The sequence below is a fragment of the Meriones unguiculatus genome, chromosome 12 (assembly GCF_030254825.1).
Source record: "Meriones unguiculatus strain TT.TT164.6M chromosome 12, Bangor_MerUng_6.1, whole genome shotgun sequence".
Lineage (NCBI taxonomy): Eukaryota > Metazoa > Chordata > Mammalia > Rodentia > Muridae > Meriones > Meriones unguiculatus.
In genome coordinates, this window is record NC_083360.1 from 22,928,482 (window position 1) to 23,072,660 (window position 144,179).

General features: G+C 38.8%; 1 protein-coding gene across 5 annotated transcripts; it reads left to right on the plus strand.

Annotated features, from left to right (window-relative positions):
• The first annotated feature begins 21,085 nt into the window (after positions 1-21,085).
• Rab28 (RAB28, member RAS oncogene family) lies at positions 21,086-92,888 on the plus strand. Of its 5 annotated transcripts, none has more exons than XR_009585049.1 (9): positions 21,086-21,369; positions 25,431-25,527; positions 30,742-30,830; positions 41,943-42,072; positions 44,698-44,754; positions 83,819-83,922; positions 84,625-84,694; positions 86,374-86,451; positions 91,983-92,042. XR_009585049.1 is itself a non-coding variant. In XM_060365388.1 (9 exons), the coding sequence occupies exons 1-8, from the start codon at positions 21,295-21,297 to the stop codon at positions 90,842-90,844; spliced, it is 720 nt and encodes a 239-aa protein (XP_060221371.1). In that variant the 5' UTR covers positions 21,088-21,294; the 3' UTR covers positions 90,845-90,849; positions 91,983-92,888. The 5 variants fall into 5 exon arrangements, 4 of the variants coding, with proteins under 4 accessions (XP_060221371.1, XP_060221370.1, XP_021495031.1 ...); XM_060365388.1 differs by lacking the exon at positions 84,625-84,694 and adding an exon at positions 90,755-90,849 and having other exon boundaries at positions 21,088-21,369; positions 91,983-92,888; XM_060365387.1 differs by lacking the exon at positions 84,625-84,694 and having other exon boundaries at positions 21,091-21,369; positions 91,983-92,888.
• The last annotated feature ends 51,291 nt before the right edge of the window (positions 92,889-144,179 follow it).

The following is a 144,179-nucleotide window of genomic DNA, read 5'->3' on the forward strand; positions in this document are numbered from 1 at the left end:
ATGGTGAAGGACTGATTAAATTAGATCAAATCACCCTTCTCCAAGCTTCAGAATGCCCACAATCTTTGGTGAGATGGACCAGACACTTCCTATTCATCTTCATATGTGGTTGCTCCCTTCTGAATAAATTCTTTTACAAAACTAAATTTAAAAAAAAAGGAAAAAAAAATAAGGTGGTCTTAGTTTTTTTGAGGAAGTTGCCAAATGTTGACTTTTGGCCTTGATATTCACAGAGGACAGCGTTCAATGCCATTTTCTCCTTCCACTGTGCATTCCAGGGATTGAATTAATGTTCTAAGACTTGTGGGGCATTTCCTTGTTGAGCCATCCCTCTGGCCCCCAAACACAATCTCTTGGAGGTCAACAAAGTGTTAAAGGAGATTTGTCATGTGTTCCAATAGAGCGTGTGATTTAGACAATCTTCCTGTCACCTCTCCACACACCATTGTCTTGCATTCCCAGGGTCCTGTTTGATGACTCTGTCCCCACCACAGAGTTACCGAGATCTGGGGACTGAACACACAGAGAGAGTCTCACGTTTTTAGCCAGTCATTTGTCTTGGCGGTTCACTCAGCAATAGAGAATTGGTTCTTGAATGGAAAGCATGACTGATTTTCAGAATAGGAGAAATAGAGGCTGCCGGGCCAAATAGAGAAGAATGGGATGAGTAATGTGTACAGAGATTAGTAGTAAGAGAGTGTGCACACAGGCTTCCTTACCTGGATCCTGCCAAAAAGTCCCTTGTGATGTGAACTTCCTTCCTTGTCTTCATTTGAGATGCTCCTATCTCATGTCATCCTGTCTAGTTCCTTCCCCTCTCTTCCTTTCCTCTGAGGTCTCTGTCCTTTCTGGTTTTACTTCTTAGTTGATTTACCAGTGTTGATAAATATGATTGGTTGCTGTAGATGGATCTTGCAGTTACCAATTTTACAGTTGTTTTAGGGACCTGAAGAGACAGCTCAGAAGTTAAGAACGTTTGTTATTATTGCAGAGGAAGCTGGTTTGTTTCCCAGTACCCATTCCACTGGTCAGGTGGCTCACAACCACACATAACTCCAGTTCCAGTTTATCTGAGGCCCTTTTCTAGCCTCTGTGGGCACAGGCATACATGAAGGCAAAACATACATAGGCAGTCAATAAAATCACACACACACACACACACACACACAAATGCTTTTAGGGCTATGCTTCAAGTTGTCCTTTGCCTTCTATGACCATTCTGTGGAATATACTTGCACACACATGCATACAAACACACGAGTAAATACATAGAATTTTTCAGGTTTATAAGTTTTGTTTTCTATCTTTGTAGGTGAGCATACCACTTACTTGTGCTTCCTGACTCTTCTGAAGATTCATAGAAAAGATAATGCTTTAGGCTGTAGAAATGGCTCAGAGGTTAAGAGCACTGGTTGCCTGAGTTCAGTTCCCAGCAACCACATGATGGTTCATACCATCTGTAATGAGATCTGGTACCCTCTTCTTACATGCAGTCATAATACTGTATACATAATAAATAAATAAATCTTTTAAAAAGATACTTAAAAGTCATCTTTGTTGAAGTTTTTGAAGAGCTAATTTACAAACCAGATTGGAGAACTTTCTTTCTATTCCTCATTTTAAGAGTTTTAAAAGAAACCATGCATGAATATAGGCTTTTAGTGATTGTATTTTGGCTTCTATGATTTATTTTATTTTTTAGTGGTGTGTGTGTGAGAGAGGAGAGAGAAGAGAGAGAGAGTAGAGAGAGAAAAGAGAGGGGAGAGAGAAGAGAGAGGGGAGAGAGAGAAAATGGGAGTGGTATATACACACCAGTGTAGTGCCTGCAGAGGCCAGAGGCATCAGATCTACCTGGCGCAGGAGTTACATGTGATTGTGACTTATTAGACATAGGTGATGGAAACCAAACTCAGGTCCTCTGCAAATGCAGTGTTTGCTCTTAAATGCTCTGTCATCTCCCTAGCCTAGTTTCTGTCATCTTCTTAAATGACCAGGCTGATTTTATTTCAGAAATGAATAGTCCCGTGTATCATATAAACATAAAATGATTAAATTCCTCTGCTTTTGTAAGACCTCACGTCACCTATAGCCACAGCATTAATGGCATTAACTGCTTCATTCTTCTGATCCACTGACTTGTTTTGTGAGTGCTCTTTTTATACTTCTTATATGTAATATTATATGGTCATAGAAAGACTGCCTCAGATTAAGAGTTGGGAACTATTCCAGTGATGAATCTGTTTACAGGTAGAGTGGTCAAATGCAAGACATCCAAGGGATATGTCCATGTACTTCCCTGTACACCTGTGAGTTGTTTGAAAATTCATCTTTATGAGTGGAATTAATAGGAGATCCCTTTTGTTTATTTAGATAAGTCTCTGGATGTAGTTGCATACAAGGAGGAATATACTTGGAAAAGGGAGATGTCATTAGGTAATGGAGACTGACATTAGGAATTACACAGTGACTACCAGGAAAAAAAAAAGAGCATTAGGAGATTGAGGAAAGAGAGGTATGTCCCCTAGAGCTGCAAAAGGGTGGCAGCTGTCTTGGAAACTTTCTATGCCCACAACCAAAAAGGAATACAATTCTGCCATTAAGTACAACTTTTGTGGGAATTGGTTATTGAAGTTCTGAGAAATCCTAGTGGAACTCAGATAGAGTTGATATTTCTCTTTTCTTTCCTTTCTTCTCTCTCTCTCTGTTTCTCTGACACAGGGTTTCTCTTTGTAGTCCTGGCTGTACTGGAATTCACTCTGTAGACCATGCTGGCTTTGAATTCAGAGATCTGCCTGTCTCTGCCTCCCAAGTTCTGGGATTAAAAGTGTGCCTCTGGTAAACTGATATTTATTCTGAATAAGATATTTATTCTGCTTATTCTTCTTTTGTTTTTATATGTTGCAAGCGGCTTTTTGCCTGTCTCTTGTCTTTTAAATCTGAATAGAAGCATTTGGTAGTTCTCACAGAGTCCCATTGTTTTTTAAAATATCTGTTACATTTTTCTTAGCAAGACTTGAACTTACTTTTTTTTTCTCAAATTAATGGTAGCATTATAGCAATCTCAAAATAAGGCACTGCGAGTATAGATCAATTGTAGTGAGGAATTACGTGTCTCTTGGCGTAAACTCAAATCCAATATTATTGACAGTATTAAGGGATGAAAGACTGTATCCTGTGGAATATGAGCACAGTATTTTAATTACCTTAGAATAATCAGGGAAAGAAAATAAGTCTACAAGATTATGGAAAGGCAGCCGAGGTCTGGATGGACTAGTGTTCTATGTTATAATGCTTTCTAGTATATAAGACAACAGCCCTCTCAAGGATACAAAGTTTTAGGAAGGATAGAAGAAATTTGTAGTTAGGGGTGGATCTGAGAGGAACTGGGGGAAGAAAAAAAGGGGTGAATATAACCAAAGTACATGATCAGGAATTCTCAAAGTATTAATAAAAAATAGCGAAATCACAAAAAGTTAATAAAAAAGCCAAAACCTTTCTAATCTGTTTCTTCTGTTTCTTAGCAAGATAGGTAATTTTACAGTTACACATTTCTTTTCTCTTTCGAGTGGTTTTACGTGAGAAGTTTCAAAGAAATAATGTTGCCCTACCAACCATTACCAGATGAAAGGAAGTGTGCTATCTAAGAAACAGGAAGTTACTGTCAGGATTTCTAGGAGGATCCTTAAGGTTGCCAGTACTGTCTGAAACGGGGGAGTCTTTTCTTGCCATGGGTCAGCAGTAGGGAACCTCCCCCTGCATTCACTTCGTTAAGTGTTTTTCTCATTTACAAGGATCCTCATCTTGTGTCAGGGTGTTGGAGGGGAGAAGCAGGAGGCTCTTAGCTTGGTGACTCACATAATGGAGCTTGGAGATAGGTATTTTTCCCTGAAGTACTTCAGCTGTGACCCCAACTACTGGAGTTCAGCTTCAACATAATTGCAGCCCAGCAAGGGGCCCCTTCTGGAAACCAGCTGCTTGATCAGGGATTCATTTATCAGAGGGATTATGACTCCAAACATTTTTTTTTTTAGAATGTTGTGGCCATTTAAAGGGAGGGGAAGAAAGAGGAGTCTGGGGAACTAATTAGGAAGGAGTGGCCCCCCTCAGTGTCTTGACCTTAACCCCATGGAGAAAGTATGGGATTTGCTTTACCTACGTAAGGAAGAAACATAAATAGTTGGCAAAAATGCTCTGGGGTATGACTTTCAGCAAATAATTTATCTGCTAAAGAAAAAGAAGAAAAGAAAAAGAAGAAGAAACAATAAGCAAAACACCAGAAAGAAATGAAATGCTTTCAACCTAGCACTTGAAGGTATCATAGTAATATAACTTATTTTCCTGGTTTCTGGAAAATAGTGTTTGTGATTATCATATACAAAATAATATAAAAGTATTTTTTAGTTTTTGGTAAGCTGAGTAGTAGTCCCACAATGAATCTGGGCATCGTGGTGTGTGTGTGTGTGTGTGTGTGTGTTATGCTTACTTGAAGTTTTGGGGATTGAACCCAGAGCCTCATACATGATAAGCAAGCACTCTATCCCTGAGCTATTTCTCCAGCCCAAGATATTATGTTTTTTATATACACATTTTACTGTCTTTCATTAGTTTTCAAAAACCTTGTATTTGCCTTCTTACATTCCTTGTCCTCTTTTGTGCTATAGTTGTCTGTTGTACCTTCTTATTTTATCCTCTTTCTCAGTCTCTCTGGCATGCTTTTGATATCCTGCCATATTTGTGTTAAAGGTCCAGGGTGACTTTATTATATCTATTTCTTGATCACTGAGCTGTTGTAAATGGGTTATTTAATGCATTCACTGAGGCTTTAATGTCAATGATTGTAATTTGTGTTTCTAAAGGTTCTATTAAAAAATGCCAGAGTTTAGCTTTGTGGTAGGACTTTATAGAGTTTATAATTTGCTAACTATATTAGAAGTATGAATTTGTTGGTTTTTTAATTTTTTTTATAATTTTATTTTTCTCATTAGTTACATTTTGTTAATTCTGTATCCCAGCTGTATCCCTCATTCCCTCCCCAATCCCACCCTCCCTCCCTCATCTCCTCCCTGCCCCTTTCCAAGTCCACTAATAGGGGAGGACTTCCTCCCCTTTCATATGACTTGCTTTTGTCAGGTATTTTCTGGACTGGCTTAAGGCCTCTATTCTCTTTTCAAGCCTCCTGTTATAACTTAGGAATAAAGAAAATGTCACAAGTAGGCACTCAAATGAAGTAGTTAGATATTCTTAGTTTTCAGAGATGTTTAAAATTAAAACCAATTCGGGTCTCACTGTGCTTTAGTGAGGTAACATGTAATATTTCCACTTTACATATAAGAAGACTGAGGCCAACATGACTGCCTAAGGCCACCAAGTTAGTAATAAGAAGAGCTGAAATGAACCCCAGGTGTTATAATTTCATGGTATTCATATAGCAATTTTTATGAACATGGGGGAGTGGATAGCTGATAAGTAGGAAAAATTGTGCTTTATTACATAAAAATGGACCTTTTTGGGGGGAAATGCTAGTAAAGCTTAACTCTAGACTCACAATTTACTGTGTAGATGACATGAAATTTTCAAAATAGTTTTTTTCTACCACTGTTCTTTCAGTTCCCCCATTTCCTTAATGCCCTTCTCCCATTTCAAATTTTTAAGATCTTGTATTCTGTAAAGCAACTCATAAGCTGTGGCTTGTGATACTTGAAGATTTGATTCTTCCTTGTGTTCAAATAATGTTATAAAATTTGGTAATGTATACCGGTTCTCACTGAGGTATCTGCTGCTATATAGTGGTGGCTTAAGAAAGACAATTTGGAAATTCTTCTAACAGAATGCTAATCAAATAAAGTCAGAGTCCATCTTTGTGCCCTTCACAGCAGGCATCAGTTCTCAAGAAAAACAGAACTTTCTCTCCTCTCTCTCTTCTGTCTGTCTCTTTCTCTCTCTGTGTGTATATGTGTGTGTGTGTGCATGTGTAGTAATAAATGAGTCACATGACTGTGGCAACTCATGTGGGAGTATTAGACTTTGGCATTCGTGAGACAGAATTTCTCGTGCAGGGAATCCCAGTTTTTGAAAATGAACTATCACACAGCATGTAGTCAACCCATCATAATGTGAGTATATAGGCTAACTCCAGTATTTTTTATTGAATTCAATTAGATTTCTCCAGGATAATGATTCTCTCATGGACATACCAAATCTTTTGTCATATTTAGTTGCAAATTTATCTTTCTCTTTTATTTGAAAAAAAAAAGTTTTCGTTTTGAGACAGGGCCTCACTCTAACCTGTAACTCACCATGTAGCTCAGTCTGGCATCAAACTCATGTTAAATGTTAATCCCTCTGATTCAGTTTCTTTCCTGAGTTATGGAGTTGCTGGTATGAGCCACTGTACTGGCCTCAGTGGTTTGCTTTGGCTGTTTGATAGCGCAACTACTTTATGTACCATGGGCTCTGATGTGCTTACTTGGTGTCATTCTCATTCAAATCACCACACTAAGCTTCATACCAGCCCTGTGAAATAAGCTCCATTGCTGCACTTTCTGTTCTACAGATGACAAGAAAACTCACAGAGGTGATGTTGATGGTTCAAGGTCATAAGCATGACTGCAGATGAAAATCAGACTCATTCAGGTCTAACCTGCTGTTTTACTACTGTGCGGGTATGGTCCTTCATCTTTCTGGAACACCAACATTTGTGTATCATTTGATAAAACTCCTTACACGTTTAAAGAGAAATGAACCCTTTAGAAATGAGGGTTTAAGCTGGACTGGGCAATACACACCTTTAATTCTAACACCTGAGAAGCAGAGGCAGGCTGATCTCTATGAGTTTAAGGCCAGCCTAATGTATACAGTGAGTTCCAGGACAGCAAAGGCTACATAGAGAGACTATCTCAAAAACAAACAAACAAACAAACAAACAAAAACAACAACAAAAAACCAAAACAAACAAACAAAAAAAAACAACCAAAAAACTAAGACAATACTAGGTATCAGTTTCTTGATCAGATGCCATGTATCTTCCTCTCCTAGAGTTTTTCAGTTTTAAAGTAGTGTTTTGAAAATAATGATTTTTGTTACTTTAGCACTATATGATATGAATAATTTTTACCTGGAAGAGAAATTCTTTTGCAAGTAACATCATGCTATATCATCTAAATATCATTGGGCTTAAAAATGTCCAGAGAGATTGCAGCACCTCAGAGTATGATATTCTCCAGAACGCTGTCACTTTTCAAAAGTGTAGTGATAGCTTTTGTTTTCTTTTGAACTTTATTTGGAAAGCAATCCATGGTACATGTTTCCAAATGATCTCTCTTTTGAGAGATAGTATCCTAAGGTTAAGATAATATCATCATACTTGTCTGAATGTCTTAACTGTAACTTAACAACATGGAAAAACTGGAAGTCCAGATGACCATAGCTAGAGGCCACCAACAGACACATTCATGTATAGGGGAGATCTATATAAAACAAGGCTTTAGCAGGATCAAAGGAAAGGATGTTTTGTCTTGTGAACACACCACCATCCAATATATAATCTGGAAGTGCCCATGAAACCACCCAATCTTTTATGCTGGTTCTTGACAGCCAGGGAAATACCCTAACAGCCCCCACAATCACGCTCTGAACTTTACTGTATTTACACCCCAACTCCCATTTTTCAAAACACTTGCACACATATTATCTGATTTAAACATGCCAGACTGAACGTTGGTTTGTGACAGGTCGGGTTTTCACAGCTGGAGAGTTGATTTGAGAACTCTCCTGCTCTACACATTTTTGGTTTTGTCTGGAGCTCCGCTTTGGGAATCAGTGAAGCACATCCTCCAAGCAATGAGGCAGAACTGTGGACAGCTGGGAAGCTGGGGCTCACAAACCACCAGAGGTCTGTCACAAGCACATTTTTTTCTCTTCTGACAAAAGCTTTTTAGATATTTGTGAAGCCAACAGACCTTTTTATTTTGTTCTTTGACAATTTCATACATGTATACAGTACTTGATGTTTACTCTGCACCTCCTTCCTTTCCTTCTTCCTCCATATAGGTCCCTTTCCTGCATTCCTGACTTTATTGATAGATTTCCTTTTGTTCTTTATAAATGAATGTTTATATGTTATATTCTGATCAAGGTTTCCCCTCACCCATTTCCTCCTAGACTCCTTCACCTCCCTACCCATATGAGTTCATGTTTTCTTCTCCATCTCTTTAGAAAACAAATTAGAAGTACAAAAAAAAAAAAAAAAAAAACCCAGCAAAAAAGCACAAGAAATACATACACACATACAAACCCATAAAAACACAAGAACAGAAACCATATTTAAGCAAAAGACAAGCAAGATTAAAAGAAAATGCCCAGACAAAGCAATAAAACAAAACAAACAAACAAAAAAACTGCTGGGCTTCGGGTCTACTCTTACTTATGACTAGATACCTAGTGAGACCCCCCTCTTTCTTCTCCCTTCTTTTTTAATCCAGCTGTTCCAATTTGCTCCTAGTCTCTGCATACTTATTCTTTTTTTCTCTCATAACTTTATTTATTTTTATTAATTACACTTTGTATCCCAGCTGTAGCCCCCTCCCTCATTCCTGCCCAATCCCACTCTCTCTCCTTCCCTCATCTCCTTCCAGGCCCTTCTCCAAATCCAGTGACAGGGGAGGGCCTTCTCCCCTTCCATCTGACCCTAGCCTATCAGGAGTTGGTGCATTGTCTTCCTCTGTAGCCTGATATGGCTGCTCCCTCTTCAGGAGGTAGAGAGGTGAACAAAGAGCAAGAGACTGACTTTGTGTCAGTGAGAGTCCCTGTTCCCCTGACTAGGGTCCCCACTTGGAGGCTGAGCTGCCATGGGCTACATCTGTGCAGGGGTTCTAGGTTATCTCCATGCATGGTCCTGGATTGGAATATCAGTCTCATAAAAGACCCCTATGCCCAGATTTTTTGGTTCTGTTGCTCTCCTTGTGGAGCTCCTGTTCCCTCCAGGTCTTTCTATCTCCCCCTTCTTTCATAAGATTCCCTGCACTCTGCACAAAGTTTGGCTATGAGTCTCAGAATCGGTTTTGATACCCTGCTGGGTAGAGTCTTTCAGAGGCCCTCTGTGGTAGGCTCCTGTCTTGTTCCCTGTTTTCTCTCTCTTCAGATGTCTGTCCCATTTGCCTTTCTGAGTGAGGATTGATCATCTTACCTGGGGTCGATCTTCTTGCTTAGCTTCCTTAGGTATACAGAGTTAGTATGTTTATCTTATCTTATATGTCTAATATCCACTTATAAGTGAGTATGTACCATGAGTGTCTTTCTGCTTCTGGGATACCTCACTAAGGATGATCTTTCCTAGTTCCTATTTGCCTGCAAATTCCATGATTTCTATGTTTTTAATTACTGACTAGTATTCCATTGTGTAAATGTACCACAATTTCTGTATCTGTTCCTCAGTTGAGGGGCATCTGGGTTGTTTACAGAATCTGGCTATTATGAATAAAGCTACTACAAACATGGTTGAGCAAATGTCCTTGTTGTGTACTTGAGCATCTTTTGGATATATGCCTAGGAGTGATATAGCTGGATCGTGAGGAAGCGCTATTCCTAATGGTGTGAGAAAGCAGCAGATTGATTACCAAAGTGGTTGTACAAGTTTACATTCCTACCAGCAATGGAGGAATCCATTCTAAACTTGTACAATGGAGGAATCTCCACATCCTCTCCAGCATGTATTGTGACTTGAGTTTTTGATCTTGGCCATTCTGATGTGTGTAAGGTGAAATCTTGAGGTCGTTTTGATTTGAATTTCCCTGATGACTAAGGACGTTGAGCATTTCATTTCCTCTATAGAGAATTCTGTTTAGCTCTGTACCCCATTTTTTAATTGGATTACTTGATTTGTTGCTTTTTATCTTCTTGAGTTCTTTATATATTTTAGACATTAGCCTTCTGTCAGTTATAGGGTTGATGAAGATCCTTTCTCAGCCTGTGGGCTCTTGTTTTGTTCTGACAACAGTGCCCTTTGCTTTACAGAAGCTTTTCAGTTTCATCAGGTCCCTTTATTGATTGTTGCTCTAAGAGCTTGTGCTGTTAGTATTCTGTTCAGGAAGTTGTCTTCTGTGCCAATGAGTTCAAGGCTCTTGCCTACTTTTCTTCTAACAGGGTTAGTGTGTCTGGTTTTATGTTGAGGTCTTTGATCCACTAGGACTTTAGTTTCTGTAGGGTGATAAATATGGATCTATTTGCATTTTTCTACATGTAGACATCCATTTAGGCCGTCACCATTTGTTGAAGATGCTGTTTTCCTTCCATTGTATGGTTTGGGCTTCTTTGTCAAAAATCAATTTTCCATAGGTATGTGGGTTTATTTCTGGGTCTTCTATTTGGTTCTAGTGATCCACCATTCTGTTTCTATGCCAGTACCATGCAGGTTTTATTACTATTGCTCTGTAGTGCAGCTTGAAATCAAGGATGGAGATACCTCCAGACAATCTGTTGTTGTACAGGATTCTTTTGCAATTGTGGTTTTTTTTTTTTTTTTTTTTTTTTTCCATATGAAATTGAGAATTGTTCTTTCAAGGTCTGTAAAAAATTGTGTTGATATTTTGATGGAAATTGCATTAAATCTGTAGAGTGCTTTTGGCAGGATAACCATTTTCACTATGATAATCCTACTGATCAATGAGCATGGGAGATCTTTCCATCTTCTGATATCTTCAATTTCTTTCTTCAGAGACTTGAAGATTTTTCTTTCAAAGAGGTCTTTCACTTGCTTTATTAGAGTCACACCAATGTACTTTATGTTATTGTGGCTATTGTGAAGGCTGTAGTTTCCCTAATTTCTTTCTCAGCCCTTTTGTCTTTTGTATGGAAGAGGGCTTCTGATTTTTTTAGGTTAATTTTGTATCCAGCCACTTTGCTGAAGTTGTTTATCAGCTGAAGGAGTTCTCTGGTAGAATTTTTCAGGTCACTTATGTACATTATCATATTATCTGCAAAAAGTGATACTTTGACTTCTTCCTTTCCGATTTGTAGCCTGTTGATCTCCTTTCTGTGGGACTGATTTAAGTTTCTCTCCATTTAGTTTGATGTTGGCTGTAGGCTTGCTGTATATTGTCTTCACTCTGTTTAGGTATATAGTATATTTCCTGTATCCCTGATCTCTCCAAGACTTTAAACATGAAGGGGTGTTGTCAAATGCTTTTTCAGCATCTAAGGAGATGATCATGTGGTTTTTCTCCTTCAGTTTGTTTATATGGTGGATTACATTGATGGATTTCCATATATTGAATCATCCCTGTATGCCTGGGATGAAGCCTGCTTGATCATGGTGGTTATCTTGTGTTGTTGGATTCTGTTTGCAAATATTTTATTGAGTATTTTTGTATCAATGTTCATAAGATAGGTCTGATGTTCTCCTTTTTTGTTGGGTCTTTTTGTGGCTTACGTATCAAGGTGACTGTGGCTTCACTGAATGAGCTTGGCAATGTTTCTTCTGTTTCTATTTTGTGGAATCATTTGAAGAGAATTGGAGTTATCTCTTCTTTGAAGGTCTGGTAGAATTCTGCACTGAAACCATCTGGCCCTGGGCATTTTTTGGAAGGGAGACTTTTGATGACTCCTCCTATTTTTTGGGGGGGGATATAGGAATATGCAGTCTATTTACCTGATCTTGATTTAATTTTGGTGAGTGGAATCTATCAAGAAAATTGTCCATTTCATTTAGATTTTCAAATTTTGTGGCATATAGTCTTTTTTTTCCACATTGGTAATTTTTTTTCTGAATTAAAATTGTAAAATTTAAATCATTATACGGCACACCTAAAATCATGTAGGACATGACATTATCATTTAACGACATGAAAGAAAACTTGAAGGCATAGTAAATCAAAGCCAAAAGCATTGGATTTTTGTCTATGCCATGGCTAACACTTGCAAAAGACACTATGTAAGTGTGCAAGGCTTTCTAAATACACGTCTTTATTTATGCATGAACATAAAATTTCATGTCTGGAATGCTATTAGTCATAAAGAAGAAATTGATTTTTATGTAGTAATGTTGAGAAAATGAAACTTGTAAAAACTATCCATTTGGTATTTATAAGAACAGAGATATTTTTGCTTTGTCTCAAGTAAATATATTGAAAAAGTTTCTTACAAACAGCCTAACTTCGAAATTATTGCTTTTATAGGTTTGGGTAACAAAGAGGAGTTTGCTGCTAGCTATTTCAGAAGGCATTCTCCTAAATCTGTGAGTGAATCAGTCCTTCAGAATTTCAAAGCAAAATCCACTTTTCTCCTGATGGACCTTCTATTTGCATACCCTTCATTCAGAAAAGACCAATCTCAGCTCCACATTTTGGCCCATGATGGAATTTTCATCAGCACTACTTGTGCTCATATGCTTGTTTTTTGACTTGCAAGCTTCAGCATTCTCCTAAATTAACATTAGGCCACAATACATAGTCAATGTTTTTGATGCTCTTTCTGCCAGATGCTCAAACAAAGGTTGCTGAGGGTTTGGTTGTTACTGTTGTTTCTGTAGCTGTTGTTGTTGCCATTTCTAGAGGCACAACAATGAAAATGCATAATACAAGGGACGATAAAGTCAGAATAAATTTAAAAATTAAATGGGTGAGAAACTGGCAAATGTATTCTATGTTTTCAGAAAAGTCCTTTGGCATAGGGATTCTTTCTTGGGGGAAAGAAGAAAATTAAGCAACAGATGAAAAATGTTGCTCCTTTGCAATTGATACTAATCAGTAAGTGCTGGGTAAAAGTGATTGCAGAAATGGCATATAGTCTTTTGTAGTAAGACCTAATGATTGTTTTCATTGGATCAGAGTTTTCCTTCTAGTATCTTCTGTAGGGCGGGGTTCCTGTGTAGATATTATTTAAGTTTAGTTTTGTTATGGAATATCATGACAAAAGTTTAGTTTTCTCCATCTATGTTGCTTGAAAGCTTTGCTGGGTATAGTAGTCTGGGTTGGCATCTACGGTCCCTTAGAGTCTACATAACATCTTCCCAGGCCCTTCTGGCTTTCATAGTTTCTGTTGAGAAGCCTGATGTGATTCTGATAGGTCTACATTTATATGTTACTTGGCCTTTTTCCCTTGCTGCTTTTAATATTTTGTCTTTATTCTATAGATTTAGTGTTTTGACTATTATGTGATGTGAGGAGTTCCTTTTCTGGTCTACTGTATTTGGTGTTCTGTAGGCCTTTTGTATGTTTGTGGACATCTCTCCCTTTAAGTTAGGAAATTTTTCTTCCACGATTTTTCTTGAAAATATTTTCTGGACCTTGGAGCCTGGAATCTTCTTTTCCATCTATTCCTATTATTCTTAGATTTCATCTTTTCATGTTGTCTTTGATTTCTTGGATGTTTTGTGTTTGGAACTTTTCTGATTTTATTTTTTCTTTGAGAGATGTATCATTTTTTTCAAGTGTATCTTCAGTAGCCAAGATTCTCTTTTCTATCTCTCGTATTCTGTTGTGAAACTTACTTTTGTGGTTCCTGATCTTTTCTCTAAGTTCTCCAGCCACAGGGTTTTTTCTATTTGTGTTTTCTTTATTGATTCTAATTGTTTTCATGTCTCGCACCATTTCCTTCATCTTTTTGAATGTGGATTCCTGTCTTTCCATGATGGCCTCTATTTTTTTTTGTCGTTCCCTCTCTATATGTCAATAATTGTGCCTCTACTTGCTTGGCTGTATTTGCCTGTATTTCTTTGAGAGCTTTGTTCATTTCCTCTTTATTTACCTCCATTCGTGTGGCTATTTCTTTGAGGGATTTGTTCATTTCCTCTTTATGTATCTCTAATAACTGGATAAGCACATCTTTAAAATCATTTTCCTGTGTTTCTGATGAATCAAAACATCCATTTATTTTGGGGGTTGCTGGTGAAGCCATGATAGCCTGATTTTTGTTGTATGTGTTCTTAAGCTGACCTCCATCCACCTGCTTATCCGTAAACTTTGCTGTTTGTTCCTGGAGTCTGTACTTCAGACTGGGTCCATCTTTCTCCGGTGTCTGGAGTATTCTCAGTGGCCTACAGGCCTGTCATACTGTTCTCCTGGTATTCATATCTGTCTGGGCTGCAGAAATTGTTTGCCTGGACTCCACTGGCAGACTCACAGAATAGGGGCTTCAATGTTGAGAATGCTCTCCCAAGAATCCTTGAAGGCACACTCACTTGCTAGCAGGTCTAACTGGAAAGCACAGGGGTTCCCCCTGTTCTCAATCTCAGATTTGGGCTTGGGGCAGCCACTTCTGTTGTCTCAGTCATGAATGAATGCTCAGAATGAATGCTCCTACTAGGGATAGCTGCCACCCTGCCGCCAGATCTCCAGAACTGTGGGACTGGTACAGCTGCCTGCCACTACTGCAGACCTGGGAGGCCGGTACAGTCGCCTGTTGGGAGGCTCTTGGAGGCCAGTACAGCTACCTGCCACCACTGCAGACCAATTTCATAGTTTCGGATCCTGTGCTCCTCAGATATGGTGTGTGCTGGTCGCTGCCATCTTGGATCTCCATCTGCATAACTATTTTATTTTCCTTTTGTTGAGAGATCCTCTCCTCCCCACTAGTCTTTTACTCTTTACCTAATCTCTGTGGTTATAGAGATTATAGTATGTCTATAGAAAGCTTAGAATCTAACATCCACAAACAAGAGACTACATATTCTATTTGTCTTTTGGGGACTGGGTTACCACACTAAGAATTATTTATTTTCAAGATATATTTACCTGTAAATTTCATTTTTTCTTAACAGCTGAATAATATTCCATTATGTAAATGTGGCAATTTTCCTTATTCATTCATCTATTGATGGACATGTAGGCTGTCTCCAATTTCTGGTTATGATGAATAGAGAAAGAATGAACATGGATGAGCAAATGTGTCTGTAGTAGGATGTAGAGTTCTTTGGCCACATGCTTAAGTGTGACATATCTAGATTTTTGAAGACAATCTATTTTCAGCTTCCTGAGGCATCACCACACTACTTTCCCTAGTTGTTGCACATGTTTGCACTCTCACCAGCAATAAATAGGTAGGTGTTCATCTTTACCTAGAGTTCACCACCATGAGTTGTCATTTGTTTTATTCATCTTTGCCATTTTGACTGGTATAAGATGAAATCTCAAAGTACTTTGATTTGCATTTTCATGATATCTAAGGATGTTGTACATTTCTTTAAGTTCTTCTCAGCCAATTGAGTTTACTCTTTGGAGAACACTCTGTTTATATATGTATCCAATTTTAATTGAGTTATTTATTTTCTTGATATACAGTTTATTCTTTTAGTTTTTATATATTTTAGACACTAACTCTATTGTATTAGTGACTGGTAAAGAACTTCTTTAATTTTGTAGCCTGCTTCTGTGTCTGATGATGGTGTTCTTTGCCATACAGAAGCTTTTCCATTTCATGAGGTCTCCTTTCCAACTGCCAAAAGTCTTTCTATGTACTAGCAGAATATAATGACCACACCAAACATTTCTCATCTGTCTTCTGAAAAGGGTTATTGTTAATTATTTGTCATATTTGATTGTTGATTTAGTTTTCATCCTTTCTTTACCAATTCCAAGTGACATTAATATTTACTGTAAAATACCTAATAATAAAGTATATACTATGGGAATTAATAATTCTTTGTAATTTAATATTAATAGAGGTTTATAACTTAGTTTATATCCCTGTAGATTTAGTTTTACTAAGCATTTTCAACCACATACACATTTATAATTTTAAGTAATGCATACATATTTACATTAATCTTAGGTATAAATCTTGAATCATCCAAAAGTGCACATATCCTCATGACCATGGATCAAACTAAGTATGGACATTCTACTCCAAAACCTTCTTTCCCAGAGGCAACAGCTGCTTTGACTTCTAATGGCAGTGGATTTTTAAACCTTGAATAAAAATTACCATATAAGTTGTTCTCGTTTGTGTCTGAATTTCACTTATTCAATTTTATATTAAATAACTGACTAAAGGCATAAGATTAAATGGTGGAGTGTGTGTCTCTAAATGGTATGGCTATATTGCCCCCCCTAGGCTCAGGGAACATCACTGAAGAGGGGCTGGAAAGAACTTAAGAGTCAGAGGATAGGGAGATGGGCAACAAAAAAGATGACTTCTAGACAAGACAGCCATTTTACTCATAACCTCACAGCAACCATCTGTACAAGACTTGTACAAAAGACAGGTCTTGATGTACAGTTTTTTTTTAGTTTTTTTTTTTTTTTTACATATTTTAGATATTAACTCTATTGGAAAAGACTATAAAAGATTGCACCTATCACTATTTCACCATGGTTGAGGAATGGGCCCCTGAGGCGCTATCTTTGAGGGACTATTGGCAGTTAAAGGTTACTGTGAGAGAGAGGGTACCATTTTCTTCAGTGGTATAACCACTGACTTTTGTTCTTGCTCCAGTAAATATCCTCCCACCCACACTCAGGAAAATTCTAATACTCAAGAAGATCTGAAAGTTGGAGGACCTATTAGAAAGAAAGATCCTAGCAAGGGGGAGAGAGGGAAGATAAAAATATCTGTAACTTAGTGTGGTGGTTTGAATGAAAATGGCCTCTATAGACTCATAGGAAGTGGCATTATGAAGGTGTGGCCTTGTTGGAGGAAGTGTGTCACTGAGCATGAGCTTTGAGGTTTCAAATGCTCAAGTCAGGCCCATTTCCTGCCTGAAAATCTGGATGTAGAATTCTAAGCTACCTCTCCAGCACCACGTTTGCCTTCATGCCACAATACTTCCCAACATCCTGATAATGGACTAGACCTCAAAACTGTAAGCCAGCCCCAACTGAATGTTTTACTTTATAAAAGTGGCTGTGGTCATGGTGTCTCTGCACAATAAAAACACTAAAAGACTTAGCCTACAAATATATGAATCTGTCAAACACATTGTCTTTCATACTGTAGCACATAGCAATCCATTCATCTCCATTGCTGCATAATATTCTGTTGTGTGATTATGTCATATCTCAATGACTGATGGACATTTCAATTAGTTCCAGTTTGGAGTATTATGGATAATCTTTGTATGGATAACATTCTTGTGCATGACTTTGAAGAGATTTCGGTTGAGCAACTAAGAAATGAAAAATATTATCAAGAAAACACATCATATTCTAAATGCTGGTGCAAGGTGCTGGCAGATAACTGTCTGACTGGCTACCTTGTTCTTTTTTCTTTTTCTGTGTTCTCCCATGAAAAAGGGGCAACAGAACACTTTGGGTCTCTTCTATACAGCCCCTAATTCCACTCATGAGGTCTCTCTACTACTTATCATATTCCACATAGGGATTAGGTTACAATCTTTGAATTTGGTGTCAGGGGTAGAGAAGGTCACACTAAATAATGGAATAAGAATCTTGGAAAAATACTGATAAATAATACAATTAAGCCATACAGACTTTGTTTCCTCACCCTGTTGTGATGCAATGTTGGGCTCAATATGCCCGTGACGGGTGTTAAATTTGTTAATTTTCCTTAATGGCAAGTTACTTTTATATTGAATATCTCTGTTCCATATTCCATTATTTCCTGCAGTCTCCATGATTTGATTGACTAGTTTTTCCTGGTTATCAGACCCATTCCTTTTATCAGCATTCTGAGAATCCTTCATTCTACATAGAAGGCCTGTATCACTCCTTAAAAGATCCAATGGACCCATGGACATCTATGAATGGCATCTTCCTGTTGTTGTGCTTCTATGTGAAGCATTTCATTTCAAACTACTTGATCTGTGATTCAATAAGAGGAATGTTAGCATAATTCTGTACTTCTGCTTTCTATTTTCACTGGATCCATATCCGGCAGTTGCACCTTCACCATCATGGTGAAGACTAGAGGAAAAAAAGTCACCTCTGTGGAGCTCTCTGAAGTGTCCATAGAGGCATGCATGTGCTGGGTGGACAAGGGGCCCCAAGAAATGAAATTGTTTTCTAGGATATTTGGCATTAATAGATGATGTCAAATGGACTTCTAAAGTGTTGAGATACATATTCCTGTCAGCAGCGTATGGAAAGATGAAAGGCTCCACATTACCAATACTCCACAATGTGTGCCTTTATAAGCTTAGCCAGCATGATAGGTAGAGTGTAGTCATAGTTCATTATGGATTCATTTACATTTCCCTTATAATGATGTTGAGAACCTCCTCTTCATGTTAGTAACCCTTCAGTGACAGGCCTATCCAAGCTCACATTTAGTATTTGTGTGTGTGTGTGTGTGTGTGTGTGGTACCAACTTTTAGTAATATGGGTATAATTTGAAAATCTAGCTATAAGTAGGCCCTGAACTATATGCAATGAAAGATATTCTTCCTGTATTCATTTTTCATCCATTTACTATTATTTTGTGGTGCTGTGGGTCAGAATCAGGGCTTTGCACATGGCAGGCAAGTACTCTTATTGCTACAAAATGCCCTTAGTGTAAAGGTGCCTTTTGATGAGCAGAAATTTAAAAAGGTTTTAAAATTGTAGTGTGTACATGATATGTTTAACATCTAATATGCATGTAAATCAATATAATACATGTGTACGGGTGTACATGTGAGGCACTTGTGGATGTCAGAGAATCACTTTGTGGACTAAGTTCTTCTATTTTTACTTAGATTATAGCAGAATGCTTTCTGAAATTATTTTCCCTTCATTAGTAATGAGTAATAATATTTAAATATTCTTGCTGGACCCAACCATGAGTTGTTTTACTATTTTTAACTTATGTGAAAATGTCTTGCTTATCTACTATTTGTCTCTTTGTACTAGCTTTTTGTGACTGCTATAGAAAATTACCCTAAACTTGCTAGTTGAAAATAACAATTTTGTTTGAAGTTCTGGGGACAGAGGTTCTAAATCAGTGCTACTGGACTGAGCTCAAGGTGTGGGTAATGCATTCCCTCTGAAAGTTCCAGACGAGAATCTGTTCTCTATCCTTGCCAGTTCCTCCTGGCCACCAGCATTCCTTGGTTTGTGGCTGCATCACTGCCATCTCTGTTTTCATGGTTATATTGCCTTTTTTGTCTGAGCCAACTCAGATTCCACTTCTTCCTTATAAGGGCATATATGAATGAACTGAAGTCTTATTAGATAGCCTTCTTGTCACAGGGCTTTAGTCACACCTGAAAATTATTGCTCAGTAGGTTAGTATTTCCTAAGGAGGCCCTGGCATCTTTATATGACCATTTCGTAGCCTAGTATAACCGTTCTTCGGACTAAGTCCCACGGGTTTGTTCACTTCTTCTTCTTTTTTTTTTTTTCTCAACCATGTTCATAGCAGCTTTATTTGTAATAGCCAGAATCTGGAAACAACCCAGATGTCCCTCAGTTGAGGAATGGATACAGAAATTGTGGGACATTTACACAATGGAATACTACTCAGCAATTAAAAACAGAGAAATCATAAAATTTGCAGGCAAATGGTTGGATCTAGAAATGATCATCTTGAGTGAAGTATTCCAGAAGCAGAAAGACACACAGGGTATATATTCACTTGTAAGTGGACATTAGACATATATATAGGATATTGATACTAAAATCTGTATACACCTAAAGGAACTAATCAAGAAGGACTCTGGTAAGATGCTCAATCTTCATTCAGAAAGGCAAAGAGGATGGACATCAGAAGAGGGAGAAAACAGGGAACAGGACAGGAGCCTACCACAGAGGGCCTCTGAAAGACTCTACACAGCAGGGGGTTTGTTCACTTCTATGTCCTCAGTGCTTAGAAGAGTTGTGAAGAAAGCAGTATTGACTATTAAGCATTACGAAATCACCTTAAACATCTTTAGAGTGGGGAGTTTTGGGTTGATTTGAGAAGACAGGCATTGTAGAACAGCAATATTAGGGTACAGTTAGTTGGAATTTGTAGTGAGAAACTTGGGATATGAACGAGGTCTAACCATCTATAGAGTTGGTGTTTCACAAATGAACACATTCCTTGAATGTGGAGGTATTAAAACACAGTTTGTATAAGCCTGAAAAGATGCTAAAGTTGCAAAGAACCCTGATTTCATAAAATGTCCAAAATTCTTCTCAAAACTTTTTGTTTGTTCTTTGAATGGGTATAGTACGTGATCTTGTCATGAGAATCCCCAATGACATTTTTATAGTTTGTGGATTAGTTCTATTTTTCTTTAGATTGTTTCTTGGAAGTGTTCAAAGCTAATAGTTTTCCACATAAGATCTTTTCTTCTTTTTACTTTACAAAAAAAAAAGGCTTTAGGTTCTTAAACTCTCATTTGAACCTCAACCTGTCCCCGATCTTTAAAATACTGTCATAAGGTAACACAAGTGAGGCTTCATTTTATATAGCATTACTGTCCTAAGAAACTCCATACACAACAGTTTTCCTCCAGCAAACTACATTTGTGAGGTCCTGAAGGTGATAAGGCAAAAAAGGCGCTGATCCTACTGTGAAAGGTTGTTTTAACTTCCTGGGAATCCCAGGGCACTTGGGACCAATAGAGAGTTGCTGTCTGGAGGTGAAGACTATGTGGCCAGGAGGATGGCGCTCAGTTCACTCTATTCTGCCTAATCAATGAACTTTTGGAGTCTGCCTGTTGAGAGGAACGTGAAGAGTTAGAGGGTAAAGGAGGCCCTAGTACAAGGGCCCCGGTACACTACAAGGGGACAGCCTTGCCTTGTCTCGCCCTCCTCTGAGGCCTAAGCCACCACCAGTTGATCCATTAGCAAGGTTGGCAAGAGCTCACCCGCAGCGGCAGGACGAATCTCGTGCGCGCGCAGCCCAAAGCGTCCTCGGCTGCCGAGATACAGACTCCGCCCCCCGCGCTGCTGCTAGACTCCAGGCTTCCATGGCAACCAAGCCTCACCATGCTCCCGCCCTCTCGGACTTAAGCACTCACAGGAGTTACGTTCTCAGACCTGATTCAAACAGGAAGGGAGGACAGAAGGCCCGGGAGCCACTCCGCTCCCACTTGCAGACACGCTTGCCTTTGTCTCCTCCTTAAGGTTCCCCGCGAGCACAGCGAGCACCGCCCGGCCCGCGTTTCCGTACTCCCCCATCGCGGCGTGGTGGAAGGAGCGGGGCGGGCGCCTTCCGAGTGACGTCCCGGAGCCGGGCTTCTCGGAGGCGGAGCCGCGCGAGGGGCGGGGACGAGGGCAAGATGGCTGCCGGCGAGTGATGCTCCCCGGGTTCCTGCAGGGCTGAGGAGACGCCGGGGCGGGGGGCCCGCTCGTGCTGCCTGCTGGCCTCCTCACCCCCGCCCCCGGAGGCCTCCTCCTTCCCGTCCTCCACCTCGGGGGCGGGCCAGCCTCCCCGGACACCATGTCAGACTCCGAGGAAGAGAGCCAGGACCGGCAACTGAAAATCGTCGTGCTGGGGGACGGCACCTCCGGGAAGGTCAGTCCTCGGGCGGGCCCGGCGCCCTAGGCTGCAGGAGGCTCGGTGCGGCCGGGCCTGGCGGGCCCTCGGGTTGACTAGCGCCGTCCAGCTCTGCGTCCTTGCCAGCGCTCCCCGGCCTCAGGCCGCGGCCTCCCTCGCGTCTGCGCCCTGGGCGCGTGCCCGCCGCCCCGCTGGGCATGGCCAGCCTCCGGGCTGCAGAAACGTACACCAACGCCGCCGGAGCGCCGGCGCCCCGTTCACCCGAGCGGCCCCTTTCGTGTCCCTTCTCACTTCAGTACGGTCCTTTACACCTGTCAGGGCAAGGGTTCATTCAGGAGGTGTCTGTTGAGCCACCGGGGTGGGCAAGATGGTGTAGGCGACACCAGGACCTTAAAACCTAGCCTGCTGTGACCGTTGGTTGCAGGAATGAATGGGCGCGTGCGGGAGAATACCCGCAGGCAGTTAGTCCCCTCCGCGGCCAGGCTGAAATGGGGTAAACATTGCCTCACTGCCTGGAACCCGCTCTAGGGAGAGGGTCCCCCAGCTGCCTTCCAAATAAAGTGATGCGCTTTTCTCTGAGTGCCCTCACACCTGTCGCTCCTGTCACAACCACAACACCCTTGGGGAAGGTAGCTGAAGTTCCCCTTCATTAGGGAACCCGGCTCCCGCCTCGGTGACGGGTGACGTTGGACCTGGTGGACTTGTGTGCTGACAGCTTTTGCATCTTTCCGGAAGGAAGTTCTGCACAGGCTTTTGAGCCTTGGTTCTGAAATTTGGGTTCCTCGGGCCAATACGGAGGGTTTCATTATTCTGCAAAATTTGGAGTCTTCTGTTGATCCCTTCCTTGTTTTTCCAGGATACTTTGCTGTAGAGCCCTATCCCGAAGAAGAAAGCAATTAAATGTGATTATAGTTTGGAGCAAAGAGCAAAACTTGGCTGCTTCTCGTTAGGCAGTGTGTGAAATATTGTGCACGTAGACCTTTCGAATAAGAAAGTTGTTGTACATCAGTATTATTTCTAAACTTTCATTCAACAAAAAAATTAGATTATTTTACAGGTTTCACTACTTAGCTTTTCTTTTGAAGGCCACCTCTTGTTTTTCTTTCGTAAATTTGATTGCATCCAGCGAACAACTGAGCTTTCCACTTAAAACCATGACCCTTCATTATACTATTACCTATAAGACCCCTAAATTACCCATTAAGTCTACTGTTATATATTTATTTATATTTAAAATTTAAATATGCCTCATCCAATATTTAAAAGAGTTGTTATTTTTATCCTATTTAAAATTTTGCTTCTTTGTCTGCCAGTATTTAATAATGCTGAAATTTATAGTTTTATATCTATATTTTAAATATTTTAGACAATCATACATTATTTTGCCTTTGTTGCTAGTTTAATGTAATTAGTTTTCACCTTCATTTAAAATTCTGTCCAGTGTTGAACAATGTATAATTTTTTTTCTCTTGTTTATGGTTGAGCTAGGGTTACCAGTCTGCATTGAAGTATAAGTGATCTTTTTCTATGGTGCTCTATCCTCATTAGTAATGTATTTTTCTTATGAGGATATATACTTTCTGAAGTGAGTCTCTGAACCTTAACTGTGTTCCATTATTACTGTAGCAAACTTTTTTTTTGTAAGTCTGTTCAGCTCTCAGATTATTGATACTACCATTCTTCTGCTTCTTTTACTGTCCTTTTATGAAACTCAGTCTCGTTTTCATTCTTATGTGTATTGTCATTTAACTCCTTGCCATTTTTGTAATATTTGAACTCTCAGTGTTTTTATACCCACAGGCAGAAACAATAAAGAACAGCACTGGGAGGACCAGTAACAGTTTCTGGTTTAGTTTATCCCTTTAAAATGTGTTTTTATGTATTTCCTGTTCTTTTTCATATTTTCAATTAAATTACACATTTTATTAACAATTTTTTTGAAGCAAAATATTCTTTTTGGGGTCATAATAAATACAATTATACTTCTTCAGTATTGTTTCTGTGTATAGTTTGGATAAAGAATGTTTTCCAAACCAACACCAACACCCTGTATATATGTACATCAGCAATCAAATAGAAATGTTTCAGTTATGGTATCTGCTTGCTCACTTTAAGAAGGTATTTATACAGTAACTTGTGAGAAATTATTGAATATAAAAATTGACAGTAAGGGTGATGAACTGGGAAGGAAGGAAGTGCCTCTCACACATCCAACTGATTCTTTAATTTTTATAGCAAAATGTCAGATGATTTAAGAACCTAGATTAGTACTATGTGTGGCTTATACTCTAGACGTTCAGAAGTTTATTATTTCAAATTTGAAAGTCCTGTGATTTTTGAGGCTTGTGCTTGCCTTAGTTTTTGAGGGCAAGGCTTTAAAAATCTGGAAATCCTGTTTTCAAGAAATAACTTTACTCAGAATCTTTGCAAATATATTTTTATTAGTAAATAAAGTATTAAGTTTCATTATTAAATTTTTAAATACAATTTGCTTGTTTTTCTTCCCTGGTTTTGCTTGCACTTGTGTCGATTTCTGAATATTACTGAATATAAAAATAATAAAATTTGATAATCTTAAATAAAAGTGAAAAATACCTCAAATAATATGCTGTTACGTGTGCCTTGTTTTTCTTGACTTTTAAATATTTTAACTAGTCATATGTGAAACATTTTAAATACTCAAGTAATGCAGGGATGGTATTTTTCTCTAGACCGCCAAGCCTCTTCACAGCTCCTTTCGTGCTCCTTTGCCAGGCTCAAAGGAATAACCAAAGCTGACTGAAAACCTAAAGGTCTTTTAAAAAACCAATATTTAGCTCTTTTATTCTGATTTCTCATTTGGCACTGTTACATGCTTCAATGATATAAGTATAGTGAGTTTATTTCCAAATGTGTGATTGAACATCTTTCATATGTGAGTGCTCATTGAATACTGGATGCAAAAATCTTAGAAATTTATTATAATTACATTGCTGGAATATTAAATAGTTTGGAGTTAGAGTGTGTAAATTGTCCCTGCATAAAAGAAATATAACTCACCTTGCTAAAAGGACTTGAAATATAGCCAAGTGAACTTCTGTTCTTATTTCATAACTATAATGAGCTATCATGTAAACTTTATCTTAGTTTTCTTTATTTCAAGAGTTGACTTCAAACTGACTTTGAAAATAAAACACTTTTTTGTTTGCTTGTTATTTTAAACTCTAACAGCCTGTCCTGAAGCCTGTTAATGAAGCTCTACCTATGGATAGGCTTTCAAGTGAGAGCAGTGCATTTGAAATGCTTCATTCTGAGTTTGGAGTTATTTCAGTTGTTACTAAAAGTATCTTTTGCTTTGATAAGAAATGACTCTAAAAGAAAGTCCTAGAGTCCTTGAGTGATACTTAGAGCTTTCATTTAAAAAGTGAATGAATATTTGGTGTTTATACTATCTATGACTTGTTAGTAATGTCTTCAGATAAAGAGTATTTTGCCTGTTTTCTACTAGTCTCATAATACTAGCCTCTTTATTTAAATGGTACATATTATCATGACAATTCTGGTAATTATTTTTACTGTCTTAAGTGTACAGAAAAATGAACACAATCTTTCTTGTAGGAAAACCAAAAAAAAAAAAAAAAAATTCTACAAGGAGCTTTCTCTTCCCTAATCAGTGCTTCTTACTCTTAGCTAACGGTACAGCTACCTTCAGAGCATGCGACCTTAGAAGGAAACTTAAAACAGTTCTCTGAAAATTTTATTGAAGGAATATGTAAGATTCAGATCTTAATGTTGGCTATCGTTTATAATTCTCAGAGTCTAACTTTCATCAGGGAGAAGGAGCTTGACAATGAGGGTACTTAATGAACTCCAGCTGATTAGATTAGTCTGCTGTTTCTACTGCTGGCTGTAGGCAAGTGAAGTGTTCCTGGTGAGGTGGGTCTCTGACCTTGTATCTGATTAGAGCTGCGAATGGTTGTTTGTTGGATTAATTAGAGCATAAGGTTAAGATTATTTAATAAGTTTAGTAGTGGTCTTATGTTTACATATTTTTAAACAAAGAAATTAATTTTGCTCTTCTGTGCATCCATTTTTTTTAGACCTCCTTAGCTACGTGTTTTGCTCAAGAGACTTTTGGGAAACAGTACAAGCAGACTGTGGGACTGGATTTCTTTTTGAGAAGGATAACTTTACCAGGTGAGAGACCATAAAACCTACAAGACTGCGTAAGTCTCACTCACAGGACAACTTACCAAGTAAGAGACTATAAAACCTTACCTTTGTGAGGTTACGTGAGTCTCACAAGAATATATGTAAGAAATCAGCTATCATTAGCATCTAGTATGAGAGTATATTATCCATTGGGGTAAAAAAAAGTTTATACACTTCCCTATTTCATTGCTGTTATGGGCAACTGCATTTTTTTTGAGGATAAATAGTAGTTGCTTATAAAATTCTAAAAGGCTTTTAAAAAAATCAAATACTATACATTTGTTAACTGCTATTGTATTAATTAAATGTGAAAAGATTGGAAAGGATTTAAAAATATTTTCATTAGCTTCTGTTCAGTTTTTTGTTTGGAAGCTGGAACAGAAGTATAATGTAGCTATGGAACTTCTCTGCTCTAATATGTGAATGCTGTTTTATGCAAGGCAGCATGAAATTGCTGGCATTTAATAGACCACTAAATTTTAGGGTCCCTAGGCACTCATAAAAATACAGTTTGAGCATTCATGATGTTTCAGTTCACCATGCAAAGAACCTATTTAGATGCCAGTTGCAGCACATTTTGTGGGAAATAATAACACAAAAAGAGTGGTTTATGTTTTAGGTCAATTTCTGAACAATTGGAGCTTTAAAATGTATACCTTTAATTTCAGTGATTAAATGACATGTTTCAAATGTTTTATTAAAAGTAGTTGTCTTGATTGATTTTTTTTTAAACCATCACTGTCTTTTCTGTGAATTAAGGGGTTGGAATTGTAATATCAGATTCCTATACTGAAATGCAAATGAGTTTTAGTATTATTGGAATTAGTTCCCCTTTCAAATGTCCATCTACTGGTAACTCTATGAAAATTATAGAGCAGTTAAGGAAAGCTTTTGGCAATTGGAGATAGTCTTTGTATCTCATTATTACTATCACCTGTTATATTTTTTGATGATTTATGTTTGAATCTCAATCTAAAATGGATTAAGTAATACAACATGAGAAAAAAATCTAAAATTCTAATTTATCAACTACTCAAGTATTGTTCAGAGGTTTAATGAGAGTATATGTATATTTTGTTTTTTGTTTCACTTATATTTCCTTTTCCTGTATCCAAAATTGAAATATCATTTTTGTTGCACACATAGAGCAGTTGCTGGTAGGATAGATACATGTACAGGTTAGACAGCATGCATACTGAAAATGTTGTTGTGCAAGCCTGTCTTAGTGATACTAGTTTTTATATACGGAGAGCCTCCATCCAGTATTTTGTTACTATCTATTTTCTGGGATGATTAATTAGTCAAAGCACCAACTTACCTCATTAATTTTGTTTAAATTTTCTAATTTTTTTGTTGAAAGGCTGAAATAAAGAAACAAAAGTTTTCTTCTTTTTTGGTTTCCTTAAAAGGTAGTTTTGGACATTTTACATAATATGATATTTGTGAAACTTTCTGAACTGCTGTACAATGTTATGAGTTCAAAAACTGTGGTCACTTTGTAAAAATTGTTGATATTTTTGAAATACAAATTTATAACATGATTAGATTTAGAAAGACTTTAGGTTAAAAATGGTATTAGGAATTCCTAATATATGCTTTTAATGAATGTTTTAATTTTCCTGTTGACATTTGATGAGCAGAATTCCATAAAAATAATGAAATATTTTTAGAAGACAGTTTTAACTTCTTAATGGATTCAAAATTATCACAGCTACTTCAACTTGAAAAATTATTTTAGTATATTTTGATTTTATATGAAATTATAAGATTTTTATATAATAAAATACTTTGCATACTCTGACCTCAATTTCCTCTCATTGTTCTGTCTAAGGTATGATGATTAGTGTTTTTATCATTCGCTAACTAAATAAAACACTACCGGAAGCATTTTTTGAATTTATAGTAATGTAGCATAGCATGTGAATTTAATATTTGTTATGAGTTTATTCACATTATTAGGGTTGTAAACTCCCTGTCCATTTATTCATATTTTCTTTATGTGTCTTTTCAAGGTCATTACTTTGCTGATACTCATCCAGTTTAGTGGATTTCATGATCTGGTATGCTGTATAGTCTGGATGCAACCACTGTGCAGATTTTGCTACTTAAAATAGTGTATCTGTTAGTCAGAGATTCTGCTGATAGAGTTTCTTAAGAGCCTTAGTCAAAATACCTTCAGGAAGCTTGTGGTACAGTCCAGTAAACAGCGCTCTACTGTGAAAAGGATTTCTGAGTCTTTGGCACAAGAAGTGGGCAGTCCTGTGTTTTGAGTTCCATCGTGACTATGCAGCACTTCAAGTAAAGTTAACCAAGGCACCAAGTGTACTTATATAAGGTCACTGGTGAGTCCCTGTTGTGGCTTTGACTCGTAACAGATGCCACTTACCTGCATTTTATCATATAATATAAATGCCACTTCATTTAATCTTTTTTTCTAGTCACATGTCACTTCTTAGAGGATTTTATAGCAGTTTGCATTTGAGGTTAGAATGCTGACAATTTTTTTAATGCTCTTTATTTGTTAGAAATTTGGTTTAGATGGTTTTTTGTTTTAGAAAATATTACATCAATTGACCAAACATCCTTCTATAGCTTTATAGCTATATTATACTGAAAATATAATGGCTATCATATTATGCGCCTACAAAAACTTAAATGAAAAATAAGGGTGAATCACAGCTTTATGTTATTTTTGGTCCTAAATTAGAAAGTATTCTTTTTATTTTTAGTTTTGTGTACTAGTAAATTTAAAATTAAAACATAGATGTTAAAGTATTTTTCTAAGTATATGAAATAACTGTGATGTTAATATTACTCATTGAAGGCATAAGCCATACTAATTTGTTTTCTAGTTCTTTGCAAAGTTATGTGCTTGCAGAACACATAATAATTTTAGGGGAATTTTACTTCTTAGTCACTGGAATCTGTATCTTAAGAAAATAAAATGCAAGCAAATAACAAAAAGTACTTATTCAGAAAGATAAAGATTTGAAAGTACCTTCAAAGCATGAATGTAAATCTTCTAGATGGCAGACAGTTGATTATCTGAGCTAGCTGCTTAAGTGACTGTCACCAGAATTTGGAAGCATACAGTGAAGAGTGTGCCTGAAGTTGGAGCAGAAATATTCAAAATGTGAATTCAGAGAGGCTCTGGATATCAGAATGAAGAAGGAGAGGGAGAGGGGGAGAAGCATCATTTCTGGATGTTAGCTTAAGCAGTAGGAATTATTGGGCCTTGAGGAAATGGGATTAAATACTTAGTAATTATTAATGTGTGGCCTGATATCTTACTCTGTGAAAGTTACTGTTGGGGAGTACTGACTTTTGTTGTAAACTGAGGACTGTAGTTTTGTAAGTAAAATGAGCAGACTGCTGCTTGTTGGCTGCAGGCTTCAGAACCTCATCCTTACATCTCTAGTGACGTTTAGCTTGTTCTGACCTGATTTGAGATGGCATCAGAAAAGATGAGTTAAACTTTGGTTTTCATAAAAATTAGAGTTTTAAGAAATTGGATTTATACAGTCTCTTGGCCAAATCCTAGTCTTTGATATTTGGGCTTCAAGTCATAGAGCTTTGAGAACATTTTGGTCATTACTCATAGCGTTGGAGCTACATGTGTGGCAATGATCACGGCGATAAACTTCAGTAGCTCTCATTAGTGCTAATGGATGTTCCTCCTGGACGTCTCTGCACTGTAGCAGATGGAACACATCTACATCTAAATAATGGAAATCTTGTAATACAAGTCCACAAAAACTAAACTGAAGTGTAAAACTTTGGTGATTAATTAATTCACTGCCTTTCTTTTCAGCTGCGTAGTTAAATGATGTAAAGAACATTCTTTGCTTTTAGTGTGTAGGCATAAAAATTCATATTTTTAAAATCTGTTTTATTTTTGAAGAGATTTTTTTTTTTAGTTTCTAAATTTTTATTTAAATTTTTTTCAATTTCATTCCAAAGGTACCAGTTCAAACTTTGGAGAAAATAGTATAATTTTATGTGAAAAAAGTTATGTTTACTCCTGATGGGCCCTAATTGACTAGGATCAGAAGGAAGGAAAAGAAGACCTCCCCTATCAGTGGACTTGGGGAGGGGCATGCATGCAGAGGGTGGAGGAAGGGAGGGATTGGGGCAGGAGGAGGGAGGGAACTACAGGGGGGATACAAAGTGAATAAAGTGTAATTAATAAAGAAAAAAGTTTATGTTTAACTAATATATATTAGAGTCTTTGACTTTTGTAGTTTAATAACTAGTTATATTGTTAGAGAGAAATTTATTTAGCAAATTTTTGTTTATGCCAATATTTTATAAAATGCATAAATTAATTTCAAAGATTGCCCTTTACTCTTCTTGGGTGTTTTTACAATGCTTGTATAGACTATTATGAAGGGTTTGAAGGACACACAATTCGTTTCAATCATCATGCTTTGTACAGGTATGAATCATAAAGTTTAGAAATATGCTTTGCTTTTAAACATTGTTTCGACTTTGAATAGAGCTCTAACATATATATTGTAGAGATTAGATAAAAAACACAATTATTGGTTGTATTTACCTTTACATATAATAGCTGATATTCAAATTAAAAAATTCATTTGAAATGAAATTATGGATGTATTTTTATAGTCTGTTTAGAATATATGGAGTTTAGAAATGATCATACAGTTCATGAGTGATTGGGTAGGTTTGTATATAAAACTTCCATCTTTATATTAAAAGCATTTTCTCTTTTTATACAGGTGCTTTATATTGATTCATTCTTTTAAAATATTTCTTTTTGTTAAGGCTTAAGTTTGTAAGTAAATGCATGCAGTATTTTATTTATTTTAATTTTGTGAGGTAGTTCTCACTATAGAACTCTGGCTGTCCTAGAACTCTGTGTAGACCAGGCTGACCTGGTCTACTCACAGAGATTCTCCTGGAATTCTAGGGTTAAAGGTCTACATCACCATGCCAGGCACTGAAATTTATTTTATATTAAATGAAATTATAAAGATGTTTCGATAGAAATGTGGGGTAATTTCCCCCCATGATTTGTTTGACAATTATCAGTTATAAATATCTGACCATGTAAACTTCTAGAACAAAATGCAAATTGGCATCAGTTTATCATTGTTCTTTTGTGCTCTGTAATACTGTGCTTAATTATTAGATTGTTAGTCTTTTGAATACCTACTTTATATTATTTTTATATTCTAGGAAATTTGAATGTTACTCTTCAAGTTTGGGATATAGGAGGGCAGACAATAGGTGGCAAGATGTTGGATAAATACATCTATGGAGCACAGGTATGACGTAAGTTCTATGATTATCCTAGTATTTTAAATCCTTATGAAAGCATGAAGGTACACATCATACACACAGACACAGATTTTTAAATTTTTAAACTTTGTTTTATTTTATCTCTATGGATATTTTAAAATTAATGAACTAATTTTTTATTTATTTTGCTTGCACACATGTCTGGGTATCCCATGTATGTGGTGCCTAAGGAGGTTGGAAGAGGGCATCAGATTCTCTGGGACTAGAGTTACAGATGGTTGTGAGCTTCTCTGTGGAGGCTGGAATCAAACCCGTGTCCTCTAGAAAAGCAGCCTATGTCATCTCTCCAGCTACTAATTTTACTTTTTGGTTTGTTTTGAGACAGGTGTCACTGTATAGCTCTAGCTGGACCAGGCTGGCCTGCGACTCAGATGTCTGCCTGCTTCTGCCTCCCAAGTACTGTCATTAAAGGCATGGGGCACTACATCTAGCCTACTCATTTGATTTTTATCTGATATGTAGAGCTTAATTTCATGTGTTGGTCCTTCGGTTTTATTCTACCACACTACACTTGCAGTGGTTTGGTGAGAACAGAAAACCTTTTTAGAACTCTTATATGCTTATCTTTACTATATACTACTTAGTTGAATAAAGGCAATGACTTGGTTATGTGACTATCAGCAAACTGAATATAAAACATTGAAGATGTTACTTCATTTAAATTGGAAGGAACAAGATATATGTACATATCTGTCTTTTTGACCTGTGTATTGATGTATTAAATAATTATAATTCAGACTAATATACATAACCTTATTCTGTACTAGACAAGTAGATATGATTATATGTATGGAATAACTAACATAATAATAATTGTGTTTTTAGAGGAAATCTGTATAGAAATAACACTTGAATATTTTCCTAAGTTTTTTTTTTTTGAGATTAGATTTAATTCTATGGTCCAGGTAGCCCATGCTACCTGAATCTCACTTGTAGCCCGTGCTGGCTTTAAAATCATAGCAATCCTCTTCTACCTCGGCTTCCCAAGAGCTGTTATTATAGGTGTGAACTACTATGCCTGGTTATAATTTGTGTTTTAAATAAAATTATGCGAATAGAAAATATATATGTTAGCAAAACTCTTTAGAAATTATTTCACTTTAAAGATACCTAGTGAAGAATAATCACTTTTTTTTAATGCTTTGGCAGATTGCTTTTTCAGTTTGACAGAGACTTTAGGAATGCAGTAGTGCTACTTATATCCTTGTCTACTGAAGTAAAATGTTTGTGGACAGATGAAGAAGTGCATGGCATTTATTGAGCTCTTATATAAGACTTGTATGTATTGCTTTTCTTCTGGTTTTAGCCTGCAGCTTTTCCATCATCATGAGACATGAGGGGAATCTCTAAATGTCCATAGTTCTTTATTGGAGTTTGATGTTTTTGTATTGAAAGCATAATTTGATTAGGTGAAACTAAGTTTCTTATTAAAAAGGGAAACTGTAGGATAAAGACAGGACTCTACACAGTTTGGCTTTCATCAGTTACCATGGAAAATTTAATCCATTTTATTCTATAAGATATTAATGAGAAAAGCAGGATTTTGAATCCTTTTGTTTGCCTCTTAAACCTTTCTTCTTTGTCTTTTATGCATTATCTTATTTCTTCTGGCAAGTCTTTCTGCTCTTGTTTCACATCTATACTTGTGATTATATGACCTGATAGTTTATACACATTCGTAGCTCAGAATTTTTTTTTGGTCCCTTTTTGCAGTTGTTTAAAGTTTTTTCCTTTATGGTGCTGGAACATCAATCCTACAGCCTTGTCCATACCAGGCAAATGCTGTTATACTGAGCTACATCCCATCCCCTTTACTCTCTTGTTAAACTGATTATGTTTAAAATAGATATTAAGCAGAAGAGAAGTGGCCAGGCAGAGAGATGCAGGGAGCCACAGTCCTTGTTTTACTTATGAGAGTGGGTAAATTGGATTTGAAAATAACACATCTTTGCCCTTGTCCCATAAAATATATCTAAAGGCCACATACCATTTTGGTTTTGGTTTTTGTTTTTTAAATAAAAATTAAGATGGTCTGTCTTCTAGTGATGATTGACTCAATGTGTCATATAGAGTAGCTTAATTTTTTTTTTTGTTTTGTTTTTAATTTAGTTGTGTGTATGTGTGCTCACAATCCCATGCCATGGTGCAGCTATGAAGGTCAGAGAACAACTTTGTGGAGTCTGTTCTGGTCTTCCACCACCTTTGAGTGGGTTTATCTGTTGTACTCTCTTGTCAGCCCAGAATATCTTCACTTATGGTAGACAAATAGAAGTACTTAATATATCATGGGACAGATAATACAAAATTGATTAAATCTTTTTTTCTTTAAAATTGCACAATATATATGAATTGGATTTTGTTATTTTTGCTTTACTTTAAATCATGTAAAATATATTTAAATTATTAAAGTTTTATTTTTATATAAAAATAAGTTGTGATGGAGTGTCAGTCTCAGGAAAGACACCTGTGCCCAGATATATTTGGTCCTTGTGGAGCTCCTATCCTTTCCACGTCATTCTATCCTTTGCACGTCATATGATTCCCTGCACTCTGCTGAAGGTTTGGTTATGAGTCTTAGTATCTCCTTTGATACACTGCTAGATAGAGTGTTTCTGAGGCCCTCTGCGGTAGGCTCCTGTCCTGTTACTTGTTTTCTCCTACGTCCAATGCACATCCCATTTGTCTTTCTAAGTGAGGATTAATCCTCTTACCCCAGGTCCTCTTTCTTGTTTATCTTCTTTAGGTGTATAGATTTCATTATGTTTATCATATCTTATAGGTCTATATGAGTGAGTATATACCATGTGTGTTTTTCTCCTGGGATACCTCATTCAGAATGATCTTTTCTAGATCCCACCATTTGCCTGCAAATTTCATGATGGATATAATCTAGAATCCCTGCTTGGACATAGCCTCTGGTAGCTCAGTAACCAATTGGTTTCCCATACTAAGGGGAACAGGGACTATTTCTGACAGGAACTCAATGGCAGGCTCTTTGACCCCCCTCCCCCAAGGAAGGAGCAGTCCTGCTAGGCCAAGATACCTGATAAAACAGGGTCAGATGAAAGGGGAGGAGGTCCTCCCCAATTAGTGGACTTGGAAAGGGAGGAGATGAGGGAGGGAGGAAGGGTTTGGGAGGGAAGGAGGGAGCGGGATACAGCTGTGATACAGAGTTAATAAAATGTAACTAAAAATAAATAAATAAATAAAAGAAAAAAGAATAAATTGCGAAAGTCACAAAATATGGTAACCATTCTCAGATGCCTAATTTAGTATATTCATAATATTATGCAACCATATCCTTAAGTCAGTGTATATTTTATGTTGTTGCAAAATTGCTTAAAATAAATGTGAAGTATAGAACTTCTTTCAGGTATTTGTTTGTTTGCTTTTGGTTACTTTTTTTTTTTTGTGAGACAAGATTTCTTTTGTGTAGTTCTGGTTGTCCTGGAACTTGCTCTTTAGACCAAGCTGGCCTAGAACTCAGAGATCTGGCAGCTTCCCAAGTGCTGGGATTACGGCACGCCTCTCTCTATCTGGTCTCCAGAATTCATACACTTACTAGCTAAGAGCACTTGGGTTTGGTGAAGTGAACTTCATGTCCTAGAGGAAAGAGAGTGTTCTGTGCCTGCTTAGAATGGGTTATGCATAGTTCTACCTTGATGGTACATGTTGACTTTTTATTTACAATTTTGTTACTAAGCATGTACCCTGCTACTAAGTAACAACATAACAGTGTTTTTGGGAAATTTACCCTAATAAACTTGGAATTCTGAGAAGATGAAATAAATTATCATAAGTTAATGATTATGTAATAACTTTGGTGCTTTCCAGAAATTCTAAACCTAAAATGTATGCAGAATATACAAAACTACATTTAGCAGTAGGTTATTCTATCGAAATACATGTGAATAATCCACCTCAGCCAAGGACACCAACATTTGGAAAGTTACTTTTCAATAGTACATAAACTGTTCAAATTTGCTGTTTCATCAGTCTGTTTTAGGATAACAGCTTAGTATGTTACTTAGCACCTGGCTGAGGTTTTTTGACATCTGCATTGTTGATAGAATTATTTTAGGTATTTCTCACTTCTGTATTTCAGAGGTTTTGCCTTCTGTAAGCCTGGGCCCCTAAGTTGAAGAGTCTCGTTTCCTGTGTGCATGTGAATGTATTTTAAAGCATTAGTATCGAGGAAGAAATGTATTTGAAAGATGGAAGTTTACTAAGCTTTAGATAAAAAATGATTGTTTTACTTTCTTCACCTTTTCTCCTAGTAACATTACGTTTTAGCTTAAGTTCATTGAATAGTGTAGGTTGAGACCAAGTGAATTGACCTTCAGAAAAAAATTTAAGATATTCTGAGAAGAACTAGTTTTTTTTTTGTGGATATAAAAGATAGCTTTATTAAAGTCTAAATTAAGAAGAACTAGTTTTAAAAATGAAAAGTCCCAGTAAAAATGTCTGGCTTTTAAATTAACGTAAAAATTTCTAGAAGTCTTGAGTAGGATGTTACAGGCTGTTTTCCCTCGTGGTTAGGAGCAAATACACAGTGCATAGTGTTTAGTGCCCTGTAACCTGCGGCCAGCAGAGGCTAATGACAAACCTCAGAGAAGGACTGGATGTTTCAGTTTTGTAGCTCTTTCCATCCTGGAATCTAAGTGGTTTGCAAATACTGCTCCACTGAGCATAAACTCAATGAAGGGTAGTCGTTTGTGAGGTAGAACACAACTACTGTTGTGCATCAATGCCCCACACCGATGAGTCTGCTTGTTAACCACCAACAAAGTGATTTGGTGCCAGCATGACAGCCAGCGACAGATTATATTTAAAAGCTTGACTCATGAGATCTTCTACTTTGAATTTTTTTATTAGATATTTGAACTATTTCTATTTCTAGCCTTTTTGCACTAGCATTTCTTTATAAAATTTTTTATTTGTAGTTTTAAAAATTAAATATAATTATATTATTTCTGTCTTCCCTCACCTTTCTCCAGTTTCTTTTACACCTTCTTTTGACTCCCTCTCAAATTTATGGTCTCTTTTTTCTTTAATTATTATTATTATGTATTTATAAGTGCATAAATATATAACTGTAACCTGCTGAATATGTTTGTACTAGTATTTTTCTAGATTGGAAGTTTACTATGTTATAGCTAATGCGTAGTATCTATGATTTAATTAATTTATATAATTAAAAAATGAAGAAAATTATCTCTCTTACAAGTTAGACGAAAAAAACCATTGTATTTTGAGAGTCAGAGTACCTTTCATTTTTTGAGATTATGATGTATTCTATATTTTATAATTATTAAGACTTATAGTTTATCTTAGTTTAAATAAAATTATAATAAAGGTAATCACTAGTAATTATTAAAAAGATGAAATATTTAATTAAAATTACAATATCATTTCTGAATTGTAATGAAATTATGATAAAAATTAGGAAAATTTATTGAGGACATGAAGTATTGCCACCAATGTGTGTTACTTTCAAAAATCAATCAGCTAATTACCTTGAGTATGCTGTGCAGTTGTTGCAATGACTAATGCTTTTCAAATACATGAAACAGATGTAAACAAAACTACTCCATAAAAGCAAACCTTGTATTTATGTAGAAGAGTTTTGACCTTTACAAAGAAAACTGATTGTATCTTCTTGAAACTGGAAGAGAAGGTCTAGTACAGCAAAGACACTGGAAAATTGAAAGAAGCATTTCTATTTATTTACTTATTTGTTACAGTTTATTCACTTTGTATCCCGCCTGTAGCTCCCTCCTCCCCTCCCAATCCCATCCTCCCCCCTCTTCCCTGCCTGTGCCCCTCCCCTAATTTATTGATAAGGTCCTCCTCCACTTCCCTCTGATCCTAGTCTATCAGGTCTCATCAGGAGTGGTTGCATTGTCTTCCTCTGTGGCCTGGTAAGGCTGCTTCCCCCTAAGGGGGAAAAGCAGGCCAATTAGTTCCTGTCAAAGACAGTCCCTGTCCCCATTACTATGGAACCCATTTGGACACTGAACTACCATGGGCTACCTCTGTGCAGGGGTTCCAGGCCATCTCCATGAGTGGTCCTTTTTTGGAGTATCAGTCTCAGAAAAGACCCTGTGCCAGATTTCTTGGTTCTGTTGCTCTCCTTGTGGAACTCCTGTCCTCTCCAGGTCCTACTATCTCCCACTTCTTTCATAAGATTCCCTGTACTCTGCCCAAAGTTTGGCTATGAGTCTTAGCATCTGCCTCAATACCCTGCAGGGTAGAACCCTTCAGAGGCCCTCTGTGGTAGGCTCCTGTCCTGTTCCCTGTTTTCTACCTCCTCCGATGTCCATCCTCTTTGCCTTTCTGAATGGGAATTGAGCATCTTAGCCAGAATTTTCCCTCTTGATTAGCTTTCTTAGGTGTACAGATTCTTGCATGTTTATCCTATATTATATGTTTAATATCCACTTATGAGTGAGTATATACCCTGTGTGTCTTTCTGCTTCTGGGATACCTCACTCAGGATGATCTTTTCCAGTTCCCACTATTTACCTGCAAATTTTATGATTTTCTTGTTTTTTATTGCTGAGTAATATTTCATTGTGTAGATGTACCACAATTTGTGCATTCATTCCTCAACAGAGGGGAATCTGGGTTTCCAGCTTCTGGAAATTACTAATAAAGCTGCTATGAACATGGTTGAGCAAATGTCCTTGTGTACTTGAGCATTTTTTGGACATATGCCTAGGAGTGGTATAGCTGGATCTCGAGGAAGCACTATTCCTAATTGTCTAAGAAGCACCAGATTGATTTCCAAAGTGGTTGTGCAAGTTTACATTCCCACCAGCAGTGGAGGAGGGTTCCCCTACTTATATGTAATACCTCATCCGTTCTCTGTAAGTAAAACCTGAAAACGTATTAGTTCCTTAAGTTGGATTTCAGTAGAATGTACTTTATTTTGTCATTGGTACCCTATACTGATAGGTAGGTCTTTGTTTACATCACTCTCAGGAATGAGTTTCTGTAGTAAATGCCTTATAATTTTTTGCTGAATGATGGACAGAGTGAGTCAATAACAAGAATTCAGGTAAATGGGCCTTTGGAATAAAGTTTTATATTGCTTTGGCCCTGGATGTGTTGCTTACTTCCATTGACAGCTGTAGGTGCCAGAGATATCAGTTTCTCTAGTGCCTTTGCCTATTTTGTCACATCCTTTTTAGATATTTCAAGCAACTCTTCTCAGCAGAAGAATGTGCTTATAGTTGCTCTTATCCTGGAGTGCTGCTGCTGCTGCTCTAAAGCATGCAGGAAGAGCAAAGTCCTATATTCTAATGAAAACATGTCAGTCTTTTAGTGGGCTCTGGCCCAATGAGAGAATGGCTAGAGGAGACAGAATTTGGAAACTTTCGTTCGCCATGGTATTGCCATGGTTACTTTCTCCCTGTCAGAACCAGGAGTAGACATTTTTTTTTTTTTCTACAATTTCCTGGCAGTAAATCCCACCAAAGTGTGGTGTGATCTGAAGACTGGGCTGTTGATAGTCTCTCATGCTCCAGTCAGTCCACAGTTTCCTGCAGGTTGTCAGCATTACTGTGTAGATAGTCCGACATTACCACCTCCAGTATCTTATGATCCAGGGAAGTAGGTCTTGCCCGTGACTCTCTTAATTTGACTCTTTCTTTTTAGGGCTCAGGGTGGTGATTGTTCTCCAGTGTCAGTTCTCTGAAAAATCTGCTATTTTTGGTGTAAGGACAGAGATGACCAGAGTCCTTTAAATGTCAGAAACCAAAAATTCTAAAGTTTCTTTTATACTTTTTTCATATCAACTTTTCAGATATTTCAGTATAACACTGAAGGTCAAAACCAGTAATAATTATGATGGTAAGAACATAGACAAAATAGTATTTTTATGTTTAAATGTGTTGAGAATATTTCGGTTGGAGGATAGCGAGGTTAAAATGATGTTTATCTTTTTTATGAGTCTAAAAAGATTTAAAAGAATTTTTTTTTTTTTATTGAGAAATGTGGGGACACATTGGTCTAGAGTAGGGATTGGCAGACCTTCCTATAAAGAGCTAGATGAAAATATTTCAGGGAGGGCCTCACAAGCTATTACTATCTCTTTTGGAGTGAATCCACTTTGCAGTGGAATACTAACGTAGTCACTGATAATTCTTCAGTAAAAGTAAAACTACATTAAATAGAAGCATATTGAATATACATTAGCTGAATATTTGTTGGAGATCCCCATGCGTATACGTCCTGAATCCTAGGCTTAAAGGCATACACCATTAAAGGCTGGCCATCAGTACATATGGCACGCATGTTCTACTTGCATGTGTTTTGTCTTACTCAGCTATTGTTTCCACTTTGAGTAAAGATTTTCATGTATTAATTAAAAGGTCCTCAAATCTCAAGGATTAGTTATCACATGTCTGGGCTTTGTTAATGAATATAAATCACCTCAAAGTTACCATGAGAATGTGGTTTGACATTGAATAATAAATAAAAATTATGTACAGTTATGCAGAGTGCTAATTTCACATGCAAACTGCTAATTTGGTATGTATTCTTATTCTCTTAATAATAAGGCTTGTTAAACATTTTTAAAGTGACACCACAAAATGATTATTCAGGATAAGTAGATGGTGTGTCCAGGCCTGGAATCCAAGGGTAGAACTCTTTTTGCAAACAATAAATACCATCACCTACTACAGAGGGAAGTAGAGGCAGTAAGTGAATAGTGGCTGTCTCTTGAGTTCAGCTTTGGAGCTCTATTCTTCAAGAAATTGAAATTGTACTTATTTCAGATAACTCTATTTTGATCAAATAATCTTGGAAGAAAGAAATAGATGTTGTTACCAAAATAAACTGGACAAGTGGTTTTATGTAAAATTATGAAATACTCATTTTTGTTTTATTGAGACAACTTCTCATCTAGTCCAGGCTGGTCTTGTACTTACTTTGTAACTCAAGCTGTCTTTGAACTCTTGATCATTTTTTTCTCTGTCTCCCAGGTACTGGTATTACAAGTATATGCCAGTAAGCTTGGCAAACTTATGTATTCTTTTTAAAATGTTTTTTGAGACTGGATCTTGCTTTCTAGTCTAGACTGTTCTAGAGTTCACTGAGTAGTATAGGCTAGACTCAAATTTAGAACAGTGTTTCTGCCTTAGCCTCCTTATTTCTGGGAGTATAGCTGTGAGCCACCACATCTGGTTTTAAAATTACAGAATAATGAAATTGGAGACCATCAGAAATCTAATTTTAAGTATCATTCTTTAAAATGTGTGGGTACTTTGCTTGCATGTTTTATCTGTGTACCACATGTTTGTGGTACCTCTAGAGGCCAGAAGTGCATGTTGGATCCTCTGAAACTGGCATTATAGACTGATGACAGTGGCCATTTGGGTGCTGGGAACTGAACTCAGGTCCTCTGGAAGAATAGTCAGTGCTCTTACCTCTTGAGCCATCTCTCTAGTCCCTAGAAATCTACTTTTAAAGATAAGAAATAGTTGACCTAAGGGCCAATGTGGTTTAATAAAAGCTCAGTATTGGAAGATCATAATAGTAGCCAGCTTGTTCTCATTTTAGAAACTCAGCTTAATTTTTGGCAGTTTTTGTGAGCCAGTTGTTGAATACACTCATAATTAAAGTTTTTGTATAAACTCAAAAGTGTTGTTAGATATGCTGTGTAGTCAAAATGAATTATTTTCTGTATTTGTTTATTATTTTCTATATTTATGCATTAATTATATGCTATAATTTCTCTTGTCTCGGCTTCCAAGGTTGTTCACATTTATAATTTATGTGTTGAGTAAAAATGCTATATAGTAGTGTCCTATTAGTGTCTATGTTCAGTAATGTCACATTGATAGTAGTTGCAGTGGAACTCTAAGCTCATTACTAACTTATTATTTGCTGTGACTACTGTGTTATATATAACCAGTTTATATGTCTAGTTTTCCCGGAAGATTTTCTTGAACTTTAGTGTTTTTAAACTTAACCATTTATATCCCTAGCAGTCAGCATAATGCATAGTATAGAGTTTGCACACAAATGCATTTAGTCATTTAGTCCTTGACTAAAGTCCTTGTTCCATCTATCTGGGTCATCTTGGTTATTATAACTGTCTATGAGTAAATGGGGATAATGCCAGTCTCTTTAGGCTGTGTTGAGGATTGGTGTAAAGATCTGTGTTTGATACATAGCAGATGCAAAAATAGTTATATTATTATAACATATGACATAGACATGAATTCCATGAGTGACTTATCCTGTAAGCAGAGCTTTGTATTAAGTGTTTGACCAAACCTGGATGAAAATCAAGAATGTGTGTATATATATATATATATATATATATATATATACACACACACATATATACTTCTCATTCTTCCTTCACAATATAATAGGATAAATTAAAAAAGGAATTTGATATGTTAGAGACAGGAAACAACCCCTCTCTTATATTTAGTTTCCTCTTGGACTCTGATTACAGTTTCATGTCCAGTTTTACATTGCTCATTTTAAAGAGGATGTCAAAAAACTGTAGTGTGTCCTGGGAAGACTCAATAGCCATGATTAAAGGGACAGAAAATAGGCCCTTTGAGGCAGTTTTAAGGAACTGAGTTTATTTACTCTGGAAGCAGACTGGTAAGGAGTCACTTAACTATATTCAAGTATATGAGGGGTTATTATAAGGAGGGTACTCTCGTTGTTTTCTAAATGCACAGAGGACTAAAAGAGGAAATCCACAATTCATTGAAAGAAAATTGTGTTAAACACTGTAATTGCCTATCAAGGGACATCATAAAAATTTTCATTTTTGAAGACATTTAAAATGGAAACAGCAGATGGTTACTTATTGAAAAGTTTAAAAGGTCGACTTTGTGATAGTGAGAGGTGGTATTGTAGTCCTAGACTTTTTGTTGTAAATGGCATCATTTGATATTGTTTCTACATATAACTCATTTGAGTTGAAACCAATTTATATATAAAAACACAACTGAATTTTATAGCATACCTGATATGTCTGAAGCACTGAAGAATATTATTAATGTTTCAAAAATATGTTATAAATATTTTGTAATTCTTTGTGACAGGGAATCCTCTTGGTATATGATATTACTAATTACCAAAGCTTTGAGAATTTAGAAGATTGGTATTCTGTGGTGAAGACAGTGAGTGAAGAGTCGGAAACCCAGCCCCTGGTTGCTTTAGTGGGCAATAAAAGTAAGTCCTTACTACTTATTTATGTGTAGTAAAGATTATTTGCTTGAATGCTTGTGTCTTCCTACCAATTGACACATTGAAACTTGAGTTTCCAAATGGTGGTAGGTGGAGGTATAGCTTTTATGAAGTTATTGGCTCTTTGTAGCAGATTCCCCATGGATGGTATTAGTCGCCCTTATAAGAAGAAACATGAGAGGATTCTTTTTGTCTGTAATTTGAAGGTACAAGAAGGTGGCCATCACATCAGAAAGAGGACTCTTACCAACATATGCTAGCATGTTGGTATTGGACTCAACAGTCCCTGGAACTATAAGAAATAATGTTGTCTGTTTTTTGGTCTCTGGTATTTTGTTATGGTGGTCCAAGATGAGATCTTACAAAGTCATTTGCCTATCTTATTGATCATTTTATTCCTAAAATATATTTGATATCTGGAAACAGCTTTCTTGGAGTTTAAGTAGAAACTTCTTTTGAATATGAATAACTACCCAACATTTTTCCCATAAGTGACATCTAATCTGTGAACTTCCTAGTACACCAACCATATAAGTCACATTGTCCTTGAAGAAATAACATTTGAACATATGACTTGAACCCTCATTTCAGGCATTACAGTGTGGTTAAGACCTTCTTTACTATTCACTAACTTTTTTGAGGTTTGCTCTGTTATAATTGCCTTGCTGGTTTTGGCTGGTGTTGTAAAGGTAAGTTCAAAACTGATAGTGTATGTTTTGGTTTCCTCTGGTCTTCAAGAAACAACATGGACTGTTAAGAATAACAACACAGCTGTAGATTTTATGACAATACATTATAACTTCAGCTTTCTCCCAGTGGCTTTGAGACATTTTATTACATGGTCTTCTATTCTAAAGAAGGAGCAGTGCCCAGGTAGCATTTCATTATTCCTCATTCCCATCTTTTATAAACTTTCCCGAGTTTATTTCTGAAATGCAGTTAATTTGGGGGCCATGGAGGAGAATGTATTGTGTTAGGGAGAGGTAGAGTTGTTGGTAAAAAGTATAGGTAAGTGATATTTTGAGATCAGTTTCTTGAACTATGATATATAGAATGTAGAAATCATAAGACTGAACCTAGGACTCAACTACTATTTGGTTCATAAACCTGTAGTAATTTTGAAAAGAAGACATTAATAAGAGATTTTAGATACATGAAGCATTATTCTTTAACTTCCTTGAGGTCAGAGAAAGAGAAAATGAAGTAAAATTATACCATGGATAGTTTAGTTGGGAACTGTTTCCTGAGTAAGAGCATTGTTAAATCAATTCTATCAGTACTATCAAGTGAATTATCTACTATAAATGTCTGAAAAAGGCAATATTTTTTTTCCTGTAATTATTTAGGAAGTAGTGTTTCTTAAAGGATGAACTAGATTTCTGCATTATGTAGTTTTACATACCGAGATGATCATTTAATAAACCCAATCCCTTATTTAAAATAAGTACAAAACAGGTGTGAAGCCATTTTTCTGCAGAGTTAAAAATAACACTGTCAGCTGTCTAGAAGAAAGTATTGCATGTCACAAAATGGCATAGCCTTTGGTAGAAATTGTAGTGTTTTGGCTTTAGTTTTAACTAAAAATTACACAACTGTTTTATAAGTAATTCTTTTGGAGTGAATCATGATTTGTAGTTCATTGAAATATCCCTTCCAAATAATAGGTTTTGGTCACTTTGGGTTCTATTTCTGTGTGTAGCTTTTCATTTTAGATGATAATTTCCTGGTCAGTTGTCATGTTACCAAAGCATTAAGTTATACTTTACTTATACTTTTGTTGGAGGTTTCCTATCACTGTATGGGAAGATGTAGAGGAGAGGGGAATTGGGGTTTGTTTTTGTTTCTTTCAGGATATAATCTAACCATCATCTGAGATAATGGCATAGAAGTGTATAATTATATATAGTGTGTTATGTGCTTAGGTTATCCTGTGGTACATCCACCATTGGTTAATGTCTACATTAGAATATTAAACTAAATGAAACACTGGTCTATGCTGCTGGTAGTATGCCCAAGCATTTAAAATTAAGTTAATTAAGTTTATGCAGAAAATGAATAGATTACTGTATTTAAGATTTACTATTATAAAAACTCTTGCTTTTCATCTTTGACTTAGTGATAACCCCTTTCTTAAACGTATTTATAATATGTCCCTTTAGATAACATAGCAAAGTGTATAGTCACAAAGACTGTTATTAATGTGAAACAAAGAGGTTTTTTATGAATCTTTCTTACATATTATTTACTGCATAATCTTTCATTGGCCCAATTTCATGTGATTATATAGTGAAGGATTAGTACACAGTTAAGCCTATTAGCTATTTAACTCTGAGTCTCCCGAATATTTTACAATTTGTGTTTCCAAATTGATGTTACATTAGTTAATATTATAGTGTATATTTATTTTCTTTTTGGGAATACAATTTTATTAAAAAGTAGCAAAATTCACAAAAAGAACACATAATTCCAAGAGATATATGATGGATTAAGACTGGAAACTGGATTGTTACACTGTGACATTGTTTAAACATGGTTACCTTAGACTAAAATGTGTTTTTACTATTATTTACTTTTTCTTTTATTGAAAATAGATTTTTTTTTTTTTTCCAGAAAAGATTCCTGGGCCCAGATTTTTTGGTTCTCTTTGTGGAGCTCCATCCCCTCCAGGTCTTTCTGTCTCCCCTTTTATAAGATTCCCTGCACTATGCCCAAAGTTTGGCATCTGTTTTAATACCCTGCTGGGTAGAGTCCTCCAGGCACTCTCTGTGGTATCAAGGACCATTCATGGAGTTAACCTAGACACCCTGCACAGATGTAGCCCATGGCAGCTCAGTCTCCAAGTGGGTTTCCTAATAGGGGGAATAGGGGCTGTTTCTGACATGAACTCAGTGGCTGGCTCTTTGATCATCTCCCCCTAATGGGGGGCAGCCTTACCAGGCCACAGAAGAAGACAATGCAGCCAGTGCTGATGAGATATGATAGGTTAGTGAGGCCTGATAGGCTAGCGTCAGATGGAAGGGGAGGAGTCCCTCCCCTATCAGTGGACTGGGAGGAGCTACATCTGGGATACAAAGTGAATAAATTGTAATAAATAAAGAAATTTTAAAAATAAAGTTGATTTTTTTCATATAATATATTCTGATTACTGTTTACCCTCCTTGAACCCTGCCCAGTTCTTCCCCATCTAGATCCACACTCCTCTGTCTCTTAGAAAACAAGCAGGCATCTAAGGAATAGGATAAAATAAAATAAGACACACTTTGCACATACAGGAATTCCACTTAAAAACACAAAATTGGAAGCCATAATATATACACAACGAACCTGTAAGATTATTGACTTTATTTTGTGTTGGCCTTCTACTGTTGGCCATGGAACCTACCCTTAAAAGTAGTTTGTTTCCCCAGTGAGACTCCCTTGGAGAAAACTAACTTTTTGTGTGTAAGAGGTTATCAATTGGGGCTAGCTTTTCAGTTAGAGATGGGGACATGTGTCCACATCTCTTAGTTCTAGGATACTCTTTGTTGTGGCCCATGCAGGTTCTGACCATGCTGTCATAGTCTTTTAAGTTTAAATGTTTATACATCAGTTGTGCTGTTTAGAAGGTCTTCTTTTCTTGGTGTCTGCTGTCTCTTTTACATTCTTTCTGTCTCCTCTTCTGCTGGGTTCCCTGAGCCTGAGGGGAGGTGTTTGGTGGAGACATCCTGTTTAGGGTTGAATGTTCCACAGTGTTTCACTCTCTACACATTGTCTGGTTGTGGATCTTTGTATTTTTTTCCCCATCTGTTGTAGGAGGAAGCTTTTCTGATGATGGCTGACCAACACACTGATCTATGAGTATAGCAGAATGTAGGAGTCATTTTATTGCCATGAACTTTTGGTAGAACAGTAGAATTTGATTTTATGCTAGGTGCCTGGGTTACCTAGTCTCTGGTTCTTGATCACTCAAGCACTGTCAGGTGTGGTTTCTATTTTGTGAATAGGCCTTATATCACATCAGGTCCTTCCTTCCATGGCAGGCATAAACTCAGCTTCTTTGTGTTTAACGAGTTGTGTAGAGCATGACTGTCAGCTTGTGGAGAGCAATCAATAGCCCTAGTAAGAGCCTGGGTTATTTGGGGGCCCCATGGGACCTCTTTGGCTAACAACTACTTAGATCTAACTCATTTCCAGTACTGGGAGCTTCATTTGATGATGACAGATGTCTGGTTAGGGCTCCATCTCCCCCATTATTTGGTAGCCTTATTTAGATGGACTTTATTTATGTATATATTTCATGAAGCTTCTACTGTATTAGGCTTTCATACTATTCCTCAGGTAGTCCTTAATTTTAGCTGTCTCTCTCCATATATCTCCTGTTCCCTCCCTCTTCCTTTTTGAGCCTCCCTTTCCACTCATCACTATTCTGTTTCTCTTTCCTAGGGAAATCCATCCCTCTCCCCTAGTCTCTTTCTCTGTACCTAACCTCTGTGGTTATATGGACGATTGCTTGCTTTTATCAGTGACTTAACAGCTAACATCTGTAAGTGTTGCAGCTCTGAGGGGGAAAGGCTTCCTTAGTGCAAGCATTACAGCTCTGAAGGGAAGGGTATCCTGGCATTCTGGAGCCAAGGTGTACCAGAAAGTCACAACACCCAACAAACCTCCCACAAGACATTTATTCATTGGGAAAGAGACAAGAGGCTAGCTGCCTCTGCTTGGCAGAGAAGAACTGAGTGGGAAGAAGCCTTTCTATACTTGTTTTTTTTTTTTTAGGGGCAGAACTATACAGAGTGGGGACTGGGGATTTCAATTCCTGTTCTTAGGGTGAGTTCAGGGATTGCCAGGTTTTTGGGTTTAGAAATTGGTGGGATTTCAAGTGAGCTTTTTCCCCTGTAGGGTGGAGGTTGGTCACCTGTGTCTAGAAGGGTTGGATCCAGTCTTTATGTCCATTAGGGTGCTGTGTGGGCGGAGCCTAATGGGTGGAGGATTTTAGGGGCTTGGCCTGCCTGGAGGGGCTTTAAAACATCCACATAAAAATGAATGCATATCATATTTATCTTTGTGGGTCTGGGCTATCTCAGAGTGATTATTTTCTATCTCTATTTTTCTCTGAGTTTCATAATTTCATTTTTTTGATGGCTTAGTAATATTCAGTTGTGTAAATATACCACGGTTTCTTTCATCCATTCTCTCTATCCATTCATCCATTGATGGTCTTGTAGGTTGTTTTCAGTTTCTGACTGTTATGGATAGATCAGCAATAAATACAAGTTGAGCAAATGTCTCTATAGTAAAATGAAGCGTGTTTTGGGTTTATGCCCCAAGAGTAGTATCGCTGGATCTGGAGAAAAACTCACGGTTGTGCTTTAGTCCTCACAACTTAAAGAGAAAGAATATGTTGAAAAGAAATTAACACAGTAGTTTAGTCTTAGCTAAAGTTAGTAGGAGGGCATATTCATAACATGTTTTGAGCTTTTCATTAGTAGACATGTGATTACTTACTGTTTATTAAAAATAGGAAATTGTTAGAGATTTGGGCTGAAGATAGAGAATATTTTATGCTAAGTTTAATTATGTGTTTATTTTATATTTATGGAAAATTAAATTTTATTATGTTACTACTTACCTACTCAAGCTATTCTTTATGTTTTATTTTTAGACTTACGTAAGTAGAGTAAGTTAAGAAAATAGCTATAAAGAGAGGGACTTGCTTTAAGTAAATTTGCAGAATGATTGGTATATAGGACTATACTTACTTCAATTTTAACACTTAAATATATATAATAATTAAAACAATTTGTTTTAGCCTGTAGTCTATTCTAAAAACCTGCCAAACATTTGTTAGTGACATTTCTTTGTACAACCTAAGATAGTATCTGAAACAGGGCTTTGGACAGAGGGAGAAGGTACAAATAAAATTTTTACATTTAACAAAATTGTGTCTATACATCTTTAAGACTTAATTTCTTATATCTTGAAATGAGAGTAGTAGTTTCTGTTTGATAAGTTTAAAGACTAAATGAAATACTATATGAAAAACAATATTTTATGTTTTTATTTTAGATTAATCATAATAGTTTTTAAGAAGGCATGAAGTATGTATAGCTTCTATCTGAATGATGACAAAATACAGTTTATTAGATTCAAAATAAATGGCCTATGAAAATGATAGGGAGGGAATATTTTTTAGGAAATCATTTGTCACTCTTATTCTTTTCCCTTCTCTTTTAATAATTTTTTTCTTACTATGTGCTAGGGGAGGGCTATTTATTCAACAAACTTTAAAATGATACCTATGCCATATTAAGCTGGCCATTGTTAATTTTCTCAAAGATTGAACCAGAGGTACTGCTCAACAAATGGTTAGTGATTCTTTTAAGATCTTTGGCCATGTTACATCTGGGAACAATTATATGCATAAAAGGCAGGGAGCTGAATTCACCTGGCTTCATTCTTGGTTTCTTTTGCCTTTGAACATCTTGCTTTTCCAGCGTTAGGGAACTCTAACTTGAAGAGGCCATATTGCAGAGCTTAGAGTATTTGATTTATTATGTTCACTTATGTTACCTTGGCAGGGCTGGCCATACAGATAGCCTCCTGACTGGTGTTCCTGCTTCTTGCTGTGTTCAGTTAGTTGCCAAAGGAAAGATTATAATCTGTAAAATTGTTAGTCCTTTATCACTGTTATTAGAGTGAGATCAGGTTTCCTCCAAGTTTAAGAGGTCTAGGTGATCTGACTCTTACCTGCCTTGCAGATTTCATCGTCTGTACATTTCCTATGCTCAAGGCTCGTTCCTCATTTCTCCTCCCTCCCCTGCCTTTCTTTTCATAAGCCATTCCAAGTTCATTCACACCTTAGAGTTTCTTCTTTGTGACATTTTTTCTCTCAGGTCTTTGCTTTTTGTTTGCTCTATGTTGTCACTCTAATCTCATAGTAAAAGTCAATTTAACATTACTGTCTTTGACAACTCAATCTCAAGGAGCCACCCAGGCCTTTGTGTTGGCAGTAGGCTCAGTTATTTGTGTATTTTTATTGTCATGTGATATTGTTTGTTGTTTGTCTTTCAACACAAAGACACCATAAAGACAAGTTTAGTTTAAAACTAAACATCATGAAAATTAAGAACATCATCACCTGCATAATGGATAAAAGCCTTTTCATGAAGACAGTTGAAACTAGAAGTGTTGTGGCCCAGGATGATAGTCAGGGAAAATGATTTTTATTCTTATGATTTTATTTTCATTCTTTCTTTAAAAGTTTTCTTGAAAACTTCATACATGAATACAACATGAAAATGTTTTTTTTCTCAATATAGAAAAGGTATCATTAGATGGCCTAAAGGCCAATTGGTCCACTGGTTTCTACCTTAGGGAATATTGTCAGTGGGATTTTCTTAGAAACAGTGTCGCTGTTATATTATGCTGGGTCATGTTTGAAACGAAATATAAATTTCATGTCATTGTTACATTACATAAATATAAAACGTTTAGAGAGTTTGCTACTTCCTAACTTGATTTTTTCTTGTTAGAAACTTATATTTTAGCTTCATTTTTAAGATTTTCATTTTATCTCCATTGAAATATAGTTTTAATTTTTCTTCAGTGCTTTAAGCAAGATTATAACAAATAAAATGAAAATTTAGGAATGTTAACTTTTAAAAGATTGATTTAAAACTTTGTCCATGCTTTGTAATTATGTAGCATCTTCCTTTGTCATTTTCTCTCTTTAATCTGTTACACTTCTTACTATCTGATCCATCAGCTAGCTTCTTCCACAGCTAGCTCACATTCTGAGGTGGACAGATTGTAAACAGACTTAACAGGGGTTGCATGGGAGCTGCCCTGTCCCTGATTTATGACTTCTTGGTGAGTGGTGGTAGGGTGGTTATCAGGAACATGGATTGGGGGCAGGAATTACCATGCACCAGCATAGAGTGGATGGATGAATGATTTCTGCTCTTAAAGATATTAACCAGATCCTTTCCCAAATAAAGACTAATAACTCAGATTTTTAAACAATCTTCATGACAGATGAGGGCATAGAGAACAGTGCATCAGGACTATTTAACAATGTTGAATGTATATTCTTCCTAACAGTGATTGATCGTTCCTGGAGTACTATCTGGCCAGGAAGTGATGTTTTACATTGGGAAGTTGAAAGGTTACATTTTAACGTACTCTGTAAGTTGTGTTCTCTGTACTCAGTGGACATGTATTCGAAAAATAAGTACATTTGAAGTTGAAAATAGTATTGATGCTCTCAATAAAATTAACACAGGGCTTTTAAAGCCTTTTTGGTTGTTGTTAATAGAGTGTAAGAAATGGCTGGGTAGAATTTACAGAGACATGTCTACTTTTGAAACTGAAAATTCTTTTATCTGGATAGTAAACAGGTGAGACTGCTAAATAGTTAACATTTGATTCTTACCCTGATGTATTCATATCAACTCCTATAAAATTGTCAGCTACACTATTATAGCAAAGGCAATTTATTTAAGAGAAATGTAATTTATAAAGCATAAACAATTCTTTTGCGGATTTGTGAAGCTCATTCTGTTTATAATTCTAAAGTGAAGCCTTCTTTCCTTTCCTCATTTAATACTTTCCTCCTCCTCCTTCCTCTTTCTTCTTCTTCCTCCTCCTTCTCCCCCTCATTATCATCATCATCATTGCTTAAAAGAAGCTATTGGAAGAAAGTACTTGAGTATAGATGAGAAGAAGCCCTCTATCATAGGTCTTTACATGCATACAGCACTTTAGGGAGTGTTGCCCTCATTTTGGGTCTACTTGGATGAGTTCTATTTCCAAATCTAGTGTGTAAACGTGCCTTCAGATTGTGTGGAAATAAGATCTTTGGGGGACCAGAATATCAAATGACTACTGCCTTCTAGCTATAACCAAAACCTGGTTTTTACTTGATGCCTGATTCAGTGATGACATTTTTATTATTTTGTGGTGATTTTAGATAACTTGCCTCAAATAATTTTTGACTGTGTAGCAAATTATCTAGCTGAAGAAGTAGTATGTGTTCAGTTTTGTTTGTTTTGTGTTGGGGCGTTCTGTAATCATTTGAAAATGTAGTGTACTTTTATGGGTGCCCATGGAAGCCCCAAGAACCCTTTGGTTCTCCTGTGGCTAGAATTACAGGCAATTGTGAGTTGCCCAGTGTGGGCATTGAACTAGGGTCTTCTGGAAGAGCAGCAATACTCTGTAACTGCAGAGTCATCTCCTATTCTTTTTTTTTTTTCCCTCCTTATTTTATGCTGTACCACTGATTTTAAATTTCAGAAGAAATTATTAAATATTAGGTCAGTATGCTATGTTCAGTTGATATCCCTGAGATCTCTGCTTTTTTCTGAAGGGAAACAGAGGAGGAGTAGATCTGGGGGGGCAAGGGGAGATGGGGAGAGAAGGGACTGGAAGGGATGAGAAACTGTGGTTGGTATGTAGTACACAAGAGAGGAATAAAAATAATAAAAGCAGCTGTGAGGCAGGTTTCTTTGTGAATATGTGATTTGAAGATTTTACTGATAAAAGTTAGGCCCCTTTAATAGTTTATTATAGTTTATATTTGTAGTAAATATAGAACAAATCTTATTTTAAAAACTGGGGACCAAAACTTTTTTTAACTTGGTCTTGTGTTTGTTTATTTATTTATTTATTATTATTATTATTATTATTTTACCTTGCTGTGTAATCTAACCACTTTGAGTCATTCTTGTGGATGAAAAGAGTGGTGAGGAGGTTGAAGAGATAGCTCAGCAGTAGAGAACCTTGTTGCTTTTACAGAGGGCCTGTGTTCTCTGACAGCTGATTCCATTCTATACAACTCACTCTGATGTTCGTATCTCTTCATTTCCCCAAATTCTTTTTTTAAATTTATTTATTTTTATTAATTACAGTTTATTCACTTTGTATCCTAGCTGTAGCCGCTCCCTGGTCCCCTCCCAATCCTACCCTGCCTCCCTCATCTCCTCCCATATCCCTCCCCAAGTCCACTGATAGGGGAGGTCCTCCTTCCCTTCCCTCTGAACCTAGCCCCCCAAATTTTTAAAACACGTAGCAACTCATAATCATCTGTAAGTGCAGTTCAAGACTCTGACAGCATTCTCTGAACACCCTGGACACCAGGCACATACCTGGTGTACAGACACACATGAAGGCAAAACACTCATATACATAAATTACTCGAAAAGAAGATTTAAGCTGTAGTATTGTTTCTTTTACAAATATGCATACCCTTGTGTTTGTATTGTAGATGTTAAGAATCAAAATGTCTTCTTAGTGGATTGTTCCTTGATGACTATGTAGTGTCCTTCCATATCTCTTTTGATTAGTTTTTGTTCGAAGCCTATTTTGTTGGGTATTAAAATATCTAACACCAGCTTGCTTCTTAAGTTCATTTGTTTGAAATATCTTTTCCCAACTCTTTATTCTGAGGTAATGTTTATCCTTGATGTTAAGATCTATTTTTTTTTTTTTTTTTTTTAATGAATAAGAAGGATGGGTCCTGGTTTTGCATCCATTCTGTTAGTGTGTATCTTTTTATTGGGGAATTAAGATCATTGATATTGAGGAATATCAGTAACCAATGATTGCTGATTCCTGTTACTTGTTGTTGTTATGAGTGCAATAAGGGTGTGTGTGTGTGTGTATGTGTGTTTGTGTTGTATGCATATGTTTTGTGTGTGTGTATGGGGTGGGGAGAAAAAAGCATGAGATAATTTCCTGTGCTTGCATGGATGTAGTTAACCTCCTTAGGTTGGTGTTTTCCTTCTAGCACTTTCTGTAGGGGTAGATTTATAGAAAGATATTGTTTAAATTTGGCTTTGTCATGGAATATCTTACTCTCCTCATCTATGGTGATTGAAAACTTTGTTGGGCTATGCATTTATGGTCTCTCTTTTTTTTTTTTTTTTCAATGCAGTTTATTCAGGAACCTTGAACAATCATCGGACCCTGGGGAAAGAAAGATGAGGGAGAAGATATTTGTTTTCCTTTGAGGATGGACTCAGATAGGAAAGGGAAACCATACTAGGTTTCCTGTTCAGAGCTGGGGATGAGACTGTTTTTTTCCATTTTGGTACTAGAGACTGAATCAGGGCCTCAGTTATTTTAGGCAAGTACTGTAACTGTGCTACATGTTCAGTTCTATAGAGACGATCTTTGCAAGCTCTATTGTTCATTTGTTAAATTAAGAAGAAAAAAAAAGAAGAAAAAGTCAAAGTACTTTTTTATATAATAAGGTACCTAATGATAATAAATAACAGTAATAATACCAATGATAATAATAGTAAGTTTGGCAAGCACTTGATGAATTTTTACCTTTGGCCAGGCATTCCTGGGAAATGTGGACAAATTCAGTATCTTTGGGAGAAATTGTAAAAATTATGTTGTGTATGTTGTTGTATATATATTTGTGTATATATATGTACATATATCTATTTTAAAAGATTTTTTTATTTAATGTATATGAGTGATCCATTTGCATGTATACCTGCCTTCCAGAAGAGGGCATCAGATAACATTATAGATGGTTGTGAGCCACCTTGTGGTTGCTGGAAATTGAAATCAGGACCTCTGGAAGAGCAGATAGTGCACCTAAGTGCTGAGCAATCTCTCCAGCCCCGATATATGTATATTATACATTTTACTTAAATTGTTTCTGAACTTAGAGTTGAAATTATTCTATGTTTCATTTTTTTAAAATTTCAAATGTCTAGTTTTACAGTGTAAATACCTCAACTCAGCAGGTGTTTCTCTTTTATTTGAATTTACCATTATTCAGTAAATATTCAAGCACATTAATCATTTTAAAATTTATTTTTATTTTATGTGCATTGCTATTTTACCTGCATGTATGTCTATGGTTTTAGACCTCCCGGAACTGGAGTTACAGACAGTTCTGAGCTACCATATGGGTGTTGGGATTTGAACCTAGGTCCTCTGGAAGAGCAGTCAGTACTCTTAGCTGCTTAGCCATCACTCCAGACCTGTGTATATTAATCATTTATTTAGGTATTGGGGATACAGAAAGGAACAACTGACTGACAAACCTTTACCTTCATCCAGTTGTGTTCCTATAGGGAAGGCAGGTTTTTAATAAAGTAAGCACTAAAGTCAACTGATTAATATTATGGTGGTAGATAAAGCAGTAAAGAAGAGAAAGGAAATTTGGACAATCTCAAGTATAGTAGAGACAGCCTGCAAAAATGACATTTGGGCATAGTGGTAAAAGAGGAGAGGTGCAAAAGTCATTTGATGCCTGAAGATGAGTTCAGGTACAGGAGGACAACCTGAACAGAGGCCTTAGGATGTAATATTTCCTTCTTGGAACTCCAGGTGGTGGATGTGAATGTACCACATTTGTAGATATGTTTACGTAGCTGTATGGGTATAACTGTGTGTAGGAGATGGTGGCTTAGGAATAGGGTAGGAAACAAAATTAAAATATTCAGACAAAAAGGATCCAGGAAGTGGAAAGCTTTTACCTTGAGTGAGATGGATAGCCAATGAAGATTTTGAGCAAAATTATTTAGCATGTATTTGAAAATGATTATAGTAAAATTTAAGAATATTTAATATTGGCTAAGAGTGGAAGAAGGGAGACTAGAGAGGAGGCTTCTAATATAACCCAAGTAGTACTGTGGGCCAGTGTAATTGCATCAGAAATAGTGAGATATGGTTGACATCTGGGCATTTTGATGTCTTAATTTTGTTTTTAGATTTTGAGTGTTTTGCCTGAATATATATTCATTCACTTGGTGTCAGTGAAGGTTAGAAGAAGGTATCAGATCCCATAAAATTGGAGTTATAAATTGTCGTGAGCCACTGTGTGCTCAGTGCTGGGAGCTGAACCCTGGTCTTCTGCAAGGGCAATAAGTACTCTTAACCATTGTGATATTTCTTTCTATATATTTTAAAGGGCAAGGCAATTAGGCCTTCATAGATTGGTTGAGGAGTAAGGGAAAGAGTAAGCTAATGGGAAAAAAATTTTTTTTAACTTAAACATCTAGAAAGTTACCTAACGGAGAGGAGGAAGATAATTAGAAGAATAAGTTTTAGTAACGTCTATTTGCATCTGGGCATTCTAATTTGGAGGTTTTTATTTTAAGGGCCAGTGTAGCAATATTTAACAGGTGAATCTGAAAGACAGGAAGTTGTATTATAGGAATCAAAATTATAGTCAACAGGATGAGAATGATACAGCTAGGAGACTGGATAAAATTTATCAGTTTGAAAAAAAGGTTCAAAGGTAAGGCTTCGACACCATGTTTTAAGATTTTGGGAAAATAGATATCAGAAAAAAATTGGAATATGGCCAATGAAGGAAGAAAGTCAATCAAAGTGTTCCGCTTTGGGTACCAAATGTCAAGGTGTTTTAAGAGAGAGAGAGCAACTAGCAGAAAAATATCAAGATATAAAATTAGCATGTTTTCTGAATTTTCAAGTGTACATGTGTTAACCATGATGTTGTATATTGTCAATATGTACAGATTTTGTTAATTGTACCTTAGTGAATCTGGAGGAAAACCAGTTACGTTTGATGTGCTTGAGTTAGTATAGTGATTTGAATGAGAGATGTTTCCATAAGCTTAGACATTTGATGCTTGGTCCTTAGTTGGTAACATTGGAGAGATTTAGGAGATGCGGACTTTGTGGAGGAAGTTTGTCACTAGAGCTGGACTTTGGGAGTATATAGCTTTGTCCTACTTCTACTTTGCTTTTCTGTTTCATGCTTCTGGTTGAGGATATGAATGTTCATCTTTTTGCTCCAGGAACTATGCCTGCCTACTGCCATGTTTTTCTACCATGATGTACCCTATAAACTCTTTTCTATAAGTTGTGTTGCTTATGGTGTTTTGTCACAACAACAGAAAAGTAACTAGTATAATTTATTAATACCACATTAAATTATTTAAAAATTACTTTATGTTACACATGGACTTTTTTTTAGCTAGTCAAACTTTTTAATATTAAGGAAGTTTTGTTATGGATTCAACTTTAGGTCAGGTATGACGATATATGCCTTTAATCCTGACATTTGAGGCAGAGGCAAGCACTTCTCTGTGAATTTGAGGACAACCTGATTCACATTAGTATGTTCAAGGCTCCCCAGTACTACACACTGAGACTCTTCTCACCCCACTGCACTCTGAAAAGCTGCAGCCTTCTCAACAAACCAAAAAACAACAAAATTAACTTTAAGAAGACAGATGTATTTTTCCCTAAGGATATTAATTTCGTAGAATGTTCCACCACTTCAGTATGCTTAATATACACAGGCAGTATAATATGTTTAATATTCACAGGCAGTATATATCTTAGACTTTTAATCAAGACACTTAGATATGAATATGGACTCAGGTATTAACTATGTGACTATGGTAAGCTATTGTTTTGCACCTCAGTTTTTATATCTGCATAGTGGGACTGATAACATTTAGCCCACAGGAAGATTGTTGTAGCAAATAAATGCACAAAGATCCTAGAATCATGCCTGTTATGTAAGATGGCTCCTTGTGTTAACTATCATTTTCTTATTCTATATTCAAAATCCTGTCTTCTATTTGTAGGCAGTAACAGGAAATTCTGCTAAATTTATGTATTTCCTTTTCTTTTCTTTCTGAGCAAGGCTAAGGCTTGAACTCAAAGCCTGATGCATGCTAGATAAATATTCTAGCAATCAATTGTACATCCAGGCAGTGTATATTTTATTATATTATGATTTAAGAACCAAAAGCTGAAAATTTTGTTAAATATCTTGAAAAATACAATGATTAAAATGTTGTGTATAATTAGTGCTTGGAAATAAAACTTTTTCACTTATAGAAGAATTTTATTTTTTAACTTTAAAAAGTTCAGTTGTGGAGGTGATGCAATTTTTGATAGGTACTCTGAATGGTGAAAGCTGATGTATTATTGCTTTGAATTTTTTATCTCAAGTTTATTTTGCTATTCAGACACGTGGCTAATGAGAAAAAAAAGATGCTGCCTAAACCACCGCTTGAGCCTGAATGTGCTTCTGTGTTTGGTTGAGTTATAAATGTTATTTCTGGCTGTGTCCTTCATACTTAGCTCTTCTTACAACAAATGGAAAGTCCTTAATTGTACCTAAGGGAATAGTTAATCCACAGTGGACATATGGTGGACAAAAGCTGAGTCTAGTAAATGGAATAAAATTATAAATGGTAAAGATGTAAGTGCCTACAAAGTCTGGCAGTTATGACAGGCCACGTATTTGAGATTAGCAAGTTTTGTGCGCAGAATAATACTCTCTTAGGCATGTTTATGTTAAGTGTGTGTGTGTGCAGCTAGGTTAAAAATCGTTTCTACAGTTATGTATAAATCCTATTTCATTTGCACTGTTATGCTTTGAAATGGGGCCCTGATTCCAACAAGAGAGGCTGATGATCTCACATTTCTGTTAGTGACTGCTCCTTGGATTGGGGTAGTTAGCATTAACCTAGAACAGCTCTTGGGCTCTGTGGCTGAGTATTCTATGTAGTATGTTCTCTAGTGAAAGGTTAAGTATTAATGGAAAATGGTCACAGTCCTTTTACTTAAAGGAAACATGTTACTTGTAAGTTTTCTTTTGATTTTACTATTACAGTTACATTGAATATCTTTATTCATTTAGCCTTCTATAAAGTAAATATTGTTTCACATACAATGGATAATAAGTCTTTTTAGGACTTCGTGTGTGGTATGTCACAGATCATTAACTGCAAGTAACCACCTGACTTGAGGGAAGCCTGAAAGCATCATTATAGTGAAATAAACTTTTCTTTAGGTATCACTACAGCACACAGATTTATAGGAATGCCACAAATTGCTATATGAAAATATATTCCCATTATCATTTAGAGAATAGTAGAGAATGATAGTCTATTGCTGTAGACTAAAAGGATATATTATTGACAGTGGAAAGATGAGAGTATGATTGTTGTCTCGGTTTGTTTAATAATTAAAGAACTAAATATTCTAAGTGAGCTGATGTTCTAGAAATCTTTCAGTTTTGTTTTTTTTTTCGTGTTGTTAAGAACATGTTCTGACATCTCCATAATTTAAACTACCTTAAGTAGCTTAAAAAAGAAATAGGGAAATATGTGTAATTATTTAGTAAAGCCAATGTGTGAAGTACTACTTTGGTGACTTTATAGATGGTTTATAATATTGAAATGAAAAATTAAAATATAATTATATTTTCATTCCCCCATTTAGGCCCTTCTGTCCTTCTCTTACACTGTCCCCCAAATTCATGTCCTCTTTCTTAAGTTGTTATAGATATAATGTATATTTCTAAAAATATAACTATAACATTTGCAGTTTGTATAATGTATTTGTATGCATATAATTTCAGGGCGGATCACTTAGCTATTCAATACAGGTGATTTTTAGGAAATAATGTCATGACTCCTGCTCTTAAAATCTTGTTGTAGAAGTTAGTCCTTTAGTGTGAGTGAAATGCTTTCCCAGCAAGACTTTCAGTCTACAAAAGAAGGACAGCATTCACTTTAGTTACATCATTGGGATGAAGAGTAATGTCAAAAGGATAAAGGAAAAATTTAAGTATTAAGAGATTAGTAGAGCTCAGAAGTGAGTCTTTGCAAACTAATCCTTTAGAAAATAATAGAGAATGGTAGTCTACTTCAAACTTAGTAAAAAGGTGGAAATACTGAATTTTAGGTGCATTTTTATATTTTAAAATAAGACCTAGCTAGAGAGAACTAGACAGAAATGTTCACTTTTTCAATATTTGATGTACTAGAGTTCATGGTAGGTGTTTATTATTTTTTTCTGATAAATGCTATTGTCTTAGTTTTGATTTTCCTATATTACTTAACCTGTATGTCAGTAAAAACATAGATAATAGTAATTGAGCACACCTATGCAATTTGTTTTCAGTAGTTAGGTCAGTTGCTTGCTGTCCCTTCAAAGCCATTCTCTTTTGTAAGACTCTGCAATCTACTAGACACATGCTCATGGATCTCCACTAAAGAAAATTTAGATGTGTTTATTTTATGTGTATGAATGTTTTGCCAGCATGTATGTATGTATGTATATGTACCTTATATTTACCTGCTGAGAAAGTCAGATGATGTCAGATCCCCTGTGACTGGAGTCATGGTTGCTGTGTGCCACTTGTAGGTGCTGGGAATCAAACTCCAGTTCTGTATAAGAGCAACAAGAGCTCTTAACTTCTAAACTATCTCTCTAACACAGTGGTTCTCAACCTTCTAATTCTATGATCCTTTATACAGTTACTCATGTTGTGGTGACCCCCAAAACATAAAATTGTTTTGTTGCTGCTTCATAACTCTAATTTTGTTATTATAAATCATAATGTAAATATCTGATATGTAGGATTGCCGAGTTGCAGCCCCATAGGGAACATGACCCACAGGATGAAAAAAACACTCTAGACCTTAATCTCCACCACCTCTCAGTGCTGCCATTACAACCATGTATCATCATTCCTAGTTTTATCAATTTTTTAATTCGTAGTTTTCATGAATAATAAAGTAATGGGCTTCATGGCATTTCATATATAAATTCTACTATGCTTTGTTTTTGACTGTTCCTTCTGCTAGTTAGTGGTTAGGAAAAAAGCAAGGAAGGAGTCTTCCTTGAGGCATTTGAAGAAAGCTTGACTCGGTCAACACCTTGACTTTTGGGAACTATCACAGAATATGTTTCTGTTTGAGACACCAGTTTATGTACTTTTGATATGACAGTGCTAGGAAGCCAATGGTCTTCAGCTGAGAATAAGAATGCTTTGCTACCTGCTCGTGTGGGTATTTTTCCATTGTATTTCCTCATGGGCAAGCTTTCGTTGTTGATAATAGTGTTATACCCAACTCTTTTGAGACTATCTCCCATTGCAAACCCAGATTGACTTCAAAGGTTTCTTGCTGTCCGCATTCTTCCCAGTGCTATAATTATTGGTGTGTGTACACTATACATTGAGCATTTAGGTACATTTTTAATGCACAGAACATGTCTTCTTGACTTTATAGTAGAGATTTGATTCTAATTTTCTTATTTTTACCAACATCCAAAAATGGTCTTTTTCACGTGTGGTTTATTTATACATTTATATAGTTATATGTTTATTTGTTGTATACCCATTGTATATAGCTCTGGGTTTCTTGAACACAGTTTCTTTCAAGTGTGTCTTGTATTTTGATCATATTGACTCTCATAACCTTTCCTTCCTTCTCTTTTTCTCCTCCCTCCTCTGGCTTTCCCTAAGTTGTTCTGCTTTCATTCATGTACATACATACATGCATAGATGGTCACACATATACAATCTGTGAGCCACAAATGAGAGAAACATGTCATCTTTTTTAGTCTGGTTTATTTCATTGAATAAAATCCTAATAACATTTCTTATCATATTGGCACATAATTTGTATAACTTAAGTTTAAAATACTTGTTGTTGCCCCATTTATTTGTTTGTTTGTTTGTTTATATTATATGTGCATTGATTGGTGTTTTGCCTCCATATCTGTCTGTGTGAGGTTTTCAAATCCCTGTGGACTGGAGTTACAGAAAGTTGCAAACTTCCATATGGATGCTGGGAATTGAACCCAGGTCCTTTGGAAGAGCAGCCAATGCTTGTAACCAGTGAGCCATCTCTCCAGTCCCTTGTTGTTGCCTTTTAAATGGGTTTTTAAATTTAATAATTAGTATTCTTGGTTTTTTTTTAAACAATGTTTTATCTGACTACTTATAGTTTGTTTTCTGTCTTCCTTTTTTTTGTAGCTCAACTAACTTTTTTAACTTTAATTTTTTATATTAATTACAGTTTATTCACTTTGTAGCTCAGCTGTAGCCCCCTCCTTCATTCCCTCTCAATCCCACCCTCTCAGTGCTTCTCCTCCCATGCTCAACTAACTCTTTTTAATTTGTTCCCCTGGAAACGACAGCCTACAGACTGGGAAAGGAGCTTCCCAACCCTCTATCTGACAGAGGGCTAATATCCAGAATTTATAAATAACTCAAAAGGTTAAAAAGCAACAAATCAAGCAATCCAATTAAAAATTCAGTGCAGAGCTAAACAGAGAACTCTGTAGAGGAATGTAGAATGGCAGAGAAACACTTAAAGACCTGCTCAACGTCCTTAGCCATCAGGGAGATGCAAATCAAAACACCCTGAGATTTCACTTTACACCCATCAGAATGGCTAAGATAAAAAACTCAAGTGACAACACATGCTGGAGAGGTTGTGGAGAAAGGTGAACCCTTCTCCATTGCTAGTGGGAATGTAAACTTGTTAACCACTCTGGAACTCAATCTGGTGCTTTCGCAGACATTTAGGAATAGTGCTTCCTTAAGATCCAGCTATACCATTCCTAGGCATATATCTAAAAGATGCTCAAGTACACAACAAGGACATTTATTCAACCATGTTTGTAGCAGCTTTATTTGTAATAGCCAGAATCTGTAAACAACCCAGATGTCCCTCAATGGAGGAATGGATACAGAAATTGTGGTACCTTTACATAATGGAATGTTACTCAGCTATTAAATACAAGGAAATCATGAAATTTACAGGCAAATGGTAGGACCTAGAAATGATCATCCTTAGTGAGGTATCCCAGAAGCAAAAAGACACACATGGCATATACTCACTTATAAGTGGATACTAGACCTAAAAGATAGGATAAATATACTAAAATCTGTACACCTAAAGAAGCTAAATAAGAAGGGGGAGCAGCCTTACCAGGCCGCAGAAGATGACAATGCAGCCACTCCCTGATGAGATCTGATAGACTAAGATCAGAAGGAAGGAGAGGAGGACCTCCCCTATCAGTGGACTTGGGGAGGGGCATGCGGGAAGAAGGGGGAGGGAGGATGGAATCAGGAGGGGAGGAGGGGAGTTTCGGGGGGGATACAAAGTGAATAAAGTGTAATTAATAAAAAAATATAAAAAATAAAAAAGAAGGAGGACCCGGGGTAAGATGTTCAATCCTCACTCAAAAAGACAAATGGGATTGACATTGGAAGTAGGAGAAAACAAGAAACAGACAGGAGCCTACTATAGAGGGCCTCTGAAAGACTCTACCTAGCAGTGTATCAAAGCAGATGCTGAGACTCATGGCCAAACTTTGGGCAGAGTACAGGGAATCATATGAAAGAAGAGAGACTTAGTAAGACCTGGAGAGAACAGGAGCTCCACAAGGACCAAATATATCTGGGCACAGGGGCTTGTCTGAGAGTGATTCTCCGACCAGGGACCATGCATGGAGATAAACTAGAACCTCTGCTTGGATGTAGCCCATGGCAGCTCAGTATCCAAGTGGGTTTCCTTAATAAGGGGAACAGAGACTGTTTCTGGCATGAACTCTGTGGCTAGCTCTTTGACCTCCCCACTCCCTTTGGGAGGAGCAGCCTTGCTAGGCCACAGAGGAGGACATTGCGGCCAGTCCTGGTGAGACCTGATAAGCTAGGGTCAGATGGAAGAGGAGGAGGATCTCCCCTATCAGTTGATTTAGAGAGGGACAGAGGAAAGATGAGGGAGGGAGGGTAGGATTAGGAAAGAATGAGGGAGAGGGCTACAGCTGGGATACAAAGTAGATAAACTGTAATTAACATAAAAATTAATAAAATAATAATAATAATAAAGATGTTCACCTGGGAGATTTGAAATTTTTCCTCTTAAAGTTAATTTTCTATTGTCTAATTACAGGCAACATAACTTTATGCTTATAATACATTTAAACAAGAAATACTCTTAAAATTTAACAATATTTAAAATTATCATTTAATTATTAAATTTAAAATTTATTTTAGAATTTCATCAGCAGAAGAAACCAAACATATAGTCTTTTAACCCCAAAAAAAGTATTTTTATACTTTTGCTTTTTTTATGACATGTTTTTATACTAGGTTTTCTTTTAATATAGAGGTTTTTATATTAATTTTATTCTGGTTTTACAGTGTACTTTATTTCATAGTCACATTTCACTAGCTTTTCTTTCTTCCTTCTTTATTTTATTTATTTTTATTTGTGTTTTTTATTCATTACAATTTATTCACTTTGTATCCCAGCTGTAGTTCCCTCCATTGTCTCCTCTCAGTCCTACCCTCCCTCCCTCTTCTTTCCCTATGCCCCTCCCCTAGTCCACTGATAGGGGAGGTCCTCCTAAGGTATCAGGTCTCATCAGAGATGCCAGCATTGTCTTCCTCTGTGGCTTAGTAAGCCCACAAGGGGAGGTGATGAGAGAGCCTGCTACTGAGTTAGGTCAAAGACAGCTTCTGCTCCTGTGGAGACTGAGCTGGCATGGGCTACATCTGAGCAGGGGTTCTAGGTTATCTCCAGGTATGGTCCTCAGTTGGAGTACTGATCTCTGTAAAGACCCTTGGGCCCAAATTTTTTGGTTCTGTTGGTCTCCTTGTAGAGCTCCTGTTCCCTCCAGGTCTTTCTCTGTCTATCTCCCCATTCTTTTATCCATAAGATTCCCTGCATATGTTTAATCATGTTTGTAGCTGTTTATTCTTAATAGCTAGAATTTGGAAACAACCCAGTTGTCCCTCAGCTGAGGAATGGATACAGAAATTGTGGTACACTTACACAATGGAATACTACTTAGCAATTAAAAATAAGGCAATCATGAAATGTGTAGGGAAATGGATGAAACTAGAAAAGATTTCCTGGGTGAGGTAACCCCGAAGTAGAAAGACACACATGGTATATACTCAGGTATATAGGGGCCTAGGTTCAGTCCATGCATGTTCTTTGGTGGTTTAGTTTCTGTGAGCCCCCATGGTCTTCGGTTAGTTGACTCTGTTGGCTTATTGTCGAGTTTTTGTCCCCTACGGGTCCCTTTCTCCTTCCCCCAGCTATTTCACAAGACTTCCCAAACTCTACCTAATGTTTGCCTGTGGGTGTCTGCATCTATTTCTATCCACTTCTGGGTGAAGCCTCTCAGAGGACAGTCATGCTAGTCTCTTGTCTGCAAGCATAGCAGTAATATCGTTAATAGTTTAGGGATTGCCTTTCTTCCATAGGGTGGACCAGTCATTGTTTGCCCCTTCCCTCAATCTCTGCTGCATCTTTATCCTGCAGAAAGGGTAAATTTTGGGTTGAAGGTTTTATGGATGGGTTGGTGTCCCCCTCCCTCCACTAGAAGAACTGCCTGCCTATAGGAAGTGGCCACTTCAGTCTCCATATCCCCCTACCCACCCACTGCTAGGAGTCTCAGCTGGAGTCACCACCATATGTTCCCAGGAGCCTATCCTCCAGCTTGTCCCAGAGATGACCCATTGTTTTTCCTTCTCTCTCCCAGCCCTCTTACTTCCTACTGTTGCTCTACTGCACCTGATTTTCACCCTCATTCCCCTTCCTATGCCCTCTCCCACCCAGTTCTTTCTCCTCATCCACTTCTGATGACTGTTTTCTTTCTTCTTCTGAGGGCAATTCAAGCATCCTTTCTTGGGCCCTCCTTGTTACTTAGCTTCTATGGGTCTGTGGAGTGTGGAATGATTATCCTGTACTATATGGCTAATATCTACTTTTAAGTGAGTACTGTCATGTGTGTTTTTCTGGGTCTGGGTTACTTTACTTTAGGATAACAACTTCAAGTTCTATCCATTTGCCTGCAAATTTCATGATTTCCTCATTTTTAATAGCTGAGTAGTATTCCATTGTGTAAATGTACCACAATTTCTGTATCCTTTCCTCAGCTGAGGGACATCTGGGTTGTTTCCATTTTCTGGCTATTACAAATAAAGCTGCTTTGAATGTAGTTGAGTAGGTATCCTTGTGGTATGGTGGAACATCTTTTGGATAAAGATCCATAAACACCTAGGAGCAGTTTAGCTAGGTCTTTTATTATTATTATTATTATTATTATTATTATTATTATTATTTACATGTTATTAACTCTGTATCCCAGCTGTATCCCACTCCCTCATCCCCTCCCAATCCCACCCTTCCTCCATCCCTTATCTCCTCTTTGCCCCTTTCCAAGCCCATTGATAGGGGAGGACCTCCTCCCCTTTCATTGACCCTGTTTTACTGGAGATACCCAATAAAATAGGGTCAAATGAAAGGGGAGGAGGTCCTCCCCTATCAGTCCTCCTGCAAAGTCCTCCTCTGTTGCCTAACAGGGCTGCTCCTCCCTTGGGGGGTGGGGAGGTCAAAGAGCCTGCCATTGAGTTTCTGTCAAAAATAGTCCCTCTTCCCCTTAACTAGGAAAACCCACTTGGTTACTGAGCTACCATGGGCTACATCCGAGCAAGGGTTCCAGGTTATATCCATACATGGTCCTTGGTTGGAGAAACAGACTCATATAAGACCCCTGTGCCCTGATCTATTTGGTCCTTGTGGAGCTCCTATTCTCTCCAAGTCATATTAACTCCCTTCTTTCATATGATTCCCTGCACTCCGCTGAAGGTTTGGTTATGAGTCTCAGTATCTGCTTTGATACACTGCTAGGTTGAGTCTTTCAGAGGCCGTGTGTGGTAGGCTCCTGTCCTATTTCTTGTTTTCTCCTACATCCAATGTCCATCCCATTTGTCTTTCCAAGTGAGGATTGATCATCTTACCCCGGGTCTTCTTTCTTGTTTATCTTCTTTAGGTGTATAGATTTCATTATGTTTATTATATCTTATAAGTCTAAATAAGTGAGTATATACCATGTGTGTCTTTCTCCTTCTGTGATACCTCACTCAGAATGATCTTTTCTAGATCCTATCATTTACCTGCAAATTGTAGAACTACTCTCAAGTTTCTGAAAAACATCTAGATTGATTTTTATTTATTACAATTTATTCACTTTGTATCCCAGCTGTAGCTCCCTCCATTGTCTCCTCCCAGCCCCACCCTCCTTCTCTCTTCTTCCCCTATGCCCCTCCTCTAGTCCACTGATAGGGGAGGACCTCCTAACCTATCAGGTCTCATCAGGGCTGGCTACATTGTCTTCCTATTATGAATTGAACAGTACTAAATATGATGAACAAGTATCTCTGTAGTAAGATGTGGAATCCTTTGGACATATGCCTGAGAGTAGAGCTAGATTTTGAGGTTGATTTATTCCCATTTTCCACACTCCATAGTGAGTATACCAATATTTGCTTTCACAAACAATGAATAATTGTTTCCCTTTTTCCTCGTCCACACCAGTAGGTGCTGTCATTTATTTCATTTATTTTTGCTATTGCCTCACAAACAATAGAAAAGTAACTGAAATAGAAGTTGGTACCAGGAAGCAGGGTGTTGCTGTAGCAGACCTGACCATCCTGTGTTTTGAAGGATTGTGAGAAGACATTGAGACTTTGGATTAAAAAAGCAGTTGAATGCTGTAACTGGAGCTTAATAGGCTATATTAATAAAAGCTCTCAGCTATTGCTCCAGTGCCGTGTTTGCCTGCCTGTTGCCATGTTCCTTCACCAGTATTGTCATGGACTCTAACTTTCTGAATGTGTGAACACCAATTAAATGCTTTCTTTTATAAGTTGCCTTGGTCATGTTGTCCTATCACGATAGAAATGTATCTGTGACAAAAATCATTGGTTGTATTCCATAATTGCTGTTTTGAAGTCCATGTGTTTTTCGCCTTTGTTGGGTAGTTGTCCTGTTGTTTAGTTGCTGTTGCCCAGTCTGAGTCCTAGCTGAAAGTGGCCATTGTGAGGTCCTTGGTAGAGAACAGTTCTAAGGGTTGGATGTGAGACACAAAGGAATGGAAATAGACCAAATGGAATGGCTGAAAGATGCAGTTGGGAAGACCCATAGTTCCTTGGGTCTGCACTATGAAGCCAAGTCTCATGAGGTTGAAGGTGGCCTGTGAGGACTGTGTGGATTTTAAGATAGAGAAAAAAAAAATTCACTACTAGTTTTGTTGTATGGAACTATTTTGTTTTGAGACAGGATATAACTTTTTTTTTAAAGTGTATTTTCCCTTGTGTTAATTCTTTTCACTCAATGTTTTTAGCTCATATTTTATACCATGTATTTTTTTTTTTCAGGACAGTGGTTTCTAGATCTCCTTCTGTAGACCACATTGGCCTACAGAAATTCATTATTACCATGTAAAATTAAGAAATTACCCCAAAATTTCATTGATTGGATTTTCTGTAACTTACTTACTTTTGTGTTTATGATTACTTCTTAATTAAAATGACTTTTACAGAGTTCTATAAAAGGAAAAATTTAACTAAGAGCTTCAGTGAGTATTAGACCCCAGCAAACTGAGGAAGTGAGAAAATTGGTTATTTAGTAAACAATTCTCATTAGTGTTGGAACCTGAAAAGCTCTCGTACTTATTTGTTGTAAATTCCCAGAGTATATTCTTCCTCTATTCTTTGGATAGGTACTAGTTAGAAAAAATGAGGGTCAAAATTGAGTACTTCTTCTTTAAGTGCTCCCCCGTGAATACAGCCTTCACTATGAAATTTGTAAATGCTATCCATAAATACTGATTGTATTTCTGACTTAATAGACGCTTGTCAGCTTTTCTGAATGTTTTTCCTTGTACTACTCAGTAAAAGACATCTATTATATGACAATGTAAGAACGCAGTTGCACATTAAGAAAGCTACTGACTGAAAGAACTGTGGTTTTCAGAAGTTTCTTTAACTTCCTGTCTATCCCAAACAAGCTGACAGCTTTCCTTAACTTCTTTTTGGTGTAAACCCACATGTTTATTATTTCAGTTTCAGAGAGCATATTGCATTTATGAGCTACACCACTGGGGTTTCATGCTGAGTGAGGAACATTGTGTGCTATATTTGAATCTGTTTCTCAGAGTATGTAATTTCCTAGAAGACATCTCAGTAATAGAAAGACTGCTGATGTTAAGTCAGTATTCTTGAACTGATATTTTGGCCATGTGTGTTTTCCAAGTGAGAATATTTAAAATCTTTTAGCAGAAGGTCTTTTCTTTTCAATAAGAGATCTAATTGCCATCACCAGTTAAAATGTTCTACACAAAACACTAACTTTTTGATTTGCATTTCCCTAATGGCTAATGACTTTGAGCATTTCTTTAAGTGTTTCTCTGCCAATCGATATTCCTCTACAGAGAGTTCTCTGTTTAGCTCTGTTCTACATTTTTTAATTGGATTACTTGGTTTGCTGCTTTTCAGCTTCTTTAGTTCTTTATGTATACTGGATATTAGCCCTCTGTCAGATAAAGGGTTAGTGAAGATTCTTTCCCGATCTGTAGGCAGTCATTTTGTTTTGATGACAGTGTCCTTTGCTTTACAGAAGCTTTTCAGTTTCATGAGGTCCCATTTATTGATTGTTGCTCTTAGAGCCTGTGCTTTTGGTGTTCTGTTGAGGAAGTTGTCTCCTGTACCACTAAGTTCTAGGGTTTTCCCCACTTTTTCTTCTAAACCAATTTAATGTGTCTGGTTTTATGTTGAGGTCTTTGATCCACTTGGACTTTAGTTTTGTGCAGGGTGATAAGTATGGATCTATTTTCATTTTTCTACATGTAGACATCCAGTTGGATCAGCACCATTTGTTGAAGATGTTATCTTTTTTTCCATTGTATGGTTTTGGCATCTTTGTCCAAGATCAGGTGTCCATAAGTGTGTGGGTTTATTTCTGGGTCTTCTGTTCGGTTCCATTGCTCCACCATTCTGTTTCTATGCCAGTACTATGCAGTTTTTATAACTGTTTCTCTATAGTACAGCTTAAGATCAGGGAAGGAGATACCTCCAGAAGATCTCTACAATAAAAATTGTAGAGGATTGTGTTAGCAATTCGGGGTTTCTTGTTATTCCATATGAAGTTGAGAAATTTTCTTTCCAGGTCTGTGAAGAATTGTGTTGGTGATTTGATGGGAATTGCATTGAATCTGTAGATTGCTTTTGGTAAGATGGCCATTTTTACTATGTTAATCCTGCCAAGCCATGAGCATGGGAGATCTTGCCATCTTCTGAGATTTCATTTTACACACATCAGAATGGCCAAGATGAAAAACTCAAGTGACAACACATGCTGGAGAGGTTGTGGAGAAAGGGGAACCCTTCTCCACTGCTGGTGGGAATATAAACTTGTACAACCACTCTGGAAGTCAATCTGGCGCTTTCACAGACAACTAGGAATTGCGCTTTCTCAAGATCCAGTTATACCACTCCTAGGCATATATCCAAAAGAGGCTCAAGTACACAATAAGGACATTTGCTCAACCATGTTTGTAGTAGCTTTATTTGTATTAGCCAAAAGCTGGAAACAGCCCAGATGTCCTTCAACTGAAGAATGGATGCAGGAATTGTGGTACATCTACACAATGGAGTATTACTCTTCAATGAAAAATAAGGAGATCATGAAATTTGCAGGTAAATGGTGGGACCTGGAAAGGATCATCCTGAGTGAGCTGTCCCAGAAACAGAAAGACACACACAGTATATACTCACTCATATAGATATATTACATAGGATAAACCTACTAAAATCTGTACATCTAAAGAAACTAATCAAGAGAGAGGACCCTAACTAAAACACTCAATCCCCATTCATAAAGGCAAAGAGGATGGACATCAGAAGAAGAAGAAAACAGGAAACAACCTATGAACCTGCCACAGAGGACCTCTGAAAGGCTCTGCCCTGCAGACTATCAAAGCAGATGCTGAGACTTATGGCCAACTGTTGGGCAGAGTGCATAGAATCTTATGTAAGAAGTGGGAAATAGTAAGATCTGGAGAGGACAGGAACCCTACAAGGAGAGCAACAGAACCAGAAAATTTGGGCCTTCCCAGAGACTCATACTCCAACCAAGTACCAGGCATGGAGATAACCTAGAACCCCTGCACAGATGTATCTGTGACAGATGTATCATGGCAGTTTAGTGTCCATTTGGGTTCCATACTAATGGGAAGAGGGACTGCCTCTGACATAATCTGATTGGCCTGCTCTTTGATCACTTCCCCCTGAGGGGGGAGCAGCCTTACCAGGCCACAGAAGATGACAATGCAGCCACTCCTGATGTGATCTGATAAACTGAGATCAGAAGGAAGGAGAGGAGGACCTCCACTATCAGTGGACTTGAGGAGGGGCTTGTGTGAAGAAGGGGGGTAAGGTGGGACTGGGAGTGGAGGAGGGAGGGGTTTATGGGGGGATATAAAGTGAATAAAGTATAATTAAAATTAAATTTAAAAAAGACAAAAATAGCAAAAAATATATAAAGTTCACTGAGTCAGCCTTTGGAAAAAAAAAACACTAACTTTTGAAAATGAATATTTGAATGTGGAATTTACAAAGTTCTTCGTAGTGACTCAAATACATGTTTAGAATTATCTGTAATTTGGAATTAACCAAAAACATAAAGAGGCTAGTTAATTTTAGGAAAAACATAATTGTATGGCAGGTGACTGAAGCAAAGCTAAGTTGGAATTGTTGAAATATATTAAGTAAAATTGTACATTTATTTTTTCTTAAAAATTTTGGATTTATTTTATTTATGTGTATTAGTGTTTTGTTTGCATGTGTGTCTGTGTATCATGTGTATGCCTGGTGCCTGTGGAGGTCAGAAGAGGGCATTTACTGTATTCTCTGGAACTGGAGTTCTGGACAGTTGTGAGCCACCACATGGTAATGGGCATTGAACCTGGGTCCTCTGCAAAAAGAACATGTGCTATGCCATCTCACCAGCCTCCTCCCATTTTATTTTCTTAAAAACAAAAATCTTTTTGATTTAAAACTGAACACATCAAAGATGGTTAGTATAATTTTGCTTCTGTCTTTATACTGACTTCTTCCCCACAGTGCCATTTATATCCACAGAGTTATAATTTGATATGCTAATATACTGGGACTATGAAATGAAGGTTTGCGAAGGAGAATATTTTTATGACTTGAAATTGAGTTTGTTCTTTCTTCAGAATACCTTTTTAAGCACTAAAATCACTGATCAGTATTCTGTATTTTTGTATGAATTGGTGAAAATTAAATTTTATACTTAGTCTTAGGTTCATTCAGGAATTTTCGCTTTTTAAAATGATTTTTTTGAAATTACCTTTTACCTTTTCCTTAAATAGATGCATTATTTTCCTTAGAAGAGTAATTTTTAAAATACGTGTGTCTTATTCTTGGTGTTTTGGGATAGCAGTATCTTTTAAAAGTTTGTTATATCTCATGTTACCATTATAGCTTAAGAAACTTGTTTAAATATGCTCATCTTTAGTAGAATTTAAGATTGACTTGATCATAATACATTTTAGTTATTTAGAAATATAATTATGTACTAAATTTAGTTATTGTGTATGTGGATGTCTTCACACTCTGTTTACTCTTTTCTCTTGTTTGTTTTAATTACTCCTTTACTCATTTATTGATTTAATAATTCATGAGTGCTATATATATATACATATATATTATTATGTATATAATATATAATATAATATAATATAATATAATATAATATAATATAATATAATATAATATAATATGTATATACTTGAAAGGCTTAGTTTTATCATTCAGTAGTTTCTGTTAAATTGGCAGGTTCTACTGCAGACAGAGTACTGGAATCAGCTGAAGCAGATATGAGTTGTAATACCTGTCATATTAATGGAATTTTTTTATAATTCAAAATTTTTCCACAAAGAAAACTACAGGTCCAGATGGCTTTTCTGGTTAGTTAGTTCTACCAGAAGTGTTAGGAAAAATAATAGCAACTGCATGCAATCTCTTTCTAGAGAGTTAAAGATGGTAGAACATCGTCTCAAACTCGTTTTGTAGCTCTAATCCGATAATCTGATATTTCACGTAGATAAAGACCATAGCCAGTAGCTCTCATGATCATAGACATAGAGTTCTTTAATACAATCTTAATAAATTGTATCCAGTAGTATTTAAGAAGGGTACTACATTGCAACCAAGTGGGATTTATCTTTCTATCCTAGAATGAAAGGCTGTTTTCATATATGAAATAATGTAATACACTGCACCTATAGGCTAAAGAAGAGAAGTCATAAGATGATATGAATAGTAACACACATACCCACAGAAACACTTTGATAAAAATTTAACACCCATTCCTAATTTAAAAAAAATTTTAAAAACTAAAAAACATTAATTTTTGTTCTGTTTTTTGAGACAGGGTTTCTCTGTTTCTTATAGAAGTTATATGTGATCGTTTGGTGGTAGGGCTAAGAGGAAGGAGAGACCATAGTGGGTCTTCTAATACTGAGCTGGGGATGAGGAAGGGATATTGAAGGGAGGCTGTAGCAGGTAGTCTGCTAAGAGATGGAGACAAGATTTGGGGATTAGATTTGGAGGAATGGAGGGAGAGGTGAAGATCTGCAGTTAGACTATCTCTTTCCCTGGATGAACTGCCCTTCAGGTTTCTAACTACTGCCTGTTGAAGTTGAGAGCTGGGATAAAGTATAATGAGTGTGGGGTCAGGAGGTTTGCTAGGAAAGGTCTGTGTGATCCTCTGGAGAATGGAACAGGATGGGGAAAAGGGAGGCTTCAGCAGTTGGTCTACTATAGAGCTAAAAATAAGACTGGGAATTTGGATTTGGAGGAAAAGAAGGGTAGGTGAAGATCTGCAGTTAGCCTATCTTCTTCCTTGGGTAGAGTGGACTACAAGTTCCCAGAGAACCTTTATTCCTTATTTTAAGAGCCTAAATGTCATTCATTCTCCATTCAACAGGGGCCTGGATCTTGGCTGCAGTCCTGTTTCTGTCAGGGGTTCCTTTTCTCTCAGCGGCAGCTAGAGTGCCTTAGGGAAAGGCCCAAGAGCTCTAAGCCTGGGTGGGCATGGAAAAGGTTTTCCACAGTGTTACAGTTTGGCCCTTTTAGCATAAGATTTCTTATGACAATGGAAGCTCGGGTGTTCCTATGGTAATACCAAAGTGTTACAGCTCTTGCTCAAGCTGCTGTGCTGAGCACAGCAGAGGTATAGGCCAAAGCCCATGTCTGTTTGGCTTGCAGCCAAGACACAGGCCCTGTGAAGCCCAGGCCCAGCAGGCTGGAGGACAGACCCTGTGAGACACAGCCAGAGGGGGATGAATGAGGAATCTGAGATGGTTTGAAATGAGGAAGTATGAACCTTTATTCATGTGAAATCAAGGGTAATATAAACCCTGGGCAAAGGAAAGGATTTTGAGGGTAAATGTATTTGAATCGCTGTGGTCAAGGAGTCAGGGATACATAAATGGTCCTATCACAAGAAGGAAAATACAGTACTTAAGTATCTTGTGATGGTGGTGGTGGGAAAATATCTCCAAGTACAATTGAAGGTCACTGCTGAACTAAGATCCTTAGCAGAGTGGGACATTCTAGGAATTGCTAGAGCAGTTTCCTTATCAGGGAAGGGTCTGGTCTCTAATCTGCCCTGAGTGCTATGTGACCTTCTGACAAGACCTAGAATCACCCTAGGGGATCAGGGGAGACTTTCAAAACCCCACAGAGAAAAGGGAATCTATCATTATAGACTGAGTGCAAATAAATGGCTATCCAGAGACAACTGTCTTCAGCCTTATCCCACAGAACCCCACACCTAAAAAACTAGTTTTTTCAACCCAGTCAATACTTTCTGAGTGGCTACAGTATTTGAAAATTCTGTTCTGTCTACAAATTTGTTTTATTTTCAGTGGCATATAACGAGAACTCAGTAAGCAGGGCAGAAATACTATCAACCTTATTATCCCAAGAATTTTGAACTTTATGAAATCTTAATTTTGTTTCTCAAAAGTGTCATGAAAGGTCTGAAAGTAGGATCCTAACCTGAGGAGAATGCTTTCAACAAATATGGAAAGTATCATTATTTTAAGATGTGCTTAGCTAGTGGATAAACAAGCCAAGAAATTGGAAAGAAGAGACATTTCATTAAAAAACAAAAGTGTGTATAAGAAGAGTGTTAAATTGCCTTCACATCTTAAACTGAAAGCAGCTTCACTGATGGAGCAGTGTTCTTTTTTATCTCTTTGTGGAACTCAGTAATATTCAAGATGGCTACTTTGGTAAAAAGGTTGATTTAAGAAGTGGCAAAGTTAAAGTCAGTTCGAGTTATTTTTTCATTTTCTTGCATTAGTAATTCTTTGAATATGGCATGATTTACTATGGCATCATAGAAAGACAGCATTAGAGAGTGTACATGGCATGGTAAAATTAACCACATGCTCACAATCAAATTAATGTATCTCATCTGTCTTCAACTAATAACAGTCTGTCATGTTATCTATCTGAGTAGGGGCATAAACAGTTTATTTTGTGTTTGGAGTAACTTCCTGGAGGTAGTTAATGTGACAAGTAGTTTGTTTGAATTGAGTATAACCAGATCAACACTCTAGATGTTTCCTTGATAACCTAAAAATTACTGAGAAAATCTGCACAAGTGCTATATTTATAATTTGTTTTACTTCTTTAAGTTCAATTGTGGCAGCTTTTATAATTTCAGAGAGAATATTCTGTTGCTGCTTTTGTATGTGGATTGAAGAACAAAAACAGTTGATATTTTGAATGCTGTCTTCTTTGACAGGCACCGGATGTTTATAGTTGAACTAATTAGCACCATAGAGTACTTTCCCCTTTTTTTTTTCAAAGTGTGAAGTAACTGAGTCGAATGAAGAAAGTCATATTAATTATAGACTGTGTTGTGATAGGATATTGGAAAAGAAGTATGTGGGAAATCCACATGCTGCTGAGTTTAAGACCAGCATAAAAATAGTGCAGGTTTGTTAGAAACTGTTTCAGACTTTAAAATTGTATGTCATTTAATCTTATCAGTAGCTCTGATTCCATTTTATATAACTAGGTTTTAAAATTCTATTATATTGAGCACTCTTGTCATTGACCACAGCAATCAGTTGTGTAAGTAGTTGCTTTGGAAATCTTGAATAAGGTGAAATACAGTTTTCTTTCAACCTCCTAACCTTCCTTATTTTATACATCTTTACTACATTATATCTCAGATGAAAGAGGAAGGTCTTCCATAGTTACATGGTTTTATATATTGTTGTAATTGCTCATGCCATTCTTTTCTTCATTGTGTTGCTCTCTATCTGGATACCTTTTTGTTTCTCCACTATAGATTATGATCATTGTTATAATATCTTTATTTAAGTAGGTTTTGAGGGGAGGGTCTAAATATGAAGCCCCGTGTATCTACTTTACACTGTATAGCTCAGGCTGGCCATAAACTCATGATCTTCCTGCTACAGCCTCCTGATCACTGGGATCTCGGATGTACACCACCATGCTCAGAAATTTTTCCCTTTATTTGCATGTCAGCTTGTTTATCATTTTCTCAATCACAATCATGAAGGGTAATGTTTATAGTGTTCACTTATTAGGTGTTCATATTGATTTCCTAAATTTAAGATATTGCTTTATCTGTTCTTTTTAAGATTTATTTATTTTTCTATGTGTATGAGTGTTTTGCATGCATGTGTGTGTGTGCACTATATACATGCCTGATAGCCATGGACAGCAGAAGAATGTATCAGATCCTCTGCAACTATACTTATAGACAGTTATGAACTGGGTGCTGGGAACTGAACCTGCGTCCTCTGTAAGAGCAACATAGTGAGCCACCTCTCCAGTCATGTGTTTCCTGTTTTAAATAAGTAATTAAAATACCTTTCCTAATTTTATAATTTTTGTCATTTTGTGTGATTTTCACAGCCTGCATTTAACCTGAATCATCAGGCTGATACATGTACAGGATTCTTATTTCTTGAAGGAGGAAGACATATACATGCACTGTCCTCCCTTATATTTAAAAGTGATGCATATGAACTCAGTGGCTGGCTCTTTGATCACCCTCCCATGAGTAAGGGTGTGGGGGGCAGCCTTGCCAGGCCACAGAGTAAAACAGTGCAGCCAGTCCTGATGAGACCTGATAGGCTAGGAGGACCTCCACTATCAGTGGACTTGGGGAGAGGCGTGGGAAGAGAAGTGAGAAGGAGGGTGGGATTGGGAGGGGACAATGGAGGGGGCTATAGCTAGGATATAAAGTGAATAAATTGTAATAAATAAAAAAAAGTTTAAAAAATTTAAAAAGGTGATGTATATTTAAAGATACCCAATTATTGATGTATACAATATGGCAGCGGGAAATGTAATGTTTAAATTATCTCTAAGGGTTTTACATTTTTTTATTTAACTTTTATTAATTACACTTTATTCCTTTTGTAGCCCCCCATAAGCCCCTCCCTCCTCCCCTCACTGTCCCCCCCTCCCCCCCTTTCTGCATGCATGCCTCTCCTCAAGTCCACTGATAGGGGAGGTCCTCCTCTCCTTCTTTCTGATCTTTTTTTTTGTTCTTCTCAATGCAGTTTATTCAGGAACCTTGAACAATCTTCTGACCCTGGGGAAAGCCAGCCCACAGCTTAAATAGCCTCTGGGTAGCCAACCCCAGCGTGCCTTGTGGGCAATGCAGATAGGTCCACATACAAGGAAGCAAGCCAGATCCTCAGCCTTAGCCAAATATGGAGTTGTTTGTGACAGAGAGCACTTACCATCCGGAAGGTGGAAGGCAGAAACCAGCTCCATCTTTAAGGCATAGCATTCCGCAGCTCTCTACAGTTCCCCCTTTTTGTTTTAGACGCATCAGGCAAGAGTAGAGGTCTGATCTCTGATATTAGAAATAAATTGGGACTTTGTACCAATGTTCATTTAGGTGTCATCCACCCAAAGAGCATCAGACCCGTCCGATACCTTTTTCTCAGAGGCGGAACCTGGGGCATCAACCCGCATGCAATCAGACATGCTCTTCTCTGGGTCGAAAGCGGCTGACCCTGAGTGCAGTGCTTAGCTTCGCATCCTGAGTGTAACATTTTAGCTTTTTATGGTAGCCAACCATGCTTGGGGAGACTCTCCTGCTTCAATGGCTGTAAAGGCCTGAATGATCATGGCTGCATTACGCTGTTGTGAGACTCCTAATCTTGCATATACACCATAGGCAAACAAAGGAGACCAACACCAGAAGGCCTGCTAACGCTCTCATGCCCACCCATTAACCGTTTTTAAGTTCATAAAGTATTCAGAGGAAATTATAAATGATAAAAATGTTAAACCCTGCCTGTGGTCCTCTCTGTGCATGTTCCTTGGTTGGGGTATCAGTCTCTGCAGGGCCCCCAGGGCCATTTTTTTGTGGGTTTTTTTTTTTTGTTTGTTTGTTTTTGTTTTTGTTTTTTGTTTTGTTGATGTCCTTTGGAGCTTCTGTCCCCTCCAGGTCTTTCTGTCTCCCCCTTCTTTCTTAAAATTCCATGCACTCTGCCCAAAGTTTGGCTTGAGTCTCAGCCTCTGGTTCAATAGGTTGATCAGTAGAGTCTATCAGAGGTCCTCAGGGGTAGGCTCCTGTCATATTCCCTGTCTTCTGCTTCCTATGTCTATTACATTTGTTCTTCTGAATGAGGGTTGAACATCTTCTGTAGGGTCCTCCTTGTTGTTTAGCTTCTTTATTTTTAGGGTATTTATCCTATATTTTATGTCTAATAACCACTTATTAGTGAGTATACACTATGTGTGTCTTTTTGCTTATGGGTTAACTTACTCAAGAATGATCTTTTCTAGTTTTCACCATTTGCCTGCAAATTTCATGATTTCCTTGTTTTTAATAGCTGAGTAGTATTCCACTGTGTAAATAAACCACAATTTCTGTATCCATTCCTCTGTTGAGGGACATGTAGGTTGTTTCCAGATTGTGGCTATTACAAATAGAGCTGCTGTGAACAAGGTTGAGCAAATGTCCTTTTTGTATAGTTGAGCATGTTTCAGATATTTGCCTAGGAGTGGTATAGCTGGGTGGTGAGATTGAAGTCTCATTCTTTTTTTTTTTTTTTTTTAGATTTCAAATTGTTTATTTGTTAAGTTTACAGATTGCAGAAGGGAAATATGGCACACATACCAAAGTTGTGGCAATATTTTCTAATCAAATACATTCATATTTCTTCAGTGAACTGTGTACACATTCACTTAAGTAGTAGAGATAAAGGCTATAAAAGCTTTAAGACATTCAAGTCAAGTCTTGTTGGTAAGTGAATTCAGATCATGGCAGGTTTGTAACCACATATATTAAAAAGCAAACCTGGCTTGTATATATATGAAATTGTAGACTGGGGATTGTGAGTTTGTATCTCCAGCAGCTCCTTCTATTTCTTTTCCCTTTTATAGTAACAAGATAAATCAATTGGCATTTCATCTCTCAAGGCCTGGGTAGGTTTTTTGTTTCTTTTTTTTCTTTTTTTTTTTTTTTCAATGCAGTTTATTCAGGAACCTTGAACAATCCTCGGACCCTGGGGAAAGCCAGCCCACAGCTTAAATAGCCTCTGGGTAGCCAACCCAGGCGTGCCACGTGGGCAATGCAGATAGGTCCACATACAAGGAAGCAAGCCAGATCCTCAGCCTTAGCCAAATGTGGAATTGTTCGTGACAGAGAGCACTCACCATCGGGAAGGTGGAAGGCAGAAACCAGCTCCATCTTTAAGGCATAGCATTCCGCAGCTCTCTACAGTTCCCCCTTTTTGTTTTAGACGCATCAGGCAAGAGTAGAGGTCTGATCTCTGATATTAGAAATAAATTGGGACTTTGTACCAATGTTCATTTAGGTGTCATCCACCCAAAGAGCATCAGACCCATCCAATACCTTTTTCTCAGAGGCGGGACCTGGGGCATCAACCCGCATGCAACCAGACGTGCTCTTCTCTGGGTCCAAAGCGGCTGACCCTGAGTGCAGTGCTTAGCCTCGCATCCTGAGTGTAACATTTTAGCTTTTTATGGTATCCAACCATGCTTGGGGAGAATGTCCTGCTTCAATGGCTGTAAAGGCCTGAATGATCATGGCTGCATCACACTGTTGTGAGACTCTAATCTTGCATATATACTACAGGCAAACCAAGGAGACCAACACCAGAAGGCCTGCTAACGCTCCCATGCCCGCCCATTCCTTCAGATGATTCATGGCTGCAGCAATCCATGATGATAATCCTGTGGCTAGTCCTGCGTCCACTCTGGTAGAATTTACTGTGACAATGGCCACTCTCAGCTGCTCCATCGTAGTATCAAATTCTCCAGTCCAATTACCTAAAATATAGCTCGACAATTGTTTAGACAGATTTGCAGCACAGGAAAAATTCTCATGTTATATGCTAGTGACTCTAAAGTCCAGCATATTTTCATTGACAGCCAAGTTAAGCGATTTGCCATAGGGTATCAATTTGCTCCTGCACGAGGTCAATCCTCCCATTGAACACCATCAAGCTTCCTTTTAGTTGAGCATTAATTCCTTTATGTACAACTAAGGCATGAGCTACATTGGCTAAATGATTGTTCAGGGTCTGAGCAGTCTGCCCAGTATGACTCAGGCTAATGCCCCGTTCTTAATGTGTAGGGTTCGATGTATGATTTAAGTGTTAGTATTTTTCTTTTTTTAATGAATGTTGTTGCCCTCACCTTTAAGGCATAGATGTTTAGAATTAAAATGTCATCTTGGTGGGTTTTTCCTTTCATGAATATGAAGTGTCCTTCCCTATCTCTTATGATTATTTTTGGTGGAAATCTATTTTATTAGATATTAGAATGGCTACTGTAGCTTGATTCTTAGGTCTGTTGGCTAGGAAAATCATTTTCCACTCCTTTCCTTTGAGGTAATGTCTTTGTTGCTGCAGAATAATGGATCATGTTTTCATATCCATTCTGTTAGCCTGTGTTTTTATTGGGAAATTGAGTCTGTTGTTGAGAGATATTAATGACCAATGTTTGTTGATTTGTATAATTTTGATGTTAGTGGTAGTAGTATGTGATTCCCTTCTTTCAGTTTTGCTTGTGTGAAATTATTTAGTTCCTGTGCTTTCTTGGGTGTAGTTAACCTCCTTGGATTGGAGTTTTCCTTCTAGTATCCTCTGTAGGGCAGAGTTTGTGGATAGATATTGTTTAAATTTGGTTTTGTCATGGAATATCTTGTTTTCTCCCTCTAAGTGATTTAAAGTTTTGCTGGACATAGAAGTCTCTTAGGTATTGCAAGATCTATGCCCTTTGACTTTTAGAGTCCCTGTTAAGAAGTCAGGTATAATTTTTATAGGTCTGGCTTTATATATTACTTGACTTTTTTCCCTTGCAGCTTTTAGTGTTCTTTCTTTCTTTTTTTTTATATATTTAGTATTTTGATTATTACATGGAGGAAGAATTTTATTTTCTGTTCTAATCTATTTGATGTTCTGTATGTTTATAGGCATCTCTTTTTAGGTGAGAGAAGTTTTCTTTTATAATTTTATGAAAATATTTTCTGGATCTTTGGGCTGGGTATAAAATTATATTATAATATTATACTTTTATTTTTATTGTATATTATTTATACAAATAAAGTTCACTGTAAAACAAAACAAACAAATAAAACCTCTTTTTATTTTTCTGATGATCTCCATCTGTGACCACTCACTAGATCATTCAAGGAATCTAGTAAAAAGCTCTTCAAAGGGGCCCATGCTCTTACATTCAGAGGCTCGGTCATAGCTAGTATTCAACTTCAAAAACTATCAAGGTTCAAAGTGTGACTTTTTTTTCACATTATTTTATTTATTTATTTTTTCATACGGTGTGATTGCCAGGGAAAGGCTGAGACCACTGGTGTTGCTTTCGATGTTCCCAGCTGGATTATTAATCTCTCTGTCAAGTCTAATTCCTGACCCTCAATTTAGTTCTGTTTCACAGCTGATGCCTCTATTTGGGCTGGGAATCTTATCCTTCTTTTACTTCTGTTATTCTTAGGTTTGGTCTTTTCATAGTGTCCCAGATTTTTTCTGTCAGGAACTTTTCAGTTTTAATATTTTCTTTGACCGATTTATCAGTTTCTTCTATTTTATCTTCTAAGCCTGAGATTATCTTTTCCATCTCTTGTATTCTATTGGTGATGCTTTGGTCTGTAGTTCTTGTTCTCTTAACTAGGTGTTCCAATCTCAAGGGTTTCCTCTGTTTTGTGTTGCTATTGCTTCTATTTCTGTTTTCAGGTCTTGAACAGTTTTATTAATTTTCTTCACCTGTTTGATTGTATTTTCCTGTATTTCTTTAAGGGATTTATTCATTTCTTCTTTAAAGTCCTCTGTTATTTTCATAAGATTGGTTTCAAGGTGATTTCTGATACTGAGGCTGTGTTAGGACATGCATTGCTTATTGTAGTATGGTAGCTGGGCTCTGGTAGTGCCATATTGCCCAATTGTGGTTTTTGTCTGGCCTTTAGTCATTTGGGTTTTGCCGTTATTAGAGCTTTGGATGCTGATTTCTGAGTTTATCTTTGTTGGGTAGGTGTGTTTTGGGATATTTTTTTCTTGGTTTCTGTTTCCTCTTTGTCTATTGGCCTGAATGGCCTGGAATTCTGGTGACTAACTAGTCTTCAGGTCTAGTAGGGTGTCTTCCCCCCCCCCTTTTTTTTGTGTGTGTGTATGTGTGTGTGTGGACTCTGGGATTTTGGGTGCTACCCTTGTCTCTGGGGTCCTCAGTTCCAGCCTGACCTGGTGTGCCTGATGTTGGAGGAACTCCAGCAAAACAGGCTAGATTGTGGTCTGGAAAATGGAGTGAAGGGTGTGGAGTGTAGTTTAAGGCTGATGGGTATGTTTTAGGGAAATAAGGTAGACAAGGGCTTGGTGTAGGATCTTACCCATGAGTCTCTGGCAAATGCAGGCATCCAACAGTGTAAGTAAAGCTGTGAAATTGTTGTAGGGTATGGGTTGCAGTTTACCTCTGTAGAGGGTGCTTTGGGGAGGGGAAGAAGTTGTGAGGTGTAGAGGCTTGGAGTGTGGAGGAGTTTACCTGATATCTGTTACTGGCAGACCTCCAGAAAAGCAGACAGTTACGGGGCAGGAAATGAGGCACAGGGTATGGGGTGCAGTTTACTACTGTTGGAGGTGCTTTCAGGCAGAATTGGTAGACAGAGGCTTGGTGGGGGAGGGGCTTCCCTCTTGTCCCTGGCTCTGGCATTCTCCCTGGAAAGCAGGCAGAGTTGTGGGGCCGAAAATGGGGTGCAGGGTTTGTGGTCTTAATTTATTTCTTAATGGCCTCTTACGTTCACGGTATTGATGGTAGCTTTTTAAGGGACCAAATGATATGTTGGTTACTAACCACCTACTACAGTACCTGGCATGTAGTAGGTGCCCACTAGACACTCAATGAAGAGGCTTTTCCCTGCGAATAAACTAGTGCTCATTTCCCCATAGTTATCTTTATTAGGAAAAAAGCTCCTGTTTTCAAAGTTACAGATAAATTTATGTGGTGGTTGACGGGTTGGTTGGAAGGAGAAAAGATGAAAAAAATAGTTTTAATATTATGATAAACCAGATTTTTGTCAGTGCTATCTATCACTTAGTATTTTGGTTTTCCACAATTGATGATTGTGGTATCTGAACATTTTTTAGCGATTTGTTTGTTTGTTTGTTTGTTTTTGTAAATTAGAGCTCAGTGCTGTTTAAGGAATAGCAGCTGTGGCCATTATTAGGTCTCAAACCCAAGACAAATTACTAACTGGTGTCTATATAATCCAGCCATTTTGGTTACTTGGTCCTTTTTATGTATCTGTCCATCTGTCTCCGTCTCTCTATCTTTACCATTTTCCCTCTTGGTCTTCTGGTCTTCTGGATCTCCATTCTTTCCTCCCCAGTCTCCTCATGTGGCCTAGCTTAGGGTCATGTTCACTCTGGACTTTCCCAGGTGTCTCTGCCTCTGTCTGTGCTCTACATCATATCTACAATAAGCTTTCTTCTCTACCATACCTAGGAGTGAAACAGTAATGTCCTTCTTTTATTTTTTTATTGTATTCAGCCAGGAAAAGATAAAAACAAAACCCAGTTCCCTGTTTTCCAAGGTCAGCAGTGTAAATGGGGTGCAGAATTCCTATGGTGTTTCAAAAATCTCCTATAGGAACTTTAACCTTCAAAGTAAAAACTCAGTAAGATTTTAAATGAAGTCTTTTATGAACTGAGAGAGCATTTTCAGGTGATAATCAATTATTAGTGTTATATAAGCATGCTAGACACGCAAACTTCTAAGTTTTTACAAGTTGGCTAGGTCTCTCCCTCAGGAAATCAGTTTACATTAAAAAAATTTTTTTTCTCTGTTGATTCAAAGAGCCTTATTCTCTTTTAAGTATTGTGACTATATTTGTCGTCCAATTTGATGTCATTAAATAAACACCCCTAGAAGATTATAGTAATATACACAAGAAACTGTTCAATAAAAAAGTAGTGTGCTAGATAACAGCAGTATTAGATATAAATTCTATACTGTATTGAAGCCCAGGAAATATATCTTGCTCATTATTCTCAAAGTTGATAATTAACAATTTGGAAAGAAGCTGCATCTTTGTGAATGTAAAGTGTAGTGTGAATAAATAAATGTAACTATAATGTAAAAATTTCAGAACTGTCTTAATTGCTAAATTATCTTGTAAGTAATTAAATTATTTCTAGCCATATATGCTTGTGTTTGTGCATCCTGTCTTCAGTTAATAACTGTGCTTGAATGCGGTACAGTGAGCAGATGTGCTTTGAACTTTGTCATGCTGTGTGAATTTATATAGGTGATGCTACAGTATGGTAACAACATACTTAATTTTGAGTGCTTAATTGCCAGTCTGTTCACTCTTCTAATTCAGGCTAATTCTGAATGAATGCTGTATTAAATAGGTATATTTATTGTTCACAGTTTATAAATGTGGAAATTGGGGCACAAAGAAGTTAAAAAATTTCCCAATATTAAACAGTTGGAAATGATATCTGAAAGTAACTTTTAAACATGTTAAAATACTTTTTAAAAATTCTAATATTGAGTCTTGTGTTCTCTTTAACATTTTTCTAGTTGACTTGGAGCACATGCGAACAGTAAAACCTGATAAACACTTACGATTTTGCCAGGAAAATGGGTTTAGTAGCCACTTTGTTTCAGCCAAGACAGGAGACTCTGTAAGTAAAACAGTGTAGTGTGTTGTAAGTCATGCTTTGTCTGTCTAATGTTCCTGGGGAGTTCACGTCTGCTTCCTAACAAGGAACATGTTGATGCATTTGGAAGGAAGACATAAATAGAAGAGATGAGAATGCTTATTTTGGTTAGATTAATTTTATAGTTGATTTAATATGAATTATAAAATACCCAAGTCACTCATAATGCTGGCCTTCAGAGATGATCTTTCAGACCCTCAGAGAATTCCTTTGTGCTCTTTCTCTGAAGGCTTCACTGTGCTTACTCCTAGCTTACTTTGTGATGGCCGGTGTATTAGTTTGATTATGTCTGTAGTGTAGATGTATCTTCTAGAGTTCATGTCACAGGGCTCCCTCTATATAGATATTAAATGGTAGAGATACAGTTTGTGAGCCCAGGTAATGACATTTCAGGCCTACCATTTCAACCAAAACAATGTTCATTAAGAATTAAGATCATGGTCTAGAAATGTTTTTTTTTTTTTATAGTGTTTCTTTTATTTAACATTTTTATCTGTAAATAACTTTTCTGTGTCATTTAATGTTATAAAATAAATTTAGTCATGTTCAAAAATATATTTAATCATGCACTATTGTTGTTGAACATGTAGGGTTTTTTTCTAAGTTTCAAATGTGGGTTTTATTATGAAATTTTGTTAATAATTTTTGATGCTTTATTTCCTTTAGATAGATTCTTTGACATGGGATTGAAACATATTGCCAGATGCTCACCAGAAGAATAAATTAACCTAGTATTGTAAGATTGCTATACTGCTGGCCCTTGTAATACTAAGGATTTAATTTAATACCACTGCCCCAGTGACATTAAATAACTTCACTAATTTTTTAGGTTGAAACTTACAGTTTTATTAACTATTCACTTTCTACCTAACCACTTATTTTTGTTATTGGTTTTAAACAATACTATGTCCATATTCATATTAGAGAGAATAAACTATTGTTACAAGTCTTGCAAATAGTTGTCCCTGTCAAGTTTTTTTTTGTTTGCTTTTAAGACATTTTGTTCTGTAGAATGGGCTAGCCTTAAACTCCGAGACCCACCTGCCTTTGCCTCTTAAGTGCTAGGATTAAAGACATGAGATACCATGCCTGGCTTATGTCCAGTGCTTTGTTTGACTTAGTTTTACTTTTCCTTTGTTTTGGTGTTAGGGCTTAAATCTAGGGCCTTACATATGACTGCTAATTACAAAAAAAAAAAAAAAGGATTGTTTAAAGTTTTATTCATTTTTGTTTTTGTGTATGTGCTTGCCTGTGTGAGGGTTTTTTGTTTTGTTTTGTTTTGTTTTTTTCATGTTTCCCATGTGTGTGCAGGACCCCACAGAGGATAGAAGGCATGGGATCCTCTGGAACTGGCATTACAGATGGTTGTAAGCTAACATGTGGGTGATGGGAAATAACCCTGGGTCCTCTGGAGCAGTAAGTGCTTGTAACTGCTGAGCCATCTCTCCAGACCCCTAGAAATAATCAAGTTAGTAAACATGTGACTTATATTCAGTAAGTGACTGGACTAGGAACGTGCTAGGACAGTTATGGATCAAAGGTAAGTTATAAGACAGAAATGGTCAGGCCTGAAGCTCCTGAGATTGTAGAGGACCTGGCAAAAGCCAACCGCATACGAAAGGATGTTTATAGAAATGTTCATAATGTGTAGCTGTAATGGACTCTATCATTCTTTGACCCCTATACTGATAAAACACAGTAAATATTTCCAAGTTGTTATACTTACGGAATAATGGAGAATTTTGACAATGAAAAGAGTGTTAATGGTTTGGGAAGCAAGATCTGTTAAAACAGACTAAAGCCAGCTCAAGAGACCAGCATAGAGCTGACAATCAAATGCCAGAACAGTAAAGTATATGTTATTTTCATCTTCTTCAGGAATTGTGGTAGTTTATTATGCTGTTAAATGTGTTGGTGTGTTCTTTACATTTGTCATTGTAATTGTTATGTTAAATCCTTAAATGGGGCTAGAGATATGGCTCAGGTGTTAAGAGCACTTGCTGCTCTTGCAGAGGACTGGAGTTTGGTTCCCATCATCCACATGGTGGCTCACAACCATCTGTAAATCCATTTCTAGGGGATCTGACAACTGCTTCTGTCCTCCATAGGCACTAGGTACATATATACATGTAGGCAGAACACTCAAACACAAAAAATAAAAATAAATCTTTTTAAAAATCTTAAAAATACATTTTTAGTAATAAATGCATGTTTAGACTAATTTAGTGAATTGCTTGGTTTTTTAATTTGAGGTTTAATTCTTTAAAATGATTTCATTTTGTGTGTTGCCATGTTTGACAAATGAAACTGTTTTTGGAATACTTGCTGTTTATGGTTCTTTAGAAAGTTCAGTGTATTTGAAGTTAACTGAAGCATGCCTGTTTTAAATCACTTAAACCCATTTTTGTTATGTAGGTCTTCCTGTGTTTTCAGAAAGTTGCTGCAGAAATCCTGGGAATCAAACTAAACAAAGCAGAGATAGAACAGTCACAGGTGATTATATTAAAGTTTATGTTTAAAAAGTAACACATTTCTTGTGACAATTTTATATATATATATAGATTGTTCCCCATTTATTCTATTTATACATCACCCAAAACGTTGGAAGTTGATTACATATATAAATGAGTATTTATTGCAGATGATGAAAAATTAACTTTTACAAAATGATAGTCTTATAAGTTTGTTCCTTTTGGTGAAAAAAAAAGAATAAAATTTTTATCAGTTCTTATTTAATGGATTTTAAGGTTCAGTGAATCCTGTTTTTATGCTTCTTGTTAGAGAGAACCTCACTCTATAGCCTGGTTGGCTTCCTCCTGCCTTCCCCTCCCAAGTGCAGGGATTATAGGATCTGCTTGTACTTTAACTTCTTTAGGGTTATTTGTTCATCTTTAAAATAATGTAAAAAATATTATTTCTTTATATTATTTTGTTAGTTTAATAACAATATTAGTTACTGAAGGCTTCGGTGCTCTTTTAGTATTCCTAGACTTGCTTATAAATAAATAGTCAAATATCAGGAGTCAAGAGATTAAAATTGCAATTCTGTCTGTTCTGTAAGTTACACATTTAAGAGAATGAAAACTTTGAGCAGGAGTAATCTCGTTAGAAGCAACAAACTAATATTATTTCCTAAATACCGCCATCCCCCATTCCATGCAGCTGAAAACAATTGGTATCTTTTCACATATTTCAATATTTACTTGATTATTTTATAAATTAGTTCTGTGATGTACTCTCATTGCCATTCCAATGTGAAAATTTGTGTTAAAGCAGTTAGAACTAGATCTATTTTTTCACCCAATAGCCTCCTTTTACTTTTGTATCGTGTATGCACATATATATGCATATATATTTTTATATATCATGTTGGATAATTTATTAAGGCATATGATAGAAAATGTAGTGTTTATCTTTGTGATTCTGGCTTATCCCTCTTAGCACCCTCATTTCCAGTTCCATCTGCTGTCTTAAAAATAGAATCCTTTGATTCTTCTTGCTGACCGAAGTGAACTGCACAGTGTGTATCTATCCATCCCATCTCTGTACATGTTCACTTGTTGCTTGATACCGAGGCTGGCCCCAAGTCATGCCTGTTGGGAATAGTTCTTCTATAAACATGGGTGTGCGGATATTTGTGTAGTATGCTGACTTAGATTTCTTTGTATTTCAAAGGGTAATATAGCTCAACTATATCAGTTTTAGTTTTTCTAGTAGCTTCCCTAGTTATACTCCCACCAGCAGTTTATAAAAACATGCAATCCCATGTTTGCCAGAATTTATTTTTATTATTATTTTAACCAATGGCCATTCTGACTGGGATGAGAGGGAATTTCAGTGTAGTTTTGATTTGCTTTTTCCTGATGGCTAAGAATGTTGAAAATGTTTGCATGTATGTGCTGGTCATTTGTATTTCTGTATATATCTCTGTATAACTAATTCCATTGGTTGGGTGTTGTGAATAGTGTTGGAATAATCATGGATGTGCAGAGATCTTTATGATATGTTGCCTTAGGTACTAAAAATAAAAATATTTGGATCATGTGGTAGGTCTGTTTTAGTTCTTAAAGACTCTCCATACTGATTTTCACACTATCTAGAGTAACTTATATTCCAACAAGCTATGCTCTCTCTCTCTCACACACACACATGCTTGCCAGTATTTATTGTTTTTTCTTTTTTCCATCCATCCATTCATTTATTCATTTAAATATTTAATCTCTTTATAGCCTGATCCCAGCCCCTCCCTCCTCTCCTCTCATTCCTACTCTCACATCTCCTCTCCTTCTCAGAGAAGGGGAGGTCTCCAAGGGGTACCAACCTGTCCTGGTACCTCAAATCACAGTAGGACTAAGTGTGTCTTCTACTGAGGCCAGACAAAGCAACCAACTGCCGGAAAGGGATCCAAAAGCAGAAAACAGAGTTAGAGACAGCCTTTACTCTCATTGTTAGGGGACACACATGATGAGCAAGCTACACATCTACATATGTTCAGCAAGTCTAGGTCCAGCCCATGCTTGCTCTTTGGTTGGTGGTTCAGTCTTTGTGACCCTCCCCCCCCCCCCAGGGGCCAGGTTTGTTTACTCTGTAGATCTTCTTGTGGTGTCCTTGATTCTCCCCCCCCCACACACACACTCAATCCTTCCTCCCACTCTTCCACAAAACTTCCTAGCTCGGCCTATTATTTGGCTGTGGGTCTCTGTATCTGTTTTCATCAACTGCTAGATGAAGCCTCTCAGAAGACAGTTATGTTAGGTTCCTGTCTACAAACATAACAGAGTATAATTAATAGTGGCTCTCTCCCATGTAGTGGGTCTCAAGTTGGACGAGTCATTGGTTTGCCATTCTCTCAATCTCTGCTCCCTCTTTATCCCTACACTACTTACAGGAAAGACGAATTTGGGGTTGAAGTTTTTATAGGTACATTGGTGTCCCCCTCACTCCACTGGAAGTCCCACATGGGTATAGGACTTCAGGCTCTATATCCCCTGCTGCTAAGAGTCTTAGCAAATGCTCTTTGAGGAGGTGAGAGTGAGGCTGGTGCTATTCACCCATGTGGCTCCTTTACTCTTTGGGCCACTTCATTGTTTTTCTCCATTAACCAAAACCAGAAACTGTATGTTATGACTTCAAAAATAAAGGCTAGTGTTTTGTGGATATTTCTCTTCAAAGATTAAAAGTTGTGTAAATAAGTTAACCATTGTGAATCTACCTACCATGAAGTTTATGATATGGAAGTGCCATTTTTCTATTCACAATAAGCAAAGCTTTGGATCTTCAAAGCCTTTGCTGCAGCTTCAGGTTTGGAAACATGTCATATACAATAGACCACAAGGAAAATTTTGCCTTGTGGATTACATATTAATTTGACAAAATGAATGATGAAAGCTGGTCATTTACATTAGTTAATGTCTTTGACCCCAATGTCTTACACACAGGTCAGAAACCTGGCCATGTTTATAAATAATGCTTAAAACAATGTTTTGCTTGATGAATGACTTATTTACCAGTGGTGAAAATCCCTTTTCTTCATTGTAGCCCATAGTTTGGTATAAAACAGTTATATTGAGAGTATTATAGTGCGCCTTTTATTGATGTGTCCTGCTTGCATCGCATTTGTCAGTTGACAATACTTCTGTTGCTAACATCAGACTAAGTGCCTGGTAAGTAAAGAGTCTTGTCCAGAAGTTAATACTGCCCACTAGAGACCTTATGCAGAACCCAACTAACCCCACACATTTGTATACTGCAGAGCCCTGCTCATTTACTCTCACTGTCTATCAAATATGTAGTAAGAAATTTCTTCACAGACAGCTACTCATGTTGAGGTGTTTTCATTTTAATAAATGAATATAAGCTTTTAGGAAGAGAGAAATTTCTGAAATCAGGTCTGGGCAGTCATGCAGAGAGTATTCCTGCTTCATATCTAAAGATGCAAGGAGCTTGTTACTTCTCTATACATGGTTACCTCATGGAGTCCTAAGAAAAGTTTTAGTTTTAGTTGTCCCAAGGAAAGGACAACTAACGTGTAATACTGTGGATTTGTTTATTTAGGAAAACTCTTGAAAGCAAACAGCTGTTGTGCTTTAATACTGTATTTAATGATTTTTTTTACATGACTCACAACTGCATTTGAGGTGATTTCTATATGAAATTTGGAAATATGGAGGTTTGGATTAGGTGGAATGGCAAGTAAGCAGCAGAGGAAACCCTGAGAAACTAAAAATTAAAAAAATATGAAAACTGTCTGGGGCACGTGGCTACCTTTGATTTCTGAAACAACAGTTTTCCTCCTCCCTTGTGTCCCCACAGCACCACACTCACTAGCAAAACGCTTAAACTGTGTGATAATTGGTTGTGCATTCTTTGCCCATTAGGTCTACAGCAACAAGTGAGTAACTCTTCCAGGTGGTAGCAGAGTGACTGACATAGTAGACCATCAGTAATGTTCGCCAAAGGAAATGAACACATACTTTTATTTCACTTTAGCATAGACAAGTCCAACAATTCTTCATAGCCCTCTGTAATGCTGAGAAGTTTAGGTCATCTACTTCAGTGGCTGAACAGAATTACAAACTAATGTTTATTGAGTCTCTCTTACTTTTCTTTCCTTTTATGTGTGAACATCCTGCTGATTCTTTTGTGACATGTTTAAATTTATGTGTTAATTTTCTTTTTCTGCTTTGGTGTTCCTTTCTATTGTCAGTCATTAAACATGCTTTTCATTTTGTCTTTCTCTTTTTCTCTCTCTTTTTTCTTTCTCCTTCATCTTTTTTATGTTGTACGGAATTGACAGCGTATTGTCAGGGCAGAAATAGTCAAGTACCCGGAAGAAGATAATCAACAACCCAGCTCTTCTCAGAGTAGAGTCTGTTCAGTACAGTAGTGCAGGTACTTATGGGTGAATTACTGCCATTTGGGGAAGGGGGTGGGGGCTAGTTATTTTATCTTGTTCTTCCTTACTGAGGAACATTATAAATTAAAATGACGTCACAGTTTAGAACTTTGAAAAATTGGTTCTTTGCCAGGAAACTTGCAAATTAAACAAGAAATTGAGAACAAATTAAAATGCCATTTCAGTTACTTTCAAATATGTTTATCTTTATGGGTGTTTATTACACACTTAGTGCAGAGGATTGAAACAGTTATTTAAGTAGTAATTTCTTAACCATTTTCCCTCTCCAATAGATGGCAATTGAAAGGTTATTATAAATTTCTAAAAGAAAGGCTTGAATTGCCCTTTTTTTTCTCTTTGTGTGTGCATAGATGTTGTAGAAGTTGAAACTAATAGAGGGTTTGTTTTAATTTCAATTTTTTTCTTAGAAGTGAAATATTAGACATTTTGCTAAATTCAGTTTTTTAGATTGAGCATGAGATGGAAGGAAATGTGAAAGTATCTTTTGCTTTAAATTGATTTATATGCATGGATATGAGGTGATTTTTTTTAAATTCCTCGTTATGTCATGTTTTATTAGAGTCATTATGCATAACCCAGAGTGAACTGTTTGGAAGTAAGTGTTTTGAGAGGAATGTTTTGACAACGGGAAATATTTTTCGCAGTAGGGTTTCTCAGGGCTCTTCTGCCTTATATATGAGTCCTTTAAAACACACCTTCTTTTCTAATTCACAAAGTTATGGCTAAGTGTAGCGATTATGAAAAGACTGAAAAATAATGAAGTGGTGATATCTATTAACTAAATATACATTAATGATTTTAACTTTGACAAAATTATAACCAGGATTTAAATCTTCATATTAATTTGTGAGTGTTTAATAAACTTATGATAACCCCAGTTAATAGTAAAATTGATTACTGAATTGCTTCCTTAAAAAAAAAAAAAAAAGGAAGGCAAACAGGAAAACCCCAAACCTCACTGTTTATTAATTCTGACTGATTGTTTTTGATACCAACTCATGCTTTATCTATGATATCTGTTATTAGATATTCACGAGAGCTCAGAAAACAATAGATGCTCGGGGGCTTTTTCTGATGTTCTAATAATAACTCTTTTCTTTTATGACAGAGAGTGGTAAAGGCAGACATTGTGAACTACAACCAGGAGCCCATGTCAAGAACTGTTAACCCGCCTCGGAGCTCCATGTGTGCAGTTCAGTGAGCACACACTGTATTGATAGTTCTGGCTGTTCTTTCCCTGGAATAGACCAGGCTGTCTAGGAACATGTTTTATCAGTGACCATCTCTGTAGTCAGCTCACACTTTCCTCCTGCTAAGCTCCTTCATCCTTAAGTTGCCTCATAGTAGTAGGCAGCTCCCCAGACTGGAAGAAATTCAGCTTTGGGACCACACATTTTGAAATTGGAATGGAGAGTCCATTCTCTGGACTGAGCCCACCTCCTTGCCTCCTTGATCCAGAAGAACCGTGTTGCTTCTTTATGTCCTTACTTCTTTTCTCTCAGATTAAAAAAAAAGAAAATAACAAGATAGGAAGATGCTCCAAGCTTTGGTCATCCTTTTCTATCTGAACTTGTGTATGTGAAAATGTACTTCAGAGCACTGATGGTGAAACAGTTACTCAAGAAGGTGTTTGCTTGCCGGCTACTAAGAGTACAATATACAAAGCTGCATCTAATTGAAAGTGCTTCAAATGAGGCTGTAATAGAAATATTTTTTCATTTTTAAAAGGAGCCTAACTTGTTTATATTGTAGTTTATAACTCACAAGTAGTGAGTATTTGATATTGTATTTTTATTACTGTATCATGGTCATTGCATATTTTATCATACTTGGTTTAGATGACTTTATGAAATTGGATAAATGGTTCAGCTGATCCTTCACATGGAATTTCTCGTACAGACTGCATGAGAGTGCTTCCAGATGAGTCATGACATCCTTGGATCATTGTGGATCGATCACATTATACCTGATGTTCAGATGTTTTTCTCACATAAATAAATTTATTTAAATTACATTTTCTGGAATTTTCATTTATCCGTCTTCCTTTTTGTTACAGAAAAAACAAAGTAGATTTGAACACATGGCTAGCAATCCTATGACATCTAGTGTGCAGTTACTTAAGAGTTCCCAGTTATTTTGTTGGACTATCTGTAGTCCTGAGCTTACAGCCTGCCATTTCTGGGCCTCCATCATCCCCAGCTCATTTTCCACCTAGCTAATGCCACTGCCACTCTTGCCTCTGTGCACATAAAACTGTGGATTCATTCCTATCTATTCCTGATACTCTACCTTCTGTTGCAGATGCATGGGTCCCGCTGCTAGGAATCCTCCTCTCCCTTTCTGCCTTCCCCTCTTCTATCCACCCTTTCTCCTCTCACCCTTCTTCTCCCACAATGTCTCCTACTGTGTCTTGATCATAATTGTGCTGTGTTTGCACAAGTTTTGACCACTAAGGTGAAAATAAATTAACCATCTTCCCCCTTCCATCTTCTGTATGTCAATTAAGTGTGACCAGGTAGTGAGAATCTCAGTACAGGTAAAGCAAACACAAGTTGAGGGGAAGCAGGTTACTGAATTCTGCATAACCAAGTTCTCTTACACCTCCAGGTTTAATTTTGAAATGATAATGTAGACTCCATGCTCATATTACTTTGACTGTCACCTCTCCTATTTGCAGTTTTTATTTTATTTTATTAATTACACTTTATTCATTTTGTATCCCCCATAAGCCCCTCCCTCCTCCCCTCCTGATCCCACCCTCCCTCCCCTTTCTGCATGCATGCCACTCCCCAAGTCCACTGATAGGGGAGGTTCTCCTCTCCTTTCTGATCTTAGTCTATCAGTTCACATCAAAAGTGGCTGCATTGTCCTCTACTGTGGCCTGGTAAGGCTGCTCCCCCCTCAGGGGGAGGTGATCAAAGAGCAGGCCAATCAGATATGTCAGAGGCAGTCCCCCTTCCCATTACTATGTAACCCACTTGGACACTGAACTGCCATGGGCTACATCTGTGCAGGGGTTCTAGGTTATCTCCATAAATAGTCCTTGGTTGGAGTATGAGTCTCTGGGAAGTTCCCTGTGTTCAAATTTTCTTGTTCTGTTGCTCTCCTTGTGGAGACCCTGTCCTCTTCAGCTCTTACTATTTACAGTTTTTAATTTAAGAATCTGTAAGGATTTTTTTCCGATCTTGTTTTAGACACTTTCTCTTTAAAATTTTTTACAGTTTATTATTTTTGTTTATTTATTTATTGCAATTTATTCACTTTGTATCCTGGCTGTAGCCCCCTCCATCTCCTCCCAATCCTACCCACCCTCCCTCTTCTCCCCCTATGCTCTTTCCCTAGTCCATTGATAAGAGAGGACCTCCTCCCTTTCTATCTGTTCTAGCCTATCAAGTGTCATTAGGGCTGGCTGCATCATCTTCCTCTGTGGCCTGGCAAGGCTGCACCTCCCAGGGGGAGGTGATCTCAAAGACCTGGCCACTGAGTTCATGTCAGAGACAGCCCCTGATCCCCTTATTAGGGAGCCCACTTGGAAACTGAGCCAACTATGGGCTTCCTCTGAGCAGAGGGAAGATGCTAAACCATACAATAAGGACATTTGCTCAACTGTGTTCATAGCAGCATTATTCATAATAGCCAGAATATGGAAACCTAGATGTCCGTCTACTGAAGAATGGATGCAGAAATTGTACATTTACACAATGGAATACTACTCAGCAATTAAAAACAAGGAAATCATGAAATTTGCAGGCAAATGGTGGAAACTAGAAAAGATCATCCTGAGGCAGAAAAACATGTGGTATATACTCATAAGTGGATATTATCCATATACAATAGGATAAACATACTAAAACCTATAGTCCTAAAGAAGCTAAACAAGAAAGAGGATCCTAGGGAAGAGGCTGAAACCTCACAAAGAAGGGCAAACAGGATAGACATCAGAAATAGGAGAAGACAAGGAACAGGGCAAGAGTCTTCCACAGGGGTCCTCTGAAAGACTCTTCCCATCAGGGTATGGAAGGAGATACTGAGACTCATAGCCAAACTTTGGGCTGAGTGCAAGAAACCTTATGGAAGAAGAGGGACATAGAAAGACCAGGAGGGGACAGGAACTACACAAGGAGACCAAGAGAGCCAAAAAACCTGGGTGCAGGGAGACCTCCAGACACTGATACTCCAACCAAGGACTCTTTGTCTCTTGAAAGCACATACTATAATGTTCAATTATATTGTGGTCACTTCTGTTCCTTATTGAGTTTTTGAAAAACACGAATGTCTTTAGCTAGAACTGGTCATTGGATGCTATTCTCAACTGCACCCTCTATTACATGTGGCAAACCACTCTGTAGTAGTTTTTGGAGTGGCTTGAAGAACTCCTGTGACTGCTTTATTATTCCAGGAGGAGGAAAGCCAGGGGCCTTTAAAGTTTATCACTAAAACAGTGATAGAGCATGATTAAATCAAATAGAATGTTTAAATATTTGTGATGTTTAAAATAGAAAAGGGCTTTTCCATAACCTATGCTAATGTGGCCTGTAATGCTGGATGTCCTAAACAGTTTTTAAGATTCAAGGAAACAGAAATGCAGGTATGGTATGGTAGTTGTCCATCAGAAGTCAGAGTTCTTCCATTCTTGATAGTTTCTGCCTTTCCAGCCACTCTTATGTCTAGGGTCTTCATTAGCTTAACCCATTAGGACACAGACTGTATCGGTGATTGGCTCAGAAAGAAGTTGACTAATGAAGCAAGAAGATGTGTGTGGAGCTATCTGAAATAGAAGAAAACAAAACAGCAACAACAAAAGCTCAGAATGAACTATTCAGCCAAATAACAACAATAACAACAACAACAACAACAAAAAATCAAAGGATTTCAGAAACTGTTTACCTAGTGGAGTAAGATGAAAAAGGATATAGCTCTGAGGGATGTTGGCAGCCATCTTGAGATCACAAAGGAAAAGTCTGCACAAGGAAGGCAGTGGGGCTCATGGTATAGAAGCAGGATGGGGTAGAATCAGCCATAATGTGTTTCTATATCAAGCTGTGCCTTGAGCTGTTTAATAGTATTTGTCAATTTTCCCTTATCATTTGTCCTAATGTTTGTTTCTTTTAAAACCATTTTCTGTACTAGAGGTCTTTGCTTAGGACATCAAGTTAAATCCTTATTTTGCCCTTTAGATCTAGGCACCTGAAAGTGTAAAATCCTTTGTTATGATAAAATATCCCTCAAGGAGAAGCATGGTTAAAAATAGATTCTTGGTAAGAGCAAACAGGACCAATAGCATAGCACAGTCACCATCAAAAAGTCATGTAATCTTAGGTTGCATTCACAGTATAAGCACCTGCGTGGTCGGGAGTTAGCAGGGCAGTGGGACTTGAGGTTCTGCATTTACATTAAACTTTCAAATGATGCTTATGCTGCTGGCTTTTTTTTTTTTTAATCTGATTTGTAAGGGATTGGACTGCCTACACTTTTCCCCTTATGGGTGTTTATTTTAAAAGGATAATAGTGCATTCCAAGTAAGGTGAGAGGATTTGACCTTTTATGAAAGAGTTGAAAGAAGACTATGGTTAGTATGGAAAAGAGAAGGCCAGGGTAAGTTGGCCAAGATAGTGGTATTCCGATAGATTAGAATGGGTTCTAGCCAAGGACCATACTATAATGAGACATGGAGATATCCGTGGAGATAACCTAGAACCCCTGCACAGATGTAGCCCATGACAGCTCAATATCCAAGTGGATGCCTTAGTAAGGGGAACAGGGACTGTCTCTGACATGAACTCAGTGGCTGGTTCTTTGGTGAACTCCACCTGAGGAGGGAGCAGCCTTACCAGTCCACAGAGGAAGACAATGCAGCCAGTCCTGATGAGACCTGATAGACTAGGATCAGAAAGAAGGAGAGGAAGACCTCCCCTATCAGTGGACTTGGGGAAAGGCATGCATGGAGAAGGGGGAGAGAGGGTGCGATTCGGAGGGATGAGGGAGGGAGCTATAGGAGGAGATACAAAGTGAATAAAGTGTAATTAATAAAAATTAAAATAAAAAGAAAATTCTATGGAATATTCATTATACTATTGATGATATTGAAACTGATGACAATTGTTCCCAATCATCCTGTTTCAGTTTAAATGATTTTCACTTTCATGCATAAAACTATGGATGTTACTGTCATTTTAATCTAAAAGAATAAAAATTTAAAACTAAGCAAAAAAAAAAAAAAAAAAGGAATGGGCTCTAGGAGAAGAGTGATATGCTTCCAGAAGTCGGGTGAGTAGGATGAAATGGAGAAGACAGTCTGGCCTAGGAAAGAACTGTCAAGTGTTTTCTTCCAGAGATTCATTTCACTCTGGGTGTTGTTGCACTCTCTTTCATGCTTGTGAACTTCTGCTTTGACGGTCTGCATGGCCAACAAACTAATGAGAACTACTCAGAAGAGAAGACAGTGAGGAGTGGTAGTGGTTAGACATTAATAAAGGACTTCTAATGCTTTGGCCAACTAAAAGCTACATCTGAATAAGGCCTTTCCTGGCACGCATGCGAGGCTAAAAATACATTCTTTCCTCAGGCCATTTTACTCCCCTCTTTTGGAGAACTTTTTGTTGTTGTTGTTTTGTAGGAACAAGACATTTATTTCTCTGTCCTGGAGGGACAGTGAAGTATCTAAACACTGGTGCTGTGAATGGTGGCCTGGTGGATCGCCTGGACTAGATTTCTGCAGACCATGTTACAGCCCTGTGCTGTACTTGATGATATGTGGCCTCATGTCATCCTGGGTTTCCTGAGATTCCATTCACAGGAAATGTGATACATAGACCATGTACATCAAGTTAGTTATCTTAATAGAGGAAGAGGAGGGTGAAAAGTGATCACTGCCTGAGTGACAGCCTTCACCACACCCTTCCCATTGCAAATGAACTTGTGTGTTGAGTGTTGTGCACTGACCTCGGATCCTCACACTTGTGTTCTTTCTAGCCCTGCAATGTACCAGATTTCTGGGCTTGGGGATTAAGAATGAGAACGCTTCTCCCCGATTCCAGGTTGTTTTCATTATGCTCACAGGACATGTGGAAGTAGAACCAGCTGTGCATAGTGTGGGAGGAACTTACAGCAGCACAATTAGCCAGCCTTGGCTCTGCCTCTAGATTGCCCCTTTTAACCCTTAGTTAGTGGCACCCACAGGTTTTATGTGGCAGGACTTGCTAGCTAGCACCATGTCTCTTAAGCCTGTCCTTTTTGACCAGCGCAGCCCTCAGCTCCTGACACCTGGATTACTCAGAGGCCTCTACCACTGGCCAGCAGTACCACTGGGAATGAGTTTACCCATGAATTTAAATCACTCTTTCAGAGACCCTCTAAAGTCCCATATGGCCTTTTCTTTCAAAGCAAAGTTAATTTCTCAGTGTGACATTGAGAATCTTTTAACACCTTTCCTACCCTTCCTGCTGAAGCACCTGTTCTTCAATGCTGGTGAACACTTTGTTCCAGCAGGTGGTTCCCACACTCTTTATACCTCCACTGGGATTTCCTTGAGAGAGAGAGAGAGAGAGAGAGAGAGAGAGACAGACAGACAGACAGACAGACAGACAGACAGACAGAGACAGAGAGACAGAGAGAGACTGCAGAGGGCAGTTAGGAAACCATCTATCATAAAGCCTAGTGCCTTCCTGATCAGTCAGACCACCTAGCCCCTCCAGCTTGGTTTTCTCATCAAAAGAAATAAGAGGGGACTGGACCAGAGCAGTGGCTTTGGGTAGTTTATATCATTGCAACAAATCGCTAATATAACGACTATTAGTACCTTTGACAAATGAGAAAACTGAGGCTTAGCACATTGTGGTGAGCCATCCATGACTATGAAGCTGCTGATTATGGGGATGCTACCCCAGACCATGCAGTACACCAGCCTGATCTTAACTGGCCCCATGCACAGGTGGTGGTGCCAGTTACACAGCTTCAAATGAATGAACAGACTCTTAAGAGAATTGATTATATAAGTATAGATAAGAATGCTGCTATGCAAGGAATAGAATTAGTATCTACAGTCTCCACTAGGTGGGATTTTCTTACTGCTTAGCACTAATTAAAAATATGAAGCCAGACACAGTGGTGCATGCCTGAAACCCCAGCAGTCGGAGAGGCAGAGGCAGGGTGATTGCTGTGAGTTCAAGGCCAGCCTGGTCTACAAAGCAAGTCTAGGACAGCCAAGATTACAGATAGAAACCCTGTCTTGAAAATACAAAACAAAAGAATAAGATTCTCCAAATAAAGGCAGCTCATCATTTGTTCTGATTCTGTAAATGAAATTTTACAGATGTTTTGTTATGACGTTTTGTTGTGAGCTATCTTGTGAGAGAGTTGTGAGTTTGGTCAGCTGAGAAAATCTGTGGGTGGACTTTGAGGAGAAGAGATATTTAGAAGCCCACAGACAGTGAGACATAGACATAGCTTTTTGGATTGACATAGCTGTGCTGATCTGTGTGCTTCAACACGTGACTTCGCAGACAGAAATGTTCCAGAGAACTTCTCGGAGCAATCCAACTGAGTCTTGTGGCTTTCACTGACTTGTCCTGATATGATGAATTGTGCTGATTTGTGTTGCAGTTTTGTGTTGGTATTTGGACGGAACTGCTGGTATCCAGGCAACAAAGAGTGGATTCACCCAAGGAAATACTTTTTTTTTTTAATTTAATTTTTATTTTAAAAAAATTTTGTTTTGGTTTGATTTTTTTGAGACAGAGTTTCTCTGTGTAGCCTTGGCTGTCCTGGACTTGCTTTGTAGACCAGGCTAGCCTTGAACTCACCCAAAGTAAATTCCCTTAGAAATCTTTCACCAGAAATTGTTCAATTAGTCTTGCATAAAGTCATAGCAAACATGGAATAGTTTGAAGAGTATTGGTGTTAGCTCTTCTTTGAAAGTCTGGTAGAATTCTGCACTGAAATCATCTGGCCCTGGACTTTTCTTTTTTTTGGATGGGAGACTTTTGATGACAGCTTCTATTTCCTTAGGGGATATAGGATTATTTAATTAATTTACCTGTCCTTGATTCAGCTTTGGCAAAAGAGATGAACATCAGAAGAGGGAGAACAGGGAACAGTACAGGAGCCTATCACACAGGGCCTCTGAAAAACTCTACCTATCAGGGTATCAAAACATATGCTGAGATTCATAGCCAAACTTTTTGCAGAGTGCAGGGAATCTTATAAAAGTAGCGGGGGATAGAAAGACCTGGAGAGAACAGGAGCTCCACAAGGAGAGCAACAGAACCAAAAAAATCTGGGCCCAGGGGTCTGTGTCTAGAATGAGACCAATGATTAGTGGTATTTTCAGCTCCCCCAGTAATTGGGATCAAGCAGCTTTGGGACCCTCTGATAACACTCAAGAAATCCACTGACGGTAAAGAGAAGGCTGGCAGAAGAGAGTTTGAAGGGACAGCATTTGTCTCTCCACTTAGCTTCCACAACAGAGTTGGCTCAGCTCATTCCCAAGCTTTGTGTCATTCTCGACAGTCTGCAATGCAGATAGGTTTCATTCATTCAATAAACCTTCAGTAAGTTTATTAGGCACAAGGCCTACATTCTTGGCCTTAAGGGGAGCAATAGGATAAGAAGCCTTCTGGAAGCTGCCTGTCTTGATGGTACTTCCAGAGGCAAAAGGTTGATATAGAGGTGACAGGGAAAGAAAGAGTTAGTAACCCCATTGTAGGAGTCTTCGGAAGTAAGAAATCAAAATGACAGAGTTCTTTTCTTTTAATTTTTCATTTTATTTTTATTATAAAAAAATATGGGGCACAGTCTCAATGTCCATCTTTCTCTTATGTGCACAGTATTGCTGTCAATGGCAAGCTTCAGTTTGCGAACCTATAAAATGGGACAGCAACCAGCAAACATTTCTTAAAAGTTTCTTAGGGCTTAGATGACCAGGTGGAAGTCAGGATCTGCAAACTTAATTCTAAACCAATAGGTAAACTGCAGGTCTGCTTATTTGGGAGAGACTAGGAGTGAAATTTTGGAGACTAGATACTAAGGTCTTCTTTGTTGTGGAAACTTAATCCCTGTGAGACCCTGTTTTGTTCTATCTTCCACTAGTAGTTCAGATATCCTTGAAGTCCCCTCACTTTCTGGAACCTTCTCCAAATCTACTCTGACTTGAGCAAGGAAGTCTTGCTTCTCAGTATTACTCAGTTTCCTAGAGGCCATGACTCTTGAGCAAACTATTTCCTCTCACATTGACCCTGCCTCCTGTTCTCTTTCCTACTCCCCAGCTTCCCCAAATTTGTCTTCCAAGTTATCGAATGACATACTAATGGACTGGCTTCCTTCTCTGTGCTGAGTTGATGGTGTAAAAAGTTGCCAGAAAGTTGAATAAACCAAACTGTTTCCTTACTTTTTTCACAAGCAATTGGTAGAACCCACTGGATTTTGCCACTATCTTTCTAGAACACTCTTCTGAGAGCTGCAGAGGTGGAAAGGCAGAACAAAGGAACTGAAAATGTACCAAGTAACTATAATACACCAGGTGCCAAGTTTTTATAACGGCCAACCTCCACAGTTCACCCTTTCTGCCATGCAGTTCGCCTGGGTCCACTGATGTTGTACTTGCCTTAGGCTACCGAGAGATTTCAGTTTCTTGACTTTTATAAAGCAAGATGCTGTAAAGTAGAGGTCCAAGGTCACCTCACCAGCTAGAGGCAAGACTAGGATTTGAACTTGGCTTTCCTGGCATGTAAAGCTGCCCTACCCAACAGTACTCATGCTTATTCAAGTTCCAAATTTAGCATTTAAATTTCCAGGGAAATGAAACTAGAATGGGATTTCTTTTAAGTTTTTGGAGCCAAAATTATTTTAATTTTATGGCTGGAAAAAATGTAAACTTACGTTTTCAGCAGACCAGGGATGATAAAGTATGTGTTTGTCAAATAAAATTCTTTACTGTGATAAAGTAAATCATTCTTTGGCTTTGTAAAACATTAGGCCTCACTTGAACTGTTTTCACTTGGGCCTTTGCTAATATTTCTGTTATCTTCATTAGGGATTACCATGACAAATGTCTTTTATTCGCTTCGTTAAGCACTTGCGTGAACGTGTGAACACGCAGAGCTTCATAAGTCAACAAGGAAGTGAAACAACATGGTCCTTTGGAAATAGCCTGAAAGCCTGACAGACTGGGTCTAGCATCTGGCTCTGCCACTTAAGATCTACAGCACTCTTGGTAAGATTTCTCAGCTTCAATTTCCTAATATGTAAGGTGCGTGCATCACTGTCTTGAAGTAATTTTAAGAACAGGGTAGGAAGGCATTCTGCAGCATTCTACAGAGTTCCTGGTAAGGGTGTTCACAGGGTTTCTTGATGAGGGGTGTATAGCTCTCAGGGTGACCACTAGCTACTTCCTGACCATGTTGTTCACCTCATGATAGGTGAAAATATAGACGATAAGATACAGGGAGGGGCCCAAGACATGCTCCTGCTGAGCAACTTTCTCTGTTTTAGTTCTATCCTTTGCTGGCAGGTAGAAGCCTAGCACTCACCACATGAGCCTGTCTGAAACTCTTCATGTGCGGCACAGCTGAGATCATGGAGGTAAGAGCAGCTGACGCGGATGAGGGTACAGCACACATAGTTAATTTTACCGGGGGACAGATTTTTCAAGTTCAGATATGAAAATGTAATTGGCCTGTCATGGGGTCGCTGTAATATATTCTCTCAGTGTTGAAATTCCTCAGTGTTTGGAGCTGTTTGTAAAAGGGCCTAGTCAGGATTGGGTAAAGAGATTTTCTATTTCTACTTAGGACAGAGTGAGTTGTGAGTTCTGTGTGGATTCCAGGGCAGACAGAGTATCCAAAGCCCATTCTTAACTGCTTAATGGAAGTTCTGGGCATTTCCAGCTTCCTCCCCATCAACCTGCTGGCCTCCTTATCTGCCTACTGTCCAGGAAAAGAGTCAAGTGTAAACTAACCATTCATGTAAATGGGCTGTCAGGTTACTGAACCAATATGTTATGCTTAATCTGTTAAAACAGCAAGGTCCCTGCATTTGTAAACACTCCTTGATAAGCTCCTTATAGCATATACAATCCAAGAAAATGAATGACACCCACCACCTATCCTGGAATCTACCCACAACCCACATGCCTTGTCCAGATGACCCCTGCATTGAGTGCAGCCCACCCCTACCCCTTCCAACCCACATGACACTACCTGACCTCAGCTTTGTGCTGCCTTTGGAGTGGGGGCGGGGTCAGAGATTTCACAGAAGTGCAGAGAGCCTCCAGCTTTAACAGGCTTACAGAACAGGAGTGGGTGTACCGGTGAGAGAGTGGGTGGGTATGAAGACATACCAGGACACTTTTGGGAGCTTTGTAAGATGTCATTTCATTCAGTATTTACTGTTCTGTCCTCACCAGTATTCCTGATGTCACTCCCATTGTCCTACTGTCCTCAATCCTTGGTGTTAACACATAACTATAGAGATGTCTTGTTTTCATGGGTAAAAAGTCCTCAGGTCAGCATCTGATGGAATTGTGAGGTGGGAGGGAAAGTCCCGTCATATGTTAATTTGATGAATGGGAGAAAGATTTCTGGGAACAGAAAAGGCTATCAGAACGGCAAAGTGAACATATAAGAAAAAAAAATCATTGTCTGTGGAAAACATGGTAACTGTCAAGTCTATCCCTTTTTACCTTTAGTTTTTGGAATCTTTCAAAATCAAATCCAGTAAAATAGTAGTAAATAAAACTACGTTGGAAGCAATGACAATAATCCTTCCACCTTGACCTGAGGATGGTCTTGCTAATACTTTTGTTCTAAAACGTATTGACATTTCCTTGAAACATAATTGTAGCTCTGCTGTTTGTCACCTTTTGTCCTTTTCCTTTGGTGTGACTTTATCATGTCTTCTTGTGTGTGTGAGTGTGACTGTTCCCTTTAGGAAATATGCCATAATTATATACCATTTCTGATATTTTCCCAAATAGCTGGTTTTCCTAGCTCTCAGTTAAATCGTTCAGTGTCCACTGTCCGCATTGACAGTTCCGTCTGCATGCCTGCTGTGTTAACAGTCTCAGACGGCTGCCCATCAGCTCTCTCACGCCATTCTCTGCTGTGGTTTCTGTCTTCTGCTATGCACCTCCTACGAGGTGCATATACAATACAATCTTATACAATACAATCTTATACAATCTTATACAGAGGAGCCAATACAATCCCTTATGTTTTCAAATCTCAAACTGCAAATTTTATACATTTTATTCTCTGAATCCCTTCACTTTGAATGTGCCTAACTTCTCTCTATACTGAATCTCACACTTCTCTTCCATGTTAGATCACGGGGAATTCTGGCTTCCATCTTCTTGAATTCCCTGAAGAAGGTCTTGAAAGAGCCACACAGGACCCTTGATGACTTTATTTTTAGGGTGTGTGTTAAGACTTGTTATCTCCATTTCATGGTGAAGTTGTGTCCTTGGCCTCTGTGTCCTTTCATCATTGGTATTTGTTACTTCAGCCCCTATCTCCTTGTACCTGTCTCTCTCACCCATTCTTCTCATGTTGGTTCTCAAAAGGTTGTTCTTGTTGCTTCTCTTCTCACTCTTGAGATAGTCTGTTTCTTCAGTTTTTTTTATTCTGGGTTTAGTTACCCTCACTGTACCTATCAGCCATGGTTTTTAGATAGCAAAGCACAGATGGAGGGATAAAGAGACAGACACTCAGTCTGTATCTCAGTCTGCGCCCCTGTATCACATTAATGGGCGCAGAGGAGTGCCACATTATTTAAAGCTGAAAAGTCAGACAGGGCTGAAAATTCAGTGCAGGGCTGAAGGCCTGAGCAGTTGATAGTGTAAGTCATAAAGTCCCAAGGTCCAAAAATCAGGAGCTCTCGTGTCTGTGGGCAGAAGGCATTGGATGTCCCAGCTTAAAAAAAAAAGGTGTGTGTGTGTGGGGGGGAAATCTGCTCTTCTTCAACCCACAGCCGATGATGCCCACCTATTGGTGAGGAGTGTAGTTGTTCAAATGTCAAATCTCTTCTGGAAACATCTTCATAGAAACATCCAGAAGTGAGGTTTTACCAGCACTCTAAGCAAGACTTACCCTATTCATGTTCATATACAGCATTATCTTACCACAGATAGAACACTGCTAACCCCACCAGACCTGTCTTTTTGCCACCCATTCTCTGCTGAGATTTAGCCCGGCTCCCATGCTTCTGTTTTACAAATATACATCAAAGGCTCTTTATAATTGGTCTGGTGTCTTGCTGATGAACTTCCCAGGGAACCTACCTGTCTCTCTGCTTCCCCTGCACTGTGATTACAAAGATCGCAGTGGGTTTTATTTAATTTTTTTATACATTTGTTTTTATTGTTATACTTCCCAATTTATTTATTTATTTAAGCCCTTGAATCCTAATCTCAGACCCTTTCTCCTCTCCTCTCCGTCCAACTCCCATAACTTTTCCTCCCATTCCCCCTTCTCCTTCCTCCCAGAGACGGTAACTCCCCAGTTGGTAACAATCTACTCTGGTATCTCAAGTCACTGCAGGACTAACCACATCCTCCCCCACTGGGGAGTAATAAGGCAGCCCAGCTAGGGAAAAGCGACCCAGCAGTAGGTAGCAGATTTGGAGAGTGCCCTACACCTATTGTTAGGAGACCCTAATGATGACCAAGCAGCAGTTTGCTACATACATATAGGAGCTCTAGGTTCTGCCCATGAAAGCTCTTTGGTTGGTAGTTCAGTCTCTGTGAGCCCCTGTGAGCCTGGGTTAGACTCCTCTGTAGGTCTTTTTGTGGTGTTCTTGACCCCTCTGACTCCTTCTGTCCTTTTCCTACTGTTATGTTGTGTAGGCAGTTTAACTGGCCTTCCCTTAGGGAAGGGAAGGACCTTTAGGGTCCTGATAACATCCTATGTCAGTACCTGCGTCGGCTACTCCCCCTCTCTCTTGCTCTCTTGCTTTCTTGCTGTTCCTCTCTCTTGCTTTCTCTCTTCTCTTTGTCAGGGTGCCCCCCCATGTCTCTCTGTTTCCTTTTCCTCTCTATCTCTCCACCTCCATCCAATAAATCTCTTTCACATAATACCTGTGGTGTGTGTGGCATCATTTTTTAAATTTTTATTTATTTAAAGATATTTTATTTAGTTAATATTTATATAGTGTTTTACCTGCGTGCCAGAAGAGGGCACCAGATCTCATTTTAGATAGTTAGGAGCCACCTTGAGGTTGCGTGGGAATTGAATTCAGGACCTTTGGCAGTACAGGCAGTTATCTTAACCTCTGAGCCATTTCTCCAGCCAGTGACATCATTTTTAAATAGATACTAACACCCATTCTTCCACAGCACTCCCAAAGCTCAGCCCATTGCTGGGCCTTAGGTCTCTGTATGTGTCTCCATCAGCTGCCAGACACAGCCTCTCAGAAGACAGTTACTCTAGACTCCCATCGTTAAGCGTAGTGCAGTGCCATTAATAGTGACAGTGGTCAGTCTTCTCCCATTGGGGAGGGGAGTCTTAAGCTGGGCCAGTCACTAGTTTGCCTTTCTCTCAGTCTCTGTTCCACCTGTGCCCCTCCATTTCTTGCAGACAGGAAACATTTTGGGTCGAAGGTTTTATCTGTGGGTTGGTATCCCGCTCTGCTGGGAATCCCACCTGGCTACAGGAGGTGCCAACCTGTTGCTTGCATTCTCCCCTAGGGTCACCCCCATAGACTCCTAGGAGCCTCCCTTGTCCCAGAGGTCCCCCCCCCATTTCTGGTCTCTCTCTCAGTTCTCCTCACTCTCCCTCCTCCTCTCTCCACCCACCTGATCCTCATTCCCGTTACCCCTCCCACCCCATCTCCCACCCAGTTTCCTCACTCTATCTACTTCGGATGTCTGTTCTATTTTCTATTCTGAATGAGGTTCAAGCATCTTCCCTTGGGCTAGCCTTGGCTTCTTAGAGTCTGTGAATTGTGTATGGTTATCCTGTGTTATATGGCTAATCTCCTTAAAAGTGAGTAGTACATACCAAGTGTGTCTTTCTAAGTCTGGGTTATCTCACTCAGGATGATTTTTTTCTAGTTTCATCCACTTGCCTGCGAATTTCATGATTTTGTTGTTTCTAATAGCTGAGTAGTATTTCATATTTCATTGTGTAAATGTACCATGTTTTCTTTACCCATTCTTCAGTTGAGGGGCACCTGGATTGTTTCCACTTTCTGCCTGTTACAAACAAGGCTGTAATGAACGTAGTTGAACAAGTATCCTTGTGTAGGATAGAACATGTTTTGGGTATGTGCCCAGGAGTGGTATATCTGGGTCTTTAGGTAGATCTATTTCCAAATTTCTGGAAAACCTCAAGATTTATCTCCACAGTGCTTGCAAATGTGCACCCCCACCAGCAATGAAAGAGTGTTCCCCTTGCTCCACAACCTTGTCAGCATGGGCTGTCCCTTGATTTTTTGATTGTAGCCATACTGACTGGTGTGAAATGGAATCTCCGAGTCATTTGCATTTCCCTGATGACTAAGGACTTGAGCATTTCCTTAAGTGCTTCTCTGCCATTAGAGATTGCTCTGTTGAGAAATCTCTGTTTAATTCTGTACCTCATTTTTAAAATTGGATTATTTGGTTTGTAGCTGTTTAAGTTCTTGAGTTCTTTATGTATTTTGGATATTAGCCCTTTGTCAGATGTGGGGTTGGTGAAGATCTTTTTCCAATCTGTAGGATCTTGTTTTGTTCTATTAACAATATCCTTTGCCTTACAGAGGCTTTTCAGTTTCATGAGGTCCCATTTATTAATTGTTGATCTTAGAATCTGAGCTGTCGGTGTTCTGTTCAGTTGTGCCATTGAGTTCAAGGCTCTTTCTCAGTTTTTCTTCTAGTAGGTTTAATGTATCTGGTTTCATGTTGAGGTCTTTGATCCCCTTGGACTTGAGTTTTGTGCAGGGTGATAGACATGGATCTACATTTGCATTTTTTCTACATGTAAACATCTGGTTAGATCAGCACCATTTGTTGAAGATGCAAACCTTTTTCCATTGTGTGGTTTTGGCTTCTTTGTCAAAAATCAAGTGTTCATAGGTGTGTGGATTTATTTCTGGGATCTTTGATTTGATTCCGTTGATCAGTCAGCCTGTTTCTATGCTAATACCAGAGAGTTTTTACTGCTGTTGCTCTGTAGTACAGCTTGAAAACAGAGATGGAGATACCTCCAAAAGGTCTTTGACTGTATAAGGATGTTTTAGCTATTCTGGGTTATTTGTTTTTCCATATAAAGTTGAGAAGTGTTCTTTTGAGGTCTGTAAAGGATTGTGTAGGTATTTTAATGGGAATTACACTGAATTTGTATATTGCTTTTAGTAGGAGGGCCATTTTTACTATGATAATCCTACCAATCCATGAAAATGGGATATCTTTCCATCTCTGATACGTTCTTCAATTTCTTTCTTCTGAGACATGAAATTTTTATCATACAAGTTTTTTACTTGTTTAGTTAGAGTTACACCAAGATTCTTTATTTTATTTGTGGCTATTATAAGGGGTGTTGTTGTATACTTGAGCATCTTTTGGATACATGCCTAAGAGTGGTAGTACTGGATCTTGAGCAAGCGCTATTCCTAATTATCTGAGAAAGCACCAGATTGATTTCCGAAGTGATTGTACAAGTTTACATTCCCACCAGCAGTGGAGGAGGGTTCCCCTTTGTCCACATCCTCTCCAGTATGTGTTGTCACTTGAGTTTTTGATCTTAACCATTCTGATGGGCGTAAGGTGAAATCTCAGGGTTGTTTTGATTTGCATTTCCCTGTGACTATGGATGTTGAGCATTTCTTTAAGTGTTTTTCTGCCATTTGATATTCCTCTTGAGAAATCTCTGTTTAGCTCTGTACCCCATTTTTTAATTGGATTACTTGATTTGTTGCTGTTTAACTTCTTGAGGTTTTTTTTTGTTTCTTTTTTTAAATATTAGTTACAGTTTATTAACTTTGTATCCCAGCTGTATCCTGCTTCCTCCCTCATTCACTCCCAATCCCACCCTCCCTCCCTCATCTCCTCCTTGCCCCTTTCCAAGTCCACTGACAGGGGAGGACCTTCTTCCTTTTCATCTGACCCTGGTTTATCAGGTATCTTCAGGACTGGCTGCAAAGTCCTTCTCTGTGGCCTAGTAGGGCTGTTCCTCCCTTTTGGGGGGAGGAGGTCAAAGAGCTCACCATGAGTTCATGTCAGAAATAGTCCCTGTTCCCCTTACTAGTGTATCTACTTGAATACTGAGCTACCAAGGGCTACATCCAAGCAGGGGTTCTAGGTTATAACCATACATGGTCCCTGGTTGGAGAAACAGTCTCATAAAGGACTCCTGTGCCCAGATATATTCGGTCCTTGTGGAGCTCCTGTCCTCTTCAGGTCATATTAACTCCCCCTTCTTTCTTATGTTTCCCTGCACTCTGCCGAAGGTTTGACTGTGAGTCTTAGTATCTGCTTTGATACACTGCTAGGTAGTCTTTCAGAGGCCCTTTGTGGTAGGCACCTGTCCTGTTGCTTGTTTTCTCCTACATCCAATGTCCATCCCATTTGACTAAGTGAGGATTGATTGTCTTACCCCATGTCCTCTTTCTTGTTAATCTTCTTTAGGTGTATAGATTTCAGTATGTTTATCCTATCTTATAGATCTATATAAGGGAGTGTATACCATGTGTGTCTTTCTGCTTTTGAGATACCTCACTCAGGATAATCTTTTCAAGGTCCCACCATTAGCCTGCAAATTTCATGATTTTCTTTTTGATTATTGAGTAGTATTCCATTGTGTAAAAGTACCACAATTTCTGTATCCATTCTTCCATTGAGGGACATCCAGGTTGTTTCTGGGTTCTGGCTATTACGAATAAAGCTGCTACCAACATGGTTGAACAAATGTCCTTGTTGTGTACTTGAGCATCTTTTGGATATATGCCTAGGAGTGGTATAGCTGGATCTTGAGGAAGCACTATTTCTTTTTTTTTTTTTTTTGGTTTCTTTTTTATTATTATTTTATTATTTTTTTATTAATTACACTTTATTAATTTTGTATCCCCCCATAAGCCTCTCCCTCCTCCCCTCCCGATCCCACCCTCCCTCCCATTTCTGCATGCATGCCCCTCCCCAAGTCCACTGATAGGGGAGGTTCTCCTCTCCTTTCTGATCTTAGTCTATCAGTTCTCTTCAAAAGTGGCCACATCCTCTTTTGTGGCCTGGTAGGGCTGCTCCCCCCTCAAGGGAAGGTGATCAAAGAGCAGGCCAATCAGATTATGTCAGAGGCAGTCCCTCTTCCCATTACTAGGTAACCCACCTGGACACCGACCTGCCATGGGCTACATCTGCGCAGGGGTTCCAGGTCATCTCCATGAATGGTCTTTGGTTGGAGTATGAGTCTCTGGGAAGTTCCCTGTGTTCAAATTTTCTTGTTCTGTTGCTCTCCTTGTGGAGACCCCGTCCTCTCCAGCTCCCACTATTTCCCACTTCCTACACAAAATTCCATTCACTCTGCCCAACAATTGACCATCAGGCTCAGCATCTGCTTTGATAGTCTGCAGGGCAGAGACTTTCAGAGGCCCTCTGTGGTATGTTCCTAGTTTGTTTCCTGATTTCTTCTTCTGGCTTTCAGAGAGGAAGCACTATTTCTAATTGTCTGAGAAAGCACCACATTGATTTCCAAAGTGGTTGTACAAGTTTGCATTCTCACCAGCAATGGAGGAGGGTTCCCCTTTCTCCACAACCTTTCCAGCACGTGTTAAGTTTTTGATCTTAGCCATTCTGATGGGTATAAGATGAACTCTCAGGGTTGTTTTGATTTGCATCTCTCTGATGACTAAGGACATTGAGCATTTCTTTAAGTGTTTCTCTGCCATTCTGTATTCCTCTACTGAGAATTCTCTGTTTAGCTCTGTACCCCATTTTTTTTTTATTGGATTACTTGATTTGTTGCTGTTTAACTTCTTGAGTTCTTTATATATACTGGATATTAGCCCTCTGTCAGATATATGGTTGATGAAGATCCTTTCCCAATTTGTAGGCAGTCATTTGCCATGTTTGTAGCAGTATTATTTGTAATAGCCAGAAACTCCAAACAACCCAGATGCCCCTCAGTTGAGGAATGGATACATACAGAAATTGTACATCTACACAATGGAATATTACTCAGGAATAAAAATCAAGAAAATCATGAAATTTGCAGGTAAATGGTGGGAACTGGAAAAGATCATCCTGAGTGAGGTATCCCAGAAGCAAAAAGACACATAGGGTATATATATATACTCACTCATAAGTGGATATTTGACATATAATGTAGGATAATCATATTAAAATCTGTACACTAAAGAAACTAATCAAGAAGGAGGACCCTGGCTAAGATGCTTGATCCCCATTCAGAAAGGCAAAGAAGATGGACATCAAAAGAGGGAGAAACAGGGAACAGGACAGGAGCCTACCACAGAGGGTCTCTGAAAGGCTCTACCCTGCAGGGTATCAAAACAGATGCTGAGACTTATAGACAAACTTTGGGTAGAGTGCAGAGAATCTTAGGAAAGAAGTAGAAAATAGTAAGAGCTGGAGAGGACAGGAGCGCCACAAGGAGAGTAACAGAACCAAAAAATCTGGGCCCAGGGGTCTTTTCTGAGACTGATACTCCAACCAAGGACCATTGATGGAGATAACCTAGAATCCCTGCACAGATGTAGCCCATGGCAGCTCAGTGTCCAAGTGGGTTCCATAGTAATGAGATCAGGGACTGTCTCTGACATGAACTGATTGGACTGCTCTTTGATCACCTCCCCTTGAGGGAGGAGCAGCATTACCAGGCCACAGAGGAAGACAATGCAGCCAGACCTGATGAGACCTCATGGGGTTGGATGGAAGGGGAGGAGGACCTCCCCTATCAGTGGACTTGGGGAGGGTCATGGGAGAGGGTGAGAAGGGAAGAGGAGGATTGGGAGGGGACAAGGTAGGGGGCTGCAGCTGGGAAGCAAGTTGAATTATCTGTAATTAATAAAAAAATAATTAAAAAAAGAAAATAAAGTTTGGAAAAAAATTTAAAAAAGGGTGTTTCCCTAATTGCTTTTTCAGCCCTCTTGTCTTTTGTATACAGGAGGGCTACTGGGTTTTTTCTTTGTTTGTTTGTTTTTTGAGTTAATTGTGTATTTAGCCATGTTGCTGATGGTGTTTATTAGCTGTAGGAGTTCTCAGGTAGAATTTTGGACATTGCTTATGTATACTGTCATATAGTCTGCAAATAATGATACTTTTTACTTCTTCCTTTCCAATTTTATTCTTTTGATCTCCTCCTTTAGTTCTCTTATTGCTCTAGCTAGAACTGCACATACTATGTTGAATAGATATGGAGAGAGCCAGCAGCCTTGTCTTTTAAAATTATCCCTGATTTTAGTAGAACTGCTTTAAGTATCACTCCATGTAATGTAATATTGGCTATTGGCTTGCTATATATTGCCTCTGTTTTGTTTAAGTATGCGCCTTGTATCCCTGATCTCTCTAAGACTTTAAATATAAAGATGTGTTGTATTTTGTTGAGGCTTTTTCAGCATCTACTAAGATGAAAATGTGTTTTTTTTTTTTTTTTCCCCTTTCCATTTGGGATTTCTGTATGTTGAACCATCACAGCATCCCTGGGAAAAGGCCTGCTTGATCACGGTGGATGATGATTTTTATGTGTTCTTGGATTTGGTTTGCGGGTATTTTATTGAACATTTTTGCATTAATGTTCATAAGGGAGATGGTTCTGAAATTCTCTTTGTTGAGTTGTTGTGAGGTTTAGGTATCAGGGTGACTTTTTTCTTTCTTTCTTTCTTTTTTTTTTTTTTTTTTTTTTTTTTTTTGGTTGGGAGACTTTTAATGACTGTTTGTATTTCCTTAGGGATTATATGACTATTTAAATAGTTTACCTGATCATCATTTAGCTTTTGTAAGTAGTATCTGTCTAGGAATTTGTTCACCTCGTTTAGATTCTCCAATTTTTGATGTACAGGTTTTTGGAGTAATGATTTTTTTGTATTTCCTCAGTGTCTGTTGTTATTTCACATTTTCATTTCTGACTTTGTTACTCTGGATACTGTCTCTCTGCTTTTTAGTTTAGCTAAGGATTTATCTACCTTGTTGATTTTCTCAAAAAACCAGTTTTGGTTTTGTTGATTCTTTGTATTGTTCTCTTTGTTTCTATTTTATTGATTTCAGCCCTGAGTTTGATTATCTCCTGTCATCTGTTGACAATAGGGATCTGGACAGTGAACAGTTCAGGACAGTGGTGAAGGAGGGGTCTTAGGACTAACCTGGATGAAGTTAGGATCTCCTGCTTAGGGACCACATGCCCAACCCATGGAGGTTGGGGACAGCTCTCAGCTCAGGGCAGCTGAATGTGTCGCTAGGGTACTGGTGGAAAAGCTCCAGTGGCTTTTAAAGATTTGGGTGTTGGGGAACAAGCTCAGGTCCTTGGGCTTACAAGGCAAGAGTTTTACCAATGAACAATCTCCTAGCTTTTGTCCACAGTGCTTCTGGGTCCGAGTATTGGCTTTCTTTCTGCATTTTATCCTCCTCTTCCACATATGCTTTTACAGAAATCTCTTCACGGATCTCCAGGCCTCAGGATGGCTTATAAACACAAACAGGTCTATATTTTCCCCTGGATAAAACGTGTAATGGTTTCCATTGTATGTGGCACCATCGAATATGATGCCCTGCCATCCTCTATTCCTTGCCCTTGTTTACTTTGGTATTTTTCTGCCTTTCTGGGACTTACAACTTAAGTCTCATAACTGAACCACTTGAAGTGTAACCTGTCATCCCTCTCCTATCTGCAACACCTCACCTTACTTTCTTACCCATGTATATTTGCCTTTAAACCTAACCTCAAACCTCACCCATTATAGAAAGCATTTCTCAGGTTATTTGGGATCTTAGCAGCCAGAACATATATTTTCACCTCGACAAGACCCTTTGTTTATCTATTCACATGTCTGTCTGCCATAGGAATTCAAATAAATGTTGAATAAGTTAATAAAAACACCATCCATATGCCTTACCATGCTCACACAATTGTTGTCCACTCTAATTCAGAATATTTTGTAGAGTTCCCTATTGGTAAGCTAGGGGGAAAATGTGTTTTCAGGGTTCTCCAGTTAGACAAAGTATTGGAATTTCACCTCTGACCTCTCGTCGCTGGCACCAACTTTAAGACCACAGCAAAGCTCCCAGAATTTGAAGGCGCTGGACATTCTCTCTGCCCAACAGATTAATTTTAGAGTCATTGAAATTCTGCCAACTCTACGGGGAATGATTTAGAAGCCAGGCTGACAGCCAGCAAAGGAGGAAATTGCTCTCTGTCTATTTCAAGATGAGAGAGTTGTAACCACGTTGCCTCCCCCAGCGATGCTGTTCAAGAAAACATAAATTTAATACGTTTATGAAATCTAATCTTCTAACCATAAGTGTTTTAGGGCTGGCTTTGATGTTTAGGAAAAGCTGGCTGATGCCAGTGTGTTTTGTATATTTAGAGAGGGTGTTGCCTTGCATATAAGCAGAGCAGTGGGGTCCCTGACACTCTGGAAGAGTCACCTTTGTGTAAATAACTTGACAAATATTTAGTCATTGCCTACCATGTTCAAATCACTTGTGCTTTTAGGAGTGTAAACACAGACTTCTAGGTGAGGGGGTGATGCTCAGGTACTATCTTAGTTTCCCAGTTGGGTACAAGTCATGGCATATCTCTTGGTTTATTTTTCACCTGAGATATAGGGTTGTGCTATTTACCCTTAACAAATAGAATTTAAAGAGGAACAGTTAGTAAGAGCATGCCTCGCATAGTTCTCAGTACCTAGATGTCTGTTTAAGGAAACGGCAAAGAGTCTTTGGTTTTGTGTAAATATAATTTCAATTGTAAGAAGTCATGGTCTGCATCGTACCAGAAGCACTATATTATCAGTTAAGGAGAGTGTAAAACCCACTGTAAATGGACTTGTCTAAAAAATAAAACTACCATCTGATTCAGTGATCAACTACTGAGCGTATACAGAAAGAAAATGAAATCACTATATTAAATGGATGTCTTCCCTTCCGTGTTCATTGCAGCACTGTTCATAATGGCCATAAAATGGGAACTTCAGGGTCCATCAGCAGGTGAATGGATAAAGAACCCATGACACATCTGTATGTGGATGTATTACCCAGTCAGGAAAGATGAAATTGCCTTATCTGGAACAGAATGGGTGTGATGGAAGCCATCATGTTGTGAAATAACACCGCTTCTTCTATGCCTTTCTAGACAGAGCTTCATGACTTCACTAACACGGGAAAATTTAAAAAGTTGTTTTCATAGAAGTTGGGAATAGACTAGTGGTTACCACAGGCTGAGGAGAGTTAGAGGGGAAGGGAAGGGAAGGGAAGGTAGTGAAGGTTTGCTCTTGGATGCTAAGTTACAGTTAGTGGAAAGAAGGTCTAGTGTGCTAGGCAGCACAGTGTGGTGGCCATAGGTAACCATATACAGTTCAAAAAGCTACAGGAAAGGAGTCCTAACCTTTTCATCACAGAGAAAAGGCAGAGGTGAGAAGTGTCTCAGAAGTGTCTCGAAATATCCATACCTTATAAATATGCATTATTTCGTGTCAATTGAAAATTTCTTAAACGTATTTGCCTGCCATCATCCACTCTTTAGGGAAAAATAAAGCCTTCAGTAATAGTTTGCTATATCCACAGAGCACACTTTGTTTTCTGCCAAGGCTGAATTGGCACCACCAAAGTGATGTCCTTGTGTGTGGAGTTGTGAAGAACTCAGAGACCAGCGTGGTGCATACTACAGAGAGTGATGATGATGATGGCTATATGCAGTGTCTCATGTGCTCAGATCAAAGATGCATGTGATATAGTACCCCACAGCATGAGAGTGTTTTTTCTTGTAAACTCCTTAGGAAGTGAAGGGTGTTCATCACCATTATTTTATATACGTTGTGCTTAAATGTATGAGTATGTAACTTAATTTTTAATGCCCTTGTATTTAATAAATGGCCCATAAAGTTGATAAACTATCAGTTTCCCCAAAAGCAGTGGGAATGGGAGGTCCAGCACTCCTCTCTACAAAGTCTTTATGCAGTGAAGTAAAAACAGGCGGTTGAAGATGAGTGTGCAGTGCATACTTGTGTAAGTGCTCTTATGTAAGTATTCTTATGTAATCACTGTGATTATATCCAGTGAAAATTTAGGAAAAAAAACCTGAAAAAAATAACACATGCCATTTATCTCATGTGACAAAAAGCTAGCAATGGTCACGCTCAGACCAGTGCTCTGTAATACAGCCGTCAGGGCTTCAGACTCGCTTCCTGTGCATGAAACCTCCCCCATCCTCTGTATTGCCTTAAGGCTGCAATATGACTGTTCTCTCCCTGCCTTCATGATCACATCCCAAGCAGGAAGGGGATAAAGAAAAGGCTGCCCCTGTTTACTTGGCCAGGGACACTGTATTGTCTTCTTTTGGGTTCTGTAATAGCGTGCCTCCAGGAAACAACAGTGGCTGCAAAGAATATACGTTCATTACCTAACAGTTCTGCAGTTCATACTCATTCTCCCTGAACACTCATTCAGGTGTTGCAGGGCTGTGCTCCTTGGTGGAGATGCACTGAGGCAGAAGGCATCTACTTGCCCTCACCAGGCAGAGGCTGCCTGCATTCTTGTCTTGGAAGCGCTTGCCAGCTTCACAGGCCACAGCTGTTGGTTGAGTCCCTGTTCCATCACTGCATCTCTGCCTCTCTGCCATCTCTTCTTTCTAAGGATCCTTGTGATCATACTAAGGTAATCACACTGAAGTAATCCAGTCTAGTCTGCCCATTTCTAGACCATTACTCATTCCCTTCTCTCAATCACCTTTGCCAAGGAAGAAGACATATTTATGACTTTCATGGATGTGAACCATTGTGGGGTTCATGGCTGGAGCTAAGCCAGCACAGGCCATCCTTGGTTACATGGAAGGCTAGGCAATCAAGTTTTAACCTTTGGAACAATACAGGAAGTGTAGATATGATAGCAGGAGGTGAAAGAGCAATGGGATTAGCCACACACTGGGAAATAAATGTCCAGGTAGATCTTTGCCTCACAGATTGCTGTATACATTAATGGAATCTTGAGACAGGCTCTTATTTTATATTGCTAATGGGTGAACTTACGATGTGTTACCTAGTTAGCTTTAATTATCAATTTGACACTACCAAGAAATCACTCAGTTGCTTAGATCAAACTGGCCTACAGTCATGTCTGTGGGGACATTCTTGATTGTCCATTGGCATAGGACCCAGCACACTGTGGAAGGATTATTCCCCTGTGTAGGTGGTTCTGGGAAGCTAGCTAAGTATGAGCCTATGAGAGCCAGCAAGCAGTCTTCCTCTCTGGGCTCAGCTGTTCTCCTTGGCTGTGGAGTGAGTTTCCCGGTCAGAGGTAATGCTGTGTGTAGTATGTCCCCCTAAAACCTGCTCTCCAATCTTGACCATGGATATGATGTGATGTGATGTGTGCTGCTTGACTTTCTGCCTGAATTTCCCTCATTGATGGACTGTAACTGAGAAGTATGAGCCGAATAAACCCTCTCCTTCTCTGAGTTGCCTTTGATCAAAATGTTTTTATCACAGCAACAGAAAGGAAAGTAGAAAACTTTGTTAAAGTCATTGTTAACGCATGGTTTTGTGCCACCTCTCCTCTCCCTTCTTACTCCCTGTGCTCATCTCAAGAAAAGACTGCCCTGTTTACTTGGCCAGAGACACTGTATTGTCTTCTTTTGGGTTCTGTAATAGCGTTTGACACATAGTCTGTGCTCAGTTTGCTGTCTGGTATAGGGTAGTGAGAAGCTGTCCATCATTCCCCTTGCATGAAGGAATGGATAGCTGTCCTCCCAACCCACAGTCAATCATGTTGGAAAATGTATCCCCTCTATCTCTTCTGGTCTTCAATTAGTTAGATGTTTTGGTAGGAGAGAATGGTAGGTAAGAGCTTGACTGGCCTTGGATATCAGATAGATCCATTGACTTAGAGAGCAGAGGTACCCACTGAGGAAGAAAGCCCTCACATTACAGGGAGCCAAAATAGTTGCCATGGGTCATGCCATGAGACATGAGTTTTTGGTTTTTTTTTTTTCCCACATGGAAGGAAATATAACATAAGAAGTTTAAAATATATTATTTCCAAGTTGGCCATCATAAGGAAAGTAGAATCCAAGATGAAAATGGTCTTATGGTGTCTCTCAGACAACAGATAAGAAGTAGAAATTGAACAAGATAAAAGTATGTGAATTTTTTCACATTCCATAAAGTTGTTGACAATAACCACCATTTCGTTCAATGTCTCCTTTATAAAGTGAGATTCTTCAGAATTGTTTATCTGTAAAAGTTTTGTTCTCCATAGAAACTTACAGGTTTCTTTTAAAGGATTAATTAAACAATTTCAAACATGCATGTAATACATTTTTGATTACTTTTACACACTGCCTTTTATTTCCCTGTCACCCTTGCTAGGCCCCCAACTTTCTATAGGTCCCATTTAATGTCTATAGCTTTTTGTTTTGTTTTCTTTTGTGACTCACTGAGTTTAACCATGGCTGTTGGCATTACCATGAGCATGGAGCTATCCACTGGAGCCTGATGGGCTCACTTGTGTGTACACATATGAAGATGGTGACTTTCCTTCCCCTAGAATCTTTCAGTAGCCCATAATTCAGCAGGGAGAGTTAGGCCATGGGCGTTTTCTCACTGAGTCGAGTAGCATGCATGTGCCCTTTTGCAGTTTGGGATTAGTGTTATATCAAGTGTTGTAGTTTGTGTGTTTTCTTCCTCCCTTTCTTCTTCAGTCTTGACTATTTTTATTTTGCTAACTTTTATGTGTAAGTAAACCTCATTAATAAGTCTGATTTCTATTATTTTCATGGCCCTATGTTATTCCGTTGTATACATTTACAATATTTAGTTTATCCACACATATGTTATGAATTAGTATCTCATTTTTATTTTTGCTTTCTTATTTTTAATTAAAATTTAGACTAAATTTCATGCACTTAATATGGCATCATGCTTTGATATTTATAGGCCTTACGGACTAGTTAAATCTAGTTTGTTGAGCAATGTGCTTGCTCATACTTGCTCATCGTTTCTATGGCTGCTACACTTAACTTTGATCCCCTTATGTTGAAGAGTACAATGCCACTAACCACAATCATGCCGTACAATACACCCCTCAAGCTTATATCTCCCCCATTTAACTGTAATTATACATTTCTTTGACTAACATGTGTCCTTCCTTGCCTGATCTTGCCATCTGCTTCTGGTAACCACAATTTTATTCTGAATAATAGTTCACACTTTTTCATTTTCCTGTTAGTTGCTAGACACTTAGGTGGACTCTAAATCTTGGCTACTTTATTTTACTATGATAAGTTGACTACACAGAGCTCAGCACATTAATTCACCTTCTTCAGGAATATGTCCAGGAGTGGAATTGCTGATCCTTGAGGTTTTATTTGCATTTTTCTAAAGGTTGATATTATTGAACTGCTTTTCTTGTCATTATTGGTAATGTGTACATCTTTGGAGAAATGGTTATTTTTTTTGCCCACTTAAGATTAAATAAGTCTTTTAAAATAATTTTAAATTATTTTAATAGGTGTGTGTCACTATGCCCAGAGTGGTTTGACATTTTGTCTTAAAATATCTCATCCTCTCTTTTAATAGATTTACACATTCATATGGTGTATGGTATATGGGTGTTTTGCCTGCCCATGTGTATGTGAACCATGTGTGTTCAATACCCATACATGCCAGGAGAGGTGTCAGAGACTCTGAGATTGGAGTTCACAGACTGTTGTTCACTGCCATGTGGGTGCTGGACATCTAACCTGTGCCCTTTGCTAGGGCAACAATGTTATTTTATTAATTATTTTTATTAATTACAGTTTATTCACTTTGTATCCCTCCTGTAGCTCCCTCCTTCCTCTCCTCCCAATCCCATCTGCCCTCCCTCTATCCCATCCTGGCCCCTCCCCTAGTCCACTGATAAGGGAGGTCCTCCTCCCCTTCTCTCTGATCCTAATATACCAGTTCTCATCAGGACTGGCTGCATTGCCTTCATCTGTGGCCTGCTAAGGCTGCTCCCCGCTTAGGGGAAGGTGATCAAAGAGCAGGCTAATCAGTTCCTGTCAGAGACAGTCCCTGTTCTCATTACTATGGAACCCACTTGGATACTGAACTGCCATAGGCTACCTCCATGCAGGGGTTCCAGGCCATCTCCATGAGTGGTCCTTGGCTGAAGTGTCAGTCTCAGAAAAGACCCCTGTGCCCAGACTTTTTGAATCTGTTGCTCTCCTTGTGGAGCTCCTGTCCTCTCCAGGTCTTACTATCTCCCACTTCTTTCATAAGATTCCCTGCATTCTGCCCAAAGTTTGGCTATGTGATTTGCTGAAGGAGGCAGAGGCAGGAGGATCATAAATTTGAGGCCAGCCTGGGCTACACAGCAACAATGTTCTTAAATGCTGATCAATTTCTCCAGCTCCCTTTGCCCATTTTAAAAATGAAGTGGTTTGCTTTGAATAGAAGAAAGTTGCATAATTGCATAGAAAGATGCATAATTGCATCACAAGCCAGGTTCTGGGGAAGCATGATTTTAGAGCATTCTATCACTGACAAAGAGGCCTTTCTACCTCCCTTCATCTCAAGCCCAAGGCTTATAAGTTTGTGTCTGGAATATTCTGATCTCATTTCATCAGTTTGACGATCTATGGGTGTTCAGTCAAAGGTGTTTCTGCAGACAGAGGCACATATATAGACTCTTTGAATCCCCAAAGAGAAGAATTGGAAATCTGGCAGCTAGCCTCTGTTTGGGCAGAGGGCTGGAAAGGATAGGGTAAAAAGTTCCATGTTCTAATTATCTTCCAACCACTGTTGGGCAAAGCTCCATGGGGCCTACCTTATTGACATTTCTGATCTGTGCCACTTTGAGGGAACACAGACTGTCTCTTTGCACATAGATCATGAGTATGGAAAATACAACAGATCTGCCTTTCCAGAAGAACACAGGTCTCCCTTATTCCCCCTAGAGTTTTCCAAATGGTTCTGAAAATCTCTAGAAGCACGTCTGTCATTCTTGTGTTTTTTAGGGATATATCCTTTTGTTATTGAGTGGAAACCTTTCACTTCCTGTCTTGTTCTAACTTTACTTACCACAGCAACAGCTTGATTGCATTTAAAAAAGGAACTCTGTGCATAGAACTTAGGAACATGCTTAGATAGAATGCATGAGCAGTCCCCAGATTCACCCTACCCCTGCAATGAGCAGTCCTCAGCTTTTTCCTATAAATGTACAGTTTCTCTGACCATGCTTATTAAAAAGCAACACATTCTCCTTAGGCTGAGTTTTCTCTACCAAGCTTTTGTTATTTCCCTGAGTAAATGCATCTTTTAGGGCCTCAGTTGTGAAAATATTGTCAGAGCACAGGGTAGACGAAGAGTGGGAACTTGCCATGTTGATCTGCCGAGAACAGCACCAAGTTTCATATTCAGTCACTCATTAACCCATTTCTCTCTTGAGATGACTCTGACACAGACTTATTTCTGTTCTTCAATCGGTAACATGTACATTTTAGGAAAATAATGATAAACCTGCATTTTGGTGTTTTTTATTTTCTTTTAAAATTATTTTATTATTATTTATTTATTTTTTATTATTAATTTTTATTTTTAATATTAATCACAGGTATTTACTTTGTATCTCAGCCATAGCCCCCTCCCTCATCTCTTCCCTGCCCCTGCTAGGGGAGGTCCTCCTCCCCTTCCATCTGACCCTAGCTTATCAGGTATCTTCAGGACTGGTTGCCTCTGTGGCCTAGCAAGATTGTTCCTCCCTCAGGGGTTGGGGAGCTAAAGGAGCCAGTCATTGAGTTCATGTCAGAAATAGTTCCTGTTCCCCTTACTAGGGAAACCCACTTGGACACTGAGCTACCATGGGCTACATCTGAGCAGGGGTTCTAGGTTATATCCATACATGGCCCTTGGTTGAAGAAATAGTCTCATAGTGTGCCCTGATATATTTTGTACATGTGGAGCTCCTGTCCTCTCCTGGTCATATTAACTCCCCCTTTTATCTTATGATTCCCTGCACTCTGCCAAAGGTTTGGTTATGAGTCTCCGCATCTGCTTTGAAACACTGCTAGGTAGAGTCTTTTGGAGGCCCTCTGCGGTAGGCTCCTGTCCTGTTTCTTGTTTTCTCCTACTTCCCATATCCATCCCATTTGTCTTTCTAAGTGAGGATTGATCATCTTACTTAACACCTTGTCTCATCATGATCTAGCCTAGGCTGACCTCAAATGCCCCGTAAAGTGGAGGCTGCCCTTGAACTGCAGGTTCTCAACCTTCTATCTCCCAAGTGCTGGGTTTATAGATGTGTGTCACTATGCCCAGAGTGTTTTGGCATTTTATCTTAAAATATCTCACCCTGAATTTTAATAGATTTACACATTCTTATCAAAGAATTCTTTCCCCAACTCTTGCAGGGAGACTCCTGAACCTAGGGAATTTAACAGAGTTTGGCATCTTTTTGGAAAAGCTAAAATAACAGCTACTAAAGGGTCACTAGATACATGTATTATTCTAGACTCTCCACATGGTATTCTAGCAAACTCTTTGGGTGGAGAAGAAACCAGAGCTCATTTTTACAACATTAACACTTGCAGGTGGGGGATGGGCAAAGTGCTGTGCTCATGGAAGAAATATTTCCTTCTTTGACTTGGCTTCAACTTGTATTATAATAAAAAATGGGAGAAGCACTTATGGTTAATTTAACAGATCCATTAGTGAAAGAACCCTTAGAAATCCATCCAGCCTTTTCATTATATAAATAGAGGGGACTTCTCAGATGAGGAAAATGCCTTGTTCGAGCTCAGATCATAGGAGCCAAGTGCCACTTCTTCGTCATGCTGTGGCCAAATAATTCTCTACAGCTAATTCTGAATCACAGCACTCCCTACACTTTCCGTTGATGGCTGTTACTGCCTAGTAATGGCTAGTGGTATTTACTTTTCCAGGGTCTAGCATTTCACCATGTAGCAGGACTCTGCCACATTGGAAAAAGAAGGTTTTGATGGTGAAATCGGTTCAGACCTGACACAGTTTAAGAAACTCGATGGACAAGCATTGTTAAACCAATAAGGTTTCAGTTTTCAGTGTCACTTTAAGTGCCAGTTCTTGATGTTACGGGAATTATTCCATGCATGACTAGTCTATGAATTTTCTTTAAGACAGGGTCTCAATTAAGAACAGTTAGTCCTCAGTTACTGATTGGATGAGACAAACCTTGAAATTAATAGTAATTTATTGGTTGATTCTCTAGAATTTCTTATTAAGACCCTGACTACTTCTATAGTGGATGGTTGGTCTCTTTACTTCTCAACTCAGCTTGCCTCTGACTCAGTTCTGGTTTGTGGTTCTTTTGAGTCCGAACTGGGACCTTACAGCTTAGCACCTCTTAGTGGTAAGAAGATAACTTCCCATCCGCTGCACGGACCACATAGTGTTTACCATTCATTGGGATGAGAGCTTGACAGTTTGCTTGACAAAACAGAGTCACCTCTGCCTCATTACAAAACACTAAGAGTAACAGCACTGCAGGAAAATATGGAGTAGAGGAACAAGAGGTACCCAAAGTCAGAAGACTTGCAGAGCAGACAAAAATTGAACAGTTTGGTTGCAGTGGGGGTTTACCACATCCTCAAAGGCTCTGTGGGCAGAATATTAGGCAAGATATTCTCAACACTATAGGCTACACTTTGGTCTCCTAGTAGATGTTACTGCCACTCCCAAGAAAAGAGAGTGCTTTGCTTTATCACAGGAGCACATTATTGCTTTTGCTGTTGTTCTGTCCAGTTAACATTCCTTGAGTATTCATTCTGCAATATAAATGTGTTTGTGATTTCTGTGTTTTATAAAGAGATAACTGCCTATGGAGGCAGGGATGCTATCAAACTACTTGAGACAAATAAAACTAGTTCTTGCTTCATGAAAGGATTCTATGATAGTTTCCCCTTCTGTGAATGCACACACCTCTGGATGACTGTCAGGATTTCATCACCTAGACTTCAGGGCAGGGCAACATGCCGGGAAGTATCAAGCTATCATCCTTTGCTCCACTCCCAGTGTCTGGGAGTACTACTGCAGCAGAGTAGCCACCCAGGCTGGAATTCTGTTAGGGAGGCCAAATGGGATGGCATGTAGCCGCAAGACTGAGGGAAACTGGGGAGAAGTTTGTCTGTGAGGCAGGTAAGCTGCCTTGTCTGGAGGACCACAGCGCTAGGTAAATAGCCTATCAGGTGACCACACTCCAAGTACTTAAGACCAACCAAAATGGTGGAATTCAACTTGTCTTCTTTTGGCAGAGATGCGTGACTCTAAGGACCTGTGGCTACCTAAGAGGATTAGCCACATTGTCTGATGTGGGACATTGACCCTCGCATCTAGGGAGACCTACTTTGAGCTGGAGTGGAGAGAAAGATCCCACTATTAAACAACATTTAGGAAAATCAGAGCAACCTGATTGTATCAGAGAACTGACTATACGTGTCAGCACTTTGCACCTACCTGGGTGAAGACCCCTCCCCTCATATTTCCTAAATCCCAGAGGCTGGAACCCAGAAATGACATTTTCCACAATTCTTTGAGGCAAATTTCCTAATCATGTTTCATCAGTGACAAACAAGTAAGGTGCTCAGAGAGTTAGTATCACTGTTTTCCTGGCAGCACTGAGTGTTTGTTGTTGTTGTGTGTGTGTGTGTGTGTGTATGTATGTGATTTCCAAGTGTGAGGCTATGAAGTCGCCAGCAGGTGCTATCCCCCAGTGACCTGACTTACTGCTGCTGCTGGAGACCAGTAGAATTCTTCATGTGACACCTTCAGCTTCCTGGTACTCTAGGAGCTGCCGGTGAATCTAACGGCGGGGGAGCTCTCCCAGCTCCTTCCTGTCACTGCAGAGATTTCATCAGCATCTATCTCATCCTTCCTCATGCTTGAAAGTATACCCAGAGTATACTTTCCAGATAATGCCTCTACACAGGCAAACTTCTGTAAGTGAGAGAGAATGTGGAAAGCCATTCTTTTCAGAAGACCCGACTCCCAAAGCAGGCTTTAAAAGGCTGTAACCTGCCTCAGGTTGATTTGGACAGAGGAGACAAATATTTAGAGACAGAGTGCCTACGAACATTTCTGGATGGTAGCTATTTTCCCTGAAATAACATATTTAGTATCAAGGCATAGTTTTTATAGTTGGAATACATGTACATTGAACACTAAAGAAAATAACTCAGGGAATTGTTTTTCAGAGTGACTTACTGACTCTAAGGCTCAACAAATCTTTGGTGGTTGGTGAAGCCCTGAAGACAGGCAGGAAGGATACAGGTCAGGGGAGGAATCTGCATCTCTGTGGCTTGGGGTGCTCCCTCAGCTCATTCAGGCTAACATACAAGCATTATCCTAGTGCCCCAAGCCTGTTTCCAGCATCCTCCACACATGTCTTTGCAGCTGCTCCTGTCCCTCCTGCATCACTACTTTCTTGGCACTCAGCATGGCAGATATACTGTGAACTGTCTTCCTTTTACTGTCCTTCCAACCCACTGAGGTTGCCTCCTGTGTTCACTTTCATTGCTGTCTTCAGGACACGACTCAGCTTGGCACCTAGAAAATACCTGACAGACACTCATTGAACAACTGAGCCCCAATGCATGTGCAAGACTACAATTACCAGTTTGTTTTCTCCCCTTAGTGGATATAGCTGTCCCTTGGTATCCATGGAGATTAGGTCCAGGACTTCCTGCAGACACCAAAGTCCATGGATGCTCAGGTTACTTACATAAAATGGTGTAGTGTTTGCACAGAACCCACACAACCTTCTGCAGACTTTAAATCATCTTTAGGTTACTTGTAATGCCTAGAGCACTAAAAACAGTATGTAAGTGGTTGTTGTACTGTATTGTCAAGGGAATGCTGACAGGAAAATTGTTAATGTTTGTTCAATATAACACATTTTAAAAGATATTTTCAATGCACGAATGTGAAATCCACAGACACAGAGGGTCATTATATATATTTAACATCATTCTATAAATAGGCATCTTCTTGTTTAAGTAGTCCCTCCACCCCTCCTAGCTTGCAGAACTGTTTCTCAATGGGGAAGAAATGAAGGTGCATAGTTTATTCCAACTAGCTGGGTGTGAAAAGGATTGCGAGTATGGTATGGTATCTAACACTTGACTGGTCTACAAGGAGAATGTGACCTAGTTTCTCCAGGCTGAGAGGAGGCCGTAGAGCCTGCTTGTGATCTAGAATAGGCAGCCTCTCACAGTGGCCAAATTCTCTGAGTACCAAGCAAAACACACACGGCAAACTCTGTCTGACAGCTAGGAGGACATATTTCAGATGCAGGGAGCACCAGCCACACCAGGCTGATATTTTCATACAACTTGAGGGCAGTTTAGGAGGCAGAGGCTCCCTTAGCTCCCAGCCTTCATGTTTGCTCATGTTGCCATGGATCTCTGTTGGCTGTCAGGCTGGCACTGCTGCTGCTCATCCCTGTGTCGCTGTGACAGCTGTCAGAGCAGCATCACCATTGCAGGGTTCTCAGGTTATTAGTGAGGTACTCAGTTGTCCTTAGACGCTTGGTCACCGAGGCCTTGTCCAGCTTTAATGCAATGGTAGTCACAAGTCATAATTGGGGCTCTGAAACCTTTCAGGGACATTTGTAGATGGTGCAGTCATCAACGTGACGCAGAGCAACAGCATCCATAGGACTTTTGTGCAGTATGATGCAGCAGGTTCCAGCCTCTTTGTACTGAGCACTTGAAATGTGGCCAGTGAGGAAAGATCTAGAACTTAAATTTATTTTGTTTTTATTGATTTGAATTTAAGAGTAGTTACTGGTGGTGGTACAGGTCTAGGATTTAAATTTCTTTGTTTTATGCATGTGTCTCTGTGTTGTAAGAATACATGTTTGTTCAATATAACACATTTTAAAAGATATTTTCAATGCACGAATGTGAAATCCACAGACACAGAGGATCATTGTATATGTATATATGTGTATACTCATGTGTGTGTGTGTGTGTGTGTGTGTGTGTGTGTGAGAGAGAGAGAGAGAGAGAGAGAGAGAGAGAGAGAGAGAGAGAGAGAGAAAGAGAGAGAGAGAGAGTGCAAGCCCAAGGCTGAAAACAGGCATCTTCCTAGTTACTCTCCACCTTATTCCTTGAAGCAGGGTTACTCAGTTGAACTTTGAGCTTGCCCATACAGCTAGTCTTCACTCCAGGATCGTTACTCTCTACCTTCTGAGGGTTAGAATTACAGAAGGGGTCCCACATTTATTTGGCACGTATGTATTTACCAAGTGTTTAAGTGGATGCTGGGAAATCTAAATTTAGGCACTCACAGTTATGTAATAAGTGCTTTACCCAAAGAGCCAGCTCTTCAGCTCTAGGACATACGTACATACATACATACATACATACATACATACATATATACATACACACACACACACACACACACACACACACATCATGTGAGTGTCAACTGAAAAAGAACAAAGATACAAATAAGAGCCCAGGGAGTGAAGTGGCTTGCGATCTCCTGAACCTAACTGCCACAACCCAGCACAGGTGAGGCCTTCCACTGATCCTTGAAATATATGGAAAGAGCACTTTCCTATCATTCCATGAAAGAGGTAGTCTTGTTTGTAAATTAAGAACTTGGCCACAGGTGATATACTTTTCATTTGACAGGGATGTCTAGAGAGACGTAATCAAACAGTATAGAAGACACATAGGAAGAGACATATTCTGAAGAATTGGCTCCTGGGATTATACAGTTTGAGAGATCCCACTATCTGCCATCTGCTAGCTGGAGACCAGAAGAGCCAGTGGTGTAATTCCACCTGATGTCAAAGGAGTGAGAACCGAGTAAGTAGATGTAAATTCCAGCCGGTGGGCAGAAGCGCTGTATCTCAGCTCAAATTGGCATCCAGCCAGCCAATGAGCAAGAGCCTCTTTCCTGTGCCTCTCTCCATGCAGACTCCCATGGAGGATGATCTTCTTTATAGAGTCATAGCTCAAGTGTCAATCTCAGAAGCATTCTCACAGAAACACCTAGAAGTAATGTTTAATTTGGACAACCCATGGGATAATCACAGTGAGAAAAAAAATCATGACATCATTTGTGTATAAACAAGTGATGGGCTCTGTGATGGTTCTGAACCAGGTTCTAACCCATAGCCCTTGGGCAGACTCAATTGCAGAAAGAGATTCCACCTGAGGGCCATCCACTGGATAGTCACTCTGTCACCAAATCTTCAGCCTTTACAGTAGAAAAGAGAACACAAGAAGACAGGGACAACATACTGAAATTATACTTTGGAGTGTTACTGTTATCTTATTTTTACTTATTCACCTTTGTACAAATTTATACAGAATAAACTGAACCAGTGGTCTCATGGCTGGAGCAAAGCCCTTAGTCTTGAACTTAGGACTCTAGTTCTCAAGACAGTGCTCTTCCTCCATGCCAGCAAAGCTCTGTCAGAAGCAGAGAGGATAGCCTGATGCACTTGCACTGAAGTAAAAGGGCTATCCTTATGTGACAGAGTCAAATAAGGAGTCCCAGGAATCACAAACTTAGAGACTTTGGCTCTATTGTACAGAGTCGTATTTAAAGTGAAATCCACTTTCTAGTCTTCTTGTGAGCATCTTTAATACTTTGTGGAGATTTATCAGAAAACATATTTTGTGGGATCTTGTCTGCAAAGGAGCCTTTTGTTGAAAAAAGTTAGGATGGGAGGTTACTAAGGAATTTCTGCATGACCCAAGTGACACACAGGCTGTGTTTCTGGAATGTAGAGCAGTGACGGTGCCCTTTGCAGCTGTCCAATAAAAGGGATGCAAGCCAGACACTGATGTCAATAGAGATAAGGGGGCAAAAACTGAGGTTTTCTCACCATCTCAGGCCCCGGAATTGTGGGTGGGCTGTTCATGGAAGTGGAGGACGCTTCAGCTTCACCCCCAATTCTTTGTTCTGAAGACCTGCTCAGGTGACTTTCGATGAGAGCTTCTTCTCAGGCATCGATGTGATCCTGCCACATAAATAAGCAGGCATCCATGAAGGCTGCTGTCCATGTTCATTCTGATTCCTGCTCGAACATCATGTTGTAAGAGGAACATCCTCTGATGACACAGTGTAGCAAAGTACCCTGGCCACTATTCCAGCTAGCCTGAATATATATATATATATATATATATATATATATATATATATGTATATACGTAGGTATATATATATATGTACATACATATGTATGTATACATACATATGTATACATATGTATACATATGTATGTACATATATGTACATATATATATATATGTATATATGTGCGTGTGTGTGCCATTGCCTCTCTTCCCAATAAGATGAGCCATTGGTATCTCCACAGATCACCTCATCTTACCAGCTACTAGAGTTAGTTGTTTCATTCTTCCACCTTCCAGAGTTAATTCTCAATATAGGAGCCAAAGAGATAGTTTTAAGTTTATATTTTAAACCTTACTCAGATGTTCTAATAGCTTCCCCAGTCTTTGATTTTGACGGTCTTACTGTGTAGCTAAGGCTGGCCCTGAGCTCATGCTCTTTTTGCCTCAGTTTCCTGAGAGTGCTAGCATGATAGAGTGTCTGTTTGAAAATTCTGTTTGAGTTTAGTGTTGCCATCCCACTCAGGGTCTCCAGCATACTAGGCAAATGTTCTGCCTTGACCTACATTCCAAACTTGGGCTCCCCCTTTCCTTTAGAATGCAGGTGAACATCCTCTAGATGACCTATACATTCCCTCTTGCCTGAGCTTTTTCCTCTTCCCCATTTTCTCTCCCACTCTCTAAGTACCCTGGAGGATTTGTTTTGTCTCTAATGCAGTTAGTTGTAAACTTTCTGGGTTCAGAACTAATTTGCATTCCCAAGACTGAGTCCCTGACCCCATACAGTGAGATTTTGCTTCAGTGGATAATATGTAGTAACAGCCACTGCTGTGCTTCAGACCCAGGACAAACTACTCCACTGAAAAAGGAACCTGGGCAATGGAGAGATCGCTTAGCAGTTGAGAGCACACAACTGGTGAGCAGACATACACACAGGAAAAACATTTATACAATAAAAATAAAGACATACATTTCTAAAAAATTTTTTTTAAAAGAAAAGAAAATGGAAATCGAAGAATTTAAAAAAAAAAAACAACAACAATGTCCAAGTGCATGTTGTTAGCTATCCTGATATTGATACCATGTCACATGACCTACAGAACAGCTCCATTGTGTTCTTGTGAAAGAATGAGGATTAAAAATGGAAAATGACCCCTGGAAACAACCTAGATATCTCTTAACTGAAGAATGGATACAGAAATTGTGGTACATTTACACAACGGAATACTACTTAGCTATTAAAAACTAAGAAATCATGAAATTTTCAGGCAAATGGATGGAACTAGAAAAGATCATCCTAGGTGATGTAACCCAGACCTGGAAAGATGCACACGGTATGTAATCACTTGTAAGAGGATATTAGACTTATAGTATGGGATAAGCATACTACAATCCACAGACCCAAAGAAGCTAACTAAAAAGGAGAGTCCAAGGCAGAGTGCCAGAATATCACTCAGAAGGGGAAATAGGATAGACAGCAGAAATGGATGAAGAGAGGGAACTGGGCAGGAATATAGAATGGGGATGAAAACCAGAATGGGGAATCAGATATGGGGAGAATGGGGGTGGGAGGTGAGAGGGCTGGGAACAAGAAGGGAAACTGAGGAGGACATCTCTTTGTCAAGCTGGAGGCCTCCAACAGGGGTAAGATATTGGGAGGACATGGATGTGACTCTACCTGAGACTTTTAATGGGGGAGGGGTAGGGGACATGAAGACTGAAGTGATCACCTCCTAATCAGGCAGGACTAGTGAAAGAAAGGGAAGAACAACCCACCAACAAAACCTTTGACCCCCAAATTTCCCTCCTTACAAGAAGTGCAGGGACAAAGAGGGAACAAAGATTCAGGGAATGTTCAACCAATAATTGGCCCAACCTGAGACCCACCCCATGGTAGAGAACCAGCCCCTGACACTACTAATGATATGCTGCTATGTTTGCAGACAGGAGCCTACTTGACTGTCCTCTGGGAGGCTGCAGAAGATCATGGAGACAAATGCTGGGACTTGTAGCCAAGCAGGGGGTGGAGCTCTAGGAATCCTATGGAAATGTTGGGGAAAAGATGGAAGGACCTGCAGGAACCTCACACAAAGAGCAACAGAGACAACTAACCCAATCCCATGGAGGCTTACAGAGACTGAGATATCAACTAAGGAGCATGAATGATCTGGACATAGGCTTCCTGAACATATATGGCCAAAGGGCAGCTTGGTCTTCATAGGGGGTGCTTGGAGAATGGGGGGGGGTGTTGTTTCTAACATGGACTCTATTGCCTGATTTTGGATACCCCCCATCCCTGCCTTACCTGGCTGCAGGGGATGAGGATACGCTCAGTCCTCCTTTGACTTGATGTGCTGGGGAGAGGTGATACAGGGGGAGGAGAACTTCCCTTTTCTGGGAGGAAAGGGAGAGAGGAAGGGTGAAGGAGGGGAAGGGGGACGGGGAGGAGAGGAGGGAGGGTGCAACCTTGGGATATAAAGTAAATATACTGAAAAAAAAAGTCAACTGACAATGGAGGCCGCTACAATTGGGATAGAAAGTAAATTATAAAAAATTATATATGTATATATATATATATATTTTAAAAGGCAGCTGATGGTTCAGCATTAGTAAGAAAGACTTTAACCTTTTGAAGATGCCCTGAGAGGGTATCTTTGCTACCTCAGTGGGTCACACGACCACACACTGTTGTCATATTTCAGACCTGTGATCCACTCCAGGGTCTCTGCACACAGTATTGTTCTACCGTAACAACAGAACTGTCTTTCATTCTGTTTCATTCTTCTCCTGTTATCACCTTCTAAGATTATATGATTACTCACTCATTGTGATGATATATAATGATTCTCTCACTAGAATATGAGTTTGGGATGGGTTATTTTGTTCATAGGTATATTTCTAGTACCTAGAAAAAGATCTGGCATGTGGTAGGTGCTTCACAAATATTTGTGGGAAGGAAGAAGGGAGAGAGGAAGGGAAAGGGGAGTTAGGGAAAGAAGAGAAGAGGAGAGAAAAGGGGAAAGAGGGGGAAAGTAGGAAAGGGGGTAAGGGGTAGGAGGAGGGGGATGGAGAGAGCAGGAGATAAAGAGAGCTCTATGAGGCCAGGCACTTAAAACTGTATTATTTGCTTGACAAATAACTGTATATTTATATGTATATATGTGATGTTTTGATGCATCCAAACATCACAGGATGACTAAGTGAAACCAATGAACACATCATCTTCATCTAATGTTCTACAAATTGTTTTGTAGTGAGAAACATCTAAAAAGCCTTTTAAAAATTTCTAGTGATGTAAAAATACCCAAGCACACTATCAGCTGCATTTGCCATCTATAAATCGCTAATCCTCGATCCTTCAGGCATTGTGCCTTACGAATTGCAGCGCAGACTCTGAAGGAAGGATCCAGTGCTCAAGACCAAGGCAATAAGAAATGAACCATTCTAAATTTCCACCAAGTGGCAGTGAGACTTTCACCTGGAAAGCACTTGTCAGTTCCTGCTGGAGCCTGAAGGACTAGGGGCGGGAGGAGGGGGGTGATAGGAAAGTGAGAGGAAGGACAGAGCACACTACGGTTGAGAAGCTTCCCGAAATCCTCTGCGCTGCAGTTGAGTCATGTGTACTCATCAGCAGTACACAACTCTTCCACTGGACACAGGAAGTACAGTCCACGTGACTGAGGGGGTAGATTTCTCACTTTGCCCAGTTTTACTCCATTTCAGGGTAAACCGCAGGGTGTGGCTCGAGGCGGCTGTTTTGATTAGTGTATCCACAGGGCCTTCTCTTCAGGATCCGAGCTTTACAGGGGCATGAGATGTCCATTGTGTGTGGGGTTGAGCTTTGTGAGGGACTCTTTAGGGATCTAAAGAAGGAATGAGGCTAATGGTGATTAGATGATGAGGTCAAATGAGGAAGCTGACCTTCGTATTTTTAATAAAAAAAAAACAAAAAACTTAGATATGTGTGCTGAAGACGGAATCCGGGACCCCGAACCCAGGATCCCGCATGTGCTCTGTAGCCGAGGTGTGTCCCCAGCCACTGCCTTATTTTTTTATGTTTGTATTTTTTATATTAATTACAGTTTATTCACTTTGTACCCAGCTGTAGCCTCCTCCCTCATTCCCTCCCAAACCCATTCTCTCTCCCTCATCTCCCCCGAGGCCCCTCTCCAAGTCCACAGATAGGGGAGGTCCTCCTCCCCTTCCATCTGACCCTAGCTTATCTGGTCTCATCATAACTGGCTGCATTGTCCTCCTTTGTGACCTGGCAAAGTTGCTCCTCCCTCAGGGGGAGGTGGCACTGACCTTTATTTTAAAGATAACTGGACTTAGCCAAACTTTTTCATCTAGGAGATAAATTGATATACTGTCCTCTTAGGGAAGAAACTGGACAGGCTGGATTGGAAGGTAGGCAGCAAGAGCCTGAAACCAGTTATGAGGAGGCTATGGCCAGCAGAATCCTTTATGGAGAGCCTTAGGACTATTAAATGATCCACAGAAAAATAATGAGTAAATGAATTAATTAAGGTCTTATTTTAAACCCCTTCTCTCAAAGACAGTGTTCTCATTGTTTTCTAAGCTGTCTCAGCACCCCTGAGTCCAACTAATCCTTCTGCCTCAGCATCCAGAGTGTCTGGGTCTATAGCCACACTCTATTTTTAATTCTTTTAGGCAGCATAGCTTCATTTGATTAGCTGTAATTGAAGCTCTTAATTTTTAACATAGGCTCCATTTGTGGCAAACTTTTGAGCCAGTTTAAAGCAACAGTAGGTCACCAGGAGAATGATAAGACACTGCATGTTCTCTTCCAATACACATCCTAGCTTCTAATCCTTTTGTGTAGTCATGTAGGAGTGGATGTAGAGTGTACAGAAATGGTTATGAGGGGGGAAACAGGTTTTAAGGAAGGTAATAGAACATGTGCCATGAAAGCGGAAAAGGGTGGTGGGGTTCATACTGGGAAGGAACAGGAAGGCGAGGGAGGAGACTCAACCAAAATTAAGTATGAAAATGCCATAGGGAAACCTGATTGTTTGTATCCTAATTTTAAAAAAAATTAAAAGGATTTTAGTATCATAGTACTTGATATATTATAATTATTCTTTAAATTTCTATGTGTCTAAAGGGGTAAAATGTTTACTAGACCAGAATCATTAAATCAGAAATAAACTTAAATGGAGATGAATAATAATATAACAGCATTCCTTTTTGTCTGTTTATACATCTTCCAAGTCAGTGGCTGCAAAAGGCATGAGACAAAATGAAGAGCATTAAAACAATGAATCAAAGGCACTGTCAGTTTGGAAATCTGTTAAGTGATGTATTGAGGAGAAAGAGCTAAGTAGGTGCTGGAACCCAAGAGTTGAAGGGCCCTAGGGGGACTCTGCAGCCAAGAGCTAGAGAATGAGTACTCCTCTATTTTAAAATATACTTTATTTTTGAGATCATAAGTACACCCTCTTTTGAGATCATAAGTACACTCTTTTTCTCCTTTCCCCCTTCAAACCTACCCATATATCCTTTCTTGGTCTCTTTCAAATTTATAGCCTTTTTTTTTTTTCACTAATTGTTGTTGCTTGTTTATGTGTACATGATACTTTCTTCTTTGTTTTTAGCCTTTCTCCTGGTCTGGTTTGTTTTCCTTTGATGGGTCTTTGATGGGTTGCTGGCCCAGGTGGTCTAATTCACATGGACACAATAATGACCCCATTCAAGATTGTGAGTTTTCATCTCTTCAGCTGTAACCACAGGCAAAGACACACCACTGTCATGTAGTGCTGGTTCAGATGAGAGGAGTGTGGGGGCACGGGTCCATTTTGGATCCAGCAACCACAGCTGGAGACGGAAAGTGGCATCCCTCCTGCAGTTTGCAGGTATGACCACTGTCAGAGGTTGAGCTGTGGAAGTATATCTGTCACTGTTCACCTTTGCCACCCTACTGTGAAAATGTTGACTGAGGTTGGGTCCCAGTTGAGAAATGAAGACCTGACAGGCATTAATGCCTGCAATAAACACAGACAGGAGCTCCGGCATTAGAGTTGGCAGTCACAATGTAAACACAGCCTGGCTGGGTAGGCCTGCTAATTGTGCTTTCCTGCTGAGCTCATTAGCCTCCCTCTGGCCCACCTTTTACAGCTTGTGTTCCAGTCTTGGAAGGAGCATTTGCCTGCAGCTAGGATATACTCACACCTTTTCTTTCACAGATTACCTGGGAAGGCACAAAGCATTTAGTGGTATACTGAAGAAGCCGCTGAGCTGAGAGGTTCTGTGCTGAAGTGTGATGGAAGAAGTGAGGAAAAGAATTATGCATGTAATCACTTCTTATATTGCTTGAAAAACATCATTATGTGCTACTACTACTATTATCATTGTTATTTATTACAGAATGAAAATGCAAGACATGGCATTTATGTGGAGGTGAGAAGATAGCTCTGTGGTCTTATCTCTCTTCTTCCACCTTTATGGGGTTCCAGAGCTCCAAATATGGAACTCAGGCATGGGGGCAAGTGTCTTTACCTTCTGAGCCATCTTCCCGATCCTGACCTCTGATATTCTTGACCTCTATTCAAAAAGACACCAAAATTTAATTATATAACAATGGTAAAGGCAAATAAAGCTATCCAAAGAAAGGTTTGGAGCATAGAGTCAAACTACATCAAACCCTATTTGTTTCGAGGTGTGTGTGAACCACCCCTCTGCTGTTTTGGACATGCTTTTATTATTTTAATGTACTAGGTGATCGAAGGGCTATGTTTGCCACTTATACTGTTAACAAAAACATTTTTTAAAAATTTTAAGGCATTTTTTAATTATTATTATTAATTACACTTTATTCATTTTGTATCCCCCATAAGCCCCTCCCTCCTCCCCTCCCGATCCTACCCTTCCTCCCCATTTTTTTAAAATTTAAAATAATGTAGATTTTCAGAATAAGGTCTGAATAGCACAGTGAAAACATGGCATCTGGTGGAAAGCAATAGGAATAAGGATATAAGGTCAAAGGTAAAGGACTGGATTCTTTTCTCTTTCACATTCACAGACAGGCTCTACATCTTTTGAATCAGTTGTTTTCTTTACCAGCTTGTAAAGCGGTTCAGTTACTCATTCAGCAAATACTTCTGGAGCATTCTGTGTGGCAACCCATGCTCTCTCAGACACTCAGGAAAGTCCAGCAAGTGAACAGTTTGTTCTCACCGCTTTTGGGTGATCCTAATGTGCATGAGGACAGTTTATGAAGACATGAAAGAAAAAAAAATTCTTGAGAGCATGAAAGAGCCTGTTGAAAGTGATGCTATAGAGAAAAAATAGAGCAGAGTGGGGTAGTCTGGGTGAGGGAGTTACAGTTTAAATGTGGTCCTCAGGGTAGGACTCATTGAGAGGCTTTTGAACTGAGATTTAAAACATGGAGGGCATAACAGCTTGGATGTCTTGGGAAGAACACCAGGGCAGAGGGCCAGCCAGTGTCACAGCTCTGCTGGGATAGAATGATCAGAATCTTTGCCAGCTTTAAGGAGCCAAGGCAAATTATGGTGGAGTGAGCAAGAGGAGCATTCAAGGTGAAGCCAGAGAAACCAAGATGGGCAGGCACTGCAAGAGGTTGGGGGATGGAAGCCAAAAAAAGGTGTTTGAAAAGCCATTGAAAGGTTGTGAACAGGGTGTATTATGATCTGATATAGGATTTTTTTGGAGACATTTTTTTAATTAATCCTGTTGTTCTTATTTTTATTTTTTAATTCATTTAAAAATTTAGTTCATTTGTATTAATTACAGTTTATTCACTTTGTATCCCAGCTGTAGCCCTCTTCCAAATCCCCTCCCAATTCCACCTTCCTTCCCTCTTCTTCTCTTATGCCCCTCCCCCAGTCCAATGACAAGAGGAGGTCCTATTCCCCTCCCATCCAACCCTAGTCTATCAGGTCTCATCAGGACTGGCTTCCTCTGTGGCTTGGTAAGGCTGTTCTCCCCTCAGGTGGAGATGATCAAAGAGCCAGCCCATGAGTTCATGTCAGAGACGGTACCTGTTCCTAATATTGAGGAACCCTCTTGGACACTGAGCTGCCATGGGCTACATTTGTGCAGGGGTTCTAGGTTATCTCCATGCATGGTCCTTGTTTGGAGTATCAGTCTCAGAAAAGACCCCTGTGCTCAGATTTTTTGGTTCCGTTGCTCTCCTTGTGGAGCTCCTGTCCCCTCCAAGTTCTATCTCCCCCTTCTTACATACGATTCCCTGCACTCTGCACAAAGTTTGGCTCTGAGTCTCAGCATATGTTTTGATGCCCTGCTGGAGAGAATCTTTCAGAGGTCCTCTGTGATAGGCTCCTGTCCTATTCCCTGATTTTACCTTACACCCATCAGAATGGCTATGATCAAAACCTTTAGTGACAACATATGCTAGAGATGATGCAGAGAAAGAGGAACCCTACTCCATTGCTGGTGGGAACGTAGACTTGTAAAACCACTTTGGAAGTCTATCTGGCACTCTCTCAGACAATTAGGAATAGTGCTACATCAAGATCCAACTGTACCACTCTTAGCCATCTATCCAGAAGATGCTAAAGTATACAACAAGGACATTTGCTCAACCATGTTCGTAGAAGCTTTATTTGTAATAGCCAGAAGCTGGAAACAACCTATATGTCCCTCACCTGAGGAATGGATACAGACTGTGGTACATTTACACAATTGTCGTCCAATAGACTACTACTCAGCAATAAAAAACAAGGAAATCATGAAATTTGCAAGCAAATGGTGGGATCTAGAAAAGATCATCCTGAGTGAGGTATCCCAGAAGCAGAAAGACACACATGGTATACACTCACTTATAAGTGGATATTAGACATATAATATAGGATAATCATACTAAAATCTGTACACCTAAGGAAGCTAATCAAGAAAGACCTTGGGTAAGATGCTCAGCCTTCATTCAGAAAGGCAAACAGGATGCACATCGGAAGAAGGAGACATTTTTTACAGACCTTAAATTTTATAGGTAGTAGGAGTCACATTCAGCAGGTTTTGGAAAATGTGATAACAAGTGGTGGAGGTACCCATGTTTTCTTCCTTGGATTTCACTAAGTACCCTAGCTATGAACTGAATATGTCCTTAGCAGAACTATGCCTCTCCCTTTGTACAATGAATTTTGCGTCCACTGTTCCTCTGGAGTAGTCAGTTAATGGTTCATCATGGAACTGATACTGGCATGACAGGAAAGTCCCCACCATGTGCAGGGCACTGTACCAGGGATAGAGACTCGGAAGAAAGTAACATGCCCCTCACTCACTAAGTTTTCAGCCTGTTCCTCTTGCTGCATTGCAATGGACGTTATTAGAACGTGCAGCTGCCTCTCACCTGGTTCCTGCTACATCTAATGAAGACAGATCTATGGCTTCTAATATTCCTGACGAGAAGTCCTAGTGCTGGTCACATATCGGGGTCTTAAATATATGATAAATCAAATCACGGTAAGAATGGGACTTTCTGTCTTTGGGCTGCTATCCTCCTCAATGAATCTTGGGACACACACACACTTACACATACACACACACACACACATATCTACTGCCATGAACTGATGGGTTTCTTTCTGTTTTAGAATTGTATTTAAAATCATGCTCTTTAGAACGTATCTAAGAGCTCATTGAGTTAACCCACTCTCCACCTAAAATGTGTCTCCTAGGCTGATGAAGTATGAGGTAGTAGAAGAATAAGCTTTTCAACCATGCCTTTAAAACCAGAGCAGGCGGTTCACAGGTGTGGTAAAGTCACGTGGGCGAGGCGTAAACGAGAACAGCTCACTTGTTTTACAGGCTGAGGCAAGGAACGGTTTTGTACAAGATCCCACAGCTTGAGAGTGGTCCAGCAAGAACACAGTCTTTGACCATACCGCCTTGGTGTCCAGTCGGAGAGCTCTCTGGTTGTTATGTTTCTTCCCCAGGTGGCTGTGGAGAAGGATAGAATGGAGAGCAGGAATTTGGGTTTGGGCAGCAGTTGGCCCGTTTGGAGCTGTAGAAGAGTGTGGGAAAGAGAGAGGAAAACCAAAGGGAACAGCCTGTGATAATAAGCTCTCAGTTCAGTTGGGGCTGCGGGCACTGGTGGGTGGCCTCCTCCCTGGTTAGTACTCTGCTCTGTGGGCTCAGGGGGGAAGTTTCTCTTAGGAGAGGCTGCTGCTCTGAGCTGTGCAGTAATGCCAGTGGGTGCTGGTGAAAGGGCTGAGAAGGGCTTTTCTTTTTTTTCTTTTTCATTCATGTCCAGACACTGTCTCTTTATTTTCTTACACCGAGTAGCAGTCTTCAGTGACTTTGGGCTGGAGGGATGTTTTTGTCTTCTTGGATTAGGAGGGAGAAGAAAAGAATCCCACTGCCCTGTGCTGTGTTGCCCCACCCCTGCCAAAGACTGCAGGGAGGAACACACTTGGCTGGACCCAGAAGACACTCCTGGGAGAAATCTGACCTCATCGACAGAGGGATCTGTGAGCCATCTTTGTGCTGAAGTTGGCTGGCTGTCCTTGGAGTGAATGCTCTTTGGGGTTCTTTGATTTCCTTGGAAGGATGCATTTCTGGAGTGCTGGATCTTTAAAGCCAGGTCTCAGGGTAAGAAAGCCTGCATTCCAGGGCTCATCAGAAAGCATTTCTCCATTTGTGAACAAGTATATATTGAGCACCTGTGCATCAGGTCTTATCTGTAATGGATCCTAGGGATAGGATGATGATCAAGCAGACAGGATCATTACTCTTTCACCCTCCAGTGGGGAGATGCTTCATGAACACAGGATATATAGTTTGCAATGGGTTCCATGATGGGGTGGGATGAGAGCTGAGTTGGAAAATCATGGAGAAGCCCATTTTAGACTGATGAGGGAAGACTCAAGGAGTAAAGGACTTTGGGTTGATACCTGGCAAACATAGAGACAGCAATCATGGGAAAAATTTCAAATGTGGTCCATTTGGCAGAGTGAGAAAGGCAAAGATTTAGAGATGAGAGATAGTCTTGGACCTTTTCTGAAGGCTGGTTGCTAGAGTGTTTTCTCGGAATGGTGGGAAGGACACTTCAGTAGGTGGGCAGGAACCAGGCAATACTTAGCCCTGCATGGGTAGGTGGTCAGACTTTCTTGGAGGAGCAGCAAGAAGACACTGAAAATTCAATATCAGGGGTCTGCGTTTACCTTCCTGGAATAGGAGGCCTCCAATACAGCCTTATCAGGATGATTACATGCAAACACAAGTAGATGTAGTTGAGGCTGTGTCAATTTATTCTCCTTCCTGCTGTATTTTTAGTAATATTTCCATCTCTTATAAAGAGGTTGTAATAATAGCCACATAGGCCTATTAGGAGGTTTAATGTATAATGAATATGGCTGAATATATGAGGCTTTGGAAAGACCCCAATGCAGGAATTCAACTTTATGAAGGAGACTGTGTGCTTTCACCCTTACTGTATAAAGAATGGCAGGACACGCTCTGATTTCTTTTCCTCTGTGGTTTCTATAAGACTCAGAACACAACTGATGGCCCCAAGTAGCTATGCTGTGGCTTTAATGACCTCTATATTTTAAGTCTTTTCTCTATTCCTTATATCTTCCTTTATTAAAAAAAATAAGTACATAGATTTTTTTTTCAAATCATTTTGCTGTTATTGAGGGACTTTTCCCAAATGGTCATCTTGACCAGCATGCTATTTTGCCTTGTTCAGGCCAAGATTGAGCTTGTTCATTAGATTTCAATGTATTAGTCATTCTTATGATGCTGCAATGAAACATATGATATAAACAAGTTGGAAGAGGAAGGATTTCTTTTGTTTCCTGGTTTCAGGGTGGTCAGTGCATGGTCACTTAAGCCAAGATGCTTGGCTAGATCCTCACAGCAGCAGAAGTTCAAGGTAGAGGTTATTCTTCACTTCTTGGCTGACAGGGAGCAATGAAAGGGCTGGGAATGTAAGGAAGGACAGGGAACACCACAAGATGGGGACCAAGCCTTTAAATTTGTGGGTGACATCTCAAATTTAATAGACAGTACCAGTGAAGGTACATGAGGATGGTTTATTGCTTTGACTTCTAACACCTTCTAAGTTCTTCTTAAATTACAATCAGCAACCTTAAGAAATGGATATTCTTGGCTTATTTAGACCTATCAGACAAGAATATATGAAGAAAGTGCTCGTAAGTTCATTTTAGTCAGTAAACAATTTACTTCAGAATTTGGGAGAAAATTTCTGTGCCTATGTTTGGAGTATCCAGGGAGTGACTAGCCAAAATAGGTGACCTGGCCTCTGGCAATGAGCACAGAGATAGATACTGGCCAGGTAAAAATCAACTGAACATACCAGAAATACCAGCTAGTGGTCACAATATTTCATAACTGTGGCCAACCCAGAAATCAAAATTAAACATCAAAAATAAGCATTAACCTGGAAGCTGGGTGGGTATTTGTTAGGATGGAATGATAAAGCAAAGTCAGAAAGTGAGTTAGAATCCATTAGGTGGCCTGAGAGTGGGCTCGGAGGACAGTGGGTAGAGCTTAAACTGGACTCCAGTCAAGATACCTGTAGGGGGATGGTCTGGTTCTACGATTGGAACCAAACTCTCCAGAGTCCAAGTTCTGAATGTAGGAGATTAGCTCAAGCTGATCTTGCTACTCCAGTTTGATCCATCTCCTTGTCTAAGCCCCAGGCTTGGAAGGAGGCCCAGAGGCCAGGCCCTTCTTTGTTCTCAACATTCTCTGCCTCTCCCTCCTGAGTTCTCCTCACCACTATGTAGGTGGCAATTGACCCATAATGGACATGTTTTTATTATGGTAATGGTACCACTTTCTGCAGAAAAGGGCAATACAATTTTGTTAATGAAAGTCATGTGTTGAGACAAGCTTAGATGGGAAATTCTGGGTCTGGTTTGGCCCTGGCTCAAAACCTTCCGGGAAAACACAAACTTTCAGAGCCACGCCCAGCAAGTCTTCATTCCCTCTGTCAGGTCCAGATGCTTTGCATTAGGGAAATAATAATGCCCCCCTGTCATATATATATGTATATATATATATAGTGTGTGTGTGCTGTAAAATGCTTATTAGGAAGCAGGCAATGGTGCTGATGCTTTCTTCTGGTAGAACACTGAGGGTTAGAGCCCACTAGTACTAGGTCAGCTGTATATATCTTTTCTTTGGGACAGTTGCTGAACCAGAAGACTGAGAGCTCCTGCCTGCTCTGTTGATGCTTCTCTGTAAAAGAAGAGAGAAGAACAGACACACCTTCCTGACTCTTTCGAGGTTTGTTTTAAATAGTCTAATATGAATTCATTACCATTCCATTGACTCCATTGCCTGTGTCTCTTAATAACTTCCATTTTCTTTTGCCTTATTGAGTCGACTATTTCAAGGATGCTTGGAGAATATTAAGATAAAAATATCAATACATTTTAAGAAAGTCCAACTGTCCTTACTGAGGAAGCCCACTGGATTCTCCTGACAACATTATCAAGTCCATTACCACCCAGGACTTGATAAATATCTGCTTAGTGTGTACTGTGAAAAAAGGTTTACTTATTAATTAAAAATATAATATTAACTTTACCAATAGATTGCGAAGTCCTTGGAAATGAGAACTCTCTATTCCCCTCCTCCCCCTCCATTTCAGTCTTCTTCAGTATCCTGCACAGTTATGGCACATCGCAGAGATAAATAAGCATTTTCTGGCAAAGATGGTGACATTCATATTTAGTTATGAATGTCCTCATTTTTTAAAAGTCCAACAAAGCCTTACTGACTGGTACTTCCCCAGGTATAGAAGAAAGTCAGTCATGTATATAACAGTAATAGCATGCTCATTTTCAGGTCCTCCTACATGCTAGAGCAGTATTCCTATTAACTCTTTAATTGTCACGGTCTCTCTATAAATTGGGCCAGAGGCTAAGGAAAGGAGGTAGCATGATCACAGCACTGTGCGACCAACCCCAGCTGCCTGATAAGTCCTAGCCCCTCTTCTTAAGGGACCTTCCATCAGCTTGGAATGAGTTTATGACTGGAACACATGCAAATCAAGTCCGTGTCATTGGATGAACTTCTCGTTAGAGGGAGGCAGATGGCTCAACTCTGAGGGTACCGAACCCTGAATATGCAGGCCTCCTGGAAATTCTGTAGAACTGTGCTTCTAGCCTGCAGATATTTCTTCTTTGTTTCCAATGATAGGCTGAATTCTTCCTCTCTGAATCAGTGAGCACGGATGACAAGTTGAATTCACAGAGTTTAGGGCTGCTTCTCCTAGACACTGTAGTCAGGCTACCACCTAAAAGGGCAGGAGAATGTCCCACATCTCTGCTATGGGCATTCTGGCATAAAGACTACTATTTCTTCAATTGGTTCTTTCCATCATTGGGCAGCTCTTGTGATGAGCTGAAGCGTGCTCTGTATTTCCCAAAGTCCTTTCTGAGTTCCCTGAGGCAAGTCTTCTCAACATTTTTGATTGTAGTTTTGACAGTTCATTTATTCCTTTACTTACTGTATAACACTGGCTTGATGGCTGGTGAGGCAAGAATTCTTTATTTATTTATTTATTAAGTCCGAGAGGGCCTTAGATAAGCACTCTGAGACGCCACAGGGTTGAGAGGAATAAAAGAGCGTTTCCTAGGAAGTATAATGGCTGCCTAAAGGAAGTCCACCAATATCCCAGAAGAGACAACCATTTCACCAGAAGAATTAGCTTCTGGGCTACTCTCCTGAGTGTTTCCTGTAGTTCCTTATGCATGAATGCACCAGGGAAAACTACCTTCACCATATCACTATTGCAAAAATCCCTTGAACTCTAGACCTAGTTGTCCACATGCCTCTTGCGTTCTGACGTTGTCACCCCAAAGCCACTTTTCATCTCAACACACTGCCAATCAAATTCATGACCTCTCCTGTAGTACATTCTTGAAGAGGCTAACACAACCTTTTGTCATCACACAGTAGGCAAATAACAGTGGCCACATTCAAGCCTGGACTGTCTTTATGTGTTCCACTGCTTGCCATAGTCTTAGGAACGGGGACTAGGGAGGAATGGATCACGTCTTTTAATTAATTAATTAATAATCATACATCCTGATTGC

Excerpts from the sequence above, each read along its gene's own strand:
- Rab28 (XM_060365387.1), top strand. The coding sequence starts at position 21,295 with ATGTCAGACTCCGAGGAAGAGAGCCAGGACCGGCAACTGAAAATCGTC. Across the intron at positions 25,528-30,741 it reads GAGAAGGATAACTTTACCAG|GAAATTTGAATGTTACTCTT; the intron begins GTGAGAGACCAT and ends TTTATATTCTAG. Across the intron at positions 44,755-83,818 it reads TGGAGCTCCATCCCCTCCAG|TTGACTTGGAGCACATGCGA; the intron begins GTCTTTCTGTCT and ends ACATTTTTCTAG.